Here is a 144,179-nt window from a genome sequence, read left to right as displayed (position 1 = left end):
GTCACGTCCGACTCTTCGCAACCCCACGGACTGCAGCCCACCAGGCTCCTCCGCCCATGGGATTTTCCAGGCAAGAGTACTGGAGTGGGGTGCCATTGCCTTCTCCATGATTAAGTCCTGGGAGCCAGAAAATCAGAGAGAGATGGGAGCAAGCTCTGGGTGCCAGGATAGAAATAACAGGACTGAGACAAGCTCCCAACAAGGAAAAGCCCAAAATCAAGCAATAGTGGAGGACATGAATGCAATGAAGAGCTGCATGGATAAATGCACTGTTTAACTGTTACCATCTAACCTGGAAGTTTATATCCAATTCCTTTTTAAAAATATTGTATAACACTTGACTACTCTTCTAAAGCTATGACATATCTACTCTCATCCTCAGGCTGGCCATGCTCATGGACTCAGAACACAGGATATCCTGCCAGGGCTTGAAATCCAGACATCTGAAGGGGTTCACATCTGGAAGGCTCAGATGTTCTATGTGCCCCAAGAGGGTACCTGAGGAAGGCACACAGCTCAGCAGATCCTTAGGGGTGCTCAGCACAGCAAAGAGTTGACAGAAATACAATTTCCACTGTGAAGGACACCATAGAAAACACACACATGGATGCATCATGTCCATTCCCAGATGACTGAGCTAACTGCAAATTGACTACTTGGCTAGACAAATGGGCCCCACTTGTAAAGCCTGCAGAGATGCACATAGCCCCATGTATTTGGGCAGCAGGGGCACAGAAACTGGCCTGGGCAACATATCACAGTCAGGTGAAGAGGCCCTGCTGATGATAGCAGGACAAGCCCAGATTCAAATCATCACTGCTTCTACCACAAAGGCAGCTCTGAGAAGACACACCGGGCTGGCCCAGACTCTGGAGCATCTTCTACGCCCAATCCATGAGGAGCTAGCCCATTCTGCACTGTTTCAGGAGAGGCATGGAAGGAATAATAATAAATCAGAGAGATACCTGAATCATTTTGGTCTAGTTGTCCAGGGGTAAAAATGAGAGAAAAGCCCAAGATTACTGAGGAAGCCTCAAACTAAGAGAGATCCTGAGGAGAGGCCAGGAATAATAAACCAAGGCAGACTTCTCGCTGGTTAAATGTCCAGGGAAACTTTGCACAATGGTGCAATATGGTACACAGCTGTGTGGTATGCAATACAGGCTTACAAAACATTCTACCTGCATACTGACTGAACGCTTCAATTTGGAAAAAATGTGAAAAATAAATATCTAGTTTCTCTTTCCGTCTCAAAACATGAAAAAGAAAGTATTAGGAATTTTTTAATATAATTTTAAATATAAAAGTAAGAATTTAAAAGTATAATTCTAAGACAAAGAGAACAATATGGGGTTATCACCAGATGACTAAATTTAACACATCTTCAGAGAACAGAAAGCAGAGAAAGATGTGAGCGCAGGCAGAGAAAGCTGTATCTAACAAATCAGACAGAGTCAATTTTTCTTTAATTTCAAAGAGCTTTGCGCTTCGGAGGCACTGGGCAGTGCAGTGGATAATAGTAAACAAAGTTGCAGAGCTGAAAAGAGGCCACTGGTGTGAAATTTCTATGTGGAATCACTGAAATCTCTAACCCTCTTCCCCACCTCTTTTATTCATAGAACACCTGCATCCTTCAAGAAACAAACTAGAGAGGCAGCATGATGTAACGGTAAGATTAGGGACCCTGCAGGATTTCATGGTTCAAAAGTGGCTGTATTCTAAAGGTAAGTAATTTGAATGGCACAAATGTAAGCTAGGGGCTTCCCTGGTGGCTCAGCAGTAAAGAATCTGCCTGACAAAGCAGGAGATACAGGTTCGATCCCTGGAGAAGGAAATAGCAATGTATTCCAGTCCTCTTGCCTGGGAAATCCATGGACAGAGGAGCCTGGCAGGCTATAGACCATAGGGCTGCAAACAGTCAGATATGACTTAGCAACTAAACAACAACAATGAAGAGAAAAATAAAAAATCAATTATAAGAGAAACCCCATAAAGGCTATTAGCTGATATCTCTACAGAAACCTTGCAGTCTGAAGGAAGTAGTGTGATACATTTAAAGTCCTGAAAGGGAGAAACCTACAACCTAAGATACTGTGCCCAGCAAGATTATCATTTAGAATAGAAGGAGAGATAAAGAATTTCTCAAACAAGCAAAAACTAAAAGAATTCAGCAATACTAAACTTACACTGAAACAATGACAAATTGTCTACAAATAGAAAAGAGGCTAGAATTTCCAGGAAATGGAAAATCACAATACGAAAGGCAAATACACAGAAGGACTGAAGATTACTTACACAAGCCAGTAAAATTCGGCAGTTTCACTGCCATGGCCTGGGTTCAATCACTGGTTGGGGAAATAAGATCTCACAAGCTGCATGGCCAAAAAAAATAAAAAATAAAAAATTCATATAAGTGATTATAGCTATAATCTGTAGTAAAAGGGTAAGCATGAACATGTAAAATAGAACATAAAAGACAAAAAATATGGGGAAGGGGAGAATAAAAATGTAGATCTTTTAGAGTATGTTTGACCTTATAGGACTATCAGTTTAAAGCAAGTGGATATAGCTATGGGTCAACATACTTGAATTCCATGGTAACTGCAAATCAAAAACATACAACAGATTCACAAAAACCAAAAAGAACTCAAGCATATAACAGAAGATCATCATCAAATCACAAAAGGAAAAAAAAAAAGGAGAAATGAACAAAGAAGAACTACAAAAACAACTGGAAACAGATTTAAAATGGCAATAAGTACACGTTCATCAATAACTGCTTTAAACATCAGTGGTCTAAATGTTCCAATCAAAAAACATAGAATGTCAGACTGAATTAAAAAACAAGAACCTATAATATGCTGTCTACAAGAGACTCAATGCAGGGGAAAGACACACAAGGACTTAAACTAAGGGAATGAAAAAGATACTTCATACAAATGAAACTGACGAGAAAACAAAGGTAGTGATACTCATAGTAGACAAAATAAATTTTAACACAATGGCTATAAAAAAAGACAAAGGACATTGTAGAATGATAAAGGGATCAATACAAGAACAGGATATTGTACTTGTTGCTGTATATGCACCCAGTATATGAGTACCTAAATATACAAAACAAACACTAACATAGATAAAAGCAACAGAAATCCTAAATGACACAACAGACCAGTTGGACTTAATTGATATCTACAAGACACTATATCCAAATATGCCAAAGATGCCAAAGTATACATTCTCCTCAAGTATGGAACATTCTCTAGGTCAGACGACATACTAGTTCACAAAACTAGCCTCAACAAATTTTAAAGGATAGGAATTATGTCAGGCATCTTTTCTGACCACAGCAGTATGAAAACTGTGGCAGCTGTAACAGTTCTAAGACAGAAGTTCACAGTAATCAAGTTGTCCTAAACAAACAAGAAAAGTCTGAAGTAAACAACCTACCACCTAAAAAAATTTGACAAATAAGAACAAACAAAACCTAAAGTCAACATAAAGATGAAAATAATAAAGATCAGAGAGGAAACAAATAAAATAGAAATTTTTTTAAAAATAGAAAAGGTCAATAAAACCAAGACTTGTTTTTTTTAAAAGATAAACAAAATCAACAAATCTCTAGCCAAGATCACCAAGAAGAAAAGAGAACGGATCCAAATACACAAAATAAGGAATGAAAGAGAAAAAAAAATACCTGATACCACAGAAATACAAAAAATCATGAGACTACTATACGCCAACAAATTGGACAATCTAGAAGAAACGGACAAGTTTCTAGGAGCATACAGTCTGCCAAGAGTGAGTCAAGAAGAAACTGATAATTTGAACAGATAAATCAGCAGAAGTAAAATAGAATCTGTAATTTTTTTAAAAAAAGAAGTCCCTGCATACAAAAGGCCAGGACTGGATGGATTTGCTGGGGAAATCTACCAAACATTACAAAAATAACTTATACTCATCCTTCTCCAACTATTCCAAAAAACTGAAGAGGAGGGAAATTTATCCAAATTTCAAATTTATCCTTTGAAGTCACCATCACTCTAATACCAAAACCAGACAAAGACACTACAGAAGAAGAAAATTACAGGCCAGTATCTTTGATGAATATAGATGTAAAAATCCTCAACAAAATATTAGCAAACTGAATCCAATGATACATTAAAAAAAAAAATCATATACCACAATCAAGTTTGATTCATTCTAGGATCACAAAGAAAGTCAGCATATGCAAATCAGGACTTCCTTGGTGGATAAGAAGATAGCGGATAAGAATCTGTCTGCCAATACAGGGGACCCGGGTTCAATTCCTGGTCCGGGAAGATTCCCCACATGCCACGGAGCAACTCTTTAGTTTAGAGCCTATGCGCTCTAACTACTGAACTTGTGCCCTAGAGCCCAAAAGCCACGACTACTGAGCCGGTATCCCACAACAATTCACGGCTGCAAGCTCCAGAGCCTGTGAGCCACAACTACTAAGCCCATGTGCTGCAGCTACTGAAACCTGCACACCTAGAGTCTGTGCTGTGCAACTACAGAAGCCACCACAATGAGAAGCCTGCACACTGCAACAAAGAGTAGCCCCCACTTGCTACAACTAAGAAAACCTGCATGCAGTAATGAAGATGCAGAACAGCCAAAAATAAACAAATAAATTTTTAAAAAGTCAACACATGCAAATCAATCAATATATCATAGTAACAAAAGGAAAGACAAAAATATTATAATCTTAGTAGACAGAAAGTATATGACAAAATTCAACATCCATTCACAATTAAAAAAAAAAAAAAAAAAAAAACCTCACCAAAGTGGGTAAACAGTCAGACATGACTTACCAACTAAACAACAAAAAGTGGGTATAAAGGTTAACATGCTAAGTCACTTCAGTCGCGTCCGACTCTGTGCGACCCCACAGACGGCAGCCCACCAGGCTCCCCCGTCCCTGGGATTCTCCAGGCAAGAACACTGGAGTGGGTTGCCATTTCCTTCTCCAGTGCATGAAAGTGAAAAGTGAAAGTGAAGTCGCTCAGTCGTGTCCGACTCTTAGCGACCCCATGGACTGCAGCCTACCAGGCTCCTCCGTCCATGGGATTTTCCAGGCAAGAGTACTGGAGTGGGGTGTCATTGCCTTCTCCGATAAAGGTAACATAGCCCAACAATAATAAAAACCATTTATAACAAATCAACACCCAACATCATAATCAATGTTGAAAAGCTGAAAGCATTCCCACTAAATTCAGGAACAAGACAAGAAAGTCCAGTCTCACCACTTTAATTCAGCATAGTATTGGAAGTCTTAGCCACAGCAAACAGACAAGAAAAATAAATAAAAGGTATACAAATTAGGTTGGTAGCTCAGTCAGTAAAGAATCTGCCTACAATGTAGGAAACCTGGGTTCGATCCTTATCCTCTGGAGAAGGAAATGGCAACCCACTCCAGTATTCTCAGGGGGTTCCCAGGTGGCACAGTGGTCAAGAATCTGCCTGCCAATGCAGAAGACACAGGAGATGCAGTTTCGATTCCTGGGTTGGTTAAGATCCCCTGGAGGAAGAAATGGCAACCCACTCCAGTTATCCTTGCCTGAAAAACCCCATGGACAGAGGAGCCTGGCGGGCTACAGTCCATGGCGTCACAAAGAATCAGACACGACTAAGCAACTAACACACACACAGAGAGATCCTACAGAGGCAGTAAAGCAAGAGAAGAAATAATCTATGCAGATTGGAAAGGAAAAAACAAACTGGTTTTAGATATATTTATATAAGTCCAAAAGAATCTACAGATAAAATATTTTAATATAAAAGTTAAAAATTTTGGCTGTGCTGGGTCTTCATTGTGATACGTGGGCTTTCTATAGTTGCAGAGCATGGGCTCTGGAGCTCATGCAGTCAGTAATTGCAGCATGCGGGCTTAGCTGCCCTGCGACATGTGGGATCTTTTTTCCCTGACGAGGGATAGAACCCATATCCCCTGCATTGGAAAGCCGATTCTTTTTTTTCTTTTATTTATTTTTAATTGGAGGATAATTGCTTTACAATACTGTGTTAATTTTTGCCATACATGAATCAGCCATAGTTATACATATGTCCCCTCCCTCCTAAACCTTTCTCCCACCTCCCACCCCATCCCACTCCTCTAGGTTGTCAGAGATTACCAGTTTGAGCTAAGAGTCATTCAGCAAATTCCCACTGGCTATTACATATGGTAATGTACGTTTCCATGCTACTCTTTCCATTTGTCTTACCCTCTCCTTCCCCTACCGTGTCCACAAGTCTGTTTTCTATGTCTGCGTCTTCACTGCTGCCCTGCAAATAGGTCCATCGGTACTGTCTTTCTATATTCCATATATATGTGTTAATGTATGATATTTATTTTTCTCTTTTTGACACTTTACTCTATGTAACAGGCTCTAGGTTCATCCAACTCATTAGAACTCACTCAAATATATTCCTTTTTATGGTTGCTGAGCGACTTCACTTTCACTTTTCACTTTCATGCATTGGAGAAGGAAATGGCAACCCACTCCAGTGTTCTTGCCTGGAGAATCCCAGGGACGGGGGAGCCTGGTGGGCTGCCGTCTATAGGGTCACACAGGGTTGGACATGACTGAAGCAACTTAGCAGCAGCAGGAGCAGTATTCCATTGTATATATGTACCACAACGTCTTTATCCATTCATCTGTCAATGGACATCTAGGTTGCTTCCATGTCCTGGCTATGGTAAATAGTGCTGCAATGAACACTGGAGTACATGTGTATTTTTCAGTTATGGTTTCCTCGGAATACATGCCTAGCAGTGGGGTTGCTGGGTCATTTGGTAGATTTATTCTTGGTTTTTTAAGGAATCTCTATACTGTTCTCCATAGTGGCTGAATCAATTTACAGTCCCACCAACACTGCAAGAGAGTTCCCTTCTCTCCACACCCTCTCCAGCATTTATTGTTTACAGATTTTTTTTGATGATAGACATTCTGACCAGAATGAGGTGATAGCTCATTGTAGTTTTGATTCGCATTTCTCTAATGAGCAATGTTGAGCATATTTTCATGTGTTTATTAGCCATCGGGATGTCTTCATTGGAGAAATGTCTGTTCAGGTATTCTGCCTGCTCACTTTTTTTTTTTTTTTAACCTGGGGTACAAATTTTATTGTCGAAAAGATTTCTGAAAAGTTATTATAGATATCTGAATTAGAAATAATAAAAACGAGCTGAAAATCAAAACTAGCCTAAAATAAGAATATCAATTTGAGCAAGAAAAAGGTCATTCAGTTGTGTGACAGAAACAATTCAGACATCCTTATGGGACTTTAGTAAAAGCTGCTTTTCAAAATTTACATCCAATGCTTTCCCTGTGTCTTATGAGGACAGAGAAAAGCTGATGGGGGCAGAGAGGATCACTGAGGAGAGTGGCAGTGTTTTCTGCCCATTTTTTGACTGGGTTGTTTGTTTTTCTGATACTGAGCTGCGTGAGCTGCTTGTGTATTCTGGAGATTAATCCTCTGTCAGTTGTTTCATTTGCTATTATTTTCCCCCATTCTAAAGGTTGTCTTTTCACCTTGTTTATAGTTTCCTTTGCTATGCAAAAGCTTTGGAGTTTAAGTCCCACTTATTTTTGTTTTTTTGATCACTGTCTCCTGTATAATGTCATGAACCTCCGTCCGTAGTTCTTCAGGCACTCTATTAGATCTAATCCCTTGAATCTATTTGTCACTTCCACTGTATAATCATAAGGGATTTGATTTAGGTCATACCTGAATGGTCTAGTGGTTTTTCCTACTTTCTTCAATTTAAATCTGAATTTGGCAATAAGGAGTTCATGATCTGAGCCACAGTCAGTTCCCGGTCTTGTTTTTGCTGACTGTATAGAACTTCTCCATCTTTGGCTACAAAGAATATAATCAATCTGATCAGTGTTGACCGTCTGGTGATGTCCATGTGTACAGTCTTCTCTTGTGCTGTTGGAAGAGGGTATTTGCTATGACGAGTGCATTCTCTTGGCAAAATTGGTAAATTTTACCCTGCTTCGTTTTGTCCTCCAAGGCCAAATTTGCCTGTTACTCCAGGTATCTCTTGACTTCCTGCTTTTCCATTCCAGTCCCCTATTGCGGGGAGCTGCCTGTGAGAACGGGGTCCTTTGTCCGAAGGACACAGCTCTGGGAGCTGCCTCAGTCCTTGAGGGTTTGCTTGCAAACATAGCTCTCTGTCCCGCCACCCCCAGAGATTAGGCGCTTATTTACTGCAGGCACCTGGAGTTCTGTGCAAACTTCTCATGCACAGAGAAATGTTATCTGGTGTAAGAAATAATAACAGGGTGCCATTCCCATGCTCTCAAGATTTCTTGTGACTGTTTGTAAGATGTGTAGGTCAAACAAAGAAAATGTTAACTGTCTTGTCTTTCTCACGCTCTTCTGTATAAATATGAGATGCTGAATAAAGTTGGTGTCAGACTGCGTCCCTTCGTGGAGACGTGTCTGAACCTCTCGACCCCATCTTTGTTGTAGATTTCTCTTGCCTTAGTTTCCTTTCTCAGCCCCGCCGTGCACGTTCTCGGGACCTGATCGACTTTGCCGGCTGGCACCAGCACCCTATGATGAAAAGGACAACTTTTCTGGGTGTTAGTTCTAGAAGGTCTCGTAGGTCTTCATAGAACCATTCAACTTCAGCTTCTTCAGCATCACTTGCTGGGGCACAGACTTGCATTACTGTGATGTTGAATGATTTGCCTTGGAAACAAACCAAGATCATTCTGTCCTTTATGAGATTGCACCCAAGTACTGCATTTCGGACTCCTCTGATGACTATGAGGGGTACTCCATTTCTTCTAAAGGATTCTTGCCCACAGTAGTAGATATAATGGTCATTTGAATTAAATTCGCCCATCCAGTCCATTTGAGTTAAAACTCGACATTCAAAAAACAAAGTTCTTGGCACCCGGTCCTATCACTCCATGGCAAATAGATGGGGAAACAGTGGAAACAGTGACAGACTTTATTTGGGGGGGGGGGCTCCAAATTACCTCCAAAATTGGGGGGGGGGGGGCTGCAGATGGTGACTGCAGCCATGTGATTAAAAGACACTTGCTCCATGGAAGAAAAGCTATGACCAACCTAGATAGCATATTAAGAAGTAGAGACATTACTTTGCTGACAGAGGTCCATCTAGTCAAAGCTATGGTTTTTCCCAGTAGTCATGTATGGATGTGAGAGTTGGACTATAAAGAAAGCTGAGCACTGAAGAATGGATGCTTTTGAACTGTGGTGTTGGAGAAGACTATTGAGAGTCCCTTGGACTGCAAGGAGATCAAATCAGTTAATCCTAAAGGAAATCAGTCCTGAATATTCATTGGAAGGACTGATGCTGAAGCTGAAACTCCAATACTTTGGCCACCTGATGTGAAGAACTGACTCACTGGAAAAGACCCTATGCTGGGCAAGATTGAAAGCAGGAGAAGAATGGGATGACAGAGGATGACATGGTTGGATGGCATCAGCGACTCAATGGACATGAGTTTGAGCAAGCTTCGGGAGTTGGTGATGGACAGGGAAGCCTGGCATGCTGCAGTCCATGGGGTTGCCAAAAGTCGGACATGACTGAGTGACTGAACTGCACTGATTTTTGTTTTTGTTTCCATTACTCTACAAGGTGGGTCACAGAGGACCTTCCTATGATATATGTCTAAGCGTGTTCTGCCTAGGTTTTCCTCTAAGAGTTTTATAATTTCTGGTCTTACATTTAGGTCTTTAATCCATTTTGAGTTTATCTTTGTTAATGGTGTTAGGAAGTGTTCTAATTTCCTTCTTTTACACGTAGCAGTCCAGTTTTCCCAGCACCACTTATTGAAGAGACTATCTTTTCTCCAGTGTATATTCTTGCCTCCTTTGTCAAAGATAAGGTGCCCATAGGTGCATGGGTTTATCTCTGGGCTGTCTATCTTGTTCCATTGGTCTATATTTCTGTTTTGTAACAATACCATACTGTCTTGATGACTGTAGCTTTGTAGTAGTATAGTCTGAAGTCAAAGAAGGCAATGGCAACCCACTCCAGTACTCTTGCCTGGAAAACCCCATGGATGGAGGAGCCTGGTGGGCTGCAGTCCATGGGGTCGCTAAGAGTCAGACACGACTGAGCGACTTCACTTTCATGCACTGGAGAAGGAAATGGCAACCCACTCCAGTGTTCTTGCCTGGAGAATCCCAGGGGCGGTGGAGCCTGGTGGGCTGCCATCTATGGGGTTGCACAGAGTCGGACACGACTGAAGGTTGCTGCAACTTAGCAGCAGCAGCAGCAGCAGTCTGAAGTCAGGGAGATTGATTCCTCCAGCTCTGTTCTTCCTTCTCAAGATTGCTTTAGCTTTTTTGTTTCTGTACAAATTGAATTTTTTTTTTCTAGTTCTGTGAAAAATGGAAAGGCAGATTCTTAACCACTGTACCACAAGAGAAGTCCCAGAACTCTCAGTTTTGACAAAGACAGCACTTGAAAAGCAGTGGGAAAGTGATGAAATTTTCCTATTGGTACCAGGAAAATAATATTTCTACATGAAAAAGTAATTGGACTCCTACCTCACAACCACACACAAAATTTAATACTATACGTATTATAGACCTCAATGGGAAAGGCAAAACAATTAAAGTCTTTAACACACACACATACACACAACACTGACCTTAAAGGATAGCCATGATAAATTTAATTATATTAAATTTTAAACTTGGGCTTATTAAAATACCATTAAGAAAGTAAAAAAGGTAATTCATTGTGTTGGGAAAGATATTTTCAACAAATAATCAACCAAATAATTCATTGTGTTGGGAAAGATATTTTCAACAAATAATCTCTTATCCAAAATATAAAAAGAACAACTGGTTCTAATTAGTCAATTAGAGGGGAGAAAGTAAGAAAATGCAATACATAAATGGAGAAAATGCTTCCACTGGTATTGCACAAAATTATCAATAAATGTATGAAGTGCTCAATACATCAGTAAAAGCAAATTGAAAGCACAATGAGATATTGCACATCTCCCTACCAGTGATATTCTCCCTCCCTGTCTGATATTCTGACTAATATCAGAAAGAGTTATAATACCAGCTATTTCTTGGTGCTATAGAGCAAGCAGGAATTAACACACTGCTACTAGGGATGTACACTGATGCAATAACTTTTCTATTTTAAAGTTAAAAATGTTTTTCTAGAAGATCACACAAAAGTTGGGAAGGGAAGGAAGAATGTCAACTTGCCTACATCAAAATCTGGGCTGAGAAGGGATAAAGAGCTGCTTATGGAAACTAGCAGCTGGAGCGAACCACAGAGATCAAGATAGTACCCAGCCAACAGACCAGCAGCTTGGATCAGCCAACTTTATGATCACTTGTGGAGTTCAGCAGGGACGACAGAGGTGCTGGCTCCAGCTTTTCTGGAAGGGAAAAGCTGAAGTTCACTCTTCAACAGGTTCCTGATGGTCTTGTGCTCCTCTCAGTCACTGCCATAGAATTCCTCATGACCACACTCTGCCTGGTGTTCTCATCCAGGCAGGGTTTGAGCTGGGTGTGTAAAAGCCTTTGACACGACATCTCTTAAAAAAGGTATACTTTGTGTGTTGAACTTGTATGTGTATGAGATTACACTCTTGGATCCCCTCAGGAGACTGAAGCAAGAAGCCAGAACAACAAAGTCCCTATTCTGCTGCTTCTTGCAAATGCTATAGATACAGTCAAAGACTGGCAAGACGGCTGAGGCCCAAACTTCAAAACAAACTGCTCCCAGGGTCAGCCTCTTCAGGGTTTCACCAGGGTCCCCTTCCATCCCGCCCCCTTGGCGAGAGTGGGTGGGGAAGGTCTCGGGGGTGCGGGATTGGATTCCTGTACTGTTGTGCTCATTCCTTGGTCAGCAGGTGCCAGTCTCAGACTGAAGTCTCTGCCTGACAGTCTCTATCCAACTCCTGCCCCAGCATCCCTCAAAGTCCACATGACTCCCCACCCTGGGGGCCACAGAAAGGCAAAGGAAGTGAGCTGTGTGAGGAATGCATTGTTTGGGGACAAGGCTCTTTTCCATAGCCCAGCCTGGCCACAGGACCAACAGTCCCTGGCTGAAAAATCACACAGCTCCGTAAACAGAGGGTGCTCAGTCCCATGACCAGGCTCATGTGGGAGCCAGTCTGGCTGGAGAGGCAGGAAGCCTGGCTGAGGAAACCCAGAAATACCATTAGCACTGTTGGCTCAGCTGGAAGACCATCCAGTTCCCAAAATGACCTGGCTAAGAGGCAAGGAGATCAATGCCAGAACTCACACTATACTCCACTGCTAACTCCCATGCTCAGCATCAAGTTCCAGGTTCTGCAGTAATCACAATGGACCCTACTGCAGTCAGTCTACCCCATATTTCCTCTGGCCCCTGCAACCCTCCTTCTCTGCTCTGCTACAGTTGAGTAGAACTATGCACTACTCTGATGTGTTTCATTGTGTCATGTCCTGTTGTGTTTCACTGTGGTGTGAAAACTCCCTGTCCAGGTACCTCTAAGGTCTCAACTATGAGAAGCCCCCAGGCCCTACTTGGCCCTCAGGAAAGGCCTGTTTCCCCTATGCCTCTGTTCCCTGGCTCATTCTGCTTGTCCTCACGCTGACCCCTCTGCTGCTCACCTACCATTGATCATCCCCCTCTCTGAAGCTAGCTCACCATGGAGATCTCCCCAAGTGTTCCCTCCCCTCCATCCTCCAGCACAGACATCTCTAACAGCAACCAGGTGTCAGATTAACTCCTGACTCAATCCACCGCCAGGCCTCAGGGCCACCTTCTGCCCAGATACTTGGCATAGAGAATGGTTCACACTGCTCTTGAGTATCCTCACCTGGTGGCCTCTTTACTATAGCACATGCTGCCTCTCTGGTCCTGGGTTTGTTCTGGACCTCTCTTTGCTGCTGGGCACAGGCAGGAATAAAAACTCACCACCCTTCCCCTACGATCTCAGCTCTGACACCAGCTATGGTGGTACAGGGGAGACCAAGCTTTGTTTCTTTTCTTGGCATCCTTATTCCCCACCATACACTTTTACCTGGAGAAAGCTGGAGGGAGTTTATAAAAGAAAACCTACCCTGTTACCCATCTACAGAGAGCTGCACCCCAAGCAGTGCTGGTATGCCTTTCCTAGCCCATCTTCATCACCGTATTCCCACGTGTCCTCCCTCGGCCTAGAGACTTTCAGGGCCAACCCGCTGTGGTTCAGTTTCTCGACCCCAAACTTTACCTGAGTTCTCACTGCCAGTCTGAACTACCCTTTCCAAACCCCTCAAAGCCCATTTCTTCTTTCTCTAAAACTCAGGTTGCTATCAGCAAACTATCCTCTAGCTTCTTCTCAGAATGTTCCCTTCACTCTCTTTTGATAAGTAAACTTGCCATATTAAGGCAGGTATGTTCACACAAAGATGTGCATAATCAAAATAAGGAAGAAATACTTGTAACTATTACAGTAATTATTTCTGCAACTGCTCATGTGATCATCAGTTCAGTTCAATCGCTCAGTCATGTCTGACTCTTTGCGACCACATAGACTGCAGCACACAGCTTCCCTGTCCATCACCAACTCCCGGAGCTTGCTCAAACTCATGTCCATCGAGTTGCTGATGCTATCCAACCATCTCATCTTCTGTAGTCCCCTTCTCCCCCACCTTCAATCTTGCCCAGCATCAGGGTCCTTTCCAATAAGTCAGTTCTTCACATCAGGTGACCAAAGTATTGGAGTTTCAGCTTCAGCATCAGTGGCCTGCCGCAGGGGTAAGGGCTCTGGGTGCAGCAGACCTGGGTATGGCATAAGCCCTTTTAGAGGAGGTCGCCATTAACCCCACCATAGAGCCGCCAGAACTTCCACAGGACTGGGGAAACAGACTGTTGGAGGGCACAAACAGAACCTTGTGTGCACCAGGACCCAGGAGAAAGGAGCAGCGACCCCACAAGAGACTGACCCAGAATCTCCAGCGGAGGTGTGGGTCGGCAGTGCCCTGTTGCAGGGTCAGGGGCAATGAGTGAGGCAGTGCATGCACAGGACCTTTTGAAGGAGGTCACCATTATCTTCATTACCTCCACCATAGTTTGGCCTCAGGTCAAACAACAGGGAGGGAACACAGCCCCACCCATCAACAGAAAATTGGATTAAAGATTTACTGAGCATGGCCCTGCCCACCAGAACAAGACCCAGTTTCCCCCTCAGTCAGTCTCTCCCATCAGGAAGCTTCCATAAGCCTCTTATCTTGATCCATCAGAGGGCAGACAGACTGAAAACCATAATCACAGAAAACTAACCAAACTGATCACGTGGACCACAGCTTTGTCTAATTCAATGTAACTATGAGCCATGCCTTGTAAGGCCACCCAAGATGGATGGGTCATGGTGGAGAGTTCTGACAAAACATGGCCCACTGGAGAAGGGAATGGCAAACCACTTCAATATTCTTGCCTTGAGAACCCCATGACAGCATGAAAAGGCAAAAAGATAGGACACTGAAACATGAACTCCCCAGGTTGGTATGTGCCCAGTATACTATGGGAGATCAGTGGAGAAATAACTCCAGAAAGAATGAAGAGACAGAACCAAATCAAAAACAACAGTCAGTTGTAAATGTGACTGGTGATGGAAGTAAAGTCCGATGCTGTAAAGAGCAATACTGCATAGGAACCTGGAATGTTAGGTTCATGAATCAAAGCAAAATGTAAGTGATCAAACAAGAGATGGCAAGAGTGAACATTGACATTTTAGGAATCAGTGAACTAAAATGGGCTGGAATGGGTGAATTTAACTCAGATGACCATTGTATCTACTACTGTGGACAGGAATCCCTTAGAAGAAAAGGAGTAGCCATCACAAACAAGAGAGTCTGAAATGCAGTACTTGGATGCAATCTCAAAGACAACAGAGTGATCTCTGTTTGTTTCCAAGGCAAACCATGTGATCATAGCTAGTATTTATAATTCTGTTTCTAACTACATTTCCACTACCCTACTCCATATGCCTTTTGCTCTCAGAAAACACCTTGGCTTGTCATTCTTCTTTCCCTGCAGAGTGACACAGACTTTCATTTCTGAAGGGTCTGGGACATTAGTAGTTCTGTCTATAGTGGGGAGTTGTAGTTTTCCATTAATTTTACCACATATGTAAGGTACACCTAATACAATAATATACAATATAAGGGAGAACTAAGAGATGCCACAGGAGATCTCCTGTGTTCCAGACATACTTCTCCTCACTCTCGTTACATAATAGGAACAGACTTTTCCCTCTATAATTAAAACCAATCACCCCAGTCACCACAATAACCTCTTCTTGGCCTGGTCAGTGGGATCGGAGACCACATTGGCCAAGAAGCAGTCTCAAATCAGTTGTGTCCCCCAGTGAAAGTATTCCTCCATTGAAAACTAAAACTTCCAAATCCCAATGTTTCAGGGACAGAAAGAAAAAAAAAAAAAAAAAGTCTTGCTATTGGATCACTGGGGGTAATAGAGAAGACAACCCTCAATTGTTAAGACTCATGAATCCAGGTTGTATGGGAAAAAATCTGCAAGAAGACCCAAGAAGTGGTGATATGCCTCCTCCAGCCAGGGGATGGGTTATTCAGACATTGATTGCTGACTTAGAGCACACACCGCATCCTGGAGGCCACTGCGCCAGCCCCACAAGGTGCTCTTACCCAGCCAGCACCATGTATGTCTGAGTCTTCAAAAGGCTATGCAAAATACTCTCAGCTGCTTCTGGTTGAGGGGAAACATGGAAATACCAGTAATGTCAATGAGCATGAGACAACTAGCACACTACATCTGCTGTAAAGTGAGTCCTTGGTCAGAGGGGATGCCGGCTAGGATACCACTGATGTCAAGTAAAGCACTTCCTAACCTAAGATGGTCTAAACCTTCATGCAACCGGTAGTCCCAGCAGTGGCCAGAGTAACAGGTGAGGCTGACATGATTCAAAGTGGCGCACAAAGTGGACACAGTGGGGAAGGAGCAGGTGAGACCAATTGAGAGAGTAACACTGAAACATATATATTACCATATGTAAAACAGATAGCCAGTGAGAATTAGCTGTATGACTCAGGGAGCTCAAATCCAGGGCTCCGTGACAAACTAGAGAGGTGGGATAGGGTGGGAGGTGGGAGGGGGGTTCAAGGGAGAGGAGACATATGCATACCTACGACTGATTCTTGCTGATGTATGGCAGAAATCAACATAGTATAGTAAAGCAATTATCCTCCAATTAAAATTAAAAAATAAAGTGGCATATGAGAGATGTTTGGTACCCACCTTTTTCTCTTTCCTCTTTCTCCTCCCCAGATCATCTCATGGATATTATTAAGCTGAAACACTGTCTTTATGGTATGAACTCTCAAGTTTGTACCTTCAGTCTATGAGCTCCAAACTCCTAACTAACTGCCTACTTGAAATCTCCCATTGGATGTTTTCAATACTTCTCATCTATTAATAGTTTGTCCAAAGTCCAAAATGTAACTCCTAATTTCCCCCAAAATAACCTGTATCCTCCTAACCATGAGAAAGTCTTCTTCATCTCAACAAATAGTATCCCAGAACCTAGATTTCCCCCTTTCCCTTACCATCCACATCAAATCCACCAGATTTCCTATAAAATCTGTATCTAAAGCCTATCTTATCTCTAGTGTCTTCTCTCAGGATACTCCACCATGACCTTGGTGGAGAAATCTCTCCCCAGAGGAGGACAAGGCAATGCCCATCTGCATGACCTCCCCAATAACCACTTCAGCGCAGATGTGGGAACAAAAGCCAAGTGATGAAGCCTGAGGACCAAGGGGGAAGATGTGAAAGTGGAGACAGAGAGAGTAGTCAAGTCTTCTAGGGAGTTTTGCTGTGAAGGGAAATAAGGTCAGTACAATTGCCACCCCCACCCCAGGGGCGGGGAGGCATCAGCGTCCCACTCTGCTCTCAGGATCACTGAGACTGTTCCCAAAGTTAGCCCTCGGCCTCATCATCCCTACACAAAATACCCCAACACCCTCAATCACACCATCTCCCCCAAGTTAAGGCAGATTTTCCCCCCAGGGTCAGCATGACTCTTCCATACTAGGACTAGACAACAGGCAAAGAAATGGAGGTGTGAAAGGGGAGCCTGACATAGCAGGGCACATAGAGGAAGTTGTGAATGGAGGGATGAGGGTATCGTTTCTGAATGAGGAAATTTCCATGCCCTGGTCTGGCCTCAAGGATAATGGTTCCTGGTGGAGACCCACACAGCTCAGGAATAAGGCCAACACTCAGGCCCCACATCCAGGCTCAGACTGAGAACAGGACTGGGTCAAAAGAGGGAAGAAGCCTGGCTGGGAATTTGGAACGCTTTATTCACTCTCTTGGCTCAACTCAGAGGTCATCAGGTTCTGTGGGATAAAAGGCAGGTAAGGCAAATGTCTCAAGCAGGGTGATGTCCCTGGCCTCCAGCCACCGCCACTCCTGCAGTGTCCTCAGGGCTGGGGTACAATCCTTCCCCTGGGCCAGGCACTGTCATAGAAAAGTGTTTTACCTGTCTGCGTCATCAAAGTGAAGTTATGTGTGTGGCTGTTAACCTCAGGCATGTGTGGTGAGGTTCATGAGGCCATCACGCAGCCTGTGGTAGGGCAGGCATGTGACAGATGCCTGAGACACTGGAGGTACACCCCCTGCACAGCAGTCATGGACAAGCATGCATACTGGGCATGGGCTGATGGGGGTGATGGGTGAGGGGTTGAACAAACAGGTGAGGGTGGCAGGTACACAAACACCACTCCTGAGCACTTCCTTCTGAGCTGCCAGAGTGTGTCAGGGCAACAATCACCCAGTTGGACAGTCCAGAGTGGCCTCACATCCTCAGGGAGTGCACCCAGCCCTCTCTGCCCTACAGAGTGACCCTCCTGGTTCGAAAGGACCCTCCAGATGTCACCACCTCCTCAGCTGAGGGAGGGCAGTGCAGCAGAGTGCTCAGGGCCAGAGAAGGAAGGAAGATGGAAGGAGAAAAGCAGAGGTCCAGTTCCCTAGGCCCACATCTATCAGCTGCCATCATCCTTGTGTCTCTGTCTCTAGGAAGAAACTCTCTTAAAAGAGCACTCTGGCCTTAGGTCCAGTATTCCTGCCTGGAGAATCCCCATGGACAGAAGAGCCTGGCAGGATACAGTCCACGGGGGCACAAAGAGTCTGACATGACTGAGCGACTAAGCACAGCATACAGCACAGCCCTCAGACCTTGCTCTGTTACCCCAGCAGTCTGTTCATAGTGCATTTCCCTTGAGCCTCCAGCCCATCCCACAGTCCCCACACCATGTCTCTCTCAGACACACGTGGCAGAGTCAGCTGGACACACCCTATCACAACCCCATAGTCATGTGCATATAATCACATGCATCCTGTCACACACACACACATGATCTCAAACACACTTGTAGACACACACACAAATTCTGAGACAGATGGGCTCTTTCACTCACATAGTCACACACACTCCAAGTCTCATATGCCCCCACAAACACACACTCCCATACTCCCAACAGAGGATTCAACACACACACACACACACACACACAATTAAATTCTCACATCTCAAGTCTTATGTCTGTCACATGAGACCCATGCACTCTACCAGTCAGAAGCCCCACAAACACACTAACACCTGTAGATACACACACCCCAACATAATGTCCCTTTCATTCACTATACTCCCCTAGACCCTTAGGGCATCAGTCTGCAATGCCCTTCCCTCTCCCATTCTTAGTGGCCTGAATTCCTTAGTGGCCCCTGAGACACTGGAGGCATGGGGAGAGGAATCCCCAAGCCTGGCCAACAGGACCCCCGAACCCACAATTCAGGCCCAACACCCACTGCGGGTAGCTCAGGTCATGTTCCCAGCTAAGCCCCAGGACCAGGAATTTAAGGAACACACCACCCACAGGCAAGAGGAGTTTGCAGGTCCCCAGCTGGACCCTGCGACCTGCAGCCCTCATTGGAGGGGGCACACCCAGCTGCCGTGCTCCTCCCTCCCCTCAGAGGCCATCTAAAGCTCTCACCAACCCATGGATGTCAAGAACAAATTTCTCATCAAGGGCACGGACAACTACATGCAGCCCGCTGGTGAAAACAGCCCATGAAGCTGGGAGTCAGCACAGCCTCACAACTCCAGGACTGTGTGGCCAGCACAGCCCCTGTTTAACTCAAACAATCATCCATCTCTCATCAAGAAGTGTCAGGGTAGATGCATAGCTGCCCAGGATGGTGACCATGGGGTGCTAGGTCTCTTAGTCTTGCTTAGTCTTCCCTCTCTGATACCCCTGTATTCCTTTTTTCCTTCCTGTGAGATCCCTCCCATCAGCTTCCCAACCCTTCCCTCAGGTACACATCAATGACATGGGCTCCAACTAGAACCCTGGTTGCTGCCCAGGCTGCCTATCCAGACTGGCAAGTGTCCGAATTGGCCCCCGGGGCAGCCCCAGTCCTTCTCTGGCTGCTGCTCTGCTGCTGCTCCTTCCTTCCTGCAGGCTGTGCCAATTCAGGGCCAGGCCCAGTGAGTCACTGACCACCCCCTCCCGCCAAGACCTATACCTCTGCAGGGCAAGGCTGGCTGACACACTTTGCATGTCATTCATCAAATTTTGGCTTGTGTGTTTTAGTTAAAGTGGGAAGTGGTGGGTACTAACCTCAGAAGGAAAAGTGGGAGTGGCTAGCCTACTGTCAAGACAGGCATCTGGCAGCCTAATCTGCTGCCCCCAACCCCACCTCCCTCCTTCTGTAACTTGATCTTCTATCCCCATCTTCAGCATTGGCCCTGACATCTGGAATGGATAAAAGGCCACAATGGTGCAACTACAGGAAGCTAGGGAGAACCAGCAAGGCACTAACCCTTGAGTCCTATTCTATAAGAGCAACAGTCATGATTCAGGTTCCTGAGCCACGCAAGACCAAGGATGCCCCTGCCTCTCTTTAAAGTCGTTATTTTTGGAACAACTAACATCTCAGAAAAAAAGTATTTAAATTAAATGTAATGTTTTCCGGTAATTTTTATATTAAACAAGTTGTCCTGAAATCATATGCATGCCAGAACTTCACACATCTATGCAGTTCTTGTCAAATGTAGGTAGATGATAAACACAATGCATAAAACATTCTTGAATTTGGAGTAGGTTTCTTCTTATCTTATTTACCTTATTAAAGTGCAGCTCATGGGTTCATCATGAAATCAACAGCCAAAACCAGATTGACAGTGAAGGCAAAACTTGACCTGCCTCCACAGCCTTCCCATGCAAACCAGGAGAAAAGCAAACAAACCATCACCCCATTATTGTTTATCGTTCTGGAGTTCTAACCAATAAAACAGGGTCAGAAAAAGAAGTGAAGTAAGATCCAAACCATAAAAGACTAGTGATATCAAATAGTTTTCATAAATGACAAATATTAACTGCATTCTAGAAGGAATTACTAGGGATTAAAAGGATTAAAATTATTCTAAGAGTAATTTAAAATTGGAAAGTATTTCAAACCAAAATTCTTATACTTTTTTTTTTCTCTTTTGAGACAGCATATTAAAAAGCAGAGACATCACTTTGCCAACAAAGGTCTGTCTAGCCAAGGCTATAGTTTTCCCAGTGGTCATGTATGGATGTAAGAGTTGGACTATAAAGAGAGCTGAGTGCCAAAGAATTGATGGTTTTGAACTATGGTGTTGGAGAAGACTCTTGAGAGTCCCTTGGACTGCAAGGAGATCCAACCAGTCCATCCTAAAGGAGATCAGTCCTGGGTGTTCATTGGAAGGACTAATGTTGAAGCTGAAACTTCAATACTTTGGCCACCTGAGGCAAAGAGCTGACTCATTTGAAAAGACCCTGATGTTGGGAAAGATTGAGGGCAGGAGGAGAAGGGGACAACAGAGGATGAGATGGTTGGATGGCCTCACCGGCTCAATGGACATGGGTTTGGATGGACTCCGGGAGTTGGTGATGGACAGGGAGGCCTGGTGTGCTGCAGTTCATGGAGTCGCAAAGAGTCAGACATGACTGAGTGACTAAACTGAACTGAACTGAATGTGATGAACTGATTTTGAAAGTTCTTCAAGAGTAAATGCTGGAGGAGGAGCCAAGATGGCGGAGGAGTAGGATGGGGAGAACACTTTCTCCCCCACAAATTCATCAAAAGAGCATTTAAATGTCGAGTAAATTCCACAAAACAACTTCTGAATGCCAGCAGAGAACATCAGGCACCCAGAAAAGCAACCCAACTCTTCGAAAGGAGGTAGGAAAAAATATAAAAGACAAAAAAAGGGACAAAAGAGGGAGGGAAGGAGTTCCGTCCCGGGAAGGGAGTCTTAAAAAGAGAGAAGTTTCCAACCACCAGGAAACCTTCTCACTGCCGAATCTGTGCCGAGCTTTGGAAACACAGAGGGCAACATAAAAGGGAGAAAAAAAATAAATAAACAATTAAAAATAGCAGATTGTGAGCCCTACGGTAACTCCCCCAGCGGAGAAGCAGCGCAGACGCCTGCACACGCCATTAGCAAGCGGGGGCTGGGCAGGGAAGCGCGGCGCGGGCTGTGTCCCTTAGAGTAAGAATCGGCCCGAATGTCCTGAGCGCTATCTGAGCGAAATAATTTGGGCTAGCAAACCAGACTGTGGGATATCTACCACTCGAAAAGCCAGCCCTAACCTAAGACACCGCCAGGCCCGCGCTCGGAACAAAGGACTGAACAGAGATAGCCGGCTGCAGACCTTCCCCCTCCGGTGACAGGCAGCCAGAGCCGGAAGGGGGCAATCGCAGCCCCAGAGAGACACTATCTATAAAACTGTAAGCAGGCTTCTTTGCTAACTAAAACTTCTTGGGGGTCTGGACGGTCAACATCTGCCTGAGAAGGTGCGCCGGTTTTACACCCAGATAACCGAGTGGCGGGGAGGCGATAAGTCGCAGCATTGGCGCCCGCCAAACACATCACCTGAGCAGCTCGGACCTGGGAAGAGCACAAAACGCAGGCCCAACCGAGTCTGCGCCTCTGAGGACTACCCGAGTGCCTGAACCTGAGCGGCTTGGACCTGGGAGCTCAGCCCAGGGCCGGCCTCTGATTGTTCCCGGCGGAACAACCTAGAGCCCAAGCAGTGTGGGCCGAAAGGATACACGCGCCATGAGCGGGGGCAGACCCAGTGTGGCTAAGGCACTGCGAGCGCACGCCAGTGTTATCTGTTTGCAGCATCGCTCCCTCCCTCCAAACAGCGCGACTGAACAAGTGAGCCTAAATAAAAACAACAAAAAAAGTGTCCTCCACCGTCCCCTTTGTGTCAGGGCGGAAACCAGACACTGAAGAGACCAGCAAACAGAAGAAGCTATAACAGAGGGAAACACCTTGGAAGCTACAGGCCATAGATTAAAACCCTGTGGTTACTACAGACTACATAGGAAGGGGCCTATAGATCTTGAGAACTATAAGTCGGACCAAGGAACTAGCCAAAAATGAACTGAACCCACAATACTCACAACAAAACCAGAGAAAGACCTAGATATATTTTTACTATTTTTACGATCAATCTTTCTTTTTTTAATTTTTTTTAAAAAAAATTTTTAAGTCCTCTATTGTCCTTTAATTTTCACTTTTATAACCTATTACTTTGAAAAAAAAAAAAAAAGACCCTTTTTTTTTCTTCTTCAGCAAACTTCATATATATATTTTATAATTTTTTGACCGTGTTTTGTTTTTTTTTTTTTCTTTTTCTTCTTTTCTTTAACATTGTATTTTTGAAATTCCAAACTCTACTCTAGATTTTTAATTTTAGCCTTTTGGTATATGTTATCAATTTTGTACCTATAGTTTTTTTTTATAATTTCTGTGACTTTTTTTTTTCTTTCCTCTGTTTCTTTCTCTTCTTATTTTACATAACATCATATATCTGCAATTCCAAACTCTACTCAAGATGTTTAATTTATGCTTTTTGGTATTTGATATCAATTTTGTACCTGTATTTTCTTTATAATTTTTGCGACATTGTTTTTGTTGGTTTGTTTGTTTTCTCTCTTTATTTTTCTTCTTCTTTCTTTTTTTTAACATTATATTTTTGAAATTCCAAACTCTACTCTAGATTTTTAATTTTTGCTTTTTGGTATTACTTATCAATTTTGTACCTGTAGTTTCTTTATAATTTTCACGACCTTGTTTGTTTTTCTTTGTTCGTTTTTTCTCTCTTTCTTTTCCTTCTTCTTTTCTTTAACATCATATTTTTGAAATTCCAAACTCTACTCTAGATTTTTAATTTATGCTCTTATGTATTTGTTACCAATTTTGTACCTTTAAGAACCCAATCTTCAGGACCCATTTTTCACTAGGGAATGAGATTACTGGCTTGACTGCTCTCTCTCCCTTTGGACTCTCCGTTTTCTCCACCAGGTCGCCTATATCTCCTCTCTAACCCCTCTCTACTCTACCCAACTCTGTGAATTTTTGTGTGTTCCAGACAGTGGAGAACACTTAGGGAACTGATTACTGGCTGGATCTGTCTCCCTCCTTTTCATTTCCACCTTTTATCCTTCTGGCCACCTCTGTCTCCTGCCTCCTTCTTCTCTTCTGTGTATAACTTCGTGAACATCTCTGAGTGGTCCAGTTGTGGAGCGCACATAAGGAAGTGACTACTGGCTAGCCCACTGTCTCCACTATTGATTCCACCTCATCTCATTTGGGTCACCTCTAACTCCCTCCTCCCTCTTCTCTTCTCCATGTAATGCTGTGAACCTCTCTGAGTGACCCTCACAGTAGAGAAACTTTTCATCTTTAACGTAGATGTTTTATCAATGGTGCTGTATAGAAGGAGAAGTTTTGAAACTACTCTAAAAATAAGACTGATAACTGGAAGTAGGAGGCTTAAGTCCAAACCCTGACTCCAGGGAACTCCTGACTCCAAGGAACATTAATTGGCAGGAGCTCATCAAACGCCTCCATACCGACACTGAAACCAAGCACCACACAAGGGCCAACAAGTTCCAGGGCAAGACATACCAAGCAAATTCTCCAGCAACAAAGGAACACAGCCCTGAGCTTCAAGATACAGGCTGCCCAAAGTCACCCCAAAACCACAGACATCTCATAACTCATTACTGGACATTTCATTACACTCCAGAGAGAAGAAATACAGCTCCACCCACCAGAACATCGACACAAGCTTCCCTGACCAGGAAACCTTGACAAGCCACCTGTACAAACCCACACACAGCGAGGAAACGCCACAATAAAGAGAACGCCACAAACTGCCAGAATACAGAAAGGACACCCCAAACTCAGCAATTTAAACAAGATGAAGAGACAAAGGAATACTCAGCAGATAAAGGAACAGAATAAATGCCCACCAAACCAAACAAAAGAGGAAGAGATAGGGAATCTACCTGATAAAGAATTCCGAATAATGATAGTGAAATTGATCCAAAATCTTGAAATTAAAATGGAATCACAGATAAATAGCCTGGAGGCAAGGATTGAGAAGATGCAAGAAAGGTTTAACAAGGACTTAGAAGAAATAAAAAAGAGTCAATATATAATGAATAATGCAATAAGTGAAATTAAAAACACTCTGGAGGCAACAAATAGTAGAATAACAGAGGCAGAAGATAGGATTAGTGAATTAGAAGATAGAATGGTAGAAATAAATGAATCAGAGAGGATAAAAGAAAAACGAATTAAAAAAAATGAGGACAATCTCAGAGACCTCCAGGACAATATTAAACACTACAACATTCGAATCATAGGGGTCCCAGAAGAAGAAGACAAAAAGAAAGACCATGAGAAAATACTTGAGGAGATAATAGTTGAAAACTTCCCTAAAATGGGGAAGGAAATAATCACCCAAGTCCAAGAAACCCAGAGAGTCCCAAGCAGGATAAACCCAAGGCGAAACCCCCCAAGACACATATTAATCAAATTAACAAAGATCAAACACAAAGAACAAATATTAAAAGCAGCAAGGGAAAAACAACAAATAACACACAAGGGAATACCCATAAGGATAACAGCTGATCTTTCAATAGAAACTCTTCAAGCCAGGAGGGAATGGCAAGACATACTTAAAGTGATGAAAGAAAATAACCTACAGCCCAGATTATTGTACCCAGCAAGGATCTCATTCAAGTATGAAGGAGAAATCAAAAGCTTTTCAGACAAGCAAAAGCTGAGAGAATTCTGCACCACCACGCCAGCTCTCCAACAAATACTAAAGGATATTCTCTAGACAGGAAACACAAAAATGGTGTATAAATTCGAACCCAAAACAATAAAGTAAATGGCAACGGGATCATACTTATCAGTAATTACCTTAAACGTAAATGGGTTGAATGCCCCAACCAAAAGACAAAGACTGGATGAATGGATACAAAAACAAGACCCCTACATATGTTGTCTACAAGAGACCCACCTCAAAACAGGGGACACATACAGACTGAAAGTGAAGGGCTGGAAAAAAATTTTCCATGCAAATAGGGACCAAAAGAAAGCAGGAGTAGCAATACTCATATCAGATAAAATAGACTTTAAAACAAAGGCTGTGAAAAGAGACAAAGATGGTCACTACATAATGATCAAAGGATCAATCCAAGAAGAAGATATAACAATTATAAATATATATGCACCCAACACGGGAGCACCACAGTATGTAAGACAAATGCTAACAAGTATGAAAGGAGAAATTAACAATAGCACAATAATAGTGGGAGACTTTAATACCCCACTCACACCTATGGATAGATCAACTAAACAGAAAATTAACAAGGAAACACAAACTTTAAATGATACAATAGACCAGTTAGACCTAATTGATATCTATAGGACATTTCATCCCAAAACAATGAATTTCACCTTTTTCTCAAGCGCACATGGAACCTTCTCCAGGATAGATCACATCCTGGGCCATAAAGCTAGCCTTGGAAAATTCAAAAAAATAGAAATCATTCCAAGCATCTTTTCTGACCACAATGCAGTAAGATTAGATCTCAATTACAAGAGAAAAACTATTAAAAATTCCAACATATGGAGGCTGAACAACACGCTGCTGAATAACCAACAAATCACAGAAGAAATCAAAAAAGAAATCAAAATTTGCATAGAAACGAATGAAAATGAAAACACAACAACCCAAAACCTGTGGGACATGGTAAAAGCAGTCCTGAGGGGAAAGTTCATAGCAATACAGGCACACCTCAAGAAACTAGAAAAAAGTCAAATAAATAACCTAACTCTACACCTAAAGCAACTAGAAAAGGAAGAAATGAAGAACCCCAGGGTTAGTAGAAGGAAAGAAATCTTAAAACTTAGAGCAGAAATAAATGCAAAAGAAACAAAAGAGATAATAGCAAAAATCAACAAAACCAAAAGCTGGTTTTTTGAAAGGATAAATAAAATTGACAAACCATTAGCCAGACTCATCAAGAAACAAAGGGAGAAAAATCAAATCAATAAAATTAGAAATGAAAGTGGAGAGATTACAACAGACAACACAGAAATACAAAGGATCATAAGAGACTGCTATCAACAGTTATATGCCAATAAAATGGACAACGTGCAAGAAATGGACAAATTCTTAGAAAAGTACAACTTTCCAAAACTCGACCAGGAAGAAATAGAAAATCTTAACAGACCCATCACAAGCACGGAAATTGAAACTGTAATCAAAAATCTTCCAGCAAACAAAAGCCCGGGTCCAGACGGCTTCACAGCTGAATTCTACCAAAAATTTAGAGAAGAGTTAATGCCTATCCTGCTCAAACTCTTCCAGAAAATTGCAGAGGATGGTAAACTTCCAAACTCATTCTATGAGGCCACCATCACCCTAATACCAAAACCTGACAAAGATCCCACAAAAAAAGAAAACTACAGGCCAATATCACTGATGAACATAGATGCAAAAATCCTTAACAAAATTCTAGCAATCAGAATCCAACAACACATTAAAAAGATCATACACCATGACCAAGTGGGCTTTATCCCAGGGATGTGAGGATTCTTCAATATCCGCAAATCAATCAATGTAATACACCACGTTAACAAATTGAAAAATAAAAACCATATGATTATCTCAATAGATGCAGAGAAAGCCTTTGACAAAATTCAACATCCATTTATGATAAAAACTCTCCAGAAAGCAGGAATAGAAGGAACATACCTCAACATAATAAAAGCTATATATGACAAACCCACAGCAAACATTATCCTCAATGGTGAAAAATTGAAAGCATTTCCTCTAAAGTCAGGAACAAGACAAGGGTGCCCACTTTCACCATTACTATTCAACATAGCTTTGGAAGTTTTGGCCACAGCAATCAGAGCAGAAAAAGAAATAAAAGGAATCCAAATTGGAAAAGAAGAAGTAAAGCTCTCACTGTTTGCAGATGACATGATCCTCTACATAGAAAACCCTAAAGACTCCACCAGAAAATTACTAGAACTAATCAATGACTATAGTAAAGTTGCAGGATATAAAATCAACACCCAGAAATCCCTTGCATTCCTATACACTCATAATGAGAAAACAGAAAGAGAAATTAAGGAAACAATTCCATTCACCATTGCAATGGAAAGAATAAAATACTTAGGAATATATCTACCTAAAGAAACTAAAGACCTATATATAGAAAACTATAAAACACTGGTGAAAGAAATCAAAGAGGACACTAACAGATGGAGAAATATACCATGTTCATGGATTGGAAGAATCAATATAGTGAAAATGAGTATACTACCCAAAGCAATCTATAGATTCAATGCAATCCCTATCAAGCTACCAACAGTATTCTTCACAGACCTAGAACAAATAATTTCACAATTTGTATGAAAATACAAAAAACCTCGAATAGCCAAAGCGATCTTGAGAAAGAAGAATGGAACTGGAGGAATCAACCTACCTGACTTCAGGCTCTACTACAAAGCCACAGTTATCAAGACAGTATGGTACTGGCACAAAGACAGAAATATAGATCAATGGAACAAAATAGAAAGCCCAGAGATAAATCCACACACATATGGACACCTTATCTTTGACAAAGGAGGCAAGAATATACAATGGATTAAAGACAATCTCTTTAACAAGTGGTGCTGGGAAATCTGGTCAACCACTTGTAAAAGAATGAAACTAGAACGCTTTCTAACACCATACACAAAAATAAACTCAAAATGGATTAAAGATCTAAATATAAGACCAGAAACTATAAAACTCCTAGAGGAGAACATAGGCAAAACACTCTCTGACATACATCACAGCAGGATCCTCTATGACCCACCTCCCAGAATATTGGAAATAAAAGCAAAAATAAACAAATGGGACCTAATTAACCTTAAAAACTTCTGCAAACCTTAGGTTCCATATCATTTATCACTACTGATTTACAAAACAATGTTTTAAATACCCAGTAGAAAAGCAGAGAGTGTTTTTATAAGAAGTAAATTATTTAAATTTTCCTAATGGGCTGCATAAATACATGTTACTTTGTAATGGGTGGGCCAAAAAGTTCATTCAGGTTTTTTTCATAAGCTGTTATGGAAAAACCCCAAGGAACTTTCTGACTAATCTGATAGGAAGACAATCATAAAGTGAGAATCCTATTTAATTGTTTTAAAAAGTATGCCAAGGTCCTTACTTGGAAAAAGTTTGGGAACCACTGCCAGAGTGTCGATTTTATAGAAGCATTTCTCTAGATAATATGCCACTGTAGACTGGAAGTACAAGGGTATGTGCTGGGGCAGTACATACTCCTATTCAGTCCAAATCTTCAGGACCCTCAGGAATTGTTAGTCCTGGAAGGCACAGTGATGGGGGGAGGGGTGGGTTTCACTTACTGTTTCCCAGGTTGAGCTTCTTGTCTCCACAGTGCCAGGCAACAACTCTCAGAGTCAATCATCCTGGATTCATCTCCAGGGTCCTGGCCACACCAGGCCAATAGGAAGGCAGCCCAAAATGGAAGCATGTACATGCAAGGGCACCCATGGCAGCATGTCAACATACCACTAAAAGCAAAATCATATAGACTTCCAGTTACAGAGGATGGGCTGAACACCTTCATTCATGTTCTCTTCCACCAATGACCAAACCAGAGGATAAAGGAATACTAAAACTGACAACCTCACAATAGCAAAGACAATGCGAAGGCGTTCATTACAGGACTTGAAATTTCAACCAAATGACGAAGAAGAGTGGGAGGAGGATGTTGAAGGGAAAGCTTATTATTCTTTAGTCAATAAGTGGTGTCTGACTCTGCGACTTCATAGATTGTAACCCAACAGGCTCCTCTGTCCATGGGATCTCCCAGGCAAGAATACTGGAGTGGGTTGCCATTTCCTTCTCCAGGGGATCTTCCTGACCCAGTGACTGAACCCACATCTCCTGCATTGGCAGGCAGATTCTTTACCACTGAGCCACCAGGGAAGGCCTGGGAGAGCTTAGCATGACTCAAAAAAGATAAAGTGCTCCAAACATGGGGAAGGACAGGGACATAGCTGATCTGCTCCCACAGACTGCCACAGGGGATGAGTGTGTTGTAAATGTGGGGTCTTTAAGGACCATTTCAACAAGGCTGCAAAAATTATACTCAAAGAAGCATATGAAATCAAAGGATTTATTAATGTTGTACTCATAGGTCTCAGAGTGAGAACAGCATACCTCCTAGGGGGCCACATGGGAGGAGCACCAGGAGAACAGGTTCCACCAAGCATGACCGAGGACCAATGGATAAGTGCCATAACTGGGGGGTCAGGGAAGAGTACACAAGCAAAAGGTTTGAGCAGATTTCAGTGATGCATTTGAATGTTTCTAGGTTACAGTCATGGAAGGGCAGGAAGGGAAACTTATGGAGTAGACCAGCTTTATCATTCTATAGTCTGCTTGTGATGATGCTGAGGCATCAGGGAAATATGAAATTTTAAAATATTATAGCACAATAAACCCCGTTATGCCTCAGAATCAACTATACTAAACAGATGGACGAAAGTTATCACTTGGGTTGTGGAGATATTAAAAGTGAAGGGGACAGTTTGACTTAACCACCAAAGTCAAAGTTGTTAAGGTGACAACCAGGAAGGGTTCTATTAGGCAAATGATAAGAATTTAGAATAATCACATACGAGGGAACCCACATAAGGTATCAGCAGGCCAGGAGAGACTGGAATAATGTATTTTAATTGATGGAAGGAAAAATAACCAACAAAATGGGCAAATTCCTAGTAACATACAACCTACCAAAACTGAATTATGAAGAAAGAGAAAATATAAATAGCTAAGGAGATTGAATAAGTAATCAAAAATCTTTCAACACAGAAAATCCAAGGATCAGCTAGATTCATTGGTGAATTCTACCAAACATTTAAAGAATTAACACTAATCCTTCTCAGATTCTTCTCAAAAATTGAAGTGGAGGGAATGCTTCCAAAAACATTCTATAGGCCAACATTACCCTTATAAAGACACAAGAAAACTACAGGCCAATATCCCTGACATAGATGCAAAATTTTCAATACAATATTAACAAGCCAAATTCAACAGTACATTAAGTGAATTATATGCCATAAACTGTGGTATTTATCTCTAGAATACAAGGATGATTCAATATAATGCAAATAATTTCCCCAATTAATAAAAGATAAAAATCATATGATCATCTCAACAGATGCAGAAAGAGGATTTGATGAACTTCAATATCCTTTCATGATTAAAAACTCTCAGCAAATTAAGTATACAGAAAGGGTACCTTATCATAATAAAGGTCATACATGACAAGCCCACAGTTAACATCAACTCAATGGTGGAAAAAAATGAAAGCTTTTCCACTAAGACGAGGAACACAACAAGTTGCTTAGACATACCACTCCTATTCAACACAGTAGTGGAAATACTAACTAGAGCAATGACGTCAGAAAAAAACATCCAATTTAGAAAGGAAGAAGTACAACTGTCTCTCTTGGCAGATGATATGATCTTATCTCTAGAAAATCCTTAAGACTCCACCAAAAAGCTGTTAGAACTAATCAATTCAGTAAAGTTGCAAAGTAAAAAAACAACATACAAAATCAGTTGCATTTCTACATACTAATAATGACCTATCTGAAAACAAAAGCGCACAATCCCATTTATAATAGCACTGAAAACACAATAATTAGGAATAAAATCTAACCAAAGAAATGAAATACTATAAGCCATTGATGAAATAAATTGAAGACACAAATAAACAGATATTTTGTGTTCATGGGTCAGAAGAATTAATATTGTTAAAATTATCACCCAAATAAAAATATCACCCAAAGCTAACTATAAATTTAATCCCAATCCCTATCAAAATTCCAATGGCATTTCTCACAAAAACAGAAAAAGTAACCCTAAAATTCATATGGAGCCACAAAAGATCATGAAGAGCCAATGCAATCTTGAGAAAGAGGAAAAGAGTTGGAAGCATCTCACTTCCTGATTTCAAACTATACTACCAAGCTATAGCCACCAAAAACACTATGGTACTGACATAGAAACAGACACACAGACTAATGGAATAGAATCAAGAGCCCAGAAACAAACCTATGCACATAAGATCAACTAACATTTGGCAAAGAAGTCATGAATACTCAATGGGGAAAAGATAGATACTTCTATTATTATAGATGGTCTTAGAAAAACTGGATATTTATATGCAAAAGAATGAAATCAGACACCTATCGTATACCAGTCACAAAAATTAACTCAAAAGGGGTTAAAGACTTAAAGGTAAGGCCAAAACTGTAAAACTTCCAGAAGAAAACATAAGATATTACAGAACACTTGATCTGTGGCATAGAAGAGAGAAAAGAGGTTAAGTAAAAATGCTGTAGTCCTGAATTTGAATTGGAAGTATCAGCATGATTGACACATGCAATCACGTGACTGTATATATAATATGGATTAGATGTAATATGGGAGAAATAGAAGTAAAAATGCTGTAATCTTAAATTTGGATTGGATGGAAATTATTACAACCACCATTTTGAAAAATGATTTCATAATATCTAGAAAAGTGAAATATTACATATACTCTAGGATTCATTGGTATATATCCTAGAGAAACTCTTGAATATGTGAAACAAAATAATGTATAATAACATGCATATATATGTTCTCTACAAAAGAGAAACTACCCAAAATACCCATATTTAACAATATGATGGTTAAATCACTTATGTTGTCTTCATCAGTGGAATATTACCCAGCAATCAAAACCAATGACTACACCAACATGTAATCCTGGATGAATCCCTAAAATGCAAGGTTGAGCAGAGGAAGTAAACACAGAAGATAACATTTAGATGAGTCAATTAATATAAAACCCCAAAGCATTCAATACTTAACAGTAAATTGTTTAAGGATACATAAATACGTGGAAGAACTACACAGAGAAGTAAAGGAGGGATCAACACACGATTTAGCATGAGAGGGTAACTAAAGGGGGTGTATTCAGAGCAGGGCACATGGAGGGTGGTGCTGGTTATGTTTCATCTCTCCAGCTAGTGAGAGGGTAAGCAGCAGGAGGAAATAAACGGCAAGTGGCAAACGTTTTTTTCTTTCTCTACACAAAATTAAGAGAGGCTTCTTTTGATTCTGTATTGACGGTATCTGGTTCTGCCTTGAGCTAACCAACATATTTTTCTTATGGAAATTTTTTTTTAAGCTATGTTGATGAAACTATGTATTTACCTTGGAATCTGCCTTTCTTCACAATGGTTCCTAACTTTTTCTTTTCTCAAAACTTGGGCTGATAATGGCTCAACAAACCAGTATTCTGTCAATTGTTTGATGGCCAGGGGATGACACACCTTGTGCCATCCCACCTCAAAAATGCATATTGTGGGACAGGGGCCTGGTAAAACTCCCTCAGCTTTGAGGTGTCTCTCTTATCCAATTAATAGCTAACAGACATAAAACACTTTGCTAAAAACTAGCAAGCAGGCCCTCTTCCTGTCCCCTTCTGATATCTATGTCAGAAGCTTTCCCTATCTCTATTATACTTTAATAGAACTTTGCTACACAAAAAGTTCCAAGTAGCCAAGTCTTGTCTCTGATCCCAGATCAAAATCCTCTCCTCCAGAGGTCACAAATCCCACACACATAACACACAGTCACGTAACACACAGCTCACAGCAGCAAACTTTCATCCTGAGGGCTCATCTGAGATCTTCAAGACAAGGTAAAGATGCTTGGAGCTCTAGTTCTTTGCCCTCCTAGTAAACACATTTTCTGCTGTACTTTACTAACTCTACGGTGTGCCTATGTGTGTGAAAGCAGCATGAAAGAGACGTGGATTTAGCCACGAAGCAAGCATTGAGCCCTGCTCTGTGGTTTCATGGTGCCTTGTAATGACTGAAGGCAGCCCCAAAAAGGGGAGTGTTGTCGGGGGTTTATATTGACTTGCCAATGCCAAGAGGCACCCAACATTCCTGCGAGGGAAGTGGCCAGAAATGGGTGAAGCATGTGGACCAAACATTCCTTTCTCGGTTACCTTTTCCTGGTCTTTTTGACCATTTTGTAACTACCTGAGGAATTAGAAAGTGAAAGTGAAGTCGCTCAGTCGTGTCCGACTCCTTGCGACCCCATGGACTGTAGCCTACCAGGCTCCTCTGTCCATGGATTTTCCAGGCAAGAGTACTGGAGTGGATTGCCATTTCCTTCTCCAGGGGAATCCTCCTGACCGAGGGATCGAACCCAGGTCTCCCTCATTGTAGACAGACACTTTACCGCCTGAGCCACCAGGGAAGTCCTAATTAGAACTACTAGCCAAACCTGTTGGATCACAGACTTTCAAGGGACTTGCAATCCACAAGGTTGGTTGTTGTATCGTGCACTACAGACAAGAGCACGTTCGGTAGCTGGATGGAGCTCTATCTCCCAGAATGTCTCTCAGGCTAGAAGTTGCTCTCTTAGCTGCCTGCCTCAGAGGGTAGCAATCTGAAAGTAAGTCTTTATGACAGCTATGCCTCTGATCTATATGGATAGTAGCACCGCTGGTGACCATGAGGCTTTTGAGGACACAGATCGGGAATCCCAGGATCTGGTCAGATTGGAAGTGCAATGGGCTTCTTCCTTTGGTAAAGCTAGCTCTTAGCAGGCCAGAGAAGGCTCGCTAGTGGCTTTGGAAGGATTGGCTTAATAGCTCGAGGACAAAAATCACTTTATCCTCGCTAGCTAGCCCTTCACCACCTCTTATGCTATCACACATACTGGTGTAGTGACACTCAGAACAGACACCTTTGATTTTATGTTCATCCTCTGGGATCATATGCAAAGGGCAGTCAGAAAGGCTGAGGAACAGCCATACAAGCTGTTGCCTCTCCATGAAGCACCCACCGAGAAAAATAACCCATCTATGACAGTTAATAATCCCTTTTCTTATCAAGAAATACAAAGAATCAAGGAAGAACTGGGAGACTATTTGGAGGACCCAGAAAAATATGTTAGAGCCTTAAGGGTGTTACTCTGCTTTATGATCTTACTTGGAAGGATGTGATGTATCAGTTCGGTTCAGTCACTCAGTCGTGTCTGACTCTCTGCAACCCCATGGACCACAGCACACCAGGCCTCCCTATCCATTACCAAATCACAGAGTCCACGCAAACTCATGTCCCCTGAGTTGGTGATGCTATTCAACCATCTCATCCTCTGTTGTCCCCTTCTCCTCCTGCCCTCAATCTTTCCCAGCATCAGGGTCTTTCCAAATGAGTTAGCTCTTCAAGTCAGGTAGCCGAAGCACTGGAGTTTCAGCTTCAACATCAGTCCTTCCAATGAATACTCAGGACTGATCTCCTTTAGGATGGACTGGTTGGATCTCCTTGCAGTCCAAAGAACTCTCATGAGTCTTCTCCAACACCACAGTTCAAAAGCATTAATTCTTCAGAGTTCAGCTTTCTTTATAGTCCAAATCTCACATCCATACATGACTACTGGAAAAATCACAGCCTTAACTAGACAGACCTTTGTTGGCAAAGTAATGTCTCTGCTTTTTAATATGCTGTCTAGGTTGGTCATAACTTTCCTTCCAAGGAGTAAGCGTCTTTTAATTCCATGGCTGCACTCAACATCTGCAGTGATTTTGGAGCCCAAGAAAATAAAGTTTGCCACTGTTTCCATTGTTTCTCCATCTATTTGCCATGAAGTGATGGGACTGGATGCCATGATCTTCATTTTCTGAATGTTGAGCTTTAAGTCAACTTTTTCACTCTCCTCTTTCACTTTCATCAAGAGGCTCTTTAGTTCTTCACTTTCTGCCATAAGGGTAGTGTCATCTGCATATCTGAGGTTATTGATATTTCTCCTGGCAATCTTGATTCCAGCTTGTGCTTCATCCAGCCCAGCATTTCTCATGATGTCAAGAAGCAATAGTTAGAACTGGACATGGAACAACAGACTGGTTCCAAATAGGAAAAGGAGTACGTCAAGGCTGTATATTGTCACCCTGCTTATTTAACTTATCTGCAGTGTACATCATGAGAAACGCTGGGCTGGAAGAAGCACAAGCTGGAATCAAGATTGCTGGGAGAAATATCAATAACCTCAGATATGCAGGTAACACCACCCTTATGGCAGAAAGTGAAGAAGAACTAAAGAGCCTCTTGATGAACGTGAAAGAGGAGAGTGAAAAAGTTGACTTAAAGCTCAACATTCAGAAAACTAAGATCATGGCATCCGGTCCCATCACTTCATGGCAAATAGATGGGGAAACAGTGGCTGACTTTATTTTTCTGGGCTCGAAAATCACTGTGGATGGTGATTGCAGCCAAGAAGTTAAAAGATGCCTGCTCCTTGGAAGGAAAGTTATGACCAACCTAGATAGCATATTAAAAAGCAGAGACATCACTTTGCCAACAAAGGTCCGTCTAGTCAAGGCTATGGTTTTTCCAGTAGTCATGTATGGATGTGAGAGTTGAACTATAAAGCTGAGCACCGAAGAATTAATGCTTTTGAACTGTGGTGTTGGAGAAGACTCTTGAGAGTCCCTTGGACTGCAATGAGATCCAACCAGTCCATCCTAACTAAAGATCAGTCCTGGGTGTTCATTGGTGGGACTGATGTTGAAGCTGAAACTCCAATACTTTGGCCACCTGATGCGAAGAGCTGACTCATTTGAAAACACCCTGATGCTGGGAAAGATTGAGGGCAGGAGGAGAAGGGAACAACACAGGCTGAGATGGTTGGGTGGCATCACCGACACAATGGACATGAATTTAGGTGGACTCTGGGAGTTGGTGATGGACAGGGAGGCCTGGCGTGCTGTGGTTCATGAGAACCAGATTCATCATCTCCAGTTCCAGCAAATAACATGTGTCATCAAAAATTCCATTCGGCTGACTCTAAATCGGTAAAAGCAGTGCCTCCTTACTAAAGTGAATATGCAATCATTTAGTGGCATAGATGCAGCCACTCTTAAAAATAGAGTGAGCTGTCACACGTAAGACAAGGTAAAAGTTACAGTCATCCACCTAACGACCTTGAAGTGTCTTTTTGAACTCTCACTCTTTGACCTGCAGATGCTGTAGCATTCTCTCATTGATTGCTACATACACTTCTCTGAGGATCACCTGCTATCAAATTGTCATCTGCAGTCTTAAGGCTTTGTGTTGGAGGTTTTACTGCCTTAACTTTTGATGCTTGTTTCTCTGTTATGGGAACCAGTTCTTGGCTCTTTGGACACTCATAAAACAAGTCCTGAAATATCCACCGCCCCCCACCCCTCCTTTTTTTTTTTTTTTTTTTTTTTTTTTTTCCGTCTTATGTTGTAATCATTAGAACTGAAAAAATTGAAGAAAAAAAAAAAAAAAGTCTTGTAATTTTCCAAATGTTAACACATTTACTTTAGCATTGAAGCCACTTTGTGAAATCTGAGATAAATGAATGTAAGGTATCTTTTCTGCTTTCCTCATTTATGTAGATGTACTTTTTGTCTGTTCTGTTGATTTAAATTATTTTTTCTAAGATTGGCACAAGAAATATTTAAATTTTATCTTTTTGTGCCTTTCTGTCCAAATGTTGCATAGTAGCAAAGAGTCAGACACAACTGAGTGACTGAATTGAACTGAACTCTGCATATAAGTTAAATAAGCAGGGTGACAATATACAGCCTTGATGTACTCCTTTTCCTATCTGGAACCAGTCTGTTGTTCCATGTCCAGTTCTAACTGTTGCTTCCTGACCTGCATACAGATTTCTCAAGAAGCAGGTCAGGAGGTCTTCTATTCCTATCTCTTTCAGAATTTTCCACAGTTTATTGTGATCCACGCAGTCATATCCTGGGGCAAACGCTAACTTCTGACTCAAAAAGTCCAGTTTTGGAGAAAGCTATCACCTATAGAGATGAATGGCTTGGTAATGAATCAGCAGGAAAGAGGGAGGACGAGATAGCCATCCTCCCTATTGGGAATCCGACAGTCTCAACTAAAGAACCAGACTGGGACTATATCACGGCTAAAGGAAAATGGAATCAGAGTCATTTTGTCAGATGTATTCTTGAAGGACTCAGGCGAGTACATGCTAAGACTTTAAACTATGCCAAACTGGCAAATATAGAACAGGAAAAGAAGGAAGCACCCAGTAAATTTCTAGACAGACTGTGAGAAGCCCTTCACAGATTCACGGAGATTGATCCCAAAAGTGAAGAGTGAAGAATGATCTTCAAGGATAGATTTCTCACTCAGTCGGCTCCTAATAGCCACTATAAGCTACTAAAACAGGGATATGAACCAAATCAGTCTTTAGATAATGTTACAACTGGCTTAGACAGTTTATTGTGGCAAGGAATATGAGGAGAGGAAGGAAAGGCAGAGAAAGACCAAGGAACAGACTGAAGCCCTAATAATGGTGGTCAGAACCATTCAGAGACAGCCTGAGAAAAGTGCCCAGAGGGACCCAGGTGGAAAGGGACAGATTTGTGATTACTGTGAAAAGAAGGGGTATCTCAAGTAGGATTGCCCTCAGGCTTCTAAGCTGCCCCCAGGTCCATGTCTGATCTGCAAAGGACCACACTGGAGGAGAGACTGCCCCCAGAGGCATAGGACCCAGGGGTTGAACTCTCAAGACAATCAGGACTAAAGGTGCCCAGGGGTCCCCACACAAGTTCCCATTCTAATTACACCTGAGAAACCTCAGGTATTAATAACTGTGGGGGCCAATCAGTTGATTTTCTTTTGGACACCAGGGCAACTTACTCTGTGCTTACTGAAGCCCCTGGCCCACTTTCTCCCCAATCCACTACTGAAACTGCAATGTCTGGACAAGCCAAACGTTATTATTTCAGTTGTCCTCTAAGCTGCAACTAGGACTCTGTGCTGTTTTCACATGAGTTTCTGATCGTGCCAGAGTCTCCTCACCCCTTTTGGGGATGGATATACTGACCAAGATCCATGCCTCTGTTTTCATGAATATGGAGCCCTCACTTTCTCCCCATTAATTGAACAAAATATAAATCCTAGAGTGTGGGCTGATGGAAAAACTGTGGGTCGAGCACAAAATGCTGTTCCTGTCACTGTCAAACTCAAAGACCTACACATTTTTCCACATCAAAAGCAGTATCCCCTAAAATCCGAGGTTAAGTAAGGGTTAGAAGATATCATTGAAAATTTAAAGGAGCAGGGGCTATTAATTCCCTGTAACAGTCCACGCAACACTCCTACTTTGGGTGTGAAAAAGTCAAATGATAAATGGTGACTAATTCAAGATTCATGAATAATAAATGAGTCTGTGGTTCCTTTACACCCCATGGTGCCTAATCCTTAAACTCTATTGTCTGAAATTCCTGAAGAGCTAAATATTTTTCAGTAACTCATTTAAAAGAGGCCTTCAATTCTATACCATTAGCAGAGGAAAGTCAATTTTTATTTGCCTTTGAAGACCCTACCCAGCCAGCTTCTCAGTTAACCTGGACAGTTTTGCCCCAGCGGTTCCATGACAGCCCTCACATATTCGGACAGAGTTTGTCACGGGACCTACAAAACTTTAATAGCTCTGAGGCAGTGGGGCTACTGGTGTTACAATACATAGATGATATTCTGCTCTGTTCTGAGACAGAAGAAGCTTGTTCGCAAGCCTCAGAAGGCTTCCTAAACCTTTTGGCTGGCTGTGGTTATAAGGCCTCAAGGGAAAAGGCTCAGCTTTGTCAACAATCTGTTAAATATCTGGGCCTAATCATATCCAAAGGGACGACGGCCATAGGCCCTGAGAGAATTAAGCCTATACTAAATCATCCCCTACCTACCTATGACTTTAAGACATCTAAGAAGATTTGGGGGCATCACAGGCTACTGCTGCATTTGGATTCCGGGTTATGGGGAACTTGCCCGGCCTTTATATAAACTTATAACTGAAACTCAACAAGCCCAAACCAACAAACTGGTTTGGTCTCTAGATATTCAAAAGGCTTTGAAGGCTCTACAAACTGCTCTTCTTTTTTTTTTTTTTTTAATTTTATTTTTTAAACTTTACATACTTGTATTATACGTTTTGCCAAATATCAAAATGAATCCGCCACAGGTATACATGTGTTCCCCATCCTGAACCCTCCTCCCTCCTCCCTCCCCATTCCATCCCTCTGGGTCGTCCCAGTGCACTGCTCTTCTGCAAGCTCCTGCTTTGAGCTTGCCCACAGGGTCAGAGTTTAATTTGTTTGTCAGTCATTGTTGTTGGAAGAACCAATAACTAAGTTTAAAGTTTGTGGCAGATTTCAGCTTTTCAACAAGCATCACAAGAACTCCAGGAGGTGACACATGACCCAGCCTTTGAGTCAAACAAGCCGTGGTTTAAGCCAGGAACCAAGGTCCTGATAAAGACATTGGGGCCTGGGGGGCCATCTCTTGAGGCCCTCTGGGAAGGCCCTAACCAGGTTATTCTTTCTTCCCCCACAACTGTCAAGGTGCCAGGAATGATTCATGGGTGCACCACAAGAGTTAAAAGTGGCATCCTGACCCCTCAGGCTAAGCCAATCATTTTATCTTTATTCTCTATGCTTTTACTTTTTCACTTTTCAAATGGGCCGGATAATCTATATATGGGTCTGCTTCTGCTGACTCCAAAATCCTGATTCTGCTGTTTAACTCTCAAGATAATGCCTTCCTGTCCTGGGCTCATTCCTAAGCCATATTCCACAATCAGTCTAATTGCTGGATCTGCAGAGCATGCCCCTCCTCATCAGTGGAAGACTTCCTGTGGCGGGTGTCTCCACTTCAAGTAAAGGACTTTCTCCTAGTCTGTGACTACCTTCGACAACAACAATCACATGTGATGCCTCTTATTAATCTGATGACATCTAACAATCCTGAAATGGACTGGTGTTAACACTTTGCATCTTAACTACAGACATAATGTGACTTTTAATATCGATTGTTTTAACTTGGTTTAATGACGATTTTGGTGCACCTAAGAAGACAAATGGGTCTAGATCTGATGGATTTTTACCTGATATTTATAAAATATGGGATGAGGTCATATGGCTAACTCCTGAAAAGGGACGCCTAATGTCTAGTGCTCTCATATGCTGGGAACAAATAGAGCCATCCCCAAAAGTTAGAACAACTATAATGATTGGAAACAACTGGGGTTTTTGCCTCAAGAAATACGCATGTAATCATCCCTGTGTTTTCCAACCCCTATACAGGTCCTCCTTTTGCCTGGCCAGGCGCTGATTGAGACTGGATCCCTGTCACACTGGTTTGCTCCAAATGGGACCTAATGAATATATGGCTCTTACCTATGGGCGTGGCTTCCCCCTGGCTGCATAGGGAGAAGCAACCTAGGTCTAGCTTTTATTCATGACTTCATATTTTCAGAGCTTCCAGAGAAGTCTGCTAATTTGCCACACCTTAGAATTGTTGGACAAGGTCTGTATTTCATTGGTATGATTTGGCTGCAATATTCGTTCCCTCTCTGGGAACTACAGACATTATGCTATGAGTTGATGCTCTAACTTTACTCAGCAAGCCTTACAAGATTCTCAAAAAGCTATTTCAGCCCTTAATGCTGAACAACAGATTGGCCTCAGATATTCTAACAGTCACACAAGGAGAAACTTGTGCCAATATTTACAATTAGCACTAATGTCACTCACTTTATTAAATACATGAACAAGATGATTCAGGCTATGCGTACTCTGAAGCCTCAGTTGCTTCACTTTGGGAGATGTTAACTAGTTGCCCATGGTGGAAAACTATCTTAATTGTAGTAATTCTGATTGTTCTGTTTTTGCTGTTTGCCCCCTACATCTGCAACTGCGTAGCTGGATTTGTTTCTAGCCGCATGAAGGCTCTTAAGTTACAAATGGTTGTCCAAACTCCTATGAGTGCCACAGCTTCCTCCAACTACTACTTGGGAACTCTGGATCAGAGACCCTCAATAGGAAGGTTAGGACAATATGCTGCCTCACCAATTTAGGGACGACGCCCCTTGTCAGCTCAGAAGCAGTTATGGAATGAGAATGTCGCCCCTTTCCCTAAGCAATATAATTCTTCTAAAAGAAAAGGGGGGAATGAGAGGGTAACAGGCAGTAAGGCCAGAGGTCCCCAAGCAGCAGGAGGAAATAAACTGCAAGTGGCAAACGTTTTTTTCCTTCTCTATACAAAATTAAAAGAGGCTTCCACCTGGATCTTTCTTGAGCTAACCAATGTGTTTTTCTTACAGAAACATTTTTCCCAAGCTATGCTGATGAAACTATGTATTTACTTTGGAATCGGCCTTTCTTCAAAATGGTTCCACCTGAGACTTTTTCCTTCTTCAAACCTTGGGCTGATAATGGCTCAACAAACCAGTATTCTGTCAATTGTTTGATGGCCAAGGGATGACACACCTTGTGCCATCCCACCTCAAAAATGCATATTGTGGGACAGGGGCCTGGTAAAACTCCCTCAGCTTTGAGGTGTCTCTCTTATCTGATTAACAGCTTTCTAAGAGACATAAAGTGAAAGTGAAGTCGCTCAGTCGTGTCCGACTCTGCGACTCTGTGGACTGTAGCCCGCTAGGCTCCTCTGTCCATGGGATTCTCCAGGCAAGAATACTGGAGTGGGTTGCCATTTCCTTCTCCAGGGGATCTCCCCAACCCAGGGATCGAACCTGGGTCTCCTGCATTGCAGGCAGACGCTTTTGCTAAAAACTAGCAAGGGGGCACTCTTTCTGTCCCCTTCTGATGTCTATGCCAGAAGCTTTCCCTATCTCTATTATACTTTAACAGAACTTTGCTACACAAAAAACTCCAAGTAGTCAAGCCGGCAATGGCACCCCACTCCACTACTCTTGCCTGGAAAATCCCATGGACAGAGGAGCCTGGAAGGCTACAGTCCATGGGGTCGCTGAGGGTCAGACACAACTGAGCGACCTCACTTTCACTTTTCACTTTCATGCATTGGAGAAGCAAATGGCAACCCACTCCAGTGTTCTTGCCTGGGGAATCCCAGGGACGGGGGAGCCTGGTGGGCTGCCGTCTATGGGGTCGCACAGAATCGGACACGACTGAAGTGACTTAGCAGCAGCAGCAGTCAAGCCTTGTCTCAGACCCTGAGACGAAATCCTCTCCTCCAGAGGTCACGAATCCTGACGAAACTCATGACTCACAGCAGCAACCTTTCACTAGGAAACAGATCCGCTGGCGCGTGTTCTTCTTTCCTTCAAATTGAACATGTTTTCTAGCTTCACTGTACATATATGTCTTGATATAAAATATTTAAAAGGAGAAGAAAAAAAGGAAAGGGCTCTAGGTCTAGGGAGCATCTTTAGGGTGGGGACAGCATGAACAAGCTTTCAAGCCATGCTCCCTATGACCCTGGCAAGGAGGTGGCCAGGGGTGCTACAAGCCAATGAGTTTCCGTTGGAGGAGTAGGAACTGAGCCCACACTTCCTCTTGATGAAGGGTGGGGGAGGGTCATACTCAGCCCTGAGCAGAGTGGGGAGACAACTGGAAAAGGCAAGCAGGTTCAGAGCAGCACTGTGGGGTGATATGAGGCCCAGCAGCAGAAAAAAGGAGGGGAAAAAGACTCAAAATGGCCACGTGACTCAGGGTGGGAAATAGTATCCAACACCATTTCATATCTCTAACACAGAGCAGAGCGGCCATTCGGTACTAGAACCTAGTACCAAGAGAGACATGTTACAGCACAAACTTTCAATCACATCATATGGTGACCAGACAAAGCTTATATGTTGTCATTTTCTCACATTACCCAACTGTGTAGCTTACACATTTCATTATCTCAGTGGAGATACAAATTTCTATTTGGTATTTTGAGTACAGGAAGTTGAGAGAGATAAAATTCAGTGAAAACACAGCAATCTCAATTCAACTGAGGCCTAAAAAAAAATATACAAGCAAACTTAAACTGGACACTTGGAAGATAACAGTTTGAAAAGGAAGGCATGGGGTTATGAGTCAAAATTATGACATGGGCTGGTCACGATACATGACCTGTTGTAATTCTGCAAACTATCAAAGGATATTTTAAAACAAGAGTGGCTTTTCCTGTATTTTTTTTTTGTACTGTAAACATGTGCTGTTTGATATGACCTGAATTTAGAACTTTTTTTGCAAACAAAACAAAAAACTTACATCTTTAAGGCAAGTATCTTCATAAGGAAAAAAAATGAGTTCATTTATTATGAAACTGTGAGGATACCCAAGCAAGGTCCTACTTAACATTCAACAGTTTGAACTTGAGAGTTTCCGTCCACTGTTCCTCAGAGTTGAACTGGGTTTGAAGGAATTGGAGCCACCACTGCCTCCTCTGTCTTCCATCTTGCCCTCTCACATCCAGCCTGTAAGGAAGTCCTCTTTCTCAGCCTCTTCTGCGAACTGCTGCACACAGCCCAGGAAACCTGCTGTTCCAGATAAAACACAGACCCCAGACGAGTGTACCAGCAGCTCCTTACATTTGTCTGAGACTTCAGACTCCACAGGGAACACGCCAAAACCTCTAAAACTTCAAACCCATCCTATTGGCCAGGGCACTGGTAGCAAACCGTCCAGCTCCCAGCAGCATTCAGCTTGTTTCATTCCCCAGGAATATAAGGCATCTGGTTTTCTACACCCTTCAGCTCATCATCACCTTCCAGCTGTCATTGTTTAAGTTCAGTGTGTTCCCTCTGATACTGAGCTTCCCCTGGTCTAGTCTCAGCTTCATCCTGAACACACTCAAGATAGCCTGCCACTATCTTGAAGTTCTTTTCTTTCAGCTTCTAATCAGCCTTTGCTCCCCCAAGGCCAGTTCCTTTAGCTCCATGTGAAGCTGTTCACCATCATCTTCATTCAATCGCTCTGAGATCTCCAAACAGCGTTTGCAGCTCTATCACTCGTCTTCAGGGAGATTGAGCTGAGTGTCCAGCTGGCCTAAAACAGAGTCTGTGCCTTGCTCACCCACTGAGGATCCACAACTGTTTGCCCCGACAGGAAGTCAGAAAGCCTCCAGTGATTTTACTTTTTAGCTAAGGTTCTCCCTGGGGCTGCGTCAGACACTTCCCAATCAGAGTGAAGCTGTTGGCACTTTCCACAGACATCAACCAGGCTGGGAGATGAATGTGTGAAACACATCCTGATGGGGGTTGATAAATGGCTCCTCTCTGAGTTAGTCCCTTCCTACTTCTCTCCTGGTTTGACCTGGCTGGGGGTAGTGATGGAGCAGTAGATTCCTGGATGGTGACACAGTCCAGTTTCAGGGGCTGGCTACAGTGCTGGCACACAAAGCTGGCCTGCATGGTGCCACTGGGCATCTCTAACTGTTCTACCCCTCAGGATCTGGAGTAAGACCTCCAAAACCACTCAGTCTTCAGCTACTTCCTGGTCTCCAGACAACAGTTATGCACTTTTCAGTTCAGCTCAGTTCAGTTGCTCAGTTGTGTCCAACTCTTTGTGATGAATTGCAGCATGCCAGGCCTCCCTGTCCATCACCAACTCCCAGAGTCCACCCAAACTCACGTCCATCGAGTCAGTGATGCCATCCAGCCATCTCATCCTCTGTCGTCCCCTTCTCCTCCTGTCCTCAATCCCTCCCACCATCAGGGTCTTTTCCAATGAATCAAATCTTTGCATGAGGTGGCCAAAGTATTGGAGTTTCAGCTTCAGCATCAGTGCTTCCAATGAACACCCAGGACTGATCTCCTTTAGGACGGACTGGTTGGCTCTCCTTGCAGTCCAAGGGACTCTCAAGAGTCTCCTCAAACACCACAGTTCAAAAGCATCAATTCTTCAGTACTCAGCTTTCTTCACAGTCCAACTCTCACATCCATACATGACCACTGGAAAAACCACAGCCTTGACTAGATGGACCTTTGTTGGCAAATGTCTCTGCTTTTTAATATGCTATGCACTTTTACTGAGTATTTATTACTCACCTGTTAGCATCCTGAGTGCTTTACAAGTATTGGCCCTTAACCAACATTCACCAGCACGTTAGGAGCTGGATGCTGGGCTCCTAGTGGACACAGCTGTGACCACTGCAGTCACAGACCCTGCTCCCATGTGGCCCAGGGTCCGGTGGGGAAGACAACCCTGGGAATGCCCATATGGAGTGTACATGCTCTTAAGAGATGTGGGCAGGGAGCCTCAAACAGGCCTCAGCATCCTACAAGAACCCACCCTGACCCAACTCCTCCCGCTGCTGCACCTCTGCCCCATATACCTGGGAGAGCTCGCTGCCTCCTTTCCCTTCCCTTTCTTCATCTCTAGGAGCTCAGATCTATGTCTCCCCCACTGCAACTCTGAAACAGCTTTGTTCAAGGTCTGAACACCTTCAGCACCCTCCTGACCTCCTCTCTCTGCCCTTTTCCTCCATGGCTTCTCTGATGCCACCTTCAACCACCCCTTCTCCATGCCCACCCACATCACTAGCACCCTCTGCTCTATCCCCTTTGCTGAGGGAAAAATGAGCCCATAGCTCAGATTTGGGCCTCCTCTCCTTTCTAATCTCAGCCCCCTTCTACATGATCTCATCCACAACTTTAAATATCTCTATAAACACATAGTTACAAAATGTGTATCTCCTGCCCTGACTTCATCTTCCCTGAGCTCCAAACTCCACCAGCTTGCTCCACACAGCAGACATCTCTAAAGAGTAAAACAGAATTTTCTCTTTACACTCCCACACAAGCCTGTCCTAAGCTTTAGGAAAATGGAAAACATACACCCAGTTGCTCAGTCCCAAAGCCAACAAGGTATTTTTTCTCTAATCAGATGAAGTATAATAAAGGCTTTAAATATTTTTTTAAAAAGAAGGGAGGAAGAAAGGAGACGAAGGGAGGGTGGATCAGTTCACATGAGCTAAATGCAATCTTCCCGCTGACATGTTGCAGTGAGATACCCCGACCCCCACCCAGGGCTCCATGTTCTTCCCTTAGGACTTTCCTCACCCACATGAGAGGCTCCTAACCCCGCCAGAGACAGGGTCCCAGTCTGCATGGTACAGGCCTCATGAGTTTGATCTCGTCCATCATGGACACAACCCTCTGCCTCTTTGAAGACTGCCCCCAGTTTGGCAGCAAGACTCCCTTCATCTCCATGAAAGCTTGTTCCCACGCTGGAGGGAACCCTTCTCACCAGGGTCAGTGATTTCCCCATTTCCAGGGTCAGAGGTGACTCAGGTGTGGCAGGGGACCAGAGGGCGCATATGTGAAAGGAAAGAGCTGAGCCCAGCTGGGCAGGGAGACAAGGAGGGGTGGCTTGGAAGAGATTAAGCCTCAAAAGGCCCCACATGTCTGCAAGGATAGTAGCCTCTGGCTGAGACCACACAGCTCAGGAACGTGGCCACACCAGACCACAGGCCAGGCAGAGCCCAGCTGAAGAGGCCTGGAAATCCTCTGGTACTATTGCTCAGACGGAAGAGGAAGTTCCCATATCAATCTGGGGTTGAAGGAGGGTGGGTAAACATCAGGCCAGTGAAATGCCTCTTCCTGGGTTTGAGCCCCACCATTGGTGTCCACAAGGCCAACCGTGGATGGAGCACTGATGGCCCAGACACTGTCACAGAGGAGTGAGTCAGCTGGGTCACACAGGTGCCGGTGACAAGTGTGTGGCAGGTAACTTCAGGAAGATAAGGTAGAGTTTGTGGGACCGTCATGTAACCAGTGGGCAGCACAGGTGTGTGTGAGACATGAGCAGGTACACCTGCACAGCACAGGTGGAGGAGGGTGTGCACTAGTGTGGAATGTTGGGAGCAACAGGTGAGCAAATAGTGACGGACAAATGTGTATGTGACAGGCACAGCAACACCAGTGCTGAGTGCTTCCCATCTAAGTGCAAGATTTTTCAGGGCCATAGTCTCTGCGGCCCAGGGAGACCTGAGGGCCCTGGTGTCCCTGGGGAGACACCCAGACCTGCTCTGCCCTCTGTGGTGACCCTAACTGCAGGACAGCAAAGGGCCCACCTGTAACACACTCCCCCAGGGTTAGAGAAGGAAGCCCAGCTGCGTCCTCAGGGCCAGAGCAGGAAGACGGGAGGGAGAAGCATCTGCCACTCCAGCTATGTTCCCCCAGTTCTCCAAACTTCCAGACACTTCATGGGCTCTGTCTCCAGGAACCAGGGGCCTCATAAACACTTGTAGCCTCAGACCAGTCTGCTACTCCAGGACACGGTGCCACACAGAATTACTCTTGGGATACCTGAGGAAGAGCCTCCTCCTGTGCACCCCAGGTCATATGCACACTTCCATTTCAGAACCCCCAACCCAGGCCTGCTCCCAGAAGTCACTCAGTCCCAAGAGCATGCACACCCCTCTCCCAGCCAGGTACCCACACACCCACTTCAGGCACATGCAGGCCTGAAGTCCACACACCACACAGGGGCAGGTCCTCCAGAGCTGCTGGCTGGAAGGTCATCAACAATGTGGTTGCTGCCCCTACCCCAAGACCTGTCCTCAATCCCAACCCAAGGCCCTCCTGAGTCTACTCTCACCTTTTTGCCCTTCTCCCAGGGGGCATCAGCTATAGAAGACCAGCCTTAGGGATGGAGTTGAGGCGGTAGAAGGTGGTTGAGCACAGCCCCACTCATCACCCCACTCAACTGTCCATCACCACCAGGATCTACCTACTGACTCCAAGTCATTCCTCCTCCCACCTTGCACTCCAGACCTCTGTCACTGTGGATTCCTATGCCAGACCCTCCCAGGTCCCATAAGTAATTACCCCAACTGCCTATTATTCCCTTCTAGGCCCCTCCAGAACAAGCCTACAGGAGGCACTCAAAAGTCTATCTACAGTTCAGCAAGATCTCATCTTTGTTTCCTGGCCAAAGAGAGACAGGGAGCACTGACCAGGAAGGGTGAGCACCAATTCCTCCTATTCTGCCATGTAGGCACCCCATGGTCAAGACCCACCTCCAAGAGACCAGCCCAGCCCAACATCACGTACATACACACCACAGCCTTCGTCACTTAGAGAAGGTGAATCTATTTGTGGGCCAAGTCAGCCAAATATTTCCAAATCACCAGGCCCTGGGGGGGCCCTGCCTTGTGGGAAAAATACCCTAGGTTCTGTTCGCCTCGGGTAAATCAATCTCTCTCCCCCTCTGGCTCACTCCATCTCTCAATGTCTTTCTTAATCTTTCTCTCCACCATTCTCTCATCCTCTCAAAACAGTGAACCTCCCTCTCAAACTCTCACAATGTTCCTCTCTCACCATCTCGCTGTCACTCTCAAACATTCAATCTCTTTCACAATGTATTCTCAACATCTCTATCCCTCACAGTATCTAGTTCTCTCAGTGTCTCTCACAATCTCACACCCCCTCTCTTATCTCCCTCCCAATCTCCATGTCTTCCTCTCCTCTCCCTTCCTCCCCTTCTCACTCACCTCAACCGACCTCCCTACCTCTCTCTCTCTCTCACACACACACATAGCAGTGGACCTAGCACTCAAGAGTCTCCAGCCACAAAGGCACATCTGTGTGTGTACTTCCTAGGACACATACTTGATGTGCAGCATGCATAGTATTTGTGGAAACCTGTTTTTGTGCTTTTATCCCACCTGTGACTCCTTCATCTGGCAACTCAGGTTGTACTTGGTGCAAATCAGTGAGGGAGAAAGGTCCCAAATTGAGACTCTAAAGGTCAGGATAGGGCCTGGCTCAAGCTGCAGTAACCACAGGCCAGTCACTGTGAAGACAAGAATAAACAACTCAGACAGACCCTGGCCTGGAGAGTGTCTCCACCCTCTAGTAAGGAGATGTACCATCAAGAGAATTCTTATTCTCTCAGTACATAAAAGTTCAGCAGTTAACAAAAGCGACATTCTAAGGGCAGGCTGGTTTGGCACCCTGCCTTATACGATCATGGGTGATCTACCTGCCTCAGAGTCTGACTCTCACACTGCTTCCTCAGTTCCACAGCCATCAGGTCAGCATAACTCCTCACAATGAACTAGAAGATGTTTCTCCCTAAAAACAGCTTACAGACCAGGGCCCTAAATTCTGGGTGTTTGGTGCAATGTTAATACCTGGGAGGTTGGCTTATTTGTGTAGCTGAGATTGGAAGGTTCTGATCAGGAATTAAAGTTATGGGCAGGGAGTGGGTCCAGGCAGAGTGAACTGCATGTGCAAAGGCTCTGGGGCTAGAGGGATGGTGGCAGTCACCAGCCATGGGAAAAGCCAATACAGGGCTTCTGTATTTGGAGCCCAAAGAGAAAAAGCAGCCAGAGATGCATTCCCTTGGCTCTGACTTTTGATAAAGTCTGGCACATGAACTCGAAGAGGGCTCCATGCTGTGATGACTTGGTTCATCTGTGTGGGGGAGCGTAGTAACCAGGATAGAGCAGGTGAGGAAAGCAATGGTGGGGGTCACCTCCACAGCAGACACAAAGGAAGAGAAAAGATACAAGCTGCATTTGCAATAAGGAGAAACCCAGGGCAAAGCAGCTTTGACGCTGGAAGCAGTCAGAAAAAAGCTTTGCAATAATGGGCTACAAAGCAAAGCAGCCCAGCTCAGAAGGAAGAGAAAGCCAGAAACAGCCACCCGTCCCAGGAATTTACTCTCACCTGCCCCACTGGGATCATCTCCTCCAAGAAGCCACTTTGATCCTTCAGAAGCCCCTTCCTCAGGAGACACACGCTTTCCCCATCTCAGGACAACCTCTGTGTTAAAATAACAATCCCCAAACTCACCATGTACTTGCGCCCTCCGCCCACTAGGGGGCCTCCCGGCTCCAGTTCTCAGACTAGCTGGACCCTGATGGCTGCCACTTCCCCTCCTACCTATCCCCATGGGCACTCCTGACAACCTTCACTTCCTATAGCAGGGCTCCCCCAGATGAATAATCCTACAAGAGAGATCCCACATCTCACACATGGATAAGAACAGTAGTCAAGAGGAGGTGGTTCAGTTCTCATAGGAACAAGTGGACTTCAAGTATTCCATGAAAATCACTGTGATGGTTATCCTGATTAGGGGGGTCTCTCAGCCGCAGGGGCCTGCCCGGGCAACCTACTAGTGCAAATCCAACATTAGGAATGAATGAGAAGTCCAGGCTTCCCAATCCTGATGTGTCTTTCAAAGGGAAAAAGAAAAATCTACATTTCCACATACAACATTTCATTAGGTCACCGCTTTCAAGACACTGACACAAACAAAACCCCACGGTAGTCAAAAGCCTGAGATTTCAGAGGAATTTATACAAAAACATAGTCAAACTACAATGCTTTTACCACTTGAACACTAGCTGTATGCTACACAAATTGACATTTTTGAGCTTGTGATTCTCCTAAGAAATAACAACCGTGGACCAAGGTTTTAAAAGAAAACTATATTCTTTTAAAGAAAATGAAAATATTCTCAAAAGAAAAACTTAATTTAAGTCAATTCATATGCTTTTTGTCGTGGAGCCTAATACACAGTGCTTTCCTGCAACAAGTGGGCAGGGCGCCCCCTCGCGGTCTCTCTTGACCGAGACCTGTGACTGGAATTCTGAGTGAGAAGGCGTTCTTTTCGCGAGGCTGAGGATGGGAGGGTTTGGGAAGGAGCCCAGGGCGAGATGACTGCTGAAAACACCCATCGGAATCCGGGTGACCAAAACCCGCAGTGACCAAAGCCCAAAGGCAGGGGTCCTTTGCAGGCCCCATTCCCTGAGGGGGGTCATTCCTCACCCCCTCCAGTGACCCCACCCAAACAACGAACCCTTCCCACCCAACCAGCAGGCAAGGTGCTTAAGAGACAAATACACGTGCCCTTCCCCAAACCCCCCGCCTGCCAAGCCACACCCAGCCCCGGGGCGCTCTAGAAGGGGATCCCAGACCCCTTCGCTTCAGGGAAACTGACTCCTGCCCCAAGGCCAGTCGGAGGACGGCGGCCGTGTATCCCGCACCCCTGCACGTGGTAATGGCAATCTTCAGCTACGCGACCCAGAGCCGGTCTGGGAGCCTCCCCCACCACAAGGCTACCGGGCACAGGGGATCCCGAAAGGGAAAGCCGCTGGTGGGGGGAAGGGCGGGAAGCAGGCAGGGCCCGGAAGAAAAAAAGCGGCTTGAGGAGGCACAGACGGTGAATAAATATTAATAGCTTCGCCGCGGGGCCGGCCCCTCGGACAGCAGCTCGGTGGCTGATGGGGATAGGGGTAGGGTGGGAGCCCGCCGCCACGCCCACCCTGACACAACGCTCTGGCACTGACCTGGGTCGCGCGTCGCCAGCGCACACGCAAAAATGCGCCTACGCAAAAAAACACGCGCGAAAGCAGAAAACACGCGCCTGCACAGAAAAACATGCGCGCTTCAACGCAAAACTACGCACGCACGGGCACGCACGCAAAACCGCAGGCTCGTGCAAGCACAAACACGACCCCAGGGTCGGGCTCTCAGCCCCGGCTCAGAGCTCCGTGACATGCACAGCAGGTGAGGGAACTGGCCCAGGCCGGAGGCGCCGCAGGTGGCATCGGCGACACAGCAGGTGGCCTTCCAGGGGGTAGCAGCGGCGTCCATCCTCCCCGCTGAGCTGCAGCCCGCAGTCCTAGGGAAGAACACACCCCCGGCTCCAGGGTAAGCAAAGGAGAGGTCCATCTGCGATCTGTAGGACCCTGCCCACCCTTCAGAGGACTTTGGCCTTTACTCTTTTGGGAGAGAGGCGGTCAGGAGCCCAGTGTTAGGACACCCCGACTTGGAGAACTTCCTACACATCCAAAGGAGCGAGTCAGGAGGGAGGTAGTTGGACAGTAGCCTAGAGTCTGGGAGTAAGGGCTGGACAGTAAATGCGGGCATCAGCATAAAAATGTGACAGTTCTTACAAAGCCACGGGAGTTTCTCACAGGGAGTGCAGATAACTAGCAAAGAGAAGAGAACAGCTGAGCTGTGGAAGCTCCAACTTTAAGACAGGAAAGAAGAGAACCAGAGCCCAGATTTCAGGGGGAAATAGAAGAGGCAAACCAAAAACAGCCTGTCCTAAGGGCACAGTGAAGAGGGCGACTAGGAGAGGAGAGTCTAGGACAGTTACTCCAAGCTTAGGGCAGTGACAACTGAGAATCGTCTCCTGGATCCCCACATGGGGGTCATTGGTGACCTTGGGAAACGGGGAAGGTCAAATGGCTGACTTGAGTGGCCTTAAGAGATAATGGAACAGAACTGAAAACATCAAGTAAACAAGGAGTTTTGTTTTATGTCCCTTATCTTACCATTTTACCACTGCAGGATATATTATGGGCTAATTTTCTATGTTTAACAAGCCACGTGATTCGTGTTTAAATAAATAACAGACAGGAAATGTGGAGGTCAGACATGGAAGACAGTGTGCTGGGAGCTACAGTGAGGCACCAGGTGAGCAACTTCTTCCTTCCTTTTGCCCCCTACCCCAAGGAGGCCCCTTTGGTCACACTCACTGCACTCAGGGCTGAACTCCAGCCTGGCAGGTTTGACACTTGTTACCCAAAGGCCCTGAGACTAATACCTGGCCCACCCCTAACAGATTACAAAGCTGGACTGCTGCCATGGAGCCTCATGTCCAAAACAGCTCAGATCCCAGATGTCCTCTGTGTCCTGCCTGGCCACAGCCCCCTGACTGGGCCTGCTACTGACCACTACACACCAGAGAGACGGGACGAGAAGGGGGCCTGGAGACCCCAGTTCCCATCCAGGGGTCTCCCCAGAGGGACAGCAGCACCACATCTCCCAGCCGTGAGGCACTGGCTGTGATCTGCCCACAGCTTAACCTGCTCCTGGACTCTCAGTATCAGGCTTCCCCTAAGGACTGTCCTTAGCGATCCCAAGGGGACCTGGCAAGTCCCCCGACAGAAGAGCAGGATGCCCTCCTACTGTTGCTAGAGGATCGGGGGCCCTCTGCAGGCCATGCCTGCTCCCAGTCCACCTTCCTTGATCCTCCCAACAGGATTCCTATTCCCTTTGGGCCACTTGGCCCCACCAACACAACCTGGTTCCAAATGGACCCTAGATTCCTACAGAAGATTTCTCACTGACACACCTGCTCTTCCCTGGGACTCTGAAACCCAACACTTGGTTTTTCTCCTACCTCTCTGGTCAGATCAGGTCACTCATTCTAGGCCTCCTGTGTGGCTGTATGCATCCCTGGAATGTTAGGAGCTCCTGGGGCTATCCTGAGCCCCAACTCCTTCCTCTACAGTTCTCCCTGGAAGACCACTTATTCCCCTGGCTTCAGTAGCCATGTACCTGACCATGATGGGACTGATGGGACTCTTGCTTACGGCCCTGACAGTAGCAAGGACCGGGATTCCCATTCTGCCCTTAACAATGAAAAAGGCTGGGCAAAAAAATACGAAACAATGATTCTCAGACTCAGAACACCAAACAAGGCAGGCCAGTGATGGAAGGGAAACTAATAAAGTAAGCCCCACAACTGCCCCAAGTTACTATACTACTTGGAAAGATTTTCCAGCGTACTCAAAGAGAGCCTACTGGCCTCCTTTAATTGAGAATTTGGGGAGGTAAATGCAACTAGAAACCACAGGACAGAGTATCAGAGAGGAAAGAGCTATATATGCCAATGACTCCCAAACTCCTACCCCTGTACCAGAGTCTTCACACTCCAGCACATCCACCTGCTTCCTGGATATCTCCATTCAGATGTCTCTAGCTACCAAAAGCAAGAACATCTTATGCCTTCCTCTTCTCACCTTCACTCATTCTCCTGGGGTCCTCACTCTCACCTTCCAACCCCTAAATTCCCACATCCAGTCACTGACCAAATCCAGTCTCTTGTACTATCTAACCAACACTCCATCTACTTCCCAGAACCCAGGGTCACAACCTTCACTCCACCAGCGTCCTCAGGGAACCCCAGCCCCTTCCCCCTCCTTCTCCATTCATTCTCTGCATGGCAGGGTGAGTGCCCTTTCTAAAATCCCAATGCCATCATGTCATCCCTTTTCAATCCTTCTCTACTGTCCTCAGGATAACTGCAGGCTCCTCAGGTCAAGTGACCTTTCATCATCCTGCCAACTTCTCCAGTGACACAAAACAACACACCTTCACACCTTAGCAATTCTGCTTCCATTCCCTGGAAATGCCCTTCTCCTTGCCTCCTTGGCTAGCTCTGGTTTGTCTTTCAAATCTTAGCTTGAGTGTCACCTCCCCCAGAAAGTCTTCCTTGATTTTCCAAGGCATCCTAGGTGCTCTGAAAACTCCCCTTGATAGCAGTGATGACCCTGTTAAATACTGCCTGAGTACTTGTCTCTCTGGAGGGCACTGCTGCTGCTGCTGCTGCTGCTAAGTCTGCGTCCAACTCTGAGCGACCCCATGGACTGCAGCCTACCAGGCTCCTCTGTCCATGGGAGTCTCCAGGCAAGAGTACTGGAGTGGGGTGCTATTCCAGACTGTCTTTATTCTCTACATCCACAACACCCTGACACTGTACATCCTGAGGAAATAATTTGATTGATTGACTGAGAAATGGGCTGAGAGAGACTATATCCTGGGCAGGGGGATGGGGTAGGGGTCGGGGGGAGAGCAGTGCGGAGGGAGAGAGCTCACTAAGGGGAGGACAGGCATATGGGGTCGCTGGACATGACTGAGCGACTTCACTTTCACTTTTCACTTTCATGCATTGGAGAACGAAATGGCAACCCACTCCAGCATTCTTGCCTGGACAATCCCAGGGATGGGGGAGCTTGGTGGGCTGCCATCTATGGGGTCGCACAGAGTCGGACACGACTGAAGCGACTTAGCAGCAGCAGCAGGCATCATGGGGTAGAACCATAAAAGAGGAAGTAGGGGATTTCCCTGGTGGTCCAGTGGCTAAGACTCTGTGATCCCAATGCAGGGGACCTGATCCCTGTTCAGGGAACTAGACATTGCTGCAACTAAGACCCAGTGCAGCCAAAGAAATATTAAAAAGAGGTAGGCCCGCAGAACACCTAGGGAGGATGAGGTCTATGTAGGAGGGGGGCTGCCCCAGCCACCAGCCCTCTGGGGGGCCCGGGCTCACCTCACAGTGGTAGCACTCCACATGGTAATCTCTGTCCATGGACACCACACGGATGGTTGTCTCGCAACCCTGGAAGAAGAAACAGGGTGTGAAGCGAACTGTGTGATGGGCACATACCTACACATGCTCCTGTCATGGGGGCTGTGCATTCACACCCGTGTGAGCACTGACATGGGTGCTTCCATGGGGCCAGAACAGGCATCGGTTGGTGCACACAGATGGATGTGCGTGTGCTGGAGGCCTCCTCCCACACCTGCAGCTGACAGCATGCACGCTTGCTGATGAGAGCCACCACATGGGCATCAGTTCTTTGGAGTCAGCAAAGACCAGTCCTGCTTCCCCAGACACAGTAGGCTGGGACAGAGCCAGCATGCAAGGAAAACCCAGTGCCGAGAGCTGCACCCCCGAAGGTTGTTTCCTGCAGACTGCACCCTTCTCTTCATCTGCTCCACCCACCATCTCAGCTGTGAGCTCACGAACTTGGGGGACAGTCCTGACATGGATGGGCAATGGAGTTGGGGCAGGGGGGGCAGCTGAGAAGCAGGGGCCACCATGTCCCTCTAACTCATGCAGGAACATGTGCACCCTGTGTGCCCTGGGTGGTCCCCGTCCTGTACACATCCTTCTGCCCAGAGGGCAATGGGGCAGGAGCACCTGCTTGTCCCTCCCACCGTGGCCCAAGACCTGGGGCCCACCCAGGCAGGACCAGCAAGGCCAGGCACCTGATCATCTCCAGGTGAGTGGTTCCTACCTGTGCAGGGAGGATAGGACGGGCACAGGAGGCACATTTTGGTGCAAAAACCCTGGAGGAATAAAGGAAACCAGAAGTGACCAGCTGAATGACTGGAGGTCAAGGGCACGAGGACAGGTCCACCCATAGTAGCCCATGATGTGGCCAAACAACAGGCCCCCTCTCCTTGTGTGGACAGAGTGAGGTAGGAGCATTCTCTGCCATGCTTTCTCAGCACTGGCCTTTTCTGTGGCTCCCCAATTCACCTCCACCCCATCACCTCCTCCAGATGGCTTCTCCCCTGGCCTCTCCCTCATGCTTCCTGAGTATTTGCCCCCTAATGTCCACATTTGGGTCTCTCCTAGCTCAGACCCTGCAAAGCCTGGCTCCACGCCAAGTAGCAGGAACCAATGCCTAGCACCACCCCCATACAAGGCAGCAGCACAGGGCCAGAGGTCTGAGAGCGGAGCCTGGAGCCACAGCAAGGAAGTATGGATTGCCTAGTCACATGGGTACCAGACAAGCAGGAAAAGACTCTACAGAGATCCCAAGTTCCCATTCCAGGCAGAAAAGTCCTGGCCTGGTCATTGGAGCAGACAGACACGAGGTGGGGCATCTGAGAGTTCCCACCCCTAGGAGGAAGGGGCTGTAGGCAAAGGCAAGGGGAGGAGAGGATCGAGACAGATGGCTCCAGGCAGAGCCATATTAACACCTCAACCACTGAGCACACAGTGGAGGCAGGAAGTGAACAGGCCAAGAATGGAGAACACAGACAGGCAGGCTGGAAAAATGCTCCCAGGGCGGGCAGAGGAACCACGGAAGTCACACTGCTCCACAGCGCCGGCTACTCACGTGTGATAATCTCTGACACAGTAGATGTTGTTCTCCACATCCACAGTGAAGGGTACCCCATCCAGGCACTCGTTGCATACCGAGCATCGGAAGCAGCCTGGGTGGTAGGACTTCCCAAGGGCCTGCAGAATCTGGGGGCAGGAGGCACTGAAGGGTCAGTGCAGGTGGAAGGCTCAGCACAGCCCCCAGAAGACACGCTGGCTCTGAGCCCCTGGCAGGTCTCCAACAGGTGAAAGGGTGGAGTCCTCAGACTCCACGCATGTCAGAGGGGCTCCAGGAGCCTGGGGGAGGTTCTCACCATCTCCATGATGAGGTGTCCACACACGCTACACTTGTCAGCCGTTTGCTGGAACCCGGAGTACTGGGAGGGGGACACAGGATCCAGGATGTTATATGACAAAGGGGCACTCACTGCCCAGCCAGCATCTGCTTCCTGGCCTCGGGTCTCCATGAGACTCAGGAGGGTCCCCGCCCCTGCTCCCACCCACAGCACCAGCCAGGGCACAGCTTTCACTCACCAGGAAGTCCTCCTGGCAGTACACTTTCTCACCCACGTTGTAGAATGCCTTCCCACGAAGTCGTCTCCCTGCAAGGATGAGGGTAGAGAAGGGGGGTCCCTGGACCACTGGAACCAGGGATGATGCCTCTGCTGCCATTTCTCAGCACCCTCCTCCAATAGATGAGAAATGGACTTCAGACAAATTTTTAAATGTCCCTCTAATGTTATGTTATTATCATTACACTAATTAATAGTTTTTAAAAATTAAGAATATGTTGTTGACAAAACTGTCGTAAGAAGTTGTCATACAAATATATGAAGACCTGTTTATCAAATGTAAATTGAAGTTCTGATAATTTTAAAAACCATCTGCTTTAAGTTCTGATAATTCTGAATTCAGAGCAGACTTCACAGAATGAATTTCTTAATCTAAAAACATTAGAACTACAACTCTCACCAGGTAAAGGAGCCTAATATATATAAAAAAAAGGTATCCTTTATTGCAAGGATGCCAGGATAGTTCAACATTCACAAATCAGTGTGATATGTCATATTAACAAAGGATAAAAATCCTGTGATCATCTCAATAGATACAGAATAAGCATCTGATGGAATTTAATATCCTTTCATAACAAGAACTCCCAATAAAATGGGTACAGAGGGAACATACCTCAACATAATAAAGGACATATATATAAGAAGCCCATGCTAATGTCATATACAATGGTGAAAAGTAAAAAGTTTTTTCTCTAGGATCAAAAACAAGACAAGGATGTCCACTTTTACCACTTTAATTCAACACATTATTGGAAGTCCTAGCCTGGGCAATTAGGCAAGAAAAAGAAATAAAAGGCATCCAAATTGGAAAGGACAAAGTAAGACTATCACTATTTGCAGATGAAACATACAGAAAATCCTAAAGACTCCATCAAAAACTGTTAGAATAAATGAATTCAGTAAAGTTGCAGAATACAAAATCAATACATAACAATGTGTTGTTTGTGTTGCTTTAACTAATAATGAACTATCAGGAAGAGAAAATAAGAGAACAGTCCACTTATAATTGTATCAAAAAGAACAAAATATCTAGGAATAAACTTAACCAAGGAGGTAAAAGACCTGTATACTGAAAACTATAAGATATTAATAAAAGAAACTGAAGAAGACACAAACAAATGGAAAGATATTCTATACTCATGGATTGCAAGATCAGTATTATTAAAATGTCCATACTACCCAAAGCAATCTATCAATTCAATACAATCCCTGTCAAAATTCCAATGGTATTTTCCACAGAAATAGAACAAATAATCCTTAAACTTATATGGAAACACAAAAGATCCCAAATAGCCAAAGCAACCTTGAGAAAAAAGAACAGAGCTAGAAGTATCATGCTCCCTGATTTCAAAGTGTATTACAAAGCTGTAGTAATTAAAAAGTATGCTATTGGCATAAAAACAGACAGTGATCAATGAATCAGAATAGCAAGCCCAGAAATAAACACACATATATATAGTCAATCAATTTACAACAAAGGACCTCACGTCCATTAGAATGGCTATTATCAATAAGACAAGAAATAATAAGTGTTGGTTCATATGTAGAAAAAAGGGAACTCTTATACACTGTTGGTGGGAATATAATGTAAATTGGTACAACCACTGTGGAAAACAATATGGAGGTTCCTCAAAAAATTAAAAATAGAACGTATGATCCAGCAATTCCCCTTCTGGAAATTTATCTAAAGAAAATGAAAACTAATTCAAAAAGATATCTGCATCTCTATGTTCACTACAGCATTATTTATAGTAAGTAAGATATGAACACAATCTAAGCATCCACTGATGGATGCAATGGATAAAGAAATGGAATATCATTATTCAGCCATGACAAAGAATGAAAATGAAATCTTGTCATTTGCAACAACATGGATGCACCTGGAAGGTATTATATACTAAGTGAGATTAACTCAAAGAAACACAAATCTTTAAAACACTCACACAAAAAAAATAAAAAATAAAACACGCACACACACACAAGAACATAGATACAGAGAAAAGTTTGGCTGTTCCAAGATGCAGGGGGTTAGGGATGAGAAAAATGAGTGATGTGGTATTTTTTTAGTTTAAATAAATTGAAAAAAAAAAACTTTAAAAGAAAAAGGCACACTTGTCAAATCCAAACTACAGCCCCAGCAGACCTGCCAGCAGCTATGAGAGGCATTCCCATTAGTCAGGAGATGACAACCCCTAACCGGGAACAAGAGGGAACTTCCTCCCCCTGATGAACCACATCTAGGAAAGCCCCACAGCTAACATCAGATGTTAACAGTTAATTTTTTTTTTCCACTTTTACCCTTAGGATTCAACAGTATACTAAAAGTGCTAGATAGTGAACTCTCCTTTTTGAATCTGAACTCTGGAGTTATAGTTCTGTGGTGTAGGGGAGGGGTTAGGGATTTTCTTTTTTGTCTGTTTTTTGCATTAGGATGCTCTGATCTGCCTTTTCTGACAGGGACATAAAGTGCTAGATGCTCTTGTTGACTTCCAGCAAATGGGATGGGGGAAATATAGCAGTTCTTGGTAAATTCCTTTATAATAATGGTTTGATTTTTTATTTCAAGAGAAGCTTCTTTTCCAACGGATGCTTTTTCCTTTTTGCCCATTATCCTTATCATTTGCTATAGATGGCTTATTTTGCATTCCTGCTGATGATGTTGCAAGTCTGTTTCATCTAGTGAACTGAAAATTATTGCTTAAAAAAAAAGTCTTTAAACACAGATGACAATTTTGTTATATAGAAAATCATAAGAAATATACAAAAAAAACCTACTAAAACTAATCAGTATGTTTAGAAAGTTGTGGTAAAGGTGGTCAGTATATGAAAACCAAAAATATTTTTATAATCTAGCAGCAAGTAATTGGAAAATAAACATACAATTTTAAAAATACATTTATAATAGCATCTGAAGAAAAACCATAAAATACTAAGGAATAAGTTTAATGAAAGATGTGTCTGATTTGACTCAGTAAAACCAAAGCTTACTGGAAAAAACTGTAAAACAGCTAATAAATAGATATACCACTGTTGGAAGACAGTTCTCCATTGGACCGATTCCATTCTTAACACATCTTTCAAACACAGGGCTGGCAGCTTTCATTCTGGATTATCTTTCCAAGGATATCTGTGGAGCAAACTGCTTAGAAGACAGAGACAGCATCTCCCTCTGAAGCAGAGGGCAAGTCTGTTTGCTGTTCAATCTATTAAAGATAATGGGCTTCTCTGGGAGAAGAATCTGACAGGTTTGCTGGCAGCCCATTATAAACTCCTGGGGTTCCCGAAGCTCAGGGTTCCTCAGCCATGACATACAGACCCACTGCACGTGCAGCGCACACCTGGTATCCACATCACCACTGTGGGACTAAGGAGGGCACACAGAACCAGTGCAAACGTGACGCTCACTGCCTGCAGTACCGTGAGTGTCTGCCCCAGGAGGGTCATGTCCAGCCAGCACCCATGAAACACTAGCAAGCTAACTTGTCAGCTTGCACATGGGGAAAAATCTCAGACCCTGCACAGTTCCTGACAACCATCTTCATGCTTCAAATGTTCTCACACTGATTCTGCCCCAATTGATCTGCACATTCAGTGCCACCCAATCAAGTTCCCAGCACTCTTTCTTTTGTGTAAACTGATTTCCAATGTCTTAATTTATATAGAAATACAGAGAACCTAGAATAGCCAAAATAATCTTGGAAAAGATCAACAAAACAAGAAGACTAACATTATCTATTTTAAGATTTACAGAAGTCAAGACAGTGTAATATTCTGGTAAGGAGAGACAAAAAGATCAGTGGAACAGAATGGAGTCCAAAAATAGACCCATAAATATTTCAAGAAACATGCAAGTGGGAAAGCAAAAGTCTTTCCAGCACATGGTACTAAAACAACCAGACAGTCATATGTTAAAAAAAAAAAAAATAAGACTCAATTCCTTACCTCACACCACACAGAAGATGAAACAGTCATCAACCTAAACATAAAAATGAGAGACCTAAAACTTCTAGAAAAAAACAAAGGAGACTATCTTCATGACTTAAAGGGAGACAGAAAAATTTAAGTCACAAAAATAATAACCATAAAACAAACTAACAAAAAAACCCTGAAGAAAATATTCACAAAACATCTAAAAAGAAATTTTACCATACATATTCCTAGAACTAAACTAAACAATAAAAGACAACTCCCAATTTAAAAACTGAGCCAAAGAGGGGCTTCCCTGGCAGCCCAGTGGTTGAAACGCCGAACTTCTAGTAAAGGGGTTGCAGATTCAATCCCTGGGTGGGGAACTAAGATCCTATATGGTACACGGCAAGGCCAAAATTTTAAAAACAAAATAAAAAGGGAGTAAAAACAAAATTAAAAATTATTTAAAAAAAAAACAACAGGGCAAAAGACTTGAATAGACTTCACAAAACAAGAAAAAAATGGCCAAGAAACAGGAAAAAAAGATGCTTAATCCTCATTAGTTCTCAGGGAAATATATATTAAAACCACAGTGAGCTACCACTTCACACCCATTAGAACGGCTAAAATTAAACAGACTAAAATACCAGCTGTTGGCTAATATGTAGAATGACCCATTTCGAGTAGGAGTTTAAAATGATACAGCCCCTTTGGAAAATAGTTTGGCAGTCTCTTATGAAATGAAACATACACTTAGCCTACGACCCAGAAATTCCATTCCCTGGAATTTACCCAAGAGAAATGAAAACATTTGTCCACAAATGACCTGTACTAGAATGTTCATAGCACAACCTAGTATCTACCAAGAGTTAAATGGAAAAACAAAGTGTGGTATATACTCATACAACAGAATCTTAGTGACACAAAGGAGGGAACTACTGATACGTGTAACAACATGGAATTAAAACAAAAATGCTTAGCAAAAAAAAAGGGGGGGAACCACTGTAAAAAAAGAAAGAAAATAGTACCTATTAACTGCATTTAAATGAAGTTCTAGAACAGACAAAACTAATGTATGGTGGTAGAAATTAGAACACTGGTTGAAAGGATGTGATGGGGGAATCATATGGAGATCAACTGGAGAAAAGGGAAGACAGAAGTTCCTTGCGGGGTTTTTTTTCCTGTATCTTTGTTAGGGGTGTAAGTTGTATAAATGTACATACTTATGCAAAATCTTTGAACTATATACTTAAGATCTGTTTGCTAAGCAATGTGTAAATTGTACTCAATTAAAAATGAAAACAAAGATAAACTGAGTATATCTTGTGCCAGAGTAAAGAAGTGTTCAAAGAACAAAGTGGGTACATGTCAAAGAGGCATAGGTGCCAGTGGGAAGGGACTTCTCTGGCCAAATTTGAGACAATTGGTGCATCAAAAGAATAATGATGGTACTGCAATACGTTACATGAATATAAATCCATAAGTAATAAGAATTCTCAGAAAATATACATTTGCCCCTGCTCATACATTTTCAAACATTCCTTAAGTTTTCTGGAAAACATCTTATAATTTAGAACTGTATCAACTTTATTGGAGAATTATTCCCTCATAAAATTGGTCCTATTGGTAAGTGGGAAAAAAAAAAATTCCCTAGGAGAATGCACCTTCAACAGACACCTCAATGAATTCCCACAGACAGACTTCCACAATCACAAACTAGAAAACTCTGGTAGTCCAGTGTTTAAAATTGCACTTTCACTACCTAGGGCCCAAGTTCAATCCCTGGCTGGGGTACTAAGATCCCAAAAGCAGAGAGGTGCAGCCAAAAAAGAAGAAAATAATGAAGCAAGAATAGGTGAGAAAAAGAATTTACAACACATATAACCAACAAAAAACTTTTATCCAAGATGCATAAAGAACTCCTAGAAATCATTAAGAAAAAGTCAAACAACCCAATTTAAAAATGGGCAAAAAGGGGCTTCCTTGGTTGCTGAGTGGTAAAGAATCCACTTCCCAATGCAGGAGACAGGGGTTTGACCCCTGAAAAAATCCAACACAGCATGGAGCAATTAAGCCTGGGCACCGCAGCTACTGAGCCTGTGCTCTATAGCCCCAGAGCCGCAGCTACTGAACCCAAGTGTCCTAGAGCCTGTGCTCCGCAACAAGAGAAGCCACTGCATGAGAAGCCACGCAGCACAATGACAAGTAGCCTGCACTTGCCACAACTAGAGAAAGCCCACGCAGCAGTGAAAACCCAGTATGGCCAGAAATTAATTGTTTATAAAATGGGTAAAAGACTCAACAGGTACTTTACACAGAAGGGCATTCAAATGACCGACAAATACATGAAAAAGTATATGAGTCATCAGTATTCATCAGAGAAATTCAAAGTAAAATCACATCAACGTATCACTCCAGTATGGCAGAAACCAATACAATATACTAACGCATATATATGGAATTTAGAAAGATGGTAACAATAACCCTGTGTACAAGACAGCAAAAGAGACACTGATGTATAGATCAGTCTTATGGACTCTGTGGGAGAGGGAGAGGGTGGGGAGATTTGGGAGAATGGCATTGAAACAGGTATAATATCATGTATAAAACGAGTCGCCAGTCCAGGTTCGATGCACGATACTGGATGCTTGGGGCTGGTGCGCTGGGATGACCCAGAGGGAGGGTATGGGGAGGGAGGAGGGAGGAGGGTTCAGGATGGGGAGCACAGGTATACCTGTGGCGGATTCATTTCGATGTTTGGCAAAACTAATACAATATTGTAAAGTTTAAAAATAAAATAAAATTAAAATAATAATAATAAAAAAAAAAGAAAAGCAATCATTCTCCAAGTAAAAAATTAATTAAAAAAGAGAAAGATATCACTCTACCTCTACCAGAATGGCTAAAATAAAAAGACAGTGCCAAGTGTTTGCAGGAATAAGGAAAAACTGGAATTCTCGTATACTGCCAGTGGGATTATAAATGGGTTTGTCTCCTGTGGTAACCACCCACGCATACTAAAGCTACACACAGCTGACAAGAAAGTTCACTGATCTAGACTCCCGATTCTGGAAGACAGATCTGAAGAAATGAAACAACACAGCAAAGGGAGAGGAGACATGGATAATATGAAGGAGTGGCTAAGAGAAAAGTAGAACAGAATGACAAACACTAATATTTCTAATTTGAATTTTATAAGTAAATAATAGAAACAATGGGAAAGAAGGAAATTTTTGAAAATAGCTAAGATTGTTCTCATATTGACAGTTTTCAGATTCAGGAGTCAAAATGAATCCCAGACAAGTAAAACTCATACCTACATCAAGCTATAAAAAGAACACTTTAAATTATCTGTACTTTTTTCCTAATTGATATGTCAAATATTTTAAATACTCTGGAAAATGATCCTTGGAAGTTATGATTGTGGCAGTATATGGTTTGTTTTCCCACATGCTTCACAGTCAGTCTCTTTTTAACAAATCCAGTTTTTTAACTCTAATGTAGCCAAATTTGTCAATCCCTTCTTCTTAAGTTTGGTGATTTTAGTGAGTGGGAAAAAAAAAAAAACTTTCTTAACCAAAATATTGATAGAGGTAATTTTCTATATTTATTTCTAAAATTATCATGTTTTTCTTTACACATTTTAGTATTTGATCCACTTGGGTTTAATTTCATTATTTTATATGGATAACCACTTTTCCCAGAACCATCTGCAATGCCATCTCTATCATCAATTAAGTTTTCACACAGACATGGGTCTGTTTCTAAACCCTCCACTCTGTTCCAGTGGTCTATTTGTCTATCCTTGCCCCAGTACCACATGAAATTACTAATACAACTATACAGTATATATTGACACCTGGTAGTAGAAGCTTGCCCAATTTACTCTTTGTCAAGATCATCTTGACTATTCTTAGCCTTTTGTTCTTGTATTTAAATTATAGAATTAGCCTGGCAAATTCATGAAAACCTGCTTAAGTGGAATTACAATGCATTATAGATCAATTTTTAAAAACTGGCATTGAATATACCCATGTTCAATAGTACATGAATATGGATATATTCATAAATATTTACATGAATATGGTATATTTATTTTTCTTATCTTAGTGCAATGACTAGGACTTTCAGTACAATGCTGAACAGAAGATATGATTGTAGGCTTTGTCCTTTCCTCTTTTAAAGGTCCATTTTTCTTATATTTCACCACTGAGTATGATGTTTGCATAGATTTTTAGTAACCAACTCTCACCAGGTTCAGAAAGTTCCTTTTTATTTCTAACTTGCTAAAATCTGAATGTCAGGAATTTCCCTGGTGATCCAGTGGTTAAGAATCTGCCTTGCAACGCAGGGGACGTGGGTTCAATCCCTGATAGGGGAACTAAGATCTCACATGTCACAGAGCAACTAAGCCCTCGAACCACAGCTAGATAGTCCATGCACTGCCAACGAAAGATCCTGCTGCTGCAACTGAAACCTGAGACAGTCAAAATAAAACAAATATACAAACTCTTTAAAAAAACTGAATGTCAGGGCTTCCCAGGTGGCTCAGTGGTAAAGAATCCACCTGCCAAAGCAGGAGACATGGGTTCTATCCCTGATCCAGGAAGATCCCACAGGCCAAGAAGCAATTAAGCCCGTGTACCACAACTATTAAGCCTGTGCTCTAGAGCCCAGGAGCCACAACTACTGAAGCCATATGCCCTAGAGCCTGTGCTCCACAGTAAGAGAAGCATCCACAACGAGAAGCCCACGCTGCAACTAGAGTAGCCCCCATTTACCGCAACAAGAGCAACCACGCAGCAATGAAACCCAGCACAGCCAAAAATAAATAAACAAAAATTACTTTTAAAAATGTGAATGTCAGATTTTACTGACCTCTTGTTCTACTCCTATTGAGACGATCATAAAGTTTTTCTTCTTTAATTTGTTAATGAGGTGAATTACATTAATGAGTTTTCTACTGTATACTGTAGAAGAATACTCAAGTATTCTTCAGATAAGCTCAACTTGGTCATAATATATTATCTTGATTCATACACTGCTGAATTTAATTCAAGAGGGGAAAAAAAAGGAGTAAATAAAATAAATAGTACAAGAAAAAATTCCCAGAACTGAAGGGCAAGTCTCCAGTCTAATGGGACTCTGTGTGTACGCCCAGCACAACCAATGGCACAAAGCCTACACCAAACATAAATAAAGTACCCTAAGCTCAGTTGCTGCACTGCACAATTCCAAGAGCACCATTCCTCTTGCTTCTACATAAATGGCACTCCCTTGAACTGTGCAGCTCACGGCCCTTTCCAGAGGCTATTAGAGCCAGAGCAGTGACAGCCATCTTCCTAAGACTCTCAAAAGGAAAAAACAGATCACACACACAAGAATAAGACTCAGAATGGCATCAAAATTTAGGAGCCATGGCTTCTGGAAGATAAATCTACAATTTCAAAATGCTTAGGGAGGGACTTCCATGGTGGTCCAGTGGTGAAGACCCCACACTTCCACCGCAGTGGGCCATGGACTCCACTCCTGGTGGAGGAATTAAGATCCCACACGTCATGTGGGGCAGCCCAAAGGAAAAACAAAAACAAAAAAACACGCTAAACAAAATGCTTAGTGAAAATTATTTCCAATTTGGAAGCCTATTCTTGGTCAACTATAAATTGTGAGGGTAGAATAAAGGCATTTTAGACACACCAGAATTCGGAAAATGTACCTCCCACATGCCCTTTTTTAGAGAACTAAAGCAAAACACTAGACACTCTTTGGGTGGTTTCAGAGCTTCGAGTCTTCCCTACTTATCCAAGTTGTCTTCAGTATCCAGCCTTAGCTCAGGCAGCTTGCTGTGTTTAAGGGAAACTTGAATTCACCCCCCTTATCCACAGGTGGGCCTGATTAGTATAAAGCTAATTCTTCTTCCCTTATATTGGTTCCCATAGTCAGGCAAGTAAAGTCAATCAAATCACAGCACTCCCCCCAGCCACAGGGATTGGTTCAGGAATCCATGTGTGAGATGATCTGGCCAGGGACATGCAAGAAGATTGTTGGTAGGTGTTTTCTGGAAAAGAAGTGTCTCTACCCCAAAAACATGACCAGAAGAAATGCCCACTCTTTCTTTAGACCAGTGGTGTGGCAATGGAAGTCTCAAGCTACCTCAGACATTTCATAAGAGAAGTTGCCCTAAGGATAAAGCCAAGCACGAGGGAAACCCAACCAAGCTTTTCTTAGGGCCTAAGCCTCTAGATCCTTCCCAGCCTAAAACTGAGTTAAGATATTGTAAAGTAAAAAAAAGAAATTCATACAAGCTTATTTTCAGATGCAGACACATCTTGATTACTCAAATGAAAGAGACACATAGAATATACCAAAGAATGGATAATTCTCAAGCCATTTATAAAGTAATACAATGGTGGATAAAAATGATAAGACATGAACTCTTGGTTAATTAAAACTTTTGCTTAATAAAAAATTTAAAAAAAAACTGTTTTTTGTTTTTTGTTTTTTTTTTTAAAGAAATACTCTTAAGAGTTCAAGCCTCCTCAGCAGTTTTCCTGTTACCTGCAGCTGAAAGCTTTATGGAGACTGTGGATTCAATCCAAAGTGTATACATGGGAACGTGAAGGAACAGAATGAACACTCCACAGGGGTTCAGAGGACCACTGGCTCAGACTACAGAGATGCCAGGGACTCCCAAGAGGGGAACTCAAAAGAATGCCTGCTACAATGGAACATCTCGGGGGGGTTGGGAAAGAACTGAAGATAAAAGCCAAGACAAATGCAAGGAGAAAAAAAGTTTAAAGAAGAAAAAACTCCAAGAAAAGTAAATGACTACAGAACAAAGGAGATATAATCACAGTGTAATTCTTAGCTCTGCAGTAAATAACATTTATAAAGTCACATAATATAGTAATATAAACCTGGTTTATTGATAGCCTGGTGGGCTGCCGTCTATGGGGTCGCACAGAGTCGGACACGACTGAAGTGACTTAGCAGCAGCAGTAGCAGTATGATGACTATACTGAGAAGATGGGAGGAGAGAAGGGGGAACAGTCAGTATAAGAACACCCCCTATTCTGAGGGCTTCCCTGGTGGCTCAGTGGTAAAGAATCCACCTGCCAATGCAGGAGACACAGGTTCAATCTCTGATCCAGAAAGATCCCACATGCCACAGAACAACTAAGCCTGTGCCCTAGAGCCTGGGAGTTGCTACTAGTGAAGCCCACACGCCCTAGAGCTCAAGCTCCACAACAAGAGAAGTCATCGCCATGAGAAGTCTGCACACTGCAACGAGAGAGCAGCCCCTGCGTGCTCAACTGGAGATAAGCCCATGCAGCAACAAAGACCCAGCACAGCCAAAACTAAAGAAATACATAAAATTATAAAAAAAGAATCTATTCCTCATTTACGACAGCAAACTCAAGTAAAACATGGTTAAAAAACTCAAGTAAATCATTTCTAAAACTGATACATCAAGAAACAGCAGTGTACACTGTTAGAACATGGAGGTTTCTACTAGAAGTTGCTAAAAAATACCAAGTGAAAGATATCAGGGGTAGGAAGATAAGTGGTTTTTTGCTATTGCAAACATTGCTTCTCAGGACTATTTGACTTAAGACTAGGCACATATTACACTTTTATAATATAAAATACTAAAATGTTTTGTGTAAATAAATAAAAGATGTCTGCTCAGGGGCAAAGTATGAAAGAACAATAAGAACATCAAGAATGTAGATTTATTAGGTTGGTTGGATTATAGTTACTTTTTATAACTTTGTTTAAGTTAAATGATGTTTATATTTTATACCATGTGTAAAATCAGGACAAAAATTAAACTGTAGGGAAAAAAATACTAGCCCCGTATATAGGCAGGCAAAAGGCACATCACTGGCTCCACAAGCCCCACCCAGGCAGCCAGGAGACATCAGTACACTGCTCAGGACAGAGGTTCCAAAGCCAAGGCTCAGGGACTTCCCTGGTGGTCCAGTGGTTAAGACTTCCCCTTCCATCACAGGAGATGTGGGTTCAATCCCTGGTTGGGGAGCCAAGATCTCACATGCATTGTGGCCAAAAAAAACCAAAACATAAAACAGAAGCAATATTGTAACAAATTCAATAAAGACTTTAAAAACTGTCCACATCAAAAAAAAAAAAAAATCTTAGGACGTTGCTGGTGGTCCAGTGGTTAAGAATCTGCCTTCCAATGCAGAGGACTCGAGTTCGATCCCTGGTCTGGGAACTAAGATCCCACATGCCTCGGGGAAACTAAGCCCATGTGCTGCGACTACTGAGCCTGCTGCTCTGGAGCCCGAAAGCCACAACCAAAGAGAAGCGCATGCACCACACGCACCACAACAAAGAGCCCACCCACCACAATGAAGACCCCACACGCTACAACTGAGAACTGAAGCAGCAAAAAATAAACAGTTTAAAAAAAAAGACAAAAAACAAGGGTTAGAGGGGCAGCTTTTCCCTATGACCAGCAAAAGGCTCTTCCCTGGCCCCACATACCCCACCCCAGGGTCCAGCAGATCTCCCAGGAGCCTAGGGCCCTCAAACAGACCAAGCCAGAAGGAAAGGCATCATGACTCAGCCTCCTCCACACTCCAGCCTGGGCCAGAGCTGGGTGATCCATCTGCCTGGAGCTTAGGCACAAGGGGGTTCACAGTGCAAGAGGGATGGAAACGGAGATGTTACCTACCACAGGAGTTGCAGGTGAAGCAATCAGTATGATACAGGCTCCCCATCGCCTGGCACGCCTGCCTTGCTCCATAGATGCCAAGCCCACACTTGATGCAAATGCCTATGGAAGAAGAGGCAGGAAAGAGCAGCGGTTAGCACCATGACTGTGGACTTGAACAGCTATGCATCTGACTCCCAGTCCCAGTGCTGCCCAGTCATGTGATCTTGGGCAAAGGAAATTCCAGAGTCCTCCGTGGCTCCATTACTAGTGGCTAACGTGGGGATAGTAAGGGTACCATTAGGGCTTCCCTGGTGGCTCAGATGGTAAAGAATCTGCCTGCAATCCAGGAGACCCAATCAATCCCTGGGTCTGGAAGATCCCCTGGAGAAGGGAATGGCTACCCACTCCAGCATTCTTGCCTGGAAAATTCCATGGACAGAGGAACCTAGCAGGCTACAGTCCATGGGGTCACATAGAGTCAGACATGACTGAGCAACTAACACACACACACACACACACGGGTACCACTACTTAGGGTTTGCTGCTGTTGTCTGAGGATTCATAGAGTTTAGCAGCGCACCTGGCAAGTCAGAGCTAAGTGGCACTGTCTGTGCCATCAAAATTACAAGGACACATTTATGACTAGAAGTTGTTCTAAGCCCCTTCGTCTTGACCTGCTATCAGACTGGGGGAAATTTCTTTCTGCTGTCTATGAACCAAAAAGAATGAAGACCACACAGACACAAAAAGGGCAGAGCCCTGACCCTCCCAGCCACACCTCCCTCACTGAATGATAATGTCAGTTTAATCTCTTGTTCAGTCCACACCTGGATACTGATGCCCCACATAGTTTAGGTGCCAGAGATTCTGCGAGGCACCAAATTCCCACCCGCCAAGGAGCCTGTGGAGGGAGATAGACAACAACAGGTAAGTCACATCTCAGGTGGAAAAAAGTGCTTTGGAGGAAAAGAAGGCTGATTAAGAGTATGTCTGGGGGCACGTCCCTGGCGGTCCAGTGGCTGGGACTTCGCCTTCAAGTGCAGGGGGGTGTGGATTCGATTCCTAGTGGGGGAGCTAAGATCCCACATGCTTTGCGCCAAAAAAGTAAAACATAAACTAAAAATAAAACAGAAGCAACACTGTAAAAATTTAATAAAGACTTTGAAAATGGTCCACATTAAAAGAAAAAAATATATATATCAAGGGACTTCCCTGACTGTCCAGTGGTTAAGACTGCACTTGTTATGCAGGGGGCACAGGTTTGATCGTCAGTCGATGAATTAAGATCCCACATGTCTTGCAGTGTGGCCAAAACAAACAGGAATATGTCTGAGTGTGTGATTTTTAAAGTTTAAAAAGGGTGTCAGAAAAGGCCCTAGTGATAAGGTGATATCTGAGCAAAGGTTTAAAGGAAAAAATGGAGGAAAGCTGCTCTGCAGGGAAAACTAGGTGGACTTGGGGACCACTCCAGTGTGCGTTGCTAAGCAGGCAAGGGAGGGATGGTAAAGAGAAGGGTGACCAGCAGTGCCAGGGCGAAGGCCAGGATGAGCTTCAGGGACTCTCTGGCCAGCCCACCTGGAGACCTGGACTGAAGGTGGCCAACCCAGACACCAGAGCTTCTCTCTCAGACTCACCCAAGGTCTCCCAGGCCATAAAGGGCCTAAGATGGGCCCCCTGAATCCTAAGTCCTCTGGCAGTTTCAGGACACACTGCCCTCACCCCTTCCCCCCTGCTTTCCATCACATCTATCTGCTTAACATTTAGCATGGTTGAGCCTCTCCCACCTCTTTCAGATGAAAAAACCTCCATCAGCCACACCATTCTCCCTCTCCCTTCAGTCAAGAAAGCAAGCTCAGTACACACCCCCTCATTTCCTAACGGTGAGCTCTACGGACTTCCTCTTCTGATCTTGCCAGCAGGGGCCCTCCCCTCCTCTCGGGTCCCCAGGATATGACCTACACCTGCCTGGCTTTCTGGTTCTTCTCTCTTCCCAACTCTACTGGGCATTCCCTTGCTCCATCCTGGACCTCCCATGCCTAAGTCTCCCCAGGAAAGGGCCAGTCAGTGCAGATGCTCTCAAACCAGGCAGGAATGTAAAAGTAGCTATGAGGCCCCAGGTGAATGGAGGAGAGAGCCATTGCCGGGGGAAGTCACAGCCATTGGCTCCACTGACGGCTACCAGGTGGGAAGGCAGGGCCAGCCCTGCTAGAGAGTCTGATTTTTCCAGAAAAGCTAGAAATCTGGATTTATATATGAAAACTTTCCATGCAGAAATAAATCATCAACTTCCATGTTTTGAGAATTTGGAAGCCAAACACACCATGTCTGCAGGTCTCCACACGTGGCTTTACCCCGTCTCCCCGGGGAAGTCCCATCTGCTCCCAACTGCTCACTCCTGCCAAGGCTCCTGGCACTCTGCCCAGCCCAGATTCCTTTCCCGAGCCACCGATCCACCTCCCAGACCACCGCAGGCCCAGAACAGAGTTCTGGGTTCCTGGTCAGGAAACGGCACTTTTGTGTAGCCAGGTTTAGGGAAGTATCCAGATCTACCCTGTCTTTCTCACCTCCAACTCTGAATCCAGTTTCTGTGTTTGCTACTATAGACTTCATTCCCTCCCCTTGCTCCCACTGGTCTGATTCAGCATCATCAATTCTCATTCCACTTGCTGTTTCAACAGTCTCCTTACAGCATCCCATCCTGGCCCCCAATAATCCATCTCCAAAACTGCAGCCAGACTTATCTTTCTAAAGTGAAAATGACCCACCTTCACACCTTCATCCTTGTCAATCAACTCTGAAAACCTGACCTTGTTTTTGTCTAAGTTACCAAAATATACAGTGAAAGGGACAGAAGTCAGCTGCCCCTGGAAAGTAGAAGGATGGGCAAGAGGGGAAATTATAACCTTATTATTATTTGCTTTTTGGTTCTGTTTTGATTTTTTTATTAATATGAGCTTGCACCACTTTAATAAAAATACACTGAGGACAGAGGCAGGCTGTTCAGGGACTAAAAGAGGGAGCTGACCAAGGCTTAGGGTGATAGGCGGTACCCTGAAGAGGTTGAAGACCACGACTCTGTTGCCTGGTACAGCAACTGAAAAGGGGGCTGCGGCACTGAACGGAGCCAGGGTTCTGCAGAGCAGAGATTAGAGGAATCAGAGGTACTGGTGAGATGCAGGCTGCAGTCAGAACTGAAGACAGCTGAGCTGAGGCAGATTCAGGGTGTGGAGTAAACCCAGGATTTACCCTCAGGCAAATCCTGAAGCTGCTAGCTGGCTCACGACAGCAGAACCTGGTCAGAAGAGATGCTCATAAAATACAGAGAAGGGCCAAGAGGTGAGTGGGTTCTAGGGCCAAGAAAAAGGGATGGACAGAGAGGAAGAAACACACTGAGGGTGACGTTTATCAGAGGTCACTTGAGCTATGCTACCTGCAGACTTCCTGTTGTAAAATGTTACATTATTTTCATACAAGTTGACATGTATGAAACTACCACATTTATAGCTCTAAAAGGTGGAATAAAGACAGTAAGATACTAGCAGTTCAAGTAAATAGCTGCTCATATTTTTAAAAATCAGGAAAATGTAACCTAGATCTGACTTCTCTCAAAAAAACACACAGAAGAGCAGGACTTCCCCAGCAGTCTGGTAGTTAAGACTCGGTGCTTCCAATGCAGAGGGTGTGCGTTCAATCTTTGCTCAGGGAATTAAGACTCCTCCATGCCACGTGGTGCAAAAAAAAACCTGCATCTATATCATCAGTCACCTCCCTCTCCCATGTGACAGCAGTTCCCCTCAGAAAGGACGATCCATTAGCCCCTTCACTTCTCCCGCTACCTGCCCAGGCCTGGCCACCTTAGTTTCACACAAAAACTCAGGAGTGATGCTCACTGCAGCACTGTTTCCAATAGCCAGGACCTGGAAGCTACCTAGACGTCCATCGACAGATGAATGGATAGAGAACTGTGGTACATATATACAATGGAATATTACTCAGTCATAAAAAGGAATGGATTTGAGCTAGTTCCAGTGAGGTAGATGGACCCAGAGGCTGTTATACAGATATATATATATATATATATATAAGTCAAAAGAGAAAAACAAGTATCATATATTAACGCATATATATGGAATCTAGAAAAATGGCACTGATGAACCTATTAGAAGGGCAGGAATAGAGACGCAGACACAGAGCACAGACCTATGGACCCAGCCAGGGAAGGAGAGGGTAGAACAAATTGAGAGAGTAGCACCAAAACATGTACATTACTACACGTAGAACAAATAGATAATGGGAAGCTGCCGCATAACACAGGGAGCTCAACCTGGTGCTCTGTGACAACCTAGAGGCACGCGAAGGTGTGGGGGTGGGAAGGAGGTTCAGGAGGAAGGGGCGTGTATACCTAAGGCTGACTCACACTGTTGTACGGCAAAAACCAACACAACACTGTAAAGCAATTATCCTCCAATTAAAAATAAAAAAGATAGAATTAAGAAATTAAAAAGCTCAGTAGTACCTTCAGAGGCCCAGAGAACACACCCCTGCCCAGGCCCTGCAGTGAGTGAGGACAGGAAAAGGGGTAGCTTCTCCGGTAGAGAGTGCTGGAAACTTGTTCTCTTCAGAACGCACTCCGCTTCTGCTCCTAGCACCTACCTGGTATGACAGACAACAGCTTCCTAAGTCACCACCCTGCTCCCAGGCCGTCTGACAGCAGCCACGGGACCTACCCAACCACAAATTCGCACCATGATGCTCAAAGATGAACAGGTCCCCTCCCAAAGGCAGAATATCCCTGTGGGCTACACACTCCCTTGACCACCTGACCCCTCTTGGGCTGAAACCCTGGGAGCTTAATTGAACCGTCCACTTCCTTACTTGCTTCCTTCTGCCCACATTCTTCCTTCTGGCTGGAATGCTCCTACTGACTAGTCCTCTACAACCTCCTTCTCTCTCAAGATCCAGTTCAGGGCAGTCCGGAGCTGCCAGCTGGAATGAATACATTAAAGACAAACCCCAGGAGGGGCCTCATTCCCAGACATGATAACCACCACCCCCTCCAAAGCCAGGTGCCTGCTTATCAGTGAAGGAGAGACGGAAGCCCCTCCCCAAGCCTCTTCTCAGAACCTCAAGCCTAAGAGTCCCAAGAGTTGTCCAAAGGATGGGATCAAAGGGCCAAGGTCAGTCTGGGCAAGGGAGGCTGTCAGAGACTGATGATCTTTGCAAATGATGTGAAGTAGGATTCCCTTGGGAAACAACCCATATACACAGCCTAGCCCAGTGTGACCAGCTCAGTTCCCTCCCACTCAGGGAGGACTTCCCGTCCCTCGGCCTCTACCTCCAGCCGCTACCATTATCAAAGCCTCAGGTCAGGTGGGCTCCGGTGGTATCTGGCCGGCCGCCTCCCTCCCTGCCCTGTGCCTCCCTGCCCTGTTCAGAGCCCGTACTGCTGAGGGAAAGAAGACACCGGGACCGCGGGCCCCTAAAACAGCTTCGGCTGATCACAAAGCACCGAGTACGATGAGCTGAAGCCAAGTACCGAGGGTTAAGAAGAAATTATTCGAAAATAGCTTATTCTGCCTATTAACATGACTTTTTCTCTCAGGAGCAACACACCCCTAATAGTGCCAGAACTCCGGGCCCGGAGACCCAGAGGCTAAGCCACTGTCCTGCACAAGCCCCAGACCTGGTGGTTCACACACACACTGTACACGCTAAGCCACTGTCCTACACAAGCCCCAGAACTGGTGGTTCACACATACATACACACACGCACACGCACACACAGTCTGCGGGAACAAACGTCGCCGGCTCCCAAGCCCTCGGGAAGGAGACGCGCTTTTCGCATCCCGGCCGACCCCGCGCTCTCCTCGACCGAGCCGGCCGCCTACCCGGAGGCCGTCCTCGACCCCCGACGAGGAGAGCGGAGGCCCGGTGCCCAGGCGCGCGGGAGGCGCGGCCAAGCTCGCTCACCGAAGTAGTCCCGCGCCGTGCGCGCCTCCAGCGCCCGCTCCAGCTCTCGGGTCAGCGCCTCCAGCCGCCGCTCCGCCGCGCTCGGGCCGCCCTCCCGGCCCGGGGGCAGCTGGAGCGAAGGCAGAGCGAAAGGGGCCGGCCCGGCGGGCTCCGGGGAGCGAGCCGGCGCGGGGCAGGCGCCGGGCAAGAGCAGGTCCGGGTAGGCGCCAGCCGAGCCGCGGGAGCCGAGGCTGGACACGCTGGAGCGGGCGCTGCCCACCGACGGCGGCCCGGGGCCCGCGCGCGGGTCCGAGCGGCCCGAGCGCGGGCTGCCGTGGCGCTGGTCGTAGCCGAGACTGATGCCGCTGGAGCGGGCGCTGCCGCTGCCGCCGCCGCCGTCGGAGCCAGCCAGGCTGGCCCGTGGGCTGCCCGCCGGCTGCGCGCTGAGCTCTGGGGCCGCCGCGCGCCGCGGGCCTCGCTCCCCGCGGCTCAGTCCGTCCACCCCGGCCTCGGGGCCGCCGCCGCCCTGCCCCCTGCGGCCCAACGCCTGGGCCGTCTCGTCTGCCGGCCCGGGCCGCGGCCCCCGCCGACCCCGGCCCGGAGAGTCGCCGCCCGGCTCCAGCTCCCGCAGGGCCAGCCCAGCCAGGAGCAGAGCCGCCTCGTCCGCGGCCGCCCGGGAGCGCTGCATGGCCCGGCCCGCCGGCCCCGGCGCGTCACCTCCGCCTCCGCTTCCCGCCGCCGCTCCGGCCGCGCCGCCGCATCGTCCGCCCGAAGCCCGGAGCCCGCCCCGGGACCCCTGGGCGCGGGGCGGGGCGGGGCCGGCGCCGGGCCCGGGGTCGCTCCGCCGGCCACGCGCGGTCCGGGGGCCGCGGCGCTTCGCTCGGTGGCGCGCGCGGCGGAGGAATGTGCGCTCGGAGGCGCCGGGCCGCCTCCCCTCCTCCCCGCGGCCGTGCGGGGGGCGGAGGGACTCCTTTGTGGGGGCAGGAATGCGAGGAAGGAGACGGCGCTGCGGCCTCTGGAATGTGGGGGGAGTGGCGGCGGCGGAGCCGCGTTGTCCGCGCTTCGCCCGGAGCTCGGAGGGGCGCGGGGGCTGGGCTGGGCCGCCGGGCCGTGCGGCTTGGAGCTGGCCCTCGAGTGGAGGAGCGGCCAACTGTGTGTGGCGCCCGGTGAGGGCCCGGCCTCCGTCGTGCGCCCCGACCGTCGGGCCGCTGGAAAGGTCCCGTATTCCAGCGGGCTGAGCAAGAGGCGGCTCCCCCAGTCCAGGCCAGAGAAATATGAGCAGCTGACAGACGTTTCCCACATCCTCCCCCATCTTACTTTCCTGCGCCGCCGCCACGGTTTCAAGCGCTGGGCCGGACAAGTTTGGCCTTGGGCAGAAGCACAGCACCCGCCCACCCCAGGACACTGGAGACCACTGCGCGTCTCTTGACATTTGCGCCGCAGCATCTCGCCTGACTTGACCCCGAGACCCCAGCCCCTCCCAGGGCCATGCTGCTGCGCACTGGTTCCGCGGGTGTCCCCACCTGCGTGGTAGGGAAGGCGCCTTGTACTAGGAGTTGCGGCTGGATGGAGACTGGTCTCCAAACCCGGTCACTGGGCACAAGCGCCCAAGGCCAGACGAGGCCGGAAACAGGCCTCAGGCTAAGCCAGTGGGCGGGGAAGCCTCAGTTGTGACCCAAGGTTCAGTCACCAAGGGATGTGAAGAGTCCTCCTTTATCCAACACCTGCCCACAGGGGCTTAGGTGAGACACCAAGGAGATGCTACTTCTGAAAGCACATCCTGGGACCGGATGGGGCCTTTGTGGGAAAGTGGGGGGAGATGGTGGGGGAGGGGAAGGAAAGATGACTAGGGCTTTGTCCCCCAAAACACAAGCTACAAAGTAGTTGTCACACATTTGAAACAGCTTGTAGGGAAGAAAAGCAAACCAATATCTGTCAGGACCTGATGGATCCCAGAAAACAACCTTGAGTGAACGAGTTCTCTTACTTCCAGGCGCTTCAATCCTCAGAGAATTCAAGGAAGGCAACTACAGTGCCTCGGGGAACAGGGAGCCTGGGTAGGGAAAGGTCCCGGTGCAGGCTGACCAGGGCATCTGGCCTCAACGTTGAGGAGGAGCTGGCTGTGGCCCATTCTCAGCTAGCAGGGGAGCAGTGTCTGACCCAGCTACTCCTCCCTCCTTCCACCTTTCAGAGCTGGGAGAATTCCAACCCCTACTCCCCAGGCTGGGTGGCAGGGAGGCACAGGTAGGGGCAAGCCCTTTGTGGGGAGCAAAAAATCCAGAGGCTCCTTCTGGTGAAAAATGATCTTCCACTCCACGAAAGGAAAATAAATTGTCAACAATAAGGTATCTATTCCACTGATCACATTATCTACCACCTAAAAATGGAAATACTGGCAAGACTGTGGGGAAATGTGTGCATTTTACTGGTAATGAGTGTAAGCTGGTACCTCCTGTCAGAAAGAGCAATTTGGTGTTAACATCCTCACAAACAAAAACATTCTTGAAAGCAGTAATGCTCCAAGAATCTATTCCGGGCAAGTAATCCCAACGCAGATGACAGTGTAGGCACAACTGTTTATCACGTTATTTACGTAATCCATACAGTCCTAGAATCTCCAGCCTTTGGAGCTCAGAGGCAGCTCTCTGCCCTCCAATGTAACTTAAGTTCCACCCTTATCTGCCCACTTAGAGCTTTCAATATTTAAATAATATATTGGCGTCCAGGGTCAGCTAAAGGGCTTTCTTACTCAAATATATAGACAGACAGATGACAATAACCACGGACACATTGGAACAGAAACAACCTAAAATATGTTTGCTTTCTGGCAGTCGTGGCTTGGCAGCTGTTCTTGGCTGGGGGACATCCCACATCTAAGACAGGAAGCTGGTGGCAGCAAAGATGAAAAAGTTGCTGGAGTCAGTCCACTCTAGGCTCCTAATCATTATGAAAAGTGGAAAGTACTGCTGGGGTACAAGCCAACTCTGAAAATGATCAGACAAGGCAGAACAAAAGCAGATATCCTCCACAAAGTCTGCCCAGCCTTGAGGAAATCTGAAATAGAGATCTACACCTGTTGGCCAAAATTTGTGTCCATCACTACTGCAGTGGCAATAATACTGAATTGAGCAGAACGGGTAGAAAATATTACAGAGTTCCAACACTGGCTATCATTATTCTACGCGATCCTGTTTAGAAACATACCAAAACAGACTGGTGAAAAGTAAATCACACAAAATTATTCTTTAATAAAGTCGGCCAGAACCTGTTTAAATAAATATTCACTGTTCAACATTAAAGTACTTCCATGAAGTGGGAAACTCATTAATTATTTTAAATACCTTTAAAATATTTAATGCTGTGGGGAAGCCTACCATCATAGCACGAAGTGGATACATAGTAGAACTTGAAATTGTACACTCTCCTTTATACATTAATAAGTGTCCCAGACCCCATCTTCGTTTCCTCACTAAAGGTGTGTCTAATCTGTTAGCTGGCTCTTTCTGCCTGAGAAGTGAAGGGCCCCTGATTTATAGCATTTGCCAATAACACCATGGTCAATTTTATGTTTTTATTTAAAAATTTTTTTCCACTGCACTGCACAGAATGTGGGCTCTAATTTGCCAACCAGGGTTCTAACCCTCATCCCCTGCAGTATAAGTGAGGAGTCCACTAGACCACTAGGGAAGTCCTTCACTGGGGTGAATTTTATTTATTTTTTTAAATATTTATTTTTGGCTGCATCGGGTGTTGGCTGCCCTATCGCATGTAGGGATCTTAGTTTCCCGACCAGGGATCAAACCTGTGTCTCCTGCCTTCTAAGGCAGATTCTTAACCACTGGACCATGAGGGAAGTCCCCCCATGATCAACTTTAAACTGCCAATATGGTGTTGTTAAACAGAGTTGGAAAGAAATAGGTATAATCGGCTCTTGAAAGCTAGAATAGAAATGGCTCCAATGACTACTGCCTGCATCCCACTGTTGGGAAAGTTTCACAACAGAACTGCTGGGTTTCTGGTTCTTTCAAGTTAACTAGAATCTTCTGTCAAGACAAACCAACACTCAGAAGGCTAGAACAGGACATGTTCAATCTAGTCTCACACCAAATCCTGAGCCACCATCTTTGTTTCTAAGGCTGATCCTATCCAGACTGTCTACACCAACAGTGATTTTTTTTTTTTTTTAACAGATTCCATTGTCTCTCCTTGTAGTCTAGCTTCCATAAGACCCCCTTATCTGTCTGTAGTGTCTGTATTTTCTGGACCCCAAGGGCTTCCCTGGTGGCTCAGATGGTAAAGAATCCTCCTGCAATGCGGGAGACTTGGTTCAGTCCCTGGGTTGGGAAGATCCCCTGGAGAAGGAAATGGCAACCTACTCCAGTATTTTTGCCTAGAGAATCCCCATGGACAGAGGAGCCTGGCAGGCTACAGTCCACGGGGTCACAAAGAGTCGGACATGACTGAGGGACTAAGAATGGCACAATTATGATCACAATTCAGGGGTTTTCTCAGTCTTGGGACACACTCAGATGTCAATCAAATGTGGACTAAGTAACTTGGGTTACGAAGGAAGGGGATGGCATGCAATCAAACACCACGTCTAAGAATCGCTGAGATCCACATTTCTCTCCCTCCCATGAGCTTGCTGCAGTCTACCTTTATAAAATAAGTTTTCCTGGGGAGAGCAGAATCTTTCACCTAAAGCACATATGGACCCTTCCCAGCTCAGCACCTATGTGCCAATCCTATTAAAACACTGCACTAGACCCAACATGCATGTTCTGCTTAAGCCACTGTGAGGTTGTCCACTGGGAGTTGTGCCCAAAGGGATTTTTCCATCCCTCTTTTCTGAGGTTCAACTCTTCCTACCAGATTGAGTCTACCAACTTCCCTTGGTCCTAGACACCCTTTACGCCTCTCTAGGGGCACAGACGGAGAAGGCAATGGCACCCCACTCCAGTACTCTTGCCTGCAAAATCCCATGGGCAGAGGAGCCTGGTAGGCTGCAGTCCATGGGGTCGCGAAGAGTTGGACATGACTGAGCAACTTCACTTTCACTTTTCACTTTCATGCATTGGAGAAGGAAATGGCAACCCACTCCAGTGTTCTTGCCTGGAGAACCCCAGGGATGGGGGAGGCTGGTGGGGTCCAACAGAGTCGGACACGACTTAGCAGCAGCAGCAGCAGGGGCACAGAAGTTTCAAAGCATTGATAACTAAAGCCATGGACAGCTGGTTTCCCAATCTAAGAATTAGGGTTGGGACCTTATCCTGCATTCAGGAATGGCAATTTATGCATTAACTTTACAGGGCAAAACCCCCAGTCAGTCTGCAGCTCCATGGGGAGGAGCTATTTGGGGATGCTACAGCTTTTGGAATCACATTGAGCATGAGGTTAGTGTTGATGACTTGCAGTACTCCTAGCTGCCGCACTGGGACCAACTGGAAAGCTTGCCAACCAAGGATGTGGGTTCTCAGATCCTCCTCCCACTACCTACTGCTACAGTAAGAAGTTACGTTTTTGTGTACACCAGCCCTTAGTGTCTTACAACTTTCAAAGACTTCTATCAGACCGGCAAATTTGGCAAGGTTTTCCAAATGAAGCATAGTGCAAAGTAGGGATGCGATACGTTTACTATCTGAAGCTCTGATACTTTGGCCACATGATGCGAAGAGCAGACTCATTGTAAAAGACCCTGATGCTGGGAAAGACTGAAGGCAGAAAGGCACAACAGAGGACAAGATGGTTGGATGGCATCACCGACTCAATGGACATGAGTTTGAGCTGGTGAGGGACAGGGAAGCCTGGCGTGATGCAGTCCATGGGGTCGCAAACAGTTGGACACAACTGAGTGACTGAACAATATGTTTATAAAATGAGTGAACGATGGTGTGCACAATGCCTACGTCTTCTGAGACTGATCTTCTGAGAAGGAACTCTCGAAGATTTCTAAAGTAAATCCTGAGGAACTTCTTGGAGCATTATATATTCTAATATTGATATAATCTTTCCTCAGTCTTTCCCTATGTAGTAAGTTATCATTTGTTGCAAGATTTAAAGTTTTTAAAACTGTTATAGGGAATCCCCTGGCAGTCCAATGGTGAGGACTCTGCGCTTTAACTGCTGAAGGTCTGGGTTCAGGCTATGGTTGGGGAACTAATAAGATGCCATAAGCTGCATGGTGTTGCCAAAACAAAAACAAAAAAAGCTTTTATGAGATACATTTAGTAAAACTTCCAAAAAATGTTACCAGGAAATAACTGTCTTCAGAAATATAAGCAAGTGCACAGTAGCCTCAGAAACCTGTAGTTCAACCCAGTTGCTTATTTAGTGAAGCAGTTCAAACATTTCTCAAATTTTTGGCTAGAACTTAAATTACATGCAGGAAAAACAAACAAAAAAAAAGTCCCTTCTGTATGCAGAATACAAATAATGTATTCCCAGCATGAAAGGGTCTATAAAAATACTTCGCTAAATATATCTTACAAGACAGTCAAATGGATTCTGGTCCTTAGCTACATTACTTTACAAAGGAAGTGGGAGATCTTCACATCTGCAAGCCACAATGACTAGAAACACATGCCAACGTTTCTTCTTCCCTGATTTCTCTGGGTTTTTAAGATTTGCTTTTTGTTTTTTACAAGAGGTGTAAATCTGCCCATGATCCTGGGTCATAGGAAACAATGGGAACAATGATGGGGGAAAACAATGGAAACAGTGACAGACTATTATTTTGGACTCCAAAATCACGCAGATGGTTGACTGCAGCCATGAAATTAAAAGACGCTTGTTCCTTGGAAGAAAAGCTATGACCAACGTAGACAGCATATTAAAAAGCAGACATTACTTTGCCAACAAAGGCCCATCTAGTCAAAGCTATGGTTTTTCCAACAATCGTGTATGGATGTGAGAGTTGGACAATGAAGAAAGTTGAGCACCAAAGAATTGATGCTTTTGAACTCTGGTGCTGGAGAAGACTCTTGAGAGTTCCTTGGACTGCGAAGTCAAACCAGTCAATCCTAAAGGAAATCAACCCTGAATATTCATTGGAAGGTCTGATGCTGAAACTCCAATACTTTGGCCACCTGATGCAGAAGAACTGACTCACTGGAAAAGATCTTGATTCTGGGAAAGACTGAAGGCAGAAGGGCACAAGAGAGGATGAGACAGCTGGATGGCTGACTGAACTGGGTCATAGAGCAAGTCCACCTCAGACATATGTGCCACCAACAGGCGAGTTTCAGGAACATCGATCACGAACCAAGTGTGTTATGGCAGCTTCCAAGTGGACCACTAATCTACTGGAAGCAACTGGTTCTCTTGACTTCACTAGAGGATCAAATGAAAGAGACTTCTTCCTAAGTCACAGCCTAGCAATAAGGATGAGTAAAGCTGAGTTCATCAATGCCAACCCAGGAATTGCTGTAACACTTTCTCATTCCAACTGGCATTTTTAATAATCTTTATTATTTTTCTGATTCCAATCACAGGATATATACTCAGTACAAAACTTGAAAAAGTCACAGAGGCACTAAAGGAAAATACAAAATATATCTCCACTTTTATTATTAAAGTTCTCAGAGAAAAGTTAGATGACACAATAAACAATATATATAGGCTCCATTGAGATCCAATGTTGTTTTTCTTCCTGTATTTTGTATTTTGCTGAGCCATTTAGAAGTTGTAGGTACTGTGAGCTTCATCTCTAATCTCTCTCAAGAATAAGGACAATGGCCTACATAACTATAAGAACAATACCATAGCTAATAAAATAAATCCATTATCACCCAATTTGTTCCATTTTCAAATTTCCAATTGTCACAAGAATCATTTATTTTACACTTGGGTTCTAGAATGTCACACATTCTATATTCATCCAATTATTTCCCCTTAATGTTTAACTTTAACTCATTTCTCTACTCCCTCTGCTTCCTGTTAGTTGGAAATCTAGATGCTAAATTCAAGTTACCTTTTTGGGGTGGGGAGGGGCCTAGGTGTTGGATCCTTCAAATCATCATCTCCTATCAGGAAGCACATACCAGGCTGTCCCATTAGTGATGCCAGGTTTGATCACTTGATTACAATGATAATAAATCAGTCTATTGTCAAGACAGAGAGCTTTTCATTTTTGCAAGTTTATATAGCAACATTTGAGCACTCCACTAAGATTTTGTTCCTTAGGAGCCATTTGGGTTTTGCATCCATGGATGATCTTTGCCTGATCAGTTATTCTGTTAATGGTTCAGGCTCTCATTAAAATACCAAATCCTTTCATGGTACCTGCAAAGTACGCAGCATGACCTTTGGGACAATGGACTCTAGGTAGACTTGAGTCACCAGACTGCTCCCCATGAGGCTGGAATATGGTTTGTCAGACTGAAGCTTCTGGGGAAACATGCTTGTCAAGCCCACTTCCAGCTCCATAAACTGAGAAGACTCAGGTGCGAAAACCATGAATACAAAGGCCAGATCTAAAGTACCTCCACACTCCAGGGACTGAGTGGCAGTTTGGATCTTAGTCTAGTTAAACAAGACCACTGCGGTCAGGCCTGCTTTGCTGATAAACCCAGATTTTATAAAAACAGAAACTGCTGGAAAAGTAATAATAGAGTTGTTGCAAAACTGAAAACCGCTGGTCTGCCAAGAGAGAAACACATCTCTGCAAATCACACTGGCATTTAATACCACTATACATTCACATAAGAAAATAGAACATAAACAAAATGCTAGAAATACACTGTTGATAACTGCTGAAAAAGGCAGGGTGGATGAGGTTTAAAGGAATGGAGAGCCTTCCAAAATTCAGATTTTCTCGAGAACTCTTCAGATTTCAAAATTTCAAAACAGGAGATGACCATCAGTGACCAACCAGTTAACCAAAATTTGCTTCTGAAAGGGTATTTCAGGATATTCCATTTTTATCTGTAACACAGTTCTGTAATTCCAAAAAAATTTTTTTTCTGGAGGAAAATGAAACCTTCGTAAGCTGGATGGCAGAGTAAGAATTACACAACGGCAAACAACATAATGAATTACTAAGTTGAAATTTCATTGACTGTGGCCAAAAACACCAAGGCAGAGGTACAGAACGGGGAAAACAGCTTCATGGGTTTCTGTTATTTGAAAACTCCAGGCTCATCTGCAGGAGAGCAGCCTAGGGGCCAAGGCGTTCGGAGGTTCAGGAGATATGAGTGTTGATCCGTCAGACTGGCCTGGCCACAGGTGCTGGTCCGAGTTGGGCCCGGAAGGGTACATGCAAGAAGGGCCTTGGATGACCTGGGGACACCCAGAGTGGAGGAGACTTGCCATGTGGAATCTCAAATTCATGACTCCAAGGTACTGGGGCTGAGCAAAGATCACTTGAATGTTCTTAACAGAAGGCCAAAAGTTTACAATCATTTAAAAAGCAACATGCCTTTAAAAGCTGTCTTTTAAAAAGTACTCATCTGTGGCAAACAGTACTCATCTATGGTAATCCATTTCTGAGTTAATTTTCTAAAAGGAAAGAATATAGTATGCCTGCAGCAAATACAATGTATAAACCCAGTAAGGCAGCAGAAACATGAACTGTGCAGGCATGTATAACAAGTATGCAGATGTCATTTATTTGGTCCATAAGTACAGTATAGTTGTATTTGAGTTTTACAAAACATCAAATATAAATAACCTGAAACTGTAACAATACACAAAAATTGGCTTCTTACACAGACATACCAGGCAGTACAAGCTGAAAACTTGAGTAAATTAACAACTGTTTTACATTAATATACATAGTGCCAGTTAACATTTAAAAACAAGTTTCAATGCATAGCACTCGATACTTCTTTGAATCTGTTTCAGTCAGTTAAGAGTATGAAAATGGTTAGATCTAGGCTAAAAATAATTCTTCTTCTAACCAAAAATAAAGGCATAATATTTATAACCAGGTATCAACTTTACTAAACCACAATATTTTAAAACTGTTAAATGATACCGAAGGGTATTTACATTAAAAAGGCAACATGCACGGTGTTGTTTCATCTCATGGACTGGTTATGCACATACTTTGTTCAAAGGGTTTTAAAACTATATTCCTACTTTCAATACAGCATACTGCAATGTTTCTAATAGTTCTAGCAAAATGAATGCTTTCAAAGGGAGCAGAATCATCTTCAAGTCACTGGTGTCAATATTTTCCCTTTGGAACAAAGGACGTAACAAATAACCTGGTTCTGCCCAGAAGGCCTTAATGGAGTAAGAGGTTCCGTTCAGAGGCATTTCTGTTCAATCTAATGCTATAACCTCATCAAGCTCCTCTGCCTGCTCTATGCGTGACCTTTTCGCACTGACACTCTCTTTCTCATCTAGCTTCCTCTTGCGACTTCTTTCTTCTTCACTGATATCAGCATTATTTGAGGGACCTTCTTCATCCGAATCAACTATGAGCACATCATCTTGCTCTTGTGCTTATTTCAGAAAAAAAGGGGAAAAAAATGGTTAAAAGTGGGGGGCGACTAGAAGCTCACTACAATTTTATGTACATGAAAAACTACTCTTCTAACATACATCAAACTTCAGAATGACTACCCTCAGGGAACCCTTGCTTTATACATTACGTATTTCTGTACTGTTTCACTGTTTTGTTACAAGCACCTATTTCTTTCCTAATCAAAACAAAAAATTTTAACAAGCATTATATAATTCAGAGGAACTGTTACAGTTCCTTGTTTCTATTTCTCCAACAGAAAAGGGGAGGGTGCATATCCTAATATTCGTAGCAGTGATAATAGTAATAAACAACAACAATAACAACATATACATAGCACTTACAATGTGCCAGGAACTGTTCTGAGCACTTTGCATATACAACTCATTTAATCATCACAACCACCCTATAAAGAAGATAACATTATTATCCATTTTCCAGAAGAGGAAACGGAGGTACAGAGACTTGCCCAAGGTCACACAGTAGCAGCAGAGGATGGGATCGATTCAAACCCACAAAGTGGGGCTCTACAGTGCATGCTCTCAACTTACACTATGGTTGGAACTGTGTCACCCACCCCCGACATTCCACTAAGTCAAAGGCACAGTACCTACCTTACTGCTAGTCTCCAAAACCTAGCCACATAGTGGAAAATAAATGCACGCTGCAAATTATGATTGTTGTAAACTACCAGTCCTTTCCTCAAAATAGGATGATGAACCTTTCTATTTTTCGGGGGGGGGGGGGCGGCAGGGGCGAAGGGTCATGAACCCATGGCCCACACACTCTAGACCAGCAGTCTGGACTTCAACCTTTTTGCCACCAGGAACCAACTTCATGGAAAACAATTTTTCCACAGATTGAGGATGGGGGGATGGTTTGGAGATGACTCAAGTGCATTACATTTATTGTGCACTTTATTTCAAATCTAGTGCCACTGCTGATCTAACAGGGTACTGGTTGATGGCCCAGAGGTTGGGCAACCCTGCTCTAGACGTCTCTAAATTCATTTTCACAATGCTCGGAGAACATCAGAACCAAAGAAGCACTGATATTCCAAAGAATACCAAAGACACAGGGTCAAAGAAATGAAAATAGAGAAGGAAAAAATGAGTAACTTTTGGTTTCCTGACACTAAAGAACGAAGAGGTGTGTGTGTGTTTGGGGGGGTGGGGGGTGGCGCAGGTAGTGAACATTCACACTGGAGTACAGTAAAGCACCAACACTGAAAACCCAGGAAACAGAGCTTCTGATACAGTCTACCAAAGTCACTGGTTCTGAGAAAACTGAAATGCTGTACTTACCAAGCATCTGTTCACTCAAAATAGTCAGATGCACTGATTCACTGTCCGCAAAAACATGCATATAAAATCCCAAAGTAGTACTACTCAGAATGAACCATCTTTATGCGCTAGTAAACTGACATTTCCAGTTGTAAAAACAATAAAATGTATCTATTTTCTATAAAAATTTTACCCAGTCTTAAATATCTTCATGGGTTATACATTCAAAGTTCCATTAAAACAATGCCGAACCAACACACACCTTTAGTAGTCCTGTGAGTAGTTCTATTTTATGGTCCATGTTCATAAGACAATCAGTTTGTTGTAAATAGTTCTGCTTGGTGGGTGACTGCTGGCTGGGGCTGTGACTCACCTGTGGATGTGGAAGGCTGAGCTCCATCGTCGCTGCCATTGGTTATGCTTTTGGCAGCATCTTCAGCTTGCTTGGGCCCCACTTTTTCTGGGGCATCACCAACAACTTCAAATTCAACATCCTTTCCTAGGTCTTCACTGTAAGGAGAATTGCGTACTGTAACACTGAACCACTGCTATGACTACTTACAAAAGCAAAGGCGCACCAAAGAGAAATTGTCCTCAAACCTCAAAAGGTGTATACTACATACACACCTTTTATTTGGCTTCTGATTTTCAAAGAGTTAAAAAAAAAGACTACATAACAGATTTGTATGTATTCGAAGCTCAATTCAAATGGTCAATAACACTGTCCTTTCAATTCAGGGAAAAAAATTTTAACTTTTATACCTAAAGCAGAAAACTTGAGTCAAAAATTGTGAGGCCTGGTGTAATTCTTAGGCATTCTTTCTTCAGCTATATGAAAAGATTCTATACATGCTCTTCTGATCTTAACCACAGTAATTTAGTGTTTGGGGGCAGAGTTACACAGCTTCTCAATTTTCCTCCATCTTCACAGGCAGCACTCTGCTTTTGTAATAAGTTCCCAAACACATGTACAAAAATTTAAGGCATGAAAGTCAAACAAAAGACTTATATTATAAGGGGGGTTCTGTTCACAGAGAGCTAAAAGATATGATAATTATGCCTCCTCTTTTAGACATCAACTGATATTTCCATTTCATTGTACGTGTCCTTCCACAACTGAACACAAGCACACCACTGACATCCAACTGGTGTGTAATTGGGGCCAGAGATCACCCCCAGCAAGACCTATCTCTGACTCACCTGTCTCATTTTATACTATTATTAATAACCCACATTCAGTTTTTCCTGCCCTTTCCTGCTTTTTATAAACTAAGTATATATAATGTAATATTCTTGAACAATTATACAAGTTCTGTATATTTGGGTATAGATGGCAACACTGGCAAAACACATTTGTTAGATATAACCTGAAGAAATGAGCCAGGGTACAGCTTAGAGGTATCAATGAGCATGAACCAACCTTGTTCAACAGATAAGCACACCAAATGGAGAACCATCTGTATTTAAGCTGTGCTACATATGTACAAATATCCTGTAATACAAGCAGTATGGATACTTTTTAAAATAAAGTGGGCAGGATATAAAATAAAGTAAAAAGAAAAAAAATGTGACTCAGGAATCTATATATGGTAATTTTTAATGCTCTCTTGTTACTGTTCCAGATCACAATGAAATATTTGTTTTAGGGGAGAGATATTTCTTCCTTCCAAATTTTTTATTCAGTTCAACTATGACAAGGAATGTACCCCTGATTATAACTATTCACACACCTGCATTTCTACCCGCTCTAGGTCTTTCTGATCAGCTACCACTGATGAGTTACCCTCAAACATTTCTTTCTGGATTCTCAGATTTTTCTGTAGGTCAAACCTCAGGGAACTTAATGGCCAACTTGAGCATATATATGGTGCAGTTTCAAATGAAAAGTAGGATTTAAGGGTAAGAAAACATCTTCTCTCCAATTTTAAGTTTATATATTCAAATAACTTCTTACACTTAAAATATTAATAGTTCCTACCTATGAAGGATGTTGATCAATAAAGTGTAGTCCTGAAGGAAGTCATCTGCTTGAAGTCGGCTCCCATTTCTAATTCCAAATTCTGACAATTTCTTGTGATTATTAGCTAAAAGTTTTTAAAAGAAATTTAGATGCTTTAGTTATATCTCCATGAAGCAGTCAACCTTAGTTTTTACAAGATAAACCCCCTGCTATAAGCTGAATTGTATCTTCCCAAAATTCACATGCTGAAATGTCTCAGAATGTGACTGTACTTGGAGACAGTATTTTTTTTTAAAGAGGCGTTAAGTTAAAATGAGGCTGTTGGGGTGGACCCTAATCCAATCTAATTGGTATCCTTAGAAGAAGCCAAGGAGAGGGGCCTCAGGAGAAACCAAACCCGTCAACCACCCCTCCAACACCCTCGCTGGACCCTTTCATTAAGACTTCTAGCTTCTGGAACTAGGATAAAATGTATTATTTACGTCACTTCCCTGTGTGTTTGGGTGTGATGGCCCTAGTAATCTAGTTCACTAAAATATCAGGCACTTAGGAACTCAGCCCTGAAAACTCAACTACCAAAACTTCAAGGAAACTAAACTGAGAAGTTCTGAGAAACTTCTCCCTTTGAAACCAAATTAATATGGAATCCTACAGCAGTCAATGACAACTTTTAGAATTGTTCAAAATATACTATTTCTAAAAAAGCTATCCACAATATCAACCATCCGCCAGTTTTACAATTCAGTTATTGAATTGTAAACTTTATTTCAATAGTTTTTTCAACATAAATTTTCTGCATTTCTCAATGGACAGCCAGAAAGGTCCCCCAAAACTAATCACTCCAACTCAATTCTCTCTTCCATGTCATTTCTGCTAAATATGAATAGCCCCAGGATGGAGCACATGATGCCAAGCATCCACTAGCACTCAGTAAGCCTTTGCTACATGGATTATAAATATTCCAGTGAAGAATAAACTCTCCAATCAAACTTTTGGTGTTACCATCTCCTCCTACCTATTCTAGGGCCTTCCTGCCTTTAACCATCCTTTCTCTGCTGCATGTTCAAATGCTCAAGTTTCATTTACAAAACCGCCTCCTCATTTAGCTCCCAATTTACACTGTCTCCTCACAAAAGTCAGTCTGCTTTACTGAGAATTTGCTCTTGCCTACGGACTGTATAGAATCTGTATAGCCACAGTGCCTGGCACAAACAAAGTAAAATGTATTTTAAATTCTTAAATTTTGCTTATAATTTTAAAATTTATGTTGTTTTCTACATAATCCAATGGATTCCCTGGCAGGTCAGCTGGTAAAGAATCTACCTGCAATGCAGGAGATCCCAGTTTGATTCCTGGGTTGGAAAGATCCCCTGGAGGAGGGCAGGGCTCCCCACTCTAGTATTCTTGCCTAAAGAATCCATGGACAGAGGAGCATGGTGGGCTACAGTCCATGGGGTCACAAAGAGTCGGACATGACTGAGCAACTAAGCACAGCACAACTATCTTTTTCTTCTTCTTCTTCTTTTATACCTTTTCGGTCTACCTGGAATGTCTCTGCAGAACAGTTAATTCCTACCCAGACTTCCATTTCCAAGCTCTTTCACACTCACTCAAATTCCACAGCCCAACATGTTCAAAAGGGAAACAGTCTCTGAGCAATTCTATCCAGGTGAATTAGCATGACTTTTGAAGCCTGAGTCTTGGCAATAGTTCTGTCCAAGCCTAACAATGCTACTCTTCCTCACCAGTGCTCTACATTCAGACTCTGCAAATCTCAAAACTGTCATTTGCTTTTGCGTTAGTAAAAATCCCTCACTTCCCTCAGTTTTTTTGTAACTGTCTCCCCACCTCCACTGTCACATCCTTGCCTTACTCTTCTGCAGATTACACATTACGCCCCTGCTTAAACCCTAGAGGGAGCAGGGAATCGGCGGGGGGGAAGATACACACACCCATATACTACACATATGACACACAAAATCCTCAAGCTGCACCACTGCTGCCAACCCCACAGCACCCACCTTCCAGGAAACCCAACAGCTGGTCATTCCTAAAGCCCTTTATAGTGCTTTATAAGTGCACGCCTTTGCAGATGCTGTTCATTCTGCCCAAATGCAGACTCTCCCCTCTCAGTTCTTCGTCAAGAATTGGCCCAGGAGTCCTCTCTCCTGTGATATGCCCCCTTGCCCTGTTAACCTTCCCTTTACAAAACTTCATTCAAACTTTGTACACCTTCCCTCTACGGTATTAGATGACACTAAATCTACTTGTTGCTAATCTCTCATCTCCTTCTAGGCTGTGAAATAGCCAGGGACTATTATCTTATTTATCCTTGAATTACAAATATCTATGACTACTCCTATAATACAGCACTTCAAAGGCTCGGAATAAATGCTCTCTCACCCTCAACAGCACATGTATTCTGTGGTAAAGGGTCACATTTAAGCCACTGAGATTCTAGACCAGTTTCCATTTTTAAGGTCCTAGCCTTTAAAAGAGCTGGCTAGAACTAATGGGAGGACATTTAGCCATTTTTTCTTTTTGGTGAAACCATATTTAACTAGAATTTTAATAAAAAACAGACTACTAGCCAGCCAAAGCACGACCTCCAATTACTTATGACCCAATATCCCCAAATTTCTGGGCAAGAAACTATAGCCAAAAAGAATCCTGATGCTCTCCAACAAGACAGATGAGGTATGGCAACTTCAAAGTCCATTCAGATTGACCACTGTGATCCTCAGTACTGTATACAGTAAATGGAAAAACTAATGTGCACCCCTTCACTCAGGGTGAGGGTGAAGGAACAAGGCAATGTATAATACCTTCTGTCTCTCCCTCTTCTGAAGATATTAGGATTGTTCCTTTTCCATCTTCAATTTGGACATCTGGTGCTACCATAGCAAATTTTTCTTTCACAATCTGTAAGGAAAAAAATTCAAAATGTTAACATATGGAATTAAAGACCACAAATAGCCTAGACTTCTTATAATGGCTCTTAACTCTCTCCTTCCACTGGAATTCACCCAATTACCTCATGCCCACGTTCTATCCGGAGAAGGCAATGGCACCCAACTCTAGTACTCTTGCCTGGAAAATCCCATGGATGGAGGAGCCTGGTAGGCTGCAGTCCATGGGGTCGCTAAGAGTCGGACACAACTGAGCGACTTCACTTTTACTTTTTACTTTCATGCATTGGAGAAGGAAATGGCAACCCACTCCAGTGTTCTTGCCTGGAGAATCCCAGGGACGGGGGAGCTGGGTGGGCTGCCATCTATGGGGTCACATAGAGTTGGTCACGATCGAAGCAACTTGGCTGCAGCAGCAGCAGCACGTTCTATCTCATGTTTGACCACTGATAAAGAGCAGGTAACACTTCCTCCAGATGGGGACTAAGAACTCTTGGCTGGCTCTTGGTATTTTGTCCTTCCCAGCAGATTAGGTACTAAGCTAGACACTTGACATATTTTATCTTAGTCTCTATTACAACTCCATACTGGAAGATGTTTTATAGATGAAAAACTTCTCATCAATCTGATTCTGTGATAAATAGTCTTCCCCTTCCCAAGCTCCATCTCTTCCCAAGTTCCATACCCCCTTCGCAAATTCCAAGATGGATCAGGAGTGATTAATACTATTAAATCTTACTTGATCCTAAACAAACAAACCAGCCAAAAAACCAAACAACAGATAACTCTCTAAAGGTCCAATTACACTCCAAATATGTGGAATTACCTTTAGCTCAAGAATGAGTAGATACCAATTATAATCATTTCTTTCCTAAGAAAGAACAAGCGGCAACCACCCTCTGCTGGCCAACATATCAAGTCCAGCTCCCTCTCCATCCAAAACATAAGGTCAAATCAACCTGTCCAATGTAACCAGTTCTGGGAGAAAGGCCATTCATTCTCAAGCAGCCTTGAGGGCCACAAAGTCTAGTCCTTCATGTCAGGAGGCATATAAACATGAAACATCACAATGTACACAATCAGAGGAACTATGTGAAGTGATTTCCAAAGTGAGAAGTGACACCCATTCAGGTCACTTGCTCTTTCCTAATTTAAAAAAAAAAAAATACTAGGAGGAACTGTAGGACCAGGCTATAGTACCAAACCATACCTTAACCGTCCATCTCTCACACCAAAGCTCAACAGGTGAATCCAGGTGTGCTAACAATGCATCGCCTCAGGGACTAGCTTAATACACCATCACTAGAAACCTAAGGAACACAGAATTTGCTTGTAAAGATACTATGCTACCTACCTATGTGCCACCTGTGGTCCACATTCTAGCCAAATATACCTATTCCTCTCTGGGATGTGAAACACACATTCTGGAACCACAGAGAGAAAAGTCAACAGGACACAGATGGCAAAGGAACACACCTCAGTATTCAGGGTAATTATCTGGCTTTTAGTTTATCACAGTACACTGTAAAAGGCAAAAGGGGACTTGTTTTTTTCTTACGAACAGTGACCCTGTGGAAGAGAACCAGGCTCTGCACTTACCTTATCTTGTAAGGTGAGAACAGTCACTTTATGAACATTCAGCCGCACAGTCACCTCTGGCTTGCTGGCACATACGTAACAGTTAGGATTGGGAGCATCCAGTGCACAAGGCACAAGAAGCTTCTTTCTTGGGTTTGGTTGTTTATTCAAAAAAATCTTTGGCGAAAAAAAAAAAAAAACACAAGTAGAAATCAGGAATCTGAGTTATAATTTTATATACCATAGAACATTCACTTAAATATTCCCTTCCAGATGGCAAAGGATAAGGAAAATCAAGACCTTAAAAGGCTGACTTTTTTCCCAACCTTTTCAAATTAGCCACCTTGTAAATAAGGCTGAGCTTACTGAAATCTCATTGTACTGAAAACTAGACTATTCTACAAACTAACTTAGCATGAATAAGGGCTTGTCTGTGGTATCATCATTGAATCAGTTTGGAGTGCCTTCCTAGTGGTTATTCTTATCAACTTTAAGTCAATTTCTAACAAGACCAGTGCACTAATTTCTCTAATGTTTGCACAGATACAAGGACCAAATGAGCTGCATTTCTTTTCTAATTTTCTGATGACTGTGATATTAACATTCACATAACTAAAGGAAAAATAATGTATGTCTGGCACTATTACCATTTTCCTAATACCCAAACAAACAAACAGAAAAAATTACATGAACCAAGGGAAATAAAAAACAAACTGCACTGAAGTTACAATTGTCAAGAGAACACCGGACGCTAATACACAAATTCTTACTATGGAACTACCATGTAGTATGGTATCTGTTAAGATGAATTATCTCTAAGGAAGAACCCTATCGATTCCCCCCAACTTAAAGAAGTAAATCCCCTGACAGGCATTAAGTGCTAGGCAGAGGCCTCCTATAGCCTCTCCCCACAATGAATACTAGGCGTATACATTTGTACTGCCAGGGCTGGAATAGGGGACAATGGTTGATCTTCACTGGGAGGGTAACTCCGCTAAGAGAAATCGACAGTAATAAAAACAACTGCTAACACTACTAATACTCAGGCTAACACTTCTTTTAACCTATCCTGAGATTCATTTATAAATGGGAACAAAGGAAGCCCAGACATATGGGTATCATTAGCCCAAGAGAGGAACAGAGATGATCAAGTAAAGAAATAAGAAAAATGTTACAGGACAAAGTAAGACACTTGTTCAGGCTGCTATAAAAAGATAAGACATAAAAAAATATAGTTCTCAGAAATTAAAAACATGATATCCAAAATAATTTAAACAGCTGAACCAAGATGTCAGACTGGCCTTATGATTCCACATTCCCTTACCCTGAAATTTTATGGAAACAATAAAAAGTATTTTAAGAATGCATTAATAATGACACTGAAAAGTTAAGAGTACCATCATAGACTAGACTAGGTTTTTTGCTTTTGTTTTTAAAAGACATTTCTGAAAGTAAACTGGTCCTTTTATTTTAACATTACTGCAAAAAGGAGAACCTAAAACAACAGCAAAATATTGGCTCCAATATTTTTACGAAGTTTTTTAAATCCTCAGTGGTATGAAAGCAAAGTATCTTCAGACATGCAAATTCAATTCAGGAAGAAAGCAGGAATCCAAAGGGAATATTCAAGTGGCTTTATTCTTAAGAGATAAACCCAGTCCAACCACTACTAATGTAGGAAACTCATGATAGAAGATGTTCACATAAAGGGGAGGATAAAAAAAAGAGGAGAAAAATTTCTTCCCTGCAGAAATAGCTAGAAATCTCAACCTTGGTGCTTCGTGAGGGAAGAATATCTTCCTTATAATTCATTACAGTAAGATAGGGTTCATGCAGATTTGCTGTCTGAATATATATGTGGGCTAAGAAACTAAAACTGAGAATGTGAAAGTGGCCTCGAGTTGGTAGAACCCCAGGCACCCAGACATAAACAAACACAAATCCTCTTTGAAGAAATACACCTTCAGTGGGTCCTTAAAGAATTACCACAGATACCGTGTTAACAAATATAATTGTTTAAAAAAATATATATATACACTATCACATAAGCAAACAAACACTATGAGAGAGATCTAACAGAAATTACATAAGCTCATCCATAAAGATTTCAGGCATTAAAACAACCAAAAATAACATAAAGTTACAATAACAAACTTTAAAATAAAAAGGGAGACTGACAAAAATGCCTGAAGAACAGGGTACTATAAAGTGACCAAACAGAATTTTAAAACCAAAATACTCTTAGAATTGGAAAACAGTGAAGAAAAGTTAATACAAAGGACCCACAGTATGAGTTGTAAGAGTTCAGTAAAACTAGAAATGTTAGAGCAAACTAGCTTCTGCTTCCATTTTAGACAAAAATAAGAGAAGCAAATGTGTTTTCCTTTTTGTAACTTCCAGGAAGCTTACTTAAACATGCAACTCACAAGGTAACTTGAACAATTACTTTCCCATTGCTCTAAACCAAATGTTATTGTTTTAATTTTAAAATTGCAAATAGAAACACTCACTGTTCTACACTGGTCTATTTTTCCTGATAAAATCTTCAATCCTTCCAATACTATCAACCCAGCAATCACTGCATTAGTAGTAGCGATAGCAGGAATAATGTTCCCTGCCATTGCTGGAAGAAAAAAAAAAAAGTTTAGCTGTTAAAAAAAAAAAAAAAACAAAAAAAGAAACTTAGAATTTAGAGGATACAACTGAAGTACAAACAACTTACATTTGATATCGAATCTGCTTTTCATATTCATACTGAAAATATGCATCCTGAGATTTGCAGCAGAGGTGACAAAATCCATTGCAGATGGGTCATCCTGTCAATAATTTAAACAATTTAACAAGTCTCCCCACAAATTTACTAATTTGGCTAGTACTGCTTTCAGAACAGCACTTTCACAAGTTTCTAACACGTCAACTAGAACAAGAAATGGCCTCCAGGGAAAGGCTGATCTGGATGAGAAGTGAGCAAGGGCTTGCTTGGGATCATCAGCTCCAGGAATACAGGAATGTGGCCTGCCAAGAGCCAACAGGTTTTAGGAATTCACTCCTGCGTCCACAAATGCACTGGAGACAAAGAGCACACAGATCAGAACACCGATTCTATTTACTGATGGTGGCAAACCTTCCCTGGGTCCATATCGTCAATAAGCTTGTCTGATGAGTACAGAACTCAGGGATGAAGATACAGACTGGTTTAAGAAAGCTACTTCATTAAAGCCTCAGAAATACCTAGAATACCTCGTTTTGCTTTCTTTCTCCCAATTCCCTTCACAAACACTGCAGTCCTATATTGGCTGATTCTTTTCAGATGCGGCAGGACAAAGAAAGTTTTCCCTTTACAATTGCCATTATTTCTAAGCATATATCCTACTTTAATTCGATTTCACCAAAAGTTTCGTGCTTTGAACTGAGAAAAACTATCCTAGCCCATAATGCAGAAACGCCCAAGTATGAAAGAAAAAGCACTGATAGGATGTGGGTTCTTCACATACTTATCTGGCTGGCTGAGTAACCACAGGCAAATAAATCCCCGACCCCAAATTGCTTAATGTGTTAAATGGGGAAAATTATATAAACATCTTGTAAGGCTGTGGTGAGGATAAGTATGATTACTTAAGAGTACCCAAAACGGGGCCCATCAGGTACTTCCCCAGGCAGCTGGCTTATCACATCCATTAGTTACAGATCTTACTCACAGAGAGTAACAATTTGCAGTCCCAAGTTTTGTTATTGAGTCCCTGTATACAGATGAAAACCTACTACACCAGTTATAAAAATACAATGAAAAAAAGTTTTAATACTGATCCCTTACAGCACACAAAACCTAAAGACTAATGTTTGTAACTCTCCAAAATCTAAATTTACCAGCTTTATTTCAGATGTCTGATTCAACCCCCATTTCAAAATTTGCACATATAAAGCTATCTTGTGCTCAGTTGTGTCCAACTCTTTGCAATACCATGGACTGCAGCCCACCAGACTCCTCTGTCCAAGGGATTCTCCAGGCAAGAATACTGGAGTGGGTTGCCATTTCCTTCTCTAAAAGTTATCTTAGGTCTCTAAAATTGATCAAACTTTTCTCCTTACTTTGAAATTAATGGCAAATCTTTACCAAAATCTGAACATACAAACTTTAGCAGATTAATCACTTATAGTCACAGAAAGTATTGAGTACAATTAAAAACAAGTAAAATTATTTCACTAAATCCCAAAATGCAACATTTAACTGCAAGATCTATTAAATATTGTTTTAACTTGTAAAAATAATTACATATCCTTATTGTACTGATAAGTCTCTCAGAACTCAAAGCATTATTAACTATTTCAATAGTAAGGCAATTTTATTACTTTCAAGGCCAAATAAGGCCCATGAGCTGTTGTCTCCAAAAGGATATTATGACTTCTATTAATAAATCTTTATTACGTAAGAAGCTCTCTTAAGGCTATTTTCTTAAGTCAGAGAAATATTTTACTACAGTATAAGTCACATTATTTTTCTAGTCAACAGTTACAAACTATGAACATATTAGAATCTAAAATGAGGTTTTATGATATTGCTTAAATTCACATATAGAAAATTCATAGTTCAATGTAGTAATTAGAGGTGAAAACATCAAAACAATGTCCTCAAAATCTGGTAGAATAAAAACAATATCCCAACATTACTAGGTTCTGATATAGCTCAAGAACTAAAACACACATTTATATACAAGAAACTGCCACACATTTTCGACACAAACCTTGTCCCATATGAGCTCAGCTCCATCCCCCTTTTCTGCTAAATGAACTCTCAAAGTCTCAATGCTCTTTGAAAAAAGACATGCATAGCTCTTGACATCTAGAACCTGCTGGTCTTTCAGACCTAACTGGGGTTCGTTTTGTTGATCTGATGCACTGGTTTCTTCTCCTGGAAAAGAAGTATTAGAAATTTACTCCTAACATCTTTCCTTTACTCAGTTTAACATTCAATGCCTGACAATAAAAAAATTATATGAAACAAATTTCATTAAAGTAATTATCACTATGATACAATTATGCATACATTTGCAAGAAACTGGTCAATATTATGCAAAACTAAGCAAGAAAATGGTCAATATTGACATGGGAAGGCTGTGAGACTCTCAGAATTTCACAGATTACTGGAGGATTCAAGAATACAATGTAGACAAGGTAATAAGCATTATGCCCAGAATACAGTATCAATAAGTGGAAGCTACCACAGCAATACTAGAATTGAGCTGTAAAAGGAAGTATTTGTTACTGTAGATAACTACAGGAAACTGCTTCAAACTGACACCCTAAATCTCCTGGGACCTTTTAAATTTCAAGATGCTAAACAATGCTATGCAAAGCAAGTTGAGACACAATGTGCTGAAAGAGACGGGTAAGGAAGCAGTCACTACTACATTAGTTTTTCCTCACTCAAAGCTACAAATATGTCCCAAAGTTTAAGGAACAACACTTTACATCAGGGAGAATATGAAACAATTAAATGTTAACTGATAAGGGACTAGGTTAAAAAAGACTGAGAACAGCAAGTCAGAGTATGTAAATAGTATGATTCCATTTACGTAAAGTGACCACACAACTGCCTGTGTCTCTGTGCAGTTATCACCAAGACAGCCTTAAAACGTTAGTAGTAATTATTTCTCCAGGTGATGAGGCATCCAGTGATTTTCCTTCTTCATACTTTTCTGAACTATTTCAATTTCTTACCATGGGTGTACAACCACTGTATACCAAGAAATAACAAGGCTATGTAAAGACTTCAGGTGAGAGAATTTCCAACTTAGGAATCCCAAAGAGAAAAATGTACCCTTCACCTTGACTTTGCACTTCAGCCCAATCCAATGGAACTGGAGGTTTCCTTTTCCGCCATAGTTTGTCCATCGTCAACAGATATCTGATATCATCTTTAAAAAGCTAAGACAGAAAGGAAGAAAGATAAATTCCACGAACCCTACTGTCCCTATCCTGATAAAAATATAACAAAATTACCCTGCTGACTTCACATTATAAAATCTGATTTAAAGATCTGAGGACATGCTATATAGCAGTAGATTAACAATTCTCAAGGGGGGGTGGGGGGAGGTGCGCACCTAAAGTCTTTGTGTAAAAAGAAATTTTACACACAACGCTTACACTTGAAACGGTTAAAATCAGAGATGCTGAGAAAAGCAGAGCAAGGGAGCTCTGACCTGTGCTGATTGACCCCGTCCTCCCAAACCACTTCCCCATATTGGCTCCTCAGATCAGCTGCAATCGCAATCATACCATTCAAGGGACTAAGTAACTACACACCAACTCCACAAGAAGTGAGCCTACAGGTACCAGTTAGCAACATCTTCAAGTTTGTGGGTACTTCCAATAAAGCATACACATTTTAAAAGTGCTCAAACAGAAATTAAGAACCACCTGCAACACCTCTGAAATGTGCCTCCCCTGTCCCCCACAAAGAACCTCAAACACACAAAACAATTCCTATTTCAAAACTAAAACCAAACATTACCACATATAGATTGAGACTACCACACGAATCACACTTTCTATGTGGTGGAATTTCAGATGATTTTAATAGATTTACATTTTCCTTAGCTGTATTTCCTATTGTTGATTTATTCCACACATTTTTTGTATATACCGGATATGAATTTAGATATGGCTAAAAGTTAGAACTATTTCTATCAAAATATACTCAACTGAGTATCTATAAAACATCCTTAATCTTTGGAAAACCAGCCAAATATACAAATAATAGTACAATTTAGTGTGAAAATCACACAGCTGAGTACTGTTAAGTTATTCTGTTCTACCTGAGGAACAAGGACAGAGTTGGTAACATCTGAAATGGGTACAAAGGGAAGGAAATGAGGGGTCCTGTATGATTTGGATAACAAATTTGGCTAGAGACATTTTATAGAGGAACCTTAGTGCTTGGCTGTAAAGCCTGCCAGGTAGTGGGGAATTAGCATGGATTTCCAAACACCAGCTCCACAGCCTTCTCTGTTCAATTATTAAATACTAAGATCTTCACACTCTGTCTCTTTCTATAAACCTAACTCAACCAAATCTCTAAAATGGTTAACTACCCACAGAACCATGTGTCATCTCGCTCACGTTCCATAGAGGAATCTCAAAGTCTATCACCTTCCACACTCCCCCGATCCCTATGCACACATCTGTTTCCCTACCTACCTCAGAGATGGCACCACTATTCACCTGCTGCCCAGCAGGAAAGCAGGAAGTATTCTTGGTTTCTCATGTTATACAAAGTTCAGTTTGTATAAAATGGATAATCCACACTCCAATGGGATTGCAAATGGGTTCTACTTCCAATTACTGCAGAAGGCACTGTCCCATACTGGTTACAAGAGGAACACCAGGTCCTACAAGAGTGCACTGCATATTTCCTATACCTTATACTGACCCTACAGACTACCCTTCAATGGATTCCCACTGTCTTGGTGTAATATCCTTATCATGACCTAGAAAATCCTGCCAGATAGAGTCTCAGCTTACCTTTACAGTCCTCCTTCCACTCTCCCTTTTAATGGGAATTATTTCAGTTCTTCAACCTGAGACTGACTTTCTACATGCTGCATTCTCATCCCCACCCTTATTCTTTGAAATCTGGAGTTGAAATGTCATTTCCTCTGGACAGCCTCTTCTGTACCATCATTCCAATCAGTAATAATGTTTAATAACAAGGAGGGTTAAGTCTACTTATTATTACAGGTTCCAATACATTTGAACTTAATCTCATTACACCCTGAACTCAAAACTGCTTGTTCAATGTTTGACTTCCCTTCTAAACTCTGAGTTCTCTCCCCTACAAAGAGCTGGGACCCTATTTTCTGTCTCCGTCACTGTTAAAGCTTCTGTACTTTAAGTGTGTGGCACACAGCAGATGCTTAAAGTTACCTGTTGCACGACAGATTAGAGACATACTTCAGATTATTCTGGCGTTCAACTGCTCAAATTGGAATGGAAATAGGTATGTAGACACTAGTTTAGAAAATACTGTCACTATCCATAACAGAGTTAAGCACATTTGATTTTAAGCATAATCAAAATCAGCAAAGGAATTTAAGAAGAGAACAGCAGAAACCAAAGGTGAGTAATATAAAGAAAATCAGTGAAAGTGAGGGAAGGAAAGATAAGTAAGAGTACATAAATAAGCCTCTGTATTTATCTTCTATAAAGATGCTATACTGATTCAGTATTCATGTTAAGATTTCAAATCGGTTTATCCCAACTACATCACAATGAATTCACTAAGACAATGCTGTGTTCTCTGTGTGTGCTGAGTGGTTTTCGACTCTTTGCAACCCCATGGACTGTAGCCCACCAGGCTCCTCTGTCCATGGGATTTCTCAGTCAATAACATTGGAGTGGGTTACCATTTCCTTCTCCAGGGGATCTTCCCGGTCCGGGGATCAAACCTATGTCTACCACACTGGCAGGCGGATTCTTTACCACTGTGCCACCTGGGAAGCCCAATTAAATCACACACTACCTTAAAACAGAGTAATAAAAATTGATCCACAGTTATAAAAACGGTAATCCTAACCTTGGTAAAAAGTTTAACTGGATCATATCCAGTTGATTTAGCCCATTCCTTGGTGGAAACACGTTTAATGTCACCATCCTCATTAGATGCTCTGGCTCTGGCTTCGGCTTCCATTGGTTCCCCTACAAAACAAACACTAGTTTATTTTCAACTGTAGTTCGTGTAGAATGAATCTCTCATCCACCTTTGAGGGGTGTGGTGGCATGGGGTCACTCATGGAAGCCACCAGCATGTGACACATTCTGAATTCAAGGAGAAAGAATTAGAACATGCTCATCACCATTTTTTTCTATTTCAGTTTCTGAAGGCCACATGCAGAGTAGTCCAAGTATAGACCTGGGAACAACTCCTGCCCAGCTCTATTTACTAGATTTGTGAGATTTATCTGCAGCATGTTTCTTCACAAGTAAAATGGCACAACTCATTTTTTAAAACATCATTTAAAGATGAAACAAGAACATAATACATTATCTAGCATATAACAGCAATTATTTCCCCCTCCCCCTGCCTTAAGCTACCAATATTAAATTAGCAAAATAAAGACAGTGGTCGTCAATAAAAAAAATATATCCCAACTAGTTTACTCACAGGAAGCTTCAGGGTCAGCTCTGTCAGGAGATACTTCTTGATCAGCATCTTCTTCTCCAAACAACTGGCTATAATTTAAGAATAGTAAATATTTATGTACACCAAAATATTCTGAACAAATGATACCTTTTCCAAGCTTCCTCAAATCTTCAGAAGCAATGAAAATTAAGTAATTGATAAATTATATTCCAGAAACCTCAAAGTATTTAAGCAATCTGTTTAAAACAGCTTGCATTCTCATTTGAACCACAACACAGAGAAGGCAAAATTTTAGTAGACCCAGATTCATTTCTGTCTGCTAGCTTCTGCAAATTCCTGTTAAAATTGTTGATCATTAGACAGGTGAGTGGCTTTACATTCCAACATAGACAATATTTCACTTCTAGAATAACAGCTGTGAAGTATACCTGCAACTAGCTATTAAACAAACACTGACACACCTATTGTGTGAGGCACTGCTGAAGCTGCAGGAAACTCAGCAGGAAGACATTCTATCACAGCAGTATGCATATTTACCTATCTTTACCACTTAAGTCATATGAAATAACGGGAAAGTATTAAGCTGAAACTCCCTCTTATTAATCAAGCTATCCTAAAAACTGTTTAATAACTTTTCAACCTTTCATTAAGCATAGGACTTACATTAAAATCCCAAAGATCCTGATACATTTTACAAGAAAATGGCAATCTCTTTCCAACACTGGTTGTACCCCCAAAATACACTCCCAAAATAGCATACATGAGTTCCTACCGATTAATTTCCTCTCCAGAAAACATTTTGCCAAACTAGCAAGTATAAAATATAAATAGTATGTTACTGTGGCTTTATTCTTGATTTTGCAAGTTAATCATACAGTTGAACATTATCTTTATTTGCTTATTGCCTAGATTTCCCTTTAAGTAAAAAAAGTGTCTATTAGTATTGTCAGGTTGTCCCTTTCTTATTACAGGGATATATTCCAGACCACAATTTTAGTTCCTTATGTTGCAGTTAGTTCATCCCATATAATAGCTTAATTGTGTATACATCACTGAACCTCTCTTATGAAATACTAAATGAATTTGAATGTATCAATCCTTTTTAATAATTACCACTTTTATATCTTGAGAAATTGTTCTTTAACCCAAAAGATAAAGATTTTCTCCTGTATCAGAACAATTTAAAATTTTGCCTTTCACATCTGAATAATTAACCCACTTGGACTTAATTTCTATACATTATTAAATTACACATATTGTTTTAAGTAGAGAATATAATTTTTTCCACATTGGTTCCACTTAGGCTTTAGTCTTCCATATAAATTTTATACTCAGATGAACAAGTTCCAATAAAATCCCTGATAAAATTTTAATCAGAACTGTACTGAATCATTAATACTTTATAAACACAAACCAGAATAAATGTATATTTTGCTCTGTCAGCTAAGAAGGTCTAAAACAAATGGCACCCACATCTATGCCTAAGCAGTTGTATCCGGGCTTCTAATGTCATTCTTCAATAAAAGAAACCAGGGTTCCTGAAGAAACGTCTAATTCTAGGGCTGAAGCAGGAAATACACAAGATGAACCTGGAGCATCTTACAGTACCAGAAAGTAAGGAATTACTCCAGAAAAAAACCCAATACACTTTGATGGCTACATATCAAAGAGCACAAGGCCAACTGAAGAGCTCCCAATGGCCAAAGATGGAACAATCTGAGCAACAAAATTAAACAGTATATTAGATTATAGTGAAAGTCGCTCAGTCACATCTGACTCTTTGCCACGCCATGGACTATATAGTCCATGGAATTCTCCAGTCCAGAATACTGGAGTGGGTAGCATTTCCCTTCTCCAGCGGATCTTCCTAACCCAGGAAATAGATTCGGGGTCTCCTACATTGCAGGTGGATTCTTTACCAACTGAGCTATCAGGGAGGAAAAACCCATTAGATTGTAACCATAAAATACATTCAGTATCAATGAATCTACATGGATAACAAACACTACCTTAAGTGATCAAGGCCTACATTAATAGTCATAAATTATGTTGATAACATGTACCCCTCATATGATATGAGGAAAACAACATTGTCTTTCTGAGGTCTTCCTTCCAATAACCTATAACCACACTAAGAAAAACATCAGACAAATTCCAATAGTGGGGCATCCTACTAAATACCTGACTGCTGCTGCTGCTAAGTCGCTTCAGCCGTGTCCAACTCTGTGTGACCCCATAGATGGCAGCCCACCAGGCTCTGCTGTCCCTGGGATTCTCCAGGCAAGAACACTGGAGTGGGTTGCCATTTCCTTCTCCAATGCATGAAAGTGAAAAGTGAAAGTGAAGTCGCTCAGTCATGTCCGACTCTTCGCGACCCCATGGACTGCAGCCTTCCAGGCACCTCCTGACTAGTACTCTTCAAAATTAACAAGGTCCTCAAAAACAAGGAAAGTCTGAAAAACTGTCACAGCCTCCTTAAGGGGGATCTAAAGATATGATAAGTAATTACGTGGTATCCTGGAATAGAAAAGAAACACTGGGTAAAAACCAAGGAGATTTAAATAATCTTTGGACTTCGGTTAATAAAGAATGCATCAATACTGATCCACTGTTACCTACACATCATACATTAGCATCATAAGATGTTGACAACAGAGGAAACCTAATGTGGAAACTTGCTACCTTCTCAATCCTTTTCAAATTTGAAACTGTTCTAAAAACTAAAGTCTATTAAAAAGAAAAAAAAAGTTTCCCAAATAAATAAAACCGGCAAGTGTATTTCTCATGAAATTTTGTCATTATATATGTACTTTTCTGAGTATGTAATACCTTAATCAAAACATAAAACTCTGTTTGCTGCAGATTTCTAGAAGATATCAACTTGATAAAATTCCCTTCTTAGTTTTACTAAGAAGATGAAAAGGTGTTTGCTACATTTTACCAAACATTTTTCCTATATCTATGAAGATTATACAGTTTCTCTTTCTCAGTGAAGTAAACGGCATTTATAGATCTTTCCAGTGTTAAATCATGCTTGCATTCCTGGAATAAATACAACTGGGCATCCTTTTTGTTTTATACCATTTAGATTTTTTTTAATTTATTTTTGGCTGCGCTGGGTCCTCCAGTTGCGATGTGGTGGCCTCTCTTGCTGCAGAGCACAGGCACTAGGCTGCTCGGGCCTCAGCACTTGTGGTGCCCAGGCTTAGCTGCTCCGTGGCATGTGGAGTATTCCTGGACCAGGGATCGAACGCATGTCCCCTCCATCAGTAGGTGGACTCTCAATCACTGGACCACCAGAGAAGTCCCCCTCTTTCCTTTTTATGATCAAACTTGCCAATTTATTTTTCACTCTTACCTCAATTACATCCTTCTTCTAATTTTTCTGACTTTATGTTGTTCTTTTTCCAACATAAGTTGGATCCTTTGCTGATTAATGTTCACCACTCTTCATCTATGTAAGCCTGTAACTTCTTTCAACTACCACATTCAACGTATCCTACAAGTTCCACATGTAGTATTTTCAGCATTATTACAAACTATTTTCAACTTCCATTATTTCTTGTTTAACCAGTGAGTTACTTCTAAGTATGTTTTAGTGTTTTCAAATACAAAGATTTGTACTCATTTAATTACATGCCTATTCCAGTCAGAGTAAGCTCCATTATTGTTAAGTACAATTTCTCCATGGTATTTAAATAAATAATTCCACTGTCCATCACCAGTACTAAATATGCCCAGAAATATATATACTCTTACTTGAACAAATATTTCGCCCAGACAATGCAATGAATAGGTTCTGAAGGTGTGTTACGAATTGTACAGCCAGGAAAAGTTCTCTGGGTTGGTTTGGGATGGCATTCGTAACACTCGGTCACACCCTGCAAAGTAAAGATGTGAGAAAAACATTTAACCAATGACAGTGGCTTCTCAATACTGTAATTCATTCTTTCATTTACATTCCAACTATCAAGAAAATTTTAAAATATTAGTGACTCCCAAAATCCTTACTTTACAGATAAGAAACTCTAACATAAAACCTAACTGAATCTACCAGTCACAGCTAAGACTAAGCCAGGACTCTTGATTCCTGGCCCAGTGAGGAGAAAACACAAGTTTACCTCGATCATAGTGAATAGACAAACTACTGGAAAGACAAATAACAGCTTTCCAACCAATTATCTTCCAAAGTTGTGAAACTCTATTATTTAAATATTATTTATAGCTTTACCTTAAAAGGTCCTAAAGATTAAGTGAATTTAAAGCATTTAATTTCTAGAGCTAATCAGATGCATGGAAAAAATCTTAGGTATTGCTAAACCAAATACTCTTCATTTCATTGCTAAAGGGTTATGTTTAAATCTACACTGGAAGGAATCTCTGAATGAAGTCTACAACACCTGTGATAATTTTTCAAAACTTCAAATGAATATTCTTCATTCTGGCAGTTCTCTATTTCAGCCTTAATACATACTAGTGTCTCAGTGATGGATCACGGTAATGAGCAATGTCCTCCCAATAATTGTTAAAGACCCCAAACCTGCAAATACCATTTTAATAAAAATTGCAGCAGATCCAGGGTTTTCTCCATAATGCCATTTCTGGTGTTCTTCCAACATGCTTTCTTGGGGCCAGGCATATAGCAAGCAGTGCATCCCTCATAAATTAATATTTACAAGTCTTTGTAGTATGATATGAATTAAGCTCCCAAAGAGTAATACTAAACACTAAAAACAACTGAAGCAGAGCCACAATTTTTGGTTTGGATAAACTGCCGAACAGACAAAAGTATCAAATTTCAAGTAGAGTATATAATTTCTTTTAGTTTTAAAACATGCAAATGATTCTTCCAATGTATCTGTTTAATTTCTTAAAAGAAGTAAGAGAAAAAAAATTTGAGCAGAAAATGAACAACAATACTAAGATTATAGAAAACTGAGTTATGAACATACAGGTACTTGTTCTTACTCTTTAGTTTTATCTAAATACTTGAAATACTTCACAAATAGACCAAAAATTTTTTTCAAAGTACTCTAGACTATAAATCTGGACTCTAGCCAAAACTAACTTTTTAGAAGCTGGTTTAGCATACATCAACATATCATGTAGTCTCTTATGCTTGCCAACCTAAGGATTTTAAGACACAAACTACATTTTAATACATGCAAGGATTTTAACACATAAGATCTTTGCCTGTACTCTTTCGTACCTTCATAGCATCCTAAATTTTAGAGGAGCACAAAAAAAATTCCTTACATTCTGGAGGCTGACAAACCCATGTAATACATAGCCAAAGTTTACTTCTTCCCTCCTTAGATCAGATCAGTCGCTCAGTCGTGTCCGACTCTTTGCGACCCCATGAATCGCAGCACGCCAGGCCTCCCTGTCCATCACCAACTCCCGGAGTTCACTCAGACTCACGTCCATCGAGTCAGTGATGCCATCCAGCCATCTCATCCTCTGTTGTCCCCTTCTCCTCTTGCCCCCAATCCCTCCCAGCATCAGAGTCTTTTCCAATGAGTCAACTCTTCGCATGAGGTGGCCAAAGTACTGGAGTTTCAGCTTTAGCATCATTCCTTCCAAAGAAATCCCAGGGCTGATCTCCGTCAGAATGGACTGGTTGGATCTCCTTGCAGTCCAAGGGACTCTCAAGAATCTTCTCCAACACCACAGTTCAAAAGCATCAATTCTTCGGCGCTCAGCTTTCTTCACAGTACAACTCTCACATCCATACATGACCACAGGAAAAACCATAGCCTTGACCAGATGGACCTTTGTTGGCAAAGTAATGTCTCTGCTTTTGAATATGCTATCTAGGTTGGTCATAACTTTCCTTCCAAGGAGTAAGCGTCTTTTAATTTCATGGCTGCAGTCACCATCTGCAGTGATTTTGGAGCCCAGAAAAATAAAGGCTGACACTGTTTCCACTGTTTCCCCATCTACTTCCCATGAACGGATGGGACCGGATGCCATGATCTTCGTTTTCTGAATGTTGAGCTTTAAGCCAACTTTTTCACTCTCCACTTTCACTTTCATCAAGAGGCTTTTGAGTTCCTCTTCACTTTCTGCCATAAGGGTGGTGTCATCTGCATATCTGAGGCTATTGATATTTCTCCCGGCAATCTTGATTCCAGCTTGTGCTTCTTCCTGACCAGCGTTTCTCATGATGTACTCTGCATATAAGTTCAATAACCAGGGTGACAATATACAGCCTTGACATACTCCTTTTCCTATTTGGAACCAGTCTGTTGCTCCATGTCCAGTTCTAACTGTTGCTTCCTGACCTGCATACAGATTTCTCAAGAGGCAGATCAGGTGGTCTGGGTATTCCTATCTCTTTCAGAATTTTCCACAGTTTATTGTGATCCACACAGTCAAAGGCTTTGGCATAGTCAATAAAGCAGAAATAGATGCTTTTCTGGAACTCTTGCTTTTTCCATGATCCAGCAGATGTTGGCAATTTGATCTCTGATTCCTCTGCCTTTTCTAAAACCAGCTTGAACATCAGGAAGTTCACAATTCACATATTGCTGAAGCCTGGCTTGGAGAATTTTGAGCATTACTTTACTAGCGTGTGAGATGAGTGCAATTGTGCAGCAGCTTGAGCATTCTTTGGCTCCTTAAGGCCCCAAATAAATATAAATAAGCATTCCCTCCTTAAGGTCCCAAATAAATATTTGGGGAGCAAAACTAAACAAAAGATGTTCTTTACCTTTTTGATAGTGGTTACTTGCCCAAGATAACCAGCAGTTCCACTCTCAATAAGAGGGACATCAGCTGCTAGACACATTCTATTAACATGGTTGCGGGCAGCTGGAAGAAAAATACTAGTTAACAGGAGTTCATAGGGAAAAAAAAAGATTACATTGTTACCTGTAATCAGAATCAAATTTACCCAAACCATTTTCTATTGTTTTGATTTCATGTACAATTCTCTTACAACTATGACCAGAATAATACAACTATTATAGACATTTAAGAGACAGGCAACAGTAAAATTTGTAACATAAGAAATTTGTATTATAAATTTACTATATGAGAAGCACCCCTATATACTACTTTTTAATCCCAAAGTGCCATCTTCCTCTTCTACTGCTGTGGCTACCTTCTATTAAACTTGGCTAAAACATTGTTTTAATGTTTTTTTTACAAGCCCTTAACTTGGTCTTATTCTACTAAAATTATCAGACAATACATGGAAGTGAACGGAGAATACGGAATATCAACTTGGAACAATTAAGGCAGTTTAAGATTGGGGGAAAAAAAAACAAGATTAAGGGAACAAAGATGAGCCTGGTTAAAAGAGTTATCCTGCCTCTTTCTTAAGCTACTTTGTATGTCTTTTCTTTTGATATTCCTGACCTGAAATTGTTACAAACTCACTTGATAGATGTACTTTTACATGTGGAAGTAATTACAGAAAAGGACTAAGTATTTTCATTCCATATTTCAGACACACAGATCTGTTAACAGTAACTGGCTATACAGTATTTAATATATGAAATATCACCAACTTCTACAAGCTTAAATGGTCTAAAATGTGTACATGCAACAGAAGCCAGTCTGGTCTCTCACAGCACCAGATATACCAAAACTAATTCAAGAGCCATGACTTCTATAACTTTGGCATCCTGTTGCCTTACTCTCAAATCAGTGGTTTTTAGCCCTAATTGTCCTTTAGATCATCTGGGGAACTATGAAAAAAATATGATCATTAGGTCCCACTTACAGAGTCTGATTTAATTGGCCTTAGGTGAAATCTGGACCCTGATATTTCTTAGATCTCCACATAAACAAAGGAAGTCACTGTGTTTAAGTGCTGGGATAATGCGGAACAAACATGCACACAACATTCACAGTCATCCTCTTTAGTGATTTTAGCTTCCCCTATTTCACAGCAGTTCCAGTTAAAATTACAATCAAATGGCAATCTTTAAACCTGATCTTACTTCCCTTTAGCTCTTTTAAGATCTAACTTTTAAGAAAATATTTTAATTAACACTAACTGAATAAACAACCTTGTTACGGAAGAGAGGAAATACTTAAAATTATTAAAATAATCTCACCTCTGTTATCTAAAGCATTCATAACCAATATAAATTGTCGAAAAAATTCCACATTATAGTCAGGGCTACAAAGTAAAACAACAAAAAAAAGTCACCAAAACAACTGGCCTTATACATGAGCTTTACAGAATAAAACAGGGTACTAAAAAGCATATTAAACTAATAACAGTGCAAAAATAACTGGTATTAGGGGTCTCTACCATATATACATAGGTCTGACTATTCCCAAATACCATCAACAGATTTAAAAGAAATTATTTCCCCTTAATCCCTGTGAATAACTACACATCCTTTTTGGCCAGTTACCTTGGGCACTGAGCAGAAAACCCAAACTGGCACAACTTACGAGTCCCACCAGGCCTTCTTGGGGCAGCAAGTGCCTGGGAACATACAAAGAATACATTCCCAGGATCTGCCTAGCCTGTGGCTTCACCTCACATGGTCAAGATCAGCAGGGTTCAGGCCCCTAGGGTCCCTGCTTTTAGCAGCACTGGGAAAGCAACACAGGGTAAGAAGGTTGTAGGGCTATCAGCAAGCTTGTAGAGCAAACATCCAGAGAATTAAAAGGAACCTGGAGACATAAATTCCCTGAGAAAGCGTAAGACTTTCTTTAATTCCAGGCCTCAAACAAGAATTCATTGTTTTTAATACCATTTATACTTGTTAGCCAGACAACAACTACAGATAAAGCATATTTTAGACACAGAGTTCCTTTGCCCCAACACCTTCAAAATTATGTATTTATTCTAAGTAGAGATCAGAGAATACTTATGTACCATCAGAATTACTGGCCCATCACAATCCCCAATGTTATATTATAGAACTCAGCCCTAATAAAGAGTGTAAGTTCCTTTTAAGTTTTCATAACTTATTTATGATTTATTGAAAGTATTAAAGTATCTCACTTCTTATTAAAGTATCTCACTTATCTAAATCATTCAAACCATATGTGTCTGTGTATGAATATATACATATGTATATACAAATATACTGCTAAAAGAATGCCACTTAACTTATGTGGGCATAACCTACTGCATTTTCATTATTCCAGAAAAACATTTTTTTAGAAAGGAGAATGACTTTGAGTTCATATATTTAGCTAATAAAAATATACTTTGAAGGTTTAATTAAAAATTCACAGCAAATGCAATTTTGTGACATAATAATCAGAGCATACTTCATGATGCTGTCATGGTAGGCTACGATATTAGCTTTCGGGTAAAACTGCAGTACACTCTCTTTGGCAACCTGGAAAAACAAACAACACTAAATTACTAATGTACTAAATTACTATAACAATTCTAATTATATACAAAATCTATTTATGGCAGACAACTGCTACTTCACCTTATATAATATTTATATTAAAAATAAAATACAAAAATGTAACAGGAAAATTTCAACAAGATTAAGCTATATACACCTATTTATAAACTAACAGAACAGCTGCCTCCTCTCACACACCCTTGTACATGAATGGCCAGCTTCAGCAAAAGTATCAAATGCTTTAACCAAGTATCATTCATCCATTCAACAACTATTTACTAAATATCTTCCGTATATCAGAATTTGTATATGGCACTTGGTGAATAAAAGTGACATATATCAAATAACCATCTAGATAAGCGTAACTACAAAGTATGATAATGATACAGAGAAAAAGCAGAGATTGTAATGAAAGGAAGATCTGATTTAGAGATTTAGGAAAGAACTAGAGAAAATGTGAAAAATGAAAACAGGAAAACAGTGAAAGTTCACGCAAAAGGCTGAGAAAAAAGCAAAGGCAAAAGGTATTTCAAAACCTTGAATGAAGATGGAACATTCACGGAACTAAAGAAAGGTCAGAATGGCAAGAACTCAGGGGACGCTGTCTTCTTCTAAAGTGAACAATGGCCTAAGTTGTAGCTTCACCTGCTCAAAATACAGGAGAAGCCAACCTCTGGGGAACGTAGAACACAAGGCTCACTCTAAGTAAACACTCCAAAATTTAAGCAAGAAGGGGATACCATTTACAGGGTCAGGAAAAGCACTTATCTTCTCTGCAGACAAAAAAAGGAGAGCACAGCCTTCAGTCCTTTACTAGATAGATCTTTCTATTCTTCATAATCCCTCAGCTGAAAAAGAGACGGCTTCCCCCATATTCTCCCTCCTACTAGAAACCCCAAGTTAATCTAATGCCATAAATAGAAGATCCCCCAAGGGCAGAAATAATAATGAACAGATAAATAGAAACAATATGAGAAAAACAATTACCTGGGCCTTTGATCTTCCAACATGTTTCTTTTGAAACAAAAACTGCCTGTTGAGGTTGCTGACATCAATAGTATCCAGATCAATCTACAAATACATAGACCAGATAAATCACCAATTTCCTGGTATGTTTGAGCAATAAATATCACTATTCTCTGCATCCATAACCCAAAACTTTTGGTATTTGCTACCTTAGTGGAGAAAAGGCTCTTAATACCAAAGTGTTAAATTGATTAAATAATTTAATACATATTAAAAAAAAAAAACACAAGGTTTAATTTCAAAGATAACATCCTCCCTCCCCTCAAAAAACTGATTCTTTTCTTCATTTGCTTGTTTAATCATCCTGGCAAATATATTAGGAAATTCCTCAGATGGCACAGAATTATGTTGAAAATGCATTCAATTTTTTTTCTTTTTTTCCTTTCAATTTCTATCACTTCTCTATAAATCTCAGCAATTACTCTTTCAAACCCAATATAATAAACTGTGCCTTATTCTTTTTCTTAAATGATATTTGACAAACAGATTTATTGAATTTTTACCATGTTCTTTAATTCAGAAGTCCTTACCCATCCACAATTTTATTTACAATTATTACCTTAGGCCTGTGGAGGGAACCTTCTACACAAGGTTAAGTGTCTCATGTTTTAAGTCTTACCTAATTGCTGTTTAAACGTTAAATACAAGGGAAGAATAAATAATTATAACTAAAACCACTTTCATTCCATTTCAATAAATTTATATGAAAGGTAATCAAATATTCTGTATAACATCCATGGTTTTGGCTATAATTTGTGAAAATTACCAGTACATATAATCACATAACATTTTTTTATTCGTGCTTTCTAAATTACTACAAAAATCAAACCAAATAAAAAAAGATCAACATTTATTTCTCAGGTGCCCCAACTCAATGTCTGTAACAAAATGAACCTTTTAAAGGAATATCAGCTATGCCACATTTATATTTGGGATTTGTGATACAGAACTGAATGCAAAGACAAACCCTATAAAAACCAAAGGAAAATGCATAAATGCTTTTCCCTCCAGTCACTCATTTATTAGTTCAGTCAGTCATCTCTAATTCCATGTTTCCACTACACCTTAAAACGCTATATAAACTCACAACCAAATTGTAGGTTACAACTCCAAACCTCTTAAGTTTACATAACAGAAATAACCTGACTCAAAACTGCAATAGATTCTCGCCACTGCACACCAATGCAAAAGTTAAAATCCTAACCAATACCTTTAACGAAATAATCTATGGTGATAAAAATGATTGTCACGCAAATTGTCTGTACCCAGAAGAGAGGAGCATAAGCCCCAAAGGAGTCCTACCAGTTGCCAGGCGACCCAAAGTAAGTTACCAAACTGCATCTCACTTTTCCTTATTTGTTAAAAATAAAATGGGATGAAAACAGCGTTTACAAAGCCTATGATAGCAGTGAAGATTAAATACGTTAAGGCGAGTAAAAACCTCAGGAGAGAATCGGGCTCGAGACAAGCGCTCAGTAGGTCCTGATTGTTATTACCGCGCCATACTCTGCTCTGGATATTGAGTTAAGAGGGACTTTGAATTGAACACTCGCAACATCCTCAAGGGACTGGAAACAACCATCTCCTGCCTCCCGTTCAAACTGGGGTACCGCTCTGAAGCGAAAGCACGAGGGCTCCGCCACACCCCAGAGCCGCCACAAATTGGCGGGGCGTGGGAGGGGTAGGGGGGGTGGTGGGAGGCCCGCCGCAAGACGCCCGGAAGACCCTGGCCCTCGGCCTCAGCGTGCGGAGCGGGCCCGGCGTGCGGCAAGGCCCGCCCCGTCGCTGTGGAAGAGCTCCCTCCCCGTGGACAGCCACGACCCTGGGGCCTCTGGGTCTGGCCCCGTGCTCTCAGCTCCAGTCCCGACCTCCGGGCCCCAAGCCCCCCGACCCCGGCTCCACGGCCCGCCATTCAGCCCGCGCGCACGCCTGGCCCTCACCAGGTCGATGTGGGAGAAGCCGGTGAGCACGAGGTTTTTGAGGAGCTCGCAGCCGATGCCGCCCGCCCCCACCACCAGGACCCGGCCCCCGGCCACGGCCTCAGCCAGTTCCCGGGGCAGCCCCCGCGACAGTGCCATGGCGGGACGACCACGAGCCGCGGCGGAGGCGGAGGCGGGAGAAGTGAGCCGCGGCCGGAAGCAGGTGGGGGAGGGGCGGCCCAGCTTCCGTTCCTGCGCACTTCGGCCGCCTATCGGCGCCGAGTGGGCGGAGCCCGAGGGTGTGGCCAGTCCGCCGGCCCCGGATAGGGCTGGGCTGTGAGCGAAGGGCTTCACACCTCTGTTAGTAGTGTTTCTCAGCGACGCGCACAGCCGGGTCTTCGGCCTAAGTAGCCTAAGGATGGTGTTTGGCCTGTGATTTGGAACTCCCGACCAAAACTTCTAACAGATTAGAAAACTGATGTCCCTCTATGTAAAGAGCTCTTACAAATTAACAAGAAAATGAATGTCACACAAAAAATATAGACAATAGATGTGAAGGACACTCACGAAGTGCGTGAGTGGGCAATATGATCAATATTGAAATTTCATCAAAGACATGCAAAATAGTTTTCAAATGCTTTTCACCCATTGAACGGCAAAAACAGTGTAACACTTTTGTTAGGCACTCCCACACACTGCAGGTATACTAAGGCAAAGCTTTCTAGAGTATTGTGGCAATTTGATATAAAAAAACCCTAAAATTGTGCATAGCTTTTGATTCATTCTTTCCAATTCGAGGAATTTATCCAATGGCAATTATCACTGGTTAAAAAAATAATTAAATTGGAATAGAGAGGCAGATGTAAAGAATGGACTTGTGGACTCAGCAGGTGAAGGGGAGGGTGGGATGAATTGAGAACGTAGTATTGACATATACACACCACCACGTGTGAAATAGTGGAAAGTGGCTGTATAACATAAAGAGCTGGATGCATACTTTTCTTTTTTTGAAAAATACTTTGCAGCATATGTGTAATGGAGTAAAGGCCTCTTGTGCCCAAGCGAAAAAAGCCAAACTCTGAAAGTGGAAATTTGTAGACAAGCCACCCCACGCCCGAGGAGCGGAGGCTGGGCCGAGAGGAGCTACTCCAAGTTCAAGGTCAGGAGGGGCCGCGTGAGGAGATACCCCTCGTCCAAGATAAGGAGCAGCGGCTGCACTTTTCTGGAGCAGCTGTGAAGAGATACCCCACGTCCAAGGTAAGAGAAACCCAAGTAAGACGGTAGGTGTTGCAAGAGGGCATCAGAGGGCAGATACACTGAAACCATAATCACAGAAAGCTAGTCAATCTGATCACACGGACCACAGCCTTGTCTAACTCAATGAGACTAAGCCATGAACAGTATGAAAAGGCAAAATGATAGGATACTGAAAGAGGAACTCCCCAGGTCGGTAGGTGCCCAGTATGCTACTGGAGATGAGTGGAGAAATAACTCCAGAAAGAATGAAGGGATGGAGCCAAAAGAGGGGACGACAGAGGATGAGATGGCTGGATGGCATCACTGACTTGATGGACATGAGTGGGTAAACTCCAGGAGTTGGTGATGGACAGGGAGGCCTGGTGTGCTGTGATTCATGGGGTCGCAGAGTCGGACACGACTGAGCGACTGAACTGAACTGAACTGAACTGACTTATTGCAGGGTGTCAAGCAAGGAAGTGGGAGGCAAGCCTCAGGTCCCTTCAACTTGGTCTTTGAGTTAGGGGATTTTTTTAAGGGGAAGAACAAAGAGGGATTAATCATCATCTTGTGACATTTTTAAATAGTAGTTTGGGGAGTTAAGATATGTCTGCTAAGTCACTTCAGTCGTTTCCGACTCTGTGTGACCCCATAGACGGCAGCCCACCAGGCTCCCCCATCCCTGGGATTCTCCAGGCAAGAACACTGGAATGGGTTGCCATTTCCTTCTCCAATGCATGAAAGTGAAAAGTGAAAATGAAGTCGCTCAGTCGTGTCCAATTCTTAGGGACCCCATGGACTGCAGCCCACCAGGCTCCTCCGTCCATGGGATTCTCCTGGCAAGAGTATTGGAGTGGGGTGCCATTGCCTTCTCTGTAGGATATGTCTCTGGTTTACAATTCTCTGGCCACGTGGTCCATGCCTCAGGGATCTGTTAGCTCACCTTCCTCTGGAGAAACAACCTGAGTTTGTACCTTAACAATTGAGAGAGTCATTTCCTAGGCAGGTTGATAAGAAGTCTAGAGGTCCCCAAGGAGAGAGGGGTCTGGAATTCTCAAGGAGAAAGAAAGGACAAACTTTTTTTTCCTTCTCTACATTCCTTAGGATTATATAATAATAATGCATCCTGCCTGAGGACAGTCTCTGGATTAAACCTTCTGGCTTAATTCTGTTATCTTAAAATGTAAATTATGGGAGTAGGTCTGGTGAGGTCTTTACAACCTCCAGACATTCTTTGGATTCACTGGAGAGTATATAACTTCATTGCTAACACTAGGGGGTACTCTTCCTGCCCCCTTCTGATGCCTATGTCAGAAGCTTTCTCTATCTCCTTTATACTTTAATAAAACTTTATTACACAAAAGCTCTGAGCAATCAAGCGTCGTCTCTGGCCCCAGATTGAATTCTTCTCCTCCGGGCGCCAAGAATCCCGGAGTCTTCACATGATTCAACAACAACCTTTCACAATGACATCTATAATAGCAAGTTTACTACATTAATGAGGTTATCAACAACAGCAATTTTAGTCATCTGACTCTGGTTGATTAGTGTTTCGTTAGCATAGGACTGAGATCAGAGGAGGTTAAGAAAGGGAGTAAAGTTGTGGAGAGATTTATCATAAACTCAGTAAGGGAACTTGGTTTCAGGAAGCGGGGAGACTCGGTTTCAATTACAAAGTATGTCCTGGGAGAATACTGATGGGGGAAACACAACATAATGTTAAATGAAAGAGATATAAAACCATGTAAGTGATTAAATTTTGTTAAAAAATTTTCTCAAATGGCAAGAAAATAACCGTGGTTAGTATTTTTGTGTATTTATGTATGCTGGAATTGTGGACCATTTTTATTTCTTCTCTAAACTTTCCTGTATTTCCCAGATGCTCATGCTCCTCAAAGAAAATGTGAACTTTAAAATCGGAAAAAATTATTAGAAGAAAAAAGGAAAAGATGGTGTAAAAGGAAAATCCAAATAGAGTCATTATTGCTAAGAGAGCTCTCTAAAATGGAGCTGGAAGGCCACCGATAAAGTGTAACTTATGCAAGGCTTCCATAAGACCCCCTTATCTGTCTGTAGTGTCTATATCTTCTGGACCCCAAGGGCTTCCCTAGTGGCTCGGACGGTAAAGACTCCTCCTGCAATGTGGGAGACCTGGGCTCAATCCCTGGGTTGGGAAGATCCCCTGGAGAAGGAAATGGCAACCCACTCCATCCAGTGTTCTTGCCTGGAGAATCCCCATGGTCAGAGGAGCCTGGCGGGCTGCAGTCCTTGGGGTCACAGAGAATCAGACACCACTGAGTGACTAAGCACAGCACGGCAGTGAAGTCTGACCTTCTGACCACTCACTGTCCTAATGAAAGCATTCAAAACATCTGCCAGAAATTCAATGCTTATTACCCTTATCCAAATATAACTCATGACAGCCTATCTATCAGACCCTTACCTTAAAACAACTCGTGACCATCATCCCTAAAGGACAACTATTTCCTTTCTTGTGTCAGAGTACAGCCTCATGGCATTTGTCTTCATAAGCCCCTGATTCTCTTCCCTGGAACACTCTTTCCATTATACTCAAATCTGTGTCTTCCGAACTGTAATTTCTTTAAGATTTATTGATTTATTTATTTTTGGGGGCTGCACTGGGTCTTTATTGCTGCACATGGGCTTTCTCTAGTTGCAGTGAGTGGGAGCTACTCTTTGTTGTAATGCATGGGCTTCGCATTGTGATGGCTTCTCTTGTGGGAGGGCATGGGCTCTAGGTTGTGTGTGGACTTCAGGAGCTGCAGAACGTGGGCTCAGTAGTTGTGGCACATGGGCGTCCTTGCTCTGAAACGTGTGGGATCTTCCTGGTCCAGGGGTCAAACAGGTGTCCCTTGTATTGCAAGGCAGAGTCTTAACCACTGGACCATGACTAAAGCCCCAAATTGCAATTCTTATAATGCCAAATACACTCTTTTCTTCTTTGTTTTGTTGGTTGACAATGGAAAACAGAAGAAAATTGCTTTTGACTTCTCTGCTCTTTTTCATCAGTTGATTGGTTGACCAAGCACCCACCAAGCTTGGTCTGTGAGGAGCACTCAGGCTGTGGTTCTGAACCATAAGGTAAAGGAAGGGCCAGGGAACCCAACCATGGCTTGGGTTGGTCGAGGGGCGGGGGGGCACACCCTCGCATAGTACGCTGCTGACGTCCCTTCCCTACCATTGGCCTGCCTCTCATAAACAGACATCCTGCACAGGATGTTCACCTTCCTTCTCCCTCAAGACATGCAGTGGATAGAGCCACCTTCCTTTGCTTCTCTCCTGCCCACAGAACTGCACAGCTAATCCTACTCCTCAGGGCCTTGCTGGTATTTCTATTTTCAGATCTAGATCTTTGACACAGCATTTAAGTGGGTTCACACTGGACTTGTTTTCTCATTTCTTGCTTCCTTAACAATTATGTTACAAACATTATTTCTATTGGATGATGGGGATGCCTCTGCGATCTGTACTCTATTTAGATAAGATCTGATACAAACATGTATAACTAGATTCAAGAACGCATTTGGTTGGAAGCACAAATTGTCTCCACCTAAAAGAAACATGACACCTAAGTCATATCTGAAAATGGCTGTATCAACTGTTTAAAGCAACAATTATACCCCATCATCTCATCAAAGGAGGGTACTCTCTGGCCATTTAAATAAATCCAAAGTGATGTAGTCTGATGTACCTGATATGAGCAGTCTGTATTCTGCTCTAATTGGAGTGAGTGGTCTGAAGTCTGAGGGATTATCTGCCCACAACAGAAGTGCCACAAGGGAACTGGTGATGGTTTCTCCAATATGACAGAGAGGAGGAATCAAAACCTCTCTCTGCAGGGCTTCCCTGGTGGCTCAGTGGTAAAAAAAAAAAAAAAAAAAAAAAACCCCGCCTGCCAATGCAGGAGACATGGGTTCAATCCCTGATCCGGCAAGATCCACATCTTAGTTGCCATGGAGCAACTAAGCCCATGCACCACAACTACTGAGCCTGTGCTCTAGAGCCCGGGAGATGCAACTACTGAAGCCCACACGTGCCCCAGAGCCTGTGCTCTACAAGAAAAGCCGGCACAACGAGAAGCCCGTGCACCACAACCACAGAGCAGCCCCTGCTTGGTGCAACCAGAGAAAGTCCTTGCAGCAATGAATCCAGCACAGTCATAAATAAATAAATAAAAACAAACAAAAAACCTCTCTCTGCAGGTCCACACCCGGCCTCAGCCCTACAAACCCAGTGTTCCTGAAATATCTATAACCAACACCCTTGCTTTCTTCTACACGGCCAGCCGCTTTCCCCAGGTACCTCTCCCCACCTTGGGAAGCAGGGAGAGGGCAAGGAAGCAGTCAAAAACATAAAATCTAAATGGAGAAAGGGGAGATGAGTGGTGGACAGCTGGGTGGAGGGACAATGTCCAGAAGAGACAAAGGGGCAAGAGGTGGAAGTAGATGAGGGTGGGAAAGTGTGGTAGGCTTCAACAGTTCATGTCACAGGGCAGAAGCCTCAAGCAGCTGGAACAGTCCCAGCAGTATGCTCTGTCAGCATTCAGGGACAGCAAAAGTGCAGAGGCTGCAGGGTAATATATGGCTAGCTGCTGCTCACAGCGCTACAGCTGCCTCTCCCTCCAAGAACTCGTCAGGGTCTTCCATAAGATCACCTGCCCGTGGGCTACAGAGGAGCCACGTTCTGAGCTGCCTCTGTGGACACAGGTCACTGACCCTGAAGGGCTAACCAGCCCATAAACGAGAGGTTCTAAATCCTGGCTCCAGACCCATCACAGGTGCCAAAAAGCAAACAGAAACAAGAGCTAATAAACTCTGAGTCAAAATGAGGTAAAAAGACAATTTAAACATTAAAGTTTAATTTATATAAATAAAAGGAAATGCACTACTTAAATAATAATTCATCTGGGTCCTCTTGGATAATACAAAATTCTTCCATGGGCGCCTGATCATTTTGAGGCCAGCAACTCTTCTCACATGTGTAAATTAGAATGGTTCCGAATTCCACAGAAAGATCTGAAAAATACAACATAATCAGGATTCCAATAAAGAGAAAGTGTTAGGAGATACACTCAATATTCAGTTTGCTTAGTCAATATAGCCCAGATACTGGAACAAGGCTGCTTGGGTTCAAACCCAGCTCTACCACCTAGTGATTTCACCTCTATGATATTATTATGTATTTATCATGATGATAAGATTGCTGTGTGGAGTAAATAAGCTAGTACAAATAAGATACTTGGAACAGAGCCTGGCACATCTTGAGTGTTATCTGTAAAGCAAAAAGGTTAAGCAGAAGAAGCTAATAGGAAGGAGAAGGATTGCTCAATATCAAGATAACTGATGTTGCCATAGGCAGTGGTTTTACCTTACAAGCTGAAAAAATAATTACTTAAGGCAAAAACAGTGCTCATTAGCACTCAGTCACAATACAGTCACAGTATTCCTATAGAAAGTGACTGCTGATTAAAAAAAAAAAAAACAGATAAGCAAAATATACTTTTAAAATATGGTACTTCCCAGGTGGTCCAGTGGTTAAAACTCTGTGCTTACACTGCAGGGGGCACAGGTTCAATCCCTGGTCGAGGAACTAAGATCTTGCATCCTGCATGATGTGGCCAAATCCAGACTATTTGACATTGAAGATCATTTTAAAATGTCATACTAACAGAACACTACGTCCAAGAAAGGATACAGGCAAAAAGCAGAAAATAGGTAAGAATTTATAGAAATGTATCAATGCATGGAGCCAGGAGAATGGCATCAAGAGAACGTGAGTAATAAGAAAGCCTGTTGATATCAGAATAGGAAAACAGGAGTCAACAGGATGAGTTGAGCAACTGGTTTGGAGCAGCAAAGGAAAAATGTAGGCAGGGCCTCCCTGGTGGCTCAGTGGTAAAGAATCTGCCTGCCAATGCAGGGGACACGGGTCCAATCCCCAGGTCAGGAAGATCCCACATGCTGCAGAGCAACTAAGCTGGTGAGGCAGTTATTGAGCCTGTGCTCTAGAGTGTGGGAGCCACAGCTACTGAAGCCCATGTGCTGCAGCTACTGATGCCCGAGCACCCTAGAGCCCATGCTGCGCAACTGGAGAAGCCACTGCCAAAGAAGCCCTGTATACTGCAACTAGAGAGGAGCTCCCACTTGGCACAACTAGAGAAAAGCCCATGCAGCGACAAAGACCCAGCAAAGCCAAAAATAAATAAATAAATAAAAATTAAAAAAAAAAAAAAATGTAGGCAGTTGGGCCTTCCCTGGTGGTCCAGTGCTAAAGACTCCGTGCTCCCAGTGCAGAGGGCCTGGGTTCGATTTCTGGTCGGGGAACTAGATCCCACATGTTACAACTAAAGAGATAGCATGCTGCATACCACAACAAAAAGATAGAAGATTCTTCATGCTGCAACTAAGACCTGGAGCAGCCAAATAAATAAATATATAAATAAATATATATATATTAAATGTAGGTGGTGATAATGGAAAGAAAGTCAAAGACAGTCCCAAAAAAGGGTAAAATAGAGCTGATTTTGAAGAAATAACCTGGTGAATTTGAGAAAATTCCTAACTAAAATGCATAACAGGCAGTTTGTAGAGGGCATGAGAAGGCTGCAGCCTCAGTAATAGTAACCAGCAGGAGAGGAAAGAAGGAGATGCAAAGAATCAGAATAAAATATGAAATAGCTGAGTATTATACATGAACCCAGAGACCTCCCACAGTGGGGACTGAAGGGTGGGGAGGAGAAAGAGGCATATGGAGATCAAAACAGTCCCATTACACATGTAATGAAAAAATAGCAGCAACCACAAGAAACAGAAAAGACAGGTGAAATCTAGTTACAGGTAGAAAGGAAAGGCTTCCAAGAAGTTCAATGAATGCAGAGGGAAAGAGAAAAGATGTTATCATGGAGTTGAGAAGAGAAAGGTGACCCAACCAACTGGTGTTGCTTCTACAGAAAAGCTACAAACTCAACAGAAAAGACATTCAGGGGAATTCTCTGGTAGGCTGGTGGTTAGAACTCCTCACTTTCACTGCTGAGGGTGTGGGTTCAACCCCTGGCTGGGGAACTGAGATCCTGCAAGCCGCACGGCATGGCCAACTTAAAAAGAAAGAAACAAAACAGAAGAAAAACTAAATATGCAGGTCCGAAGACCCATCCAATCCCATGACAAACAAAACTGTATGGGACTTCCCTGATGGTTCAGTGGCTAAGACTCTGCCCTCTCAACAGGAGGCCAGGGTTCAATCCCTGGTCAGGGAACTAGATTCCACATGCCTCAACTAAAAGTTCTCATGATGCAGCTAATGGTCCTGCATGCCACAACAAAAATCGAAGCTCTTTCATGCCATACCTAAGACCTAGTGCAGCTAAAATAAGTAAATAAGAATTACAGAACAATGGGACTGCAAGACCTGTTAGTTCACTGACTGGACTTCATGGATAAAGAAAGTTCTATGGTGTCAGTGTTAGTTACAAAGGGTGGAGGGGCATCAGTCCACCCTTAGACTTCCACAAAGCAACATTCAATGCCAAAAGATATCTATATGATCGTGAAAGATCTCAGGGATTTTCAGAAAAACGTACTTCTAGTGAGGTCCAGCCATGGGAGATGACAGGAGGTACCAGATAAAAGGGCTAGTGGGGCCCTCACTATTAGAAGGTGACAGCATGGGGTTTACCAACTTTTGAAGAAAGAAAGTGGGGCTTAATAACTTTACATATAAGTTGTCCTTCAACTAGAAAGGCAGACTAGTTAGAGCTCATACCTGCGAGCCCTCTTTGAGGCAATTACATGGTGGAATCCAACTAGGAGAGAACAGAATAAAGAATTCACAGGCTAAACAGCTATGAGAATTATGTTTCCAGAATACAGACTGATAACCTTAATAAAGCAAAACTGATACTAAAATATGTGGAGATGGAGTAGGGTAAACATTTCCTTATCTATTAAAGGGTCAAATACAAACTATTTAAAATGGAAATATGGAATGAATATAATTTTCTTAATTTCAGAGGATCTTTTAGAAACTAGGGCCTCTTTTAATAAAGAACCCATTACCTAAAAAGTCCAGCAGCTCCTTCACTTACACTTAATTTTTCTTATGTTAAATTTTCATGAATTTATTCTAGTACTTTAGTATTACTAAATCTTTTCCTTTTTAGAAAAAAAATTTCTAGTCATACATCTATTTTAACTTTCTGTCTGCATTTATGTCAAGAATGATGACTGGAATGATCCTACACATGTGCTAATAATGGTGATTTCCAAGGTTTACCAGATATTTACAGAAAATCTCCAATAGAAAACTCAGGGATCAAAACAAGCAGAGAAAAAAAGGTAAACTGCAGAAAATAGAAAATGCAGGAAACAAGTAAAAATTTAAAAAATAGAACACATCCCAAAGATATGAAAGAAGATACTAAACTCATAAAAACAAACCAAAAAAGGGGACCTTATAAAAAGGTTTATATCCTATGAGTCAATGAGATTTATCCCAAGAATGAAAAGATGTTTAAACATACCAAAATCAGTGTAATATGCCACATTAATAGAATCAATAGAATTATATGATATCTCAACTGATGCAGAAAAAAGCATTTGATAAAATTCAATACCCTGTAGTGATAAAAATCACTCAGTAAATGAGGAACAGAAGGTAAATTCTTCAATCTGAAAAAGGCCATATACATGAAACACTCACAGTTAACATAATACTCAATGGTGAAAAACTAAAAGCTATTCCCCTAAGACCAGGAACAAGACAAGGATGCCCACTTGTGCAACTTATATTCAATGAAGAAGATCTATACAAAGCAATGGGACAAGAAAAAGAAATAAAAGGCATCCAAATCAGAAAGGAGGAAGTAAAATTATCTCTATTGATCTGATCTTTTTTCCAAGAATGCTTGTTTTTGTCTCTGTACTTACATTTCCACACTAACAGAACAAAATCAAATTATCTGCAACTCAAATATTGTTATTAGAATAATGATAACAGAATCTGAGCACAAACAGTTTTTCATCTTGATGTTTTCAAATAAGAATTGTTTAAAAAATATGTAGAACTCATCAGTTCCTAAGATGGTTACTAGAAAGTGATGATTTTTCTTTTTTTTTTTTTTTTTTTTGGTGGCACCTCAGGACTAGTGGAACTTCCTTGACTTAGGACTGAACTTGCACTCCCTGCAACGGAAGTGGGGAGTTTTAACCAATGGACCAGGAGGGAAACCCCTGAAAGTAACAAATTGAAAGAAACTGAAATAGTAGTCTCCCAAGTTATTTTAGTTGTTGCTATATTTTGTCTTAGAAATAAGTTACCTCTTTGAAAAATTGTACTAAGATCAAACCCTGAAATGCTTTTCAATGTAGTAAAATTTACATGTTATTATAATGTCCATATAGCTAATGATGTAGGTAAAGATAAACAGTGATCTCTTCTTATGTGTTTTTAGGGCTTCCCTGGTAGCTCAGCTAGTAAAGAATCCGCCTGCAATGCAGGAGACCTGGGTTCGATCCCCGGGTTGAGAAGATTCCCTGGAGAAGGGAAAGGCTACCCACTCCAGTGTTCTGGCTTGGAGAATTCCAAGGACTGTATAGTCCCTGGGGTTGCAAAGAGTCAGACACAACTGAGCAACTTTCAGTTTCACTTTCTTATGGGTTTAATGCAATTCAAAGAATATGTAAAATGGTCCTAAGAAATCAGGTTAAATTGAAATATAAATTTAAGTTGGGAATATAAAAAGCAAACAATTTTCCTTGCTTTTGATGGTGTACGAGAAGTAGCCCATGTGACAATGATGTCACATGACGAAGTGTGTTCATGTTAAGAACACTTCCATCACCACAGAGGAAAGATTTACTGATTGTACTGAAATAAAAGAAAAAATGTACATGATGCTTCTTAGGTAATTATTGATAAACTGGAAAAAGATAACGTTGACATAAGAAAGCCCATCATCATGAGTGACTCGCTCATTATACATGAGTGACTATGGCAGCTGTGCAAAGAGGCAGAAGCCATTATTCCTCAACTGTGTATGATTGCGCCAAACGTGTGCCTTGGTTAGCTCATAATCTTAACAGACAAAATTTCTGCTCCTAAAATTAAATCACAATAACCTTTAAAATACTGTACAATGGATAAACATGTTTTGTGAATTCAGTAAGTATTTTCATGTCTGTTCTAAAACGTACTTTAAATACACATATGAATACTAAGTGGTTATAAAAATCAAATGTAATCAGTCACTAGTCCATGTAAAATACCTGTATTTAGAAAATAGTAATATGTATATGTGTATATCTATGTACATGTATATATGTGTACATATATATATATATGTATATGAAGCACTAAGTCATCTCAGTGGTGTCTGACTCTTTACAACTAAGCAAGGATACTGGAGTGGGTCGCCATGCCCTTCTCCAGGGGATCTTCCCGACCCAGGGATTGAACCCAAGTCTCTAGGTCTCCTGCATTGGCAGGTGGGTTCTTAACCACTAGCACCACCTGGGAAGCCCCATAAAATATATATTAGGAAATACAGATGATCTGATATTATATGTAGAAAATCCTAACGAATCCACAGCAAAAAACTTGGTTCTGAACAGTTTTCTGTTGTTTTTATATTATCCTTCAAGGCTCTGCCCTAGCCTTTATTCTTTCCTTTCTTCTGTGAGTTTTGGTTGGTTGGTCTTCTTTTTCTAGTTCCTTAAGGTAAACAATTAGGTCACTGATTTGAGATTTTTCTTTGTTTTCAACATATGTGTTTACAGCTCTTAAGATGACATGGTTAGGGACTTCCCTAGTCCAGTGGTCAGGATTCCATGTTTCCGCTGCAGGGGGCACAGGTTCCATCCCTGGGCGGGGAACTAAGATCCCACATGCTGCACAGTGCAGCCAAAAAAATAAAGAAATGAAGACCCAGGGATGCCATTCAGAGGATATACCTAAAAAAACTAAAAACAGTGACTCAAATGTATCTGTATACCAATGTTCCCAGCAGCATTACTCATAGTAGCCAAAAGATGGAAAGCCCCACCACCAAGTTAAAAAATTTTTTAAATCTGTATTATACAGTGAAATCTGTATATCATGAAAGAACTATAAAAAGGAAAGAAATTTTGATACATGCTACAACATGAGCCCTGAAAACATTATGATAAATGAAATGAGCCAGACACAAAAGGATGAATATCATATGATTCCACTTATGTCAGGTATCTAGAATAGGCAAATTCAGAGACAGAAACAGACAGAATAGAGGTTACCAGCAACTAGGGGAAGAGAAAATAAGCTGGGGCGGGGGTGGGGCTCATTCTTTTAGGGGAGGGGTACCCTTTCACTTTTCACTTTCATTCATTGGAGAAGGAAATGGCAACCCACTCCAGTGTTCTTGCCTGGAGAATCCCAGGAATGGGGGAGCCTGGTGGGCTGCCATCTATGGGGTTGCACAGAGTTGGACACGACTGAAGCGACTTAGCAGCAGCAACAGCAGAGTAGTTAATCGGAGAAGGCAATGGCACCCCACTCCAGTACTCTTGCCTGGAAAATCCCATGGACGGAGGACCCTGGTAGGCTGCAGTCCATGGGGTCGCTAAGAGTCAGACACGACTGAGCGACTTCACTTTTACTTTTCACTTTCCTGCACTAGAGAAGGAAATGGCAACCCACTCCAGTGTTCTTGCCTGGAGAATCCCAGGGACAGGGGAGCCTGGTGGGCTGCCGTCTATGGGGTCACACAGAGTCGGACATGACTGAAGTGACTTAGCAGCAGCAGCAGAGTAGTTAATGACTACAGATTGATTTTTTTGTTTGGAATAACAAAAAAGTTCTGGGAATAAAATAGTAGTGACAGTTACATAAGACTGTGAATATATTTAATATCACTAAATTATACACTTAAAGAAATGGCTAAAATGGTCAATTTTTAAGTATGTGTATTTTATAACACATTTTTTCAAAATATCAATTATATTTAAACATATTAATACTAGCAGCAAACATCAGAAACTTAAATTTTTAAAATGCCATTTACAATAGCATAAAAAAGCATTTAACACATAGAGACAAAACTGAAAAAAGATATGCAAGACTCTACACTGAAAAGTATAAGACTCTATTGCAAGAAAAAAGAGAACCTAAATAAATAGAGAGACATACTAGGCACATGGATTGGAAGACTCAACATTGTTAAGACATCACTTCTCCTCGATCTGATCCAGAGAACCAAGGCAATACCAAACAAAATCCCAGAAAGTCTTATACTTTTTTTAAGAAGTTGAGGAAATAGCAACCCACTCCAGTATTCTTGCCTGCAGAATCCCAAGGACAGAGGAGCCTGGCAGGCTGCAATCCATGGGGTTGCCAAGAGTCAAACATGACTGAGTGACTGAGCATGCACATATAGAATGGCTAACTTATCGGACGGCTCAGTTAAAGAATTAAGAAATAAAATGCAATTTTAAAAAACCCCACAGAAATGCAAATGATCTGGAAGAGTCAAAATATTTTTGAAAAGGAAGAATAAAGCTGAAAGACTGATACAACCAAGTTACAAATCCAACACTTTGGCCACGTGATAAGAAAAATCGACTCACTGGAAAAGACCCTGATGCTGGGAAAGAGTGAAGGCAAAAGCAGAAGGGAGCAGCAGAGGGTGAGATGGTCAGATAACATCATGGACTCAATGGACATGAATCTGAGCAAACTCTGGGAGACAGTGAAGGACATGGGAGCCTGACATGCTGCAGTCCATGGGGTCGCAAAGGGTCAAACATGACGTAGTGACTAAACAACAACAACAAATCTTACAAAGCTACAGTGGTCAAGATAGTGTGGCAGTGGTGTCAAAACAGAAAAACAGATTAATGGAACAGAATGCAGAATAAAGAGTACAGAAACAAATTAACACATATATGGACAACCAATATTCAACAAAGGTAAAAGATACTTGAGCAGAGAAAGAAGACTCTTATCAATAAGTGGTGCTGAAACAACTGGATATTCACATGGAAAAGAAGGAACTTGAACCATACCTCATACCATATATAAAATTTAACTCAAAACGGACATAAATCTAAATGTAAAACTAGAAACAAAACTTGTGTCCTTGGGCTAAGCAATCATTTCTTAGACAAGATATCACAATCATAATTCATATAAGAAAAGATTGATAAATTGTGCTTCAAAATTAAAAACTGTTTTTAAAAGGACAGTTTAGAGGATAAAAAGACAAGTCAGTACTTTATGGAAGGGGGGGAAAAAGGCACTGTTTTCAAGTGGACAAACCTAAAATACCAGCCAACATCAACCATCAATGTTTAAAGAGGCACCCTTGATAGGATGAGTGACATGAAGAAAATGGCACTTTACCCCACACCCCATGATTTTCTTCTCAATAATCTGTAGTCTCATTCTAATTATGAGAAAAAAAATCAGATGAATTCCAAGAGGGGCATCTTACAAAACAAGTGACCAGTACTCCCACAAATTGTCAAAGTCATCAAAAATGAGGAAGTCCTGGGATGTCTCTGGTGGTCCAGTGGCTAAGACTCCACACTCACAATGCAGGGGGTGCAGGTCTGATCCCTGGTCAGGGAACTAGATCCCACATTCTACAGCTAAAAATCCCACATGCTGCAACAAAGACCCGGTGCAGCCAAATAAATAAATAAATATTTCTTTAAAAAAAATCTTGCTTACGAAAAAATGAGGATGTCTGAATTTTCATCACAGGCAAGAGACACACTAAGTGATCTCCTGGATGGGCTTTTGGGTATTAGGTAAAAACTAAGGAAATCTAAATAAACTATGGACTTTTAGTTAATAATGTATTAATATTGGCTTATTAATTATAACAAAAGTACTGTATTAGTATAAATTTATTTTAATAAAGGGGAAACTGGACGTGAGGTATATGGGAATTCTAGGTACTTATTTCGCAATTTCTCTGTAAATTGAAAGCTTCTAAAGAATAAAGTCTACACTAAAAAAAAAAAAGAAAAAAACCCAAAAATAAAAATTGGCAAGCTAGACTTAGAGAAAATACTTGTACATTATATACCAGATGAAGGACTTGTATCCAGAATACATACAAAACTCTCAGAATTCAGTAAGAAGACAAACAACCCAATTTTTAGAAAGAGAAAATGATTAGAACAGACACTTCACCAGAGAAAACATATAGTGATAAATCAGCACATGAAAATGATGCTCAAAATCATTAGTTATTAGAGAAACGCAAATGAAAACCATGCGATGTCGCTACACACTTGTGAGACTGAAATGAACAAGACCTAGATACTTAACCCAAAAGCCTATGTCCATACAAAGGCCTGTACACAAATGTTCAAAGCAACTTTATTTATACTAGCCCCGAATGGAAGCAACAAATATGTCTCCTAAAAATAATTCTGATTTCCCAAATTTTCTGTAATGCTTATATTTTATAAGAAAACAAAGATGAAACACTAGGCTTCATTTTAAAAACTAATCCCAAATTAGTGCCAGAAACCCACAAACTCAAATAAATAAAGGGCCTTTTACCTAAATTAGCACTTCTGAGCATGCTGACCAGTGCTGGCATAAGCTGAAACTCAAATATCCTTCGGGCTCCACAGTGGCTGCAGGGTGGGAGCTCAGTGACTTCTGATGTAGGGCAGGTCAAAAACAGTGGTTCTCCACTCCAGGAGTACCTAGAATAAAAAGAAAAAGAATGCTGAATTAGGGCCACATACAAGTCACATGTTAACATCCAAGACTACACTTTATCAATTTTGTTTCTTTCTTGGAGAATATCCAGAGCAAAACCAGATAGCAAAGAAAATCCAAAGGCCCAGAAAACTAGCTGCAAGGCTGGAAATGATAGCAAGACATCTGAATTCTTATCAATGCTTGATTTAAAGTCTAGATGAAGGCACTAAAGCTAATATTGAACTGAATTTAACTAAAACTGCAACAAAGCCCAGACTCTGCTCAATTGTGGATTGAGACTCAGCTCCCCACAGTTCTGGCCTTACAGAAGAAGGGGTGTGCACCCCTAAGGGATGAGTATCAACTTCAGTATCTATTGTCCTCCAACATATAGTTTCCAGTAAATATTTTTTTAAGTTACTAGATATGCAAAGAAGCAGAAAAAACTAACCCATAAAGAAAATAAATACATGGAAAGCCATAGCCAAAATGATGAACTTTTCGGATACACTTTATGCTTTTAAAATTTTCATTGAAGTATAGCTGATTTACAATGTGTGTTTAACTTCTGCTGTACAGCAAAGTGACTCAGTTGTACATATAAATACTCTTTTTCTTTCTTTTCCATTATGGTTTATCACAGGATACTGATTACAGTTCCCTGTGCCATACAATAGGACCCTGATGGACAATATTTTTAAAACCACCACCAGATTAAGTCTCTCACTTCAACCACTCTTGTCATCAATGTACTTTAATATCCGCAGATTCAGTTATTTCATTTTGGGGAAAATATCCTATTTTATCTTTGAGTATTGTTTTGGATCCATTTGTTGAGTTCTCTTCTTTGGACACCTGTTATTTTTATAGCAGTTATATTTATCCACCTTCCAAGATGCTGCTGCTGCTGCTAAGTCGCTTCAGTCGTGTCCGACTCTGTGCGACCCCATAGACGGCAGCCCACCAGGCTCCCCCGTCCCTGGGATTCTCCAGGCAAGAACACCGGAGTGGGTTGCCATTTCCTTCTCCAATGTATGAAAGTAAAAAGTGAAAGTAAAGTCGCTCAGTCGTGTCCAGCTCTTAGCGACCCCATGGACTGCGGCCCACCAGCGTCCTCCATCCATGGGATTTTCCAGGCAAGAGTACTGGAGTGGGGTGCCATTGCCTTCTCCGACCTTCCAAGATAGCACCTTCTAATTACTTTGTCTTTTTGTTCAGCATTCATGAGATTTTTGAAACTCTCTTCACATCAGTACTTTGATTTGCAGCCAAGTTGACTATTTCTAAATTTATTAGATATGCAATGTGTGGCTTGATTTCTTTAGCAATTCAACTTCCCTTGGCATCTTATTTTCTCAACTTTGAGCTCTTGGTTTTAGTGAACACATTGTCTTACAAAGTTTGTCTGTATCCTGAAAACTCTGCTGGGAATTATGTGTTCCTCAGATTATCTTTTCTTCCAGATATGGTTCTTGGAGCATTTTTGTATGCACTATTCATTTCTCTAATTTTACTGCCAACAGTATGATTACATGGGTGGCCTGCCACTTTTCAGCTAGTTCATGCCTCAAGAGGGCAACTCTGTTTAGACCACCTGTTTGTTCCAAAACAATGTGTGGGTTTTCTTACTGACTTCCTGTCAATCTCACATCAGAGGTCTGTTCTTTTCCCCTTCTCCAAACACATTTTTCATTTCTTGTACTCTTCTGTAGGTGAATCGGGGTGGGGGTAGAGTTCTGTAAGACTCAATGCAATCTACTAGAACACCTGGGCTTCATTTTTACTGAGATAGTGTAAAATGTCTTACATGTTGGGGGATCCCACTCTAATGGGCAAGAAATTGCCCTTGACTTCTTTATTATTTCTGTATCGTATCATGGAACCCAACTTTTGCTTCTGAGAGACAATTCCTAATTCCCTGTATCTTAATCCGCACCACACCCAGTTGTGTGGCCAAAAGCCCTACAGCAGAAGATACAGATTCTTCTCCTGTTTGCTTCTTTCCAGATTCAACATTATTACCACAATTCTCAGGATGCTGTGGACTTATCAGTGTATTTTCAAGAAGTGAGAGAAGAAGGTTGAATGGCTAGAACTCACACTAACGGTACAGAAATGTACCTTCCTCTGTGAAAAGAAAGTTAACTATATAAATAAATACATGTGAAGCACCCAGAACTGTATTCGACTTTTAGTGATATCACATCCTGGATTGCCACTTTTGAGTTTTATGGTATTAAATTTCTTTCCTTATTTCAATGCAGATGGAAGGGATTTTCTTTTTAAAGTTTGTTTTTTTCTACTTTATTTTTGGCTGATTTTTACTTTTTATATTCACTGTAACCAGGTATTAGGATAGAGAGACCATGTGATTTTACTCTGACCACTGTATCTAGACCCATTTTTCCACGTTTTCCCTGTGTTGTCATTTTTATATACTATAACCTGCTGGATATGTCATTTCCTCTGAGAGCCTCTGTGACATCCTATTTAGAATAGTTATGTTTTATTTTCCTCATTTATCACTTGTGAAAATCACACAATGTATCTTTTTATTTTTAAACTCTCTCACTAGAAGGTAAAATCTATAAAAACAAGGACTTTGTGTCATTTTCTGTTGTACCTGCAGCATCTGTAACAGCACCTAACATCTGGCGTAGACTCAGTAAATATTAGCTGAATGAATGAACGTGCTCACTGAATCCTTCCAAACATCCTACGAAGTAGGCATTAGGCCCATTTTACAGAAGAGTAAATAGTCATCTGCCCCAAGGCCAAGTCTTCTAAGACCAAAACCAAGGTTCTTTTCATCCCTACCATGTTTGAAAATGTACCGGTATCACAAATACCTACTATATGTAAGCACTATGCTTTGCATGAGAATAATACACTGTCCTCACTGCCAAAGATTATGAATACATAAGTACACCAATACTATTAAGAGATCCTTATAGATCTCTGCTTCCCCAAAACAGCATAGTGGGTTTCAAACAACAAACAGTATTTATGGATGTTGTACAGAGTATTTTCATCATCACCTCATTTAGTTCCCAGAGGGATCCTATGAAATAGGTAGTTGTAGTATCATCCTCATTTTGGAGACAAGGCACTAAGGATAAGAAAGGTTAAGTGAATTGCCCATGGACCTTCAACTAGAAATCAAAAACCCAGGCCCTGAACTTCCAAAATCTCTTATTCAACATCCTCTGGGCAGTTGTTACTCATTACAAAGTATTATGGCTTCGGTATAAGAAACTTGTAAAGTAGAATGTGCAAGGGAAATAAAACCAAAACTACTATAACAAAGATTTAGTTTCAAAGATGTAAATCAAATTGACAAAGACACACTCTATAGTCTAAGAACAATCAAGACTCCACTCCCCAAATAACACCCTCCAAAATCCCCATCTCTAGCACTGCATCAACACTCATCCAATTTCACAAGCCAGAAGCTCAAAACCACTTTGTTGCCTTCCAATCTTTTACTCTCATATCCAAGGGTCACCAAGAACTGCCATTATACAAATATCTCCCAAACTCATTCCCTGTTTCCCACATCCTCTGCCTTGATCCAAAACCTTATACCATCTCTCACCTGGATTCCTTGAATCTCGAGTGATTGTATCACTCCCCTGGCATCCACTGGCTACAGAATAAAATACAAATTCTTTAGTAAGAAATGGATTGAAAACATACCTAATCCATGCCAGTTCTAGACACCAAGTCTGGGGAGTACCCAGTCTGTCAAGGAGGACAACAAGGGTGTGTGTCCTAAAGGAGGTCAAGGTGTGGAGCTGTGGGAGGCAAGAACCAAGCTGTTCTCACTTCAGACACCATGGTGTCCAGCCCACTGGCTTGCCCCTATCCCGCCATGATGCACTTGGCTATCGTTTTCCTTCATCAGTTACTTCTGTGACGCAAAGCATCCTTGGCCTTTATCCTACAGGGTATGGGCTAGGGGCTCCAAGTGTGTCTCCCGCATGGTGCCTTTCCTGATGAACAGGCAAAGGCCCCTGGTCCCTCCTCTGGGTTGCTGGCACACTTGTTCACATCTCCGTTGGGCACCTATCATAGCATATAGTGTCCTGTCTCCTCTGACCAGACCAGGTACTCTTGTGGCCAGCACCAAGAGCGGTTGTTATTGGACCAACTCCAAGCCCAGCACACAATAACTCAGCCCTGTAGGAGGAGAGGATCAGTGTGAGCATTGAGTCTCATCAGTGAAGAGGCCCCTCCCAAAGGGTGGTCTCCACCTAAGAATTACTGCCACTACTGAGGGGCTTGAAGGTTTCATAATTTGGGCATGTTTTCAACACAGCATCTCTAGTTGTCATGCCTAATTAAAGTAAGGAGAAATAAAGTGAATTATCATCAATAAAATTAGGATGCCAAGAATCAAGAGTAAAGTCTGACTTTGTACTTGGGAGTAAAAACTACAGTCGAACAATATATATCAAGAACCTTTAAACTTCAAAATTTCAATCCTCAATTTCACTCCTAGAACTAGCTTAGACAGAAATCACTACGACATTCCAGGAGTTGTGAACAGGATGCACACTGCAGCACTGATCTGTGCAAAACTGAAACAAACCAGATGGAAACAATCAAACACCCAACAATACTGCCACAAGCAAAGTCAAAAAACAAACAGGCCCAGAAAATAAATCATGATGATTTTAATCATGTAAAATTAATCATCACAATCTCTCTAATATAGAAAAAGTTCCTAAAAATCAAAAGGAACAAGAACTTATGGAAAAATGGGTAAAGGTTATGAATAGACAATAGGGAGGCCAAAAAGGTTTCTGTAAGATGTTACAGAAAAATCTGAACAAACTTTTGGCCCACCCAACAGAAGTAATTCCACAACACAGAGGAAGATATTCATAAGAAAAAAATCAGGTAAAATTATACCAAGATGCCCGTTTTCACCGTGAATTGACAGAAATACAAAAGCATGAACCTCACCCTGCTGGCAAGGCCATCGGAAAACAGGCACTTATAGGTTGCCAGTAGGAATTAAAGATCATATATTGCCAGCTGGAATTAAAAATCCAATGGGAGAAAACTGGGTGCTAGCAATTAAAACCACAATTGCATAAACCCTTCTGCTTAATTATGCCACTTCAGGAAATGCATCCTAGAGAAATACTTGCTCACTAAAAGTCCATCAACAAGTAAAATGGACATGGGACAACAGTAACTTTTTTTTTTTAATATAGTTCTTAATGTTCTGAAAAGATACAATAATAGATAATAGCACAGTTGAAAAACCAGGAAACAGAATGTTTCTTGAATGCTTTCCTGTGATTAAAAAAAAAAAGGAAAGTAACATGTAACATTTGCTTTGACATTCATAAAGAAATTACATAAGCACACACAGGAACTAACAACAGTGATGACCTGAGTAGATATGAATAGTAGGAAAGGAATTATTCCATTATATTTATACATATATGCATATGTACATACTTCTATGTTTTTGAGTCTTAAAAATGTGTTTTACCTATTGAATATTTAAATTTAAAACAGAAGAGGGGGCGGGGAGGGAGGCAAAAAAAATAATAATAAAATAAAACATAAGAAAATCACTTGGAAGAATTTTTAATACATAGGGAAACCCTCAATACCAACGAATGTTTATGAAAAGAGAATAGCTATATTCCATGACCCCAATTCACAACAATAAAAGAATACACACAATACCTACTTACACATATACATCCAGATACGTAAAAAATAACTAAACTTAATACACTAAAATCTTAGCTTCTTGGTTTGGGGAATATTGTGGATTTTGGTTTTCTTGTTCTACTTTTCTGTGTTTTCCTAACTAACGCACATTACTTTTATCACCAAGAAAAACAATAAAAGGAAATGTGCCTTTACCTTAAAATCTGCTCCTGACAAGCAGCAATTCTCTTCATGAATTTGTAAAACATCTTATCCCCACTTTTAATTACAGTCTTCTCATATTTTTCATCACCATCACTAGACAGACTAAAAAGAAAAGCAGAAAACACTTTTGTGTGTCTACATTCAGAGAATTACTGTATTTAGAACAGTAGACAGGGAATTCCCAGATAGTCCACTAGTTAGGACTCCACATTCTCACTGCTGAGGGCCCAGATTGAATCCCTGGTTGCAGAACTAAAATCCCACAAGCTGCTCTGGGCGGCCTAAATAAATAAATGAGTTTTTAAAAAAGAAAATAGAGTACACAATTTTTAAAAACTTTACCACAGTAAAATATACGTACATAACTTAAAAATTTAACACTTTATAACGAAAAACAGTAACCCCCTGCCCAACTTTCTCCCAAGCCCTGCTTCTTAGCCATTTTCAACACTGGATAATTATTTGCAATGTAAAAAGTCATCATGGGGCTCCCCTGGTGGTCCCATGGTTAAGAATCCGCCCTGCAGTGCAGGGGATGCTGGTTCAATCCATGGTCCAGGAAGATTCCCCCGTATCTCACGACAACTAAGCCCATGCACCACAACTACTGAGCCCAGACTCTAGAGTCCCGGCTCCGCAATAAGAGAAGCCACTGCAATGAGAAGCCTGCACGTTCCAAGTACAGAGTAGCCCCGACTCGTCGCAACTAGAGAAAGCCTGTGTACAGCAACAAAGACTCAGGGCGGCCAAAAATAAAACAAATAAACAAAATAAAAAGTCATATACCCACTGGCTCTTGTCATGTCTTTCTCCATTATGGAGTATTTTCAAACACCAACACGCCTGTAGGTGTGTCGGACCTGAAAAAGTTCTGCCTGAAAAAGTATCCCCAGTTTTGAGGATAAAACCAAAGAGTACCCACTCTGGAAGCCTCCTGATAAAACCACCTCTCAAACTCAACAGCACACACACTCACCTTTGGGAAAGCAACTGTTCCATATCAACTCCTTCTCTCTGCTGATACTCCCTCAGAAGGCTCTGAGCATGGTCCAGACTGACGAAGTCCGTGTAGTCATCCTCATTGACGACACAGATGTAATAGGGCAGGAACTGCGGCACCGTAGGAAGCAAGGCCGGCCCTTCCCCAGGAGGTGCAGGAGGAGCAACACCTGGGACAATATCCTGCAGGTGGAGGTCCTGGAGCTGGGAGGTCCAGTCTCTGTCCTTGGCATTGCTCGAATCATTTCCAAAATCCGAGATAGGCTGCAGTGGAGACGCTTCCTCACTGTCACTTCCCCAGTCATCTGCACCTTCACACCAATCCTCAGCTGTGAGGCCATTTTCCTGTTTCTGGAAAAATACCCAGCGAATGAGGTTCAAGCACACTGTTCCCTTGGCTTCCTGAGCCACCTAATCCTTCACCTTCCTGAAGGAACCTTACTTAACATCTGCCCCTCCCACTCCAGCACCTCATGGTTTACTCAAAAGCATGTTGGAGGTGAGGAATGTTGTGTTTCCTTTTCAGGGGCACTGTGGCAGATATACTATGGTGGTTTCTTCAACACCGCTTTCAGTTGTGCTTCATATACTACAGAAGCTGGTAAGAAAGAACTACATTTCCCAGACTCCTAAGCAGCTAGGGTTCTAGATACGGTCAGGGGGTCTGCTCATAAGGAACACTAGAGAGACAAACTTGACAGAATGAAGTAGAAAGAGTGACCATGAAGCAAAAGGCAGCTGGTATGTAGATGGAGACAGAGCAAGGCTCTGGAGTCAACAGTTCTGACAAGGGCAACTTCATCAGAATACATCTGGGCTTCCAGACTGCATGAGTGGTGTCATGGCAGCTCCCTGACAGGACAGTTCTGAGGAGTATAGTTCTGCTGGTCACTCCTGGAGTAATTTCCTCCAGCCTATCTAGTAAGATAAGGAAAAACTTAACTTTAAATCAGTCTCAGCTACAAAAAGTCAAAACGCTTTTCTATTATCTGCAATTGAACCCCAAGAAATATAGGCAAACACCACCTTTTTATTCCTATTATTGCTAGCACAATGCTTCGCACACATTAAGAACTCAAGAGAATATATAAAGCAACATTTATTGGGAAAGAAAAGCTGGATTTTGTTCTGCAGTCCTATCTTTGCAGGCAGTCCATGGGGTCGCAAAGAGACACGATTTAGCGACTAAACAACAACAATATGATAGTCACAACTGCGTTACCTGAGCGTCCTGAGTCTCTTTCTCTCTCATCTGCAGGCACTGGGAGCGGAACACCTTCCAACTTCATAGTAAAGAAAAACCGCGGTGAGGACTGCATCGCCAACTGCCGGAGGGCTGGCCAGTCCCCTCCCGGTGCAGCTGGCGCGGCCGCCGCTCCCGCCCACTCGGCATAAATCCCGTGGGCAGCTCCGCTACTTCCCCGCCTACCTGCGCGCCCCGCCGCTACCGCACTCAGGGCGAGGGCAAGCGAACACTTGCAGGAGTCGATGAAAAGGGGAGCCTTCCAGCGGGCAGTACACCTGCACCACGAGAGCAAGCGGCTGCCGGCACAGTTCACACACCGGCCTCGGGGCTGCCACAGCGGGCAGGGCGTCCTGAGGACAAGGAAGGCGCTCAGACCCTGACTTTGTCCAGGGACCTCGCCCACTCCCTCACCCCGTAGCCCAACACCAGCTCCAGCCGACCCCGGCTCCCGCGCCCCACCTCACCGGAACGCCGCCCAGCTTGCTTGCGGTCCAGGCGCTCGGCCCCGTGAGACGGCCGTGCACTGCAGCATCTCGAAGCCCGAGCAGCACGGGCTTCTGAACAGCCGCCATGACGACAGGGAGAACACGTGAAGAGGAGGGCTACGGCAGCCGAAAGGGTGCGCCTCTCTGCGCATGCGCTTCGCTGACTCCTGTGGGACAGCCCCGCCCCTCCTAGACCTTTTGGGCGATGTAATTTGGAGTTCTAATATGACCAACCTGGATAGCATATTCAAAAGTAGAGACATTACACTGCCAACAAAGGTCCGTCTAGTCAAGGCTATGGTTTTTCCAGTGGTCATGTATGGATGTGAGAGTTGGACTGTGAAGAAAGCTGAGCGCCGAAGAATTGATGCTCTTGAACTGTGGTGTTGGAGAAGACTCTTCAGAGTCCCTTGGACTGCAAGGAGATCGGTCCTGGGTGTTCTTTGGAAGGAATGATGCTAAAGCTGAAACTCCAAAACTTTGGCACCTCATGCGAAGAGTTGACTCATTGGAAAAGACTCTGATGCTGGGAGGGATTAGGGGCAGGAGGAGAAGGGGATGACAGAGGATGAGATGGCTAGATGGCATCACCGACTCAATGGACGTGAGTTGGAGTGAACTCTGGGAGTTGGTGATGGACAGGGAGGCCTGGCGTGCTGCGATTCATGGGGTCGCAAAGAGTCGGATACGACTGAGCGACTGAACTGAAGTTCAATATCCTGGATTCCAGATGTTTTTTTTTCCCCCTGGTAAGGCGCCGCGAAAGGAAGTAGGTACCATCTACCGTGAGGTATCTTGCCGAGAAGTTTTATCTAAAATCAGGGGGGACTTCCCTGGCGGTCTGGTGGCTCTGACTCCGAGCTTCCAATGTAGTGGGCGGGGTTCGATCCCTGGTAAATTCCACTTGCCCAAGGAGCAGCCCCCCCAAAATTTGGAGGGGAATAGCACTCTCCTAAACAAACCCCACCCCACCCCACCCCCGGAAAAAAGAAAAAAAAGAGAGTCCTAAATTTTTAGAGAAAAAAATGTATAAAGTATTAGTCCTTCAGTTGTGTCTCTTTGCGACCCATGAACTGTAGCCCACCAGGCTCCTCTGTCCATGGAACTGTCCAGGGAAGAATATTGCAGTGGGTTGCCATTTCCTTCTCCAGGGGATCTTCCTGACCCAGGGATCAAAGCCCAGTCTCCTGCATTGCAGGCAGATTCTTTATTATCTGAGCCACCAGGGAAGCCCACGTTTTTTAGACACATTGAAATGCCTATACTGTAGATGAAATGATATATCTGGGGGTTGGTACGTGATGGTAGGGGTTCGTAGATGAAATAAAATTGGCCCTGGATTGATAATTGTTCGAGTTTGGTGTGAGGCACAGGGTGGTCTGTTATGCTATTTGAATTTTTTATGTTCGAGTTTTTCCATAATAAAAATTTTAAGATGCCTGTGGCACACCCAGGGGAATTTTAAAAAGGTAGTGCTAAGTGAAAGAAGCTAGATACAAAAGGCCACATTCTGGAACAGGTAACTTTGTAGTCAAATCGATGCTTGCCAGAGTTTGGGTTCAGGCAGCAGAGATTGACCACACAAGGGTCCAGAACTTGGGGTGATGAAAATGCTATAGATCTCACTTGTGCTGGCTACATGACTGCAGAGAATTGTCAGAACTGTACACCAAAGGAAGATGAATTTTACTATATGTAAATTACACCTCAATAAATTGGACTTAAAAAAAGCATGTTGCAGAAGTACTATTTCAGGCTTTTTACCATGGTGTGTTAAAAAAATAAAGACACAGGTGCCTCCTTTTGTTTGACTCCAGCCCTAGTGAGAACTTGGAGCTGAAACCTGGTTTACTCCTAGTTTATTACTGCCAATCTGATGGCTTTACAGGTACTGTGAAGTCCAGTCTTGCTGTTCTCATCAGGTCTATCCAAAATGGTTGGATGACTTGGTAGATACTTGTTATTTTAGCTAAATGTTTCCCAGGATACATTTCTAAATTACTGCAATAAGAAACAAACTTCAAAATTCTTCCTGGGGATTTCTCTGGTGGTCCAGTGGTTAAGACTCTGTGCTTCTACTGCAGGAGGCACGAGTCCAATCCCTGGTCAGGGAACTAAGATCCACATGCTCCCCCCAAAAAATTTTTTTTAAGTATTCTTATTCTTGCTAACATAGCAAGATCTCCTCCAGCAAAAGGCCACATTCTGGAAAAGGTAAACTTTTTCTCATCAAATTGATGGTTGCCAGTTACTGAGCTCTCTCCAATGTCATCTGATTATATCATAACACTACCTATTACAGCCTCTCCATCAACGTGTGATCACAGCATGAAGGCTTATTACTTAAGAGGAATTTTTAATATGTGAATTACTACCGCATTCCAGAATTCCAGAAGCAATTTAAAAGCAATCTAACACTGGCATTATTGTAAAGTCCTTGGGAAGAGTCCTTGCATGTGTGAGACTTGGAAGTGTCTGACTTAATTCATGATTTTGTAGGGTTTGGGCCTCCTGACAAACTCACAGAAATCATCAAATGATGATACAGTTGGTATTTGAGGAAATACAAAATGAAGATGTTGAACACTGTTTCAGTCTCACCCAAAGAGCTGTTTGTGATGGTTAATTTTACATGTCAACTTAACCGGGCTAAAGAATGGCCAGATAGCTGGTAAAAACGTATTTTCTCTGTCCGTGAGGGTGCTTCAGAAGAGAATAGCGCTTGAATTGGTAGACTGAATAAAGATCTGCCCTCTATAATGTGAGTGGGCATTCTCCAGTCTACTGAGAGCTCAAAAAGAACAAAACGATGGAGAAAAGATGAGTTTTCTCTCCTTCTTGAGCCAGGACAACCATCTTCTTCTGCCCTTGCACATCAGAGCTCCTGGCTCTCAAGCCTTCAGACTCTGGACCTTAACATCAGTGGCCTCTTCATTTTCATGCCTTCAGGGTCAAACTGAATTATGCCCCTGGTTTTCCTGAGTCTCCAGCTTGTAGACAGCACATTGTGGGATTTCTCACCCTCCATAATCATGTAAGCCTCCTCTCATAAGAAATCTCCTCGTTCACCTATATAGAAATATACAGACACATCCTATTGGTTCTGCTCCTCTGGAGAACTCATATACTATTCAAGACTCGCAACAACTGGCAGCCACAGAGTGGACGCTGTGAGATGACAGTGGCAGTGATGAGCAAAAAACCAGGTAGGGCCGAGGGACATGTGGCCAACTGGTGTTTTCCAGGTCCTCTTCCTCCTGACATGAGACGGCAGCTGGCCTAGAACTCAGGGGTCTCACTGCTACAAGATCCTTTGTGCGAAACCAAGTCAGCCTGAGACAGTCTGCCACCAGAATTTTCCTCTCTCCAAGTGTTTTGTGTGTGCTTGCTCTTTTGTAAGAGAGAAAGTGCCTTTGCTGGGGCTATAGCTCACTTTTCATCAGCTGTATTAAGAAAGGAGGTGGGTCAGCAGGGGTTTCAACAGAGCTTGAGTGTTGAAGAGCCTCTATCACTTCTGCAAAAGTGGGGAGAGAAGTGGACATTCACTCTGGGAATAAAAAAAGAATCTCATTTCACCAATAAGAAGATGAGAAGTGGTGACAATTTCTATTATTTTAGGTGGACATTTGCACCTATATGGTCACTCTACAATCAGGGTATTCCTCCCTTTCATGGGTGGTTTGTCCTGACTTCTCCCTGTTTGGAGGAAGGAATATGACCAACCTAGTTCAGTTCAGTCGCTCAAGTCGTGTCTGACTCTTTGCGACCCCATGAATCGCAGCACGCCAGGCCTCCCTGTCCATCACCAACTCCCGGAGTTCACTCCAACTCACATTCATCGAGTCGGTGATGCCATCCAGCCGTCTCATCCTCTGTCATCCCCTTCTCCTCCTGCCCCCAATTCCTCCCAGCATCAGTCTTTTCCAATGAGTCAGCTCTTCACAGGACAA

At 42.7% G+C, this 144,179-nt stretch overlaps 3 protein-coding genes and 1 pseudogene across 7 annotated transcripts; 1 reads left to right on the top strand and 3 right to left on the bottom strand.

Moving 5' to 3' along the window:
- Positions 1-50,578: 50,578 nt before the first annotated feature.
- On the bottom strand, positions 50,579-77,489 carry LOC102403272 (WT1 interacting protein). Of its 3 annotated transcripts, none has more exons than XM_044932199.2 (8): positions 76,760-77,489; positions 70,112-70,213; positions 57,467-57,534; positions 57,247-57,309; positions 56,949-57,079; positions 56,118-56,169; positions 55,367-55,435; positions 50,579-51,925 (listed from the first exon to the last, which is right to left on the bottom strand). In XM_044932199.2, exons 1-8 carry the CDS (start codon positions 77,472-77,474, stop codon positions 51,785-51,787), a joined length of 1,341 nt encoding a protein of 446 aa, XP_044788134.1. In that variant the 5' UTR covers positions 77,475-77,489; the 3' UTR covers positions 50,579-51,784. The 3 variants fall into 3 exon arrangements, with proteins under 3 accessions (XP_044788134.1, XP_025124816.1, XP_025124815.2); XM_025269031.2 differs by lacking the exon at positions 76,760-77,489 and adding an exon at positions 76,064-76,753; XM_025269030.2 differs by lacking the exons at positions 56,118-56,169; positions 76,760-77,489 and adding an exon at positions 76,064-76,753.
- A 1,454-nt stretch (positions 77,490-78,943) lies between these two features.
- Positions 78,944-79,269, top strand: LOC102403597 (annotated as a pseudogene).
- A 4,310-nt stretch (positions 79,270-83,579) lies between these two features.
- On the bottom strand, positions 83,580-115,895 carry UBA2 (ubiquitin like modifier activating enzyme 2). 3 transcript variants are annotated; one of them, XR_003104610.2, is made up of 18 exons: positions 115,675-115,895; positions 113,696-113,779; positions 112,620-112,690; positions 111,443-111,507; positions 110,089-110,189; positions 107,136-107,257; positions 103,398-103,465; positions 102,810-102,931; positions 100,063-100,162; positions 98,980-99,146; positions 96,960-97,053; positions 96,748-96,860; positions 94,259-94,414; positions 92,576-92,672; positions 89,769-89,874; positions 88,164-88,300; positions 86,852-86,913; positions 86,308-86,487 (listed from the first exon to the last, which is right to left on the bottom strand). XR_003104610.2 is itself a non-coding variant. In XM_006043209.4 (17 exons), the coding sequence occupies exons 1-17, from the start codon at positions 115,810-115,812 to the stop codon at positions 86,306-86,308; spliced, it is 1,923 nt and encodes a 640-aa protein (XP_006043271.1). In that variant the 5' UTR covers positions 115,813-115,893; the 3' UTR covers positions 83,580-86,305. The 3 variants fall into 3 exon arrangements, 2 of the variants coding, with proteins under 2 accessions (XP_006043271.1, XP_025124814.1); XM_006043209.4 differs by lacking the exon at positions 86,852-86,913 and having other exon boundaries at positions 83,580-86,487; positions 115,675-115,893; XM_025269029.3 differs by lacking the exons at positions 86,852-86,913; positions 111,443-111,507; positions 113,696-113,779; positions 115,675-115,895 and having other exon boundaries at positions 83,580-86,487; positions 112,620-112,643.
- A 5,840-nt stretch (positions 115,896-121,735) lies between these two features.
- Positions 121,736-140,519, bottom strand: PDCD2L (programmed cell death 2 like). Its single transcript, XM_006043210.4, has 7 exons — positions 140,209-140,519; positions 139,928-140,094; positions 139,721-139,781; positions 138,476-138,849; positions 137,491-137,601; positions 131,455-131,603; positions 121,736-121,925 (listed from the first exon to the last, which is right to left on the bottom strand). Exons 1-7 carry the CDS (start codon positions 140,314-140,316, stop codon positions 121,795-121,797), a joined length of 1,101 nt encoding a protein of 366 aa, XP_006043272.2. The 5' UTR covers positions 140,317-140,519; the 3' UTR covers positions 121,736-121,794.
- Between the last annotated feature and the right edge of the window lie 3,660 nt (positions 140,520-144,179).

Source organism: Bubalus bubalis, chromosome 18, assembly GCF_019923935.1.
Source record: "Bubalus bubalis isolate 160015118507 breed Murrah chromosome 18, NDDB_SH_1, whole genome shotgun sequence".
NCBI lineage: Eukaryota > Metazoa > Chordata > Mammalia > Artiodactyla > Bovidae > Bubalus > Bubalus bubalis.
Note: the sequence above shows the minus strand (reverse complement) of the source record. Positions and strands in the feature narration are given on the sequence as shown.

What these genes read in the sequence shown, in the direction of transcription:
- LOC102403272 (XM_044932199.2), bottom strand. Translation starts at nt 77,474, where the DNA reads ATGTCAAGAGACGCGCAGTGGTCTCCAGTGTCCTGGGGTGGGCGGGTG. An exon ending in ACTGCCAGGAGGACTTCCTG is followed by an intron (nt 57,310 to 57,466) that starts GTGAGTGAAAGC and finishes TCCCCCTCCCAG; the next exon opens with TACTCCGGGTTCCAGCAAAC. An exon ending in GACACCTCATCATGGAGATG is followed by an intron (nt 57,080 to 57,246) that starts GTGAGAACCTCC and finishes TCCTGCCCCCAG; the next exon opens with ATTCTGCAGGCCCTTGGGAA.
- UBA2 (XM_006043209.4), bottom strand. Translation starts at nt 115,812, where the DNA reads ATGGCACTGTCGCGGGGGCTGCCCCGGGAACTGGCTGAGGCCGTGGCC. An exon ending in GAATGCTTTAGATAACAGAG is followed by an intron (nt 110,190 to 111,442) that starts GTGAGATTATTT and finishes TTTTTCTTCCAG; the next exon opens with CTGCCCGCAACCATGTTAAT. An exon ending in CTGAGCTCATATGGGACAAG is followed by an intron (nt 97,054 to 98,979) that starts GTTTGTGTCGAA and finishes AATTATTGACAG; the next exon opens with GATGACCCATCTGCAATGGA.
- PDCD2L (XM_006043210.4), bottom strand. Translation starts at nt 140,316, where the DNA reads ATGGCGGCTGTTCAGAAGCCCGTGCTGCTCGGGCTTCGAGATGCTGCA. An exon ending in AAGAGACTCAGGACGCTCAG is followed by an intron (nt 138,850 to 139,720) that starts GTAACGCAGTTG and finishes GTATTTTTCCAG; the next exon opens with AAACAGGAAAATGGCCTCAC. An exon ending in GAACAGTTGCTTTCCCAAAG is followed by an intron (nt 137,602 to 138,475) that starts GTGAGTGTGTGT and finishes TTTTCTTTTTAG; the next exon opens with TCTGTCTAGTGATGGTGATG.